General features: G+C 46.3%; 1 protein-coding gene across 1 annotated transcript; it reads right to left on the reverse strand.

The window, feature by feature from the left end:
- Positions 1 to 27,342: 27,342 nt before the first annotated feature.
- On the reverse strand, positions 27,343 to 91,558 carry LOC129387519 (uncharacterized). Its single transcript, XM_055076495.1, has 6 exons — positions 91,469 to 91,558; positions 78,068 to 78,170; positions 76,042 to 76,136; positions 50,291 to 50,392; positions 40,940 to 41,002; positions 27,343 to 27,485 (listed from the first exon to the last, which is right to left on the reverse strand). Exons 1-6 carry the CDS (start codon positions 91,556 to 91,558, stop codon positions 27,363 to 27,365), a joined length of 576 nt encoding a protein of 191 aa, XP_054932470.1. The 3' UTR covers positions 27,343 to 27,362.
- Between the last annotated feature and the right edge of the window lie 52,621 nt (positions 91,559 to 144,179).

Below are 144,179 nucleotides of genomic sequence, written 5' to 3' on the forward strand. Positions count from 1 at the left end.
TTCTTGAGTATGCGTTTCTTTCGCTAGTCCTTGTCGTAGTGGCATATGCGAATCAGGGTACATGATCACATTAGTGGCTGGCCACATACAGCTGTTTATGCCTCTAAACATACAGCTGTTATCACTAATACAGACCATTCGTGGGAGCGTTAACAAAACTTATACGGCTGGATTGAATAAAACAAAACTAACTGTTGCGCTTGGTTAGCAGAGACCTTGGAGAATGATATACTAGTTCCGTAGATAATGCGCACTAGACATATTTAAAGAGACACTAAAGTGAAAAATTATTTCTTCTGCGTCAGTAAATTACCTTTCTAAAACACCAAAACCACCACTCTTACAACAATAAGACGTTTGGTAAGCCAGAAAAAGCGCAAGAACGAAATACGGGTGGCGACCCCTACTTAAGTTCCCGCACCTGGTGGCTGTGACGTCTTGGATTTTGATGGCATCTTCTAGGGCCTACTAAATATATATAGCGGTACAGATTGACTACATTGTTTTCTAAGGGAACCAAATATTAAACATGACAAGTTTCGGGAACCTTTACTCAGCCAACGCGGCCCAAATGCGAAAACATACTTTGGAATCACTGACGTCACGCTGACGTACCGGCGCTGGGGTTTCGGCGCGAAATTCAAATACTGATACTTGGACCTTCATTTTCTCATCTAATAATCAAACTATTTTTTTAAATGACTGCCTGCAGGGTTCCCAAACAATCCTTCATTAGTCTAAACTGATTTATTGTTTCGCTTTGGTGTCCCTTTAAAGACACCAATTTCTTTATCAGAACACCACGAAGAAAATTCTTCGACATTTCAGAAAAAACATGTTTTCCGAATACGTTTAAGAAAGAATAGAACGATAACGGAGCTATAGGCAATCTAAATACTGGCGGTTGGCTGCTGCGTAATGTCCCCTTGACAACACTTTAGCAGGGAAGAAGTTTGGGCATGTTGGTGGGATACATACAAACTGGGATACATAGCGCAAGAATGACACAAGAACGAAGCAGGAACACGGGACGCGCGCTAAAAGATAGCGCTCGTCCCGTGTTCCTGCTTCGTCCTTGTGCCATTCTTGCGCTATTTGTATGTACCCTGTTTGTATGTACCCCTTGATAACTACTGTCAAATCAGTTATTAGCTGTAATTCGTCATATGCGAGAAACAAAAGCATACGTCAGGCTCATAATGTCACATTTAGATTTCTTTTAAGAATGCGCTGACCTAAACCACTGCGTGAGGAAACCTAAGCGATCAAATCATGGTGTTTTAGCTGCCAAAACTATGATTTGACAAGTGAGCTTATTCTTTCTTTTTGAGGACTGCATTTCACCCTCTAACAACTTAAGGCTACCGCTCTACGCAAGATGCGCCTGCATGATTTGGAACTTACTCGAATGTTACCGCTGATTCTATATGTTGTGTATGGTCTCGCCTAACCTTGTGCGGTTGCAGCATAATATTTACAGAAAAAGTATAAAGTCACTAAGTGGAATTCAAACATTTTCCATGTCGCACGTAATCATAACAACAAATAAAAATAACATGTAGAAATCTAAAATACATTTCAGCAATGCAAGTCATTATGTAGCATGCAAAACAGTATAAGATATTAGTCATTCGTAGTTTCAAAGCATTCATTACAGATCAATAAATCATAACAAGGTCACGGAAGAAGAAAAGCAGAGGTTACGATACTGGTTTACATCTACCCTAATAGCAAACTGTTACCTATATTCGAAGGAACGTTATCGTTTCAGTGTCTCCTAATTAGGAAATCGATTTCTGGATCAGCGTTTAAGTACCAGGTATAATATGCGAAAGTTCTTGAAGGCGATTACTTGTTCGTGTCGTATCAAACTCAATGTGTATTTCGAAAATCGTACGAAGTGTTGACATTTAAGTACTTTTGGTAAAAAATCTTGTTTAGCATTTCTGACTAGTTTACGCATTAATTGATCATTTCTTTCGGTATATTTGTGGAATGTTCTGCACGCTGTGTTTAAAAAAATGAACTTTTCGTGCTTTCACGAAGTGACAGATTTTCAAAGAACCTAAAGCAATGCAAATTAGATAAGATTTTCGACAATCGCCGACTGTGCTCTCCGCTATCGTTGTGCTTGACCGTTGCTTGTTTTGTGCTGAGCACAGATTCGCCCAACAAAGCTACTTTCGTGATTGCAGCTTTCGCTACCGTGTTCTTCGTGTTCATCTACCAGGCGCCCCCCGCAATGCCGCGATGTAACCCGAACCGCGCAGAGAACACCAACCTCGCTGGGCCAGTTGGTCCATGCTGACACACTGAAACGCAAGAACGACAGAAAGAAGAGACACCACAACGCTAGAGAGACATCACAACACCAGCATTGTGGTGTCTCTTCCTTATGTGGTGTTTGCGTCTCAATTTTTTCGCTGGTCTTCTGAAGTGCCAACACCAACCTTACAACGGACCAGCGACCTAGCCGCAGGCTGCAAGGATTGCTACAGGAGTACGGACCTCTTTCGGAGAAGACCATTAAAATCGAGGCCAGGTCAGCAACCACAATAACAGCGTCAGCATCGGCCATCGTGCTGCAACAGCCCAGTAAGTCACGGACTTCCCGCGGATCATCGCTTGAAGACCCGGTAAACTGGACGGAAAGAATACGAAAGGATCGCTATATTCAACAACTGCAACTCTGAAGACTTGCTGCGATATGTATACTTCTCCTTTGAAGATGCCGCCAGGACGTGGTTCGAGAATCGGGAGTCTACGCTAAGAACGTGGGGCCTCTTTCGGAGCACGTTCTTGAACACCTTCACGAGCGTCGTTCACAAAGAGAGGGCGGAAAAGATACTGTATTCGCGTGCGCATCTCCCAAATGAGAACATTTTCACCTACACAGAAGAGACGACCCGATTGTTCCGCCACGCCGACCGGGCAGGTCTGGGGACAAGAAATTTCGCTTCCTCAAGCAAGAGGTTTTCGCCCGATATATTCGCAATCCACCCAAGACCGTCGCACAATTTTTACTGGAATCGACGGGCATTGCGAAGACGCTGGAAATGCACACTCATCAATATAACCACCAAGTCCTTTCGCCGAAAAGCGAAATGCAAGCACTAGGCTCCGACGAGCTCCGAGAGACTATCAGGGCAGTTGTACGCAAAGAACTGCGCATGGCGTACCCTTCGACGCAGCCTCAGGGTGCCTCAACTGCTGACATCGTCCGAGAGGAGATCCAGCAGACCTGCGCCGCTGTAGCCTGCCGTAACGTTCGCCCATCCGTGCCAGGGCCCAGCAACACCGCCGTTCCGTCGTCCTCCGCCGCCGGCGCCAGCACGCCCAACTGTCGGCCCGCGCAGCATTCCATAAGACGGACATTTGGCGCGTCCTGAACCACGGTCTGCATACAGCTGTTTCCGCCTCACGCCGTACCCCAGTGGTGTTGCTGCGACCCTGCTGCTGCTAGTGTCCCTGTATACGCTAGCACAACCTGCTGCTGCTAGCTGCTGCGTTCTCCCCTGCCGTCCACATTAACTGATGGCCGCGCATGCTCGCATTATTTGTAACTCCCATATGTTGATACTAAAACTTTTCCACCCTTATTCCTATACAACCACGGCGCAGTCATCGTCGTCACTGCTAATGGATATGAGTCAGCAAATAAATTTCCGCGCAACGTGGACTGTTTGCACGCAACGAAATGCCGGGCTTGGATTTGCGTCATAGCTGTGAAACTGAAATGCTGGCATTTTTGTTTGCGCGACATTGGCATTAAAGACAATTAAGGGATGGTGCTTCGCATTCGGAGAAAACAGTTTTATTTATAATCAAAATGAACACTGCATGAAGCGCGTTAGTCTGCGCCCATTTCAATATATACAATCTTAAAAACTCATGAAGTGGCTGAATACTATACACTGAATTAGCTGTACAATGCGACTGTTGCGTCAAAGGATGTGTCATGCAGATGTGTTATCGTGCTCGTGTAGTTAACACGTTTCCATTAACGGGTATCATGCATGCAGCGGAATTAAGCTCCATAAGTACAACCTGAGCATTTCCTTCTGTAATACCGCATTAACTGAAAACTGTCATGTCGATTAAATCATTTTTTGCTGAAATTACTCCCACATGGGAAACAAATTCAAAGCCTAAAGTGCTTCCGGATGGCTTATGCACATAGGTTGTTGACTTTTCGTTCTTGTCGGTTATATTGTGGGTGTAGTATATCAGAAGTATTCTGAGGAACTTCTAGGAAATGAAGCCCGCAGACGTTATCACGTGGCTGTCGTCTACGCCTTCCGGATAACATAGCAGCGGTGAGTTTTCCGTATAAGGCTGAAAGAGAATTTGCAGTGCTCCCAGGACATTTGTGCCTGGTAGGTGCACAACTTTCTCAAAAATGCACACCATTTTGTCCAACAGTGCCACAAACTCTGCTTGTGGATAGTGCAACTTACCAAAATCTTGGTTTTGTAGAGGCGTGTACATTGAATTACTTCTCGCCCGCGTTTCGAGGAGACTTTGGGTGTGCAACGAGGGTCACACCCAAAGTCACTTACTAGCTTGGAGATGTATCCAGCCAAATAAGCCATACCAGAGTACGTGACAGAGGGTGATGGGGTGCCTGGATATTCCGTAAGGTGATTCAACTCCTCAGTCAGAGATTGTGGTATAGCTGCACACAGCTCTCCGGCATCAACAGAAGGTATCGTGAGCTTTTTGCCAATTGCGGTCTCAGACTGATCAAACGCAGTCGCCGCTCCCCTTCCGTCTAGCGTGTCACTACATCCGGACATGAACCTCATTCTCCCAAAGGTGGCCTCAATAGGGTCACTATTCAGCGTCCGCTTAAGGACGCAATTGACACTATTTCGCAGAAGAAAACGTGCGGTTTCGACTGTACATCTTGCCGTAAAAGGCAAGGTTTCAAGTGTCTCACAAGTTAAACCATCCTTTCCTCGTGCTTTCGAGGTTTCCTGGATGCCTTCTATGTGGCCGGTGAAATCGTTTGCAAGCGACAGCGACCGAGCGTAGACTGGGTTCGATATCGGGCTCTTTTGGCCGCTTTCGGCAGACGTGGTGTCATGGATATCGAAGCATCATTTTATTGTCTCCATAAAGCGAATGCTAGAATTTACTTTGCTGAACATGCAAGAGATAGAGTCACTGCCTGTGTTTTCTTGGAGGTTCTCAATAGCTGCAATTAATTGTGGAGAGAATATTTGCACTGCCCGAAGGCCATTCATCTTCTCCAAGTTAGTACGGTAGACCCGCTTCTGCCAATTATTGTGCAAGCTTGACTGTCATATACTTCTGGTGCTCGTAGAGCTTTTGGACAAATATGCCAGAGATGTCCCCTACGCCGTCTGTCAGCTCTCGTCCAAGAAATTGGCCCCGAAAGTTTTTCAGTACGTGGCATAGGTCTAAGCTTAGGAAGTACACCCGATTGGAATCATGTGGATGCACGACTACAGTCGATAGGCAGCCACTTCCCATCCGCTTAAATATTGTGGTATTGGCGGAATAATTGTCCGTCACAATGCGCACAATCAGAAATCCGCAGGACTCACAGGGTTCTCCAAAGTATGGGAATGAGAAGACAAATTGACCAGGTTCAGCGACATCACCAACCATTACAAGACGCAAATATGCACTTATCCTCCACCCCATCCACAACTCACTAGATAGCAAGCTGTCCAGTGGCGACAACTACAAACCAAATCCTACAAAAGCCCGATACTAATGCACGCTATTTATGCAGAAATTTACACAACAAATAGATGTAAAGTGTGCGGCACCAGAGCCACGCTACAACACATGCTATGGGAATGCCAGGAACTAATACAGTACAATGCGAGCGCAGCCTCCATCGACAGCCTCCGTGCGCGATGGCAGGCCGCGCTGCTCTGCTCAAACCTAGAAGACCAACTCTGGGCAACCCAGCGGGCCAAGGAAGCCGCCGAGAGGCAAGAACTCTTGGCCGTAACCTCGGCGGGTGCCCCAGCCCAATAATTGCTCGGACGCGAATCGTTCTGATTCGAAATAAAGTTTTCTCACTCAACAGCGCTGATCACTTCCTCAGTCCACGCAAACAGGGGCGCTATAACGTAAAACTATTCCAAACTTTCCTATTTCATTTCTGCTATCAGCCATTCGTCATTGGTCAAACACGTTTTTGGATCCCTCCACTTCACCTGTCTGTCACGCGACGTCACGAAAACCGCGATACTTCCCCATCTGATATGATGTGTACACAGTGATTATGCATGATTTGTCCGAAAAACGAAAAACAGTTATTTCTGATTCGAAGCATTTTCGCCATTAGCCCCCAGGCATTGGTCAAAAGATTTCGGGCTGCATCCACTTTACCTGCTTGTCACGCGACGTCACAAAACCGCGTAACGTCACCGCGTGAAAGTGACGTGTACGCAATAAAGATGCATTAATATGGCGAACAAAACTGAACTTTCTTATAAATAACCGCAGCCTGCCCCGTTCCAAAAGGAATGAAAGATGGCTGCTGCCGATCGCTCAGGCGCTGGCTACTCGCACCTGCCGCAGAGCATGGGTTTATTTGCGTATAATAAAGCTTCTTGCGTGGCCGCGTAACGTTTTCGAGCACTTTCGGTTCGTTTACGAGCTCATTCTGCCAACTCTTCTTTGCTGATGTTCCGTTTCAGCGTCATTCTTAAGCTTCCGTTGCATGCCACCGCGATTTTCGACCAGCCATCACAAGCTAAGTACGGGAATGCCGACCAATCCCAGAAGCGGGCATCACCTTCTTCATCGGGTTATCGATTTTCAGTGCACTGGCTCTGCCCCATTGAATCCCTCTCCACTTGAGCGTTTTCCTCGCCTCTTTTCAGCCAATTAGATACGACAAGCCGCTCAATGTAGGCAATGTTATTCGTTCTTCAAGCAAACAAAAGTGGCCTCCTATGAACGAGGATAGCGTTTGATTGGTCTGTTCAGACAACCTTGCGTGTGACCGCCCGGTGCTTGCGTCGGTGGTTACGCAAATTTGACGTCAGAAGACTGGAATAAAAACATATTGGAATAGTTTTACGTTATAGCGCCCCAGGTCTCTTCCGCTAAGTTGCTTAGTGAAATAGTATGAGCAGGGAATTCCGTAAGAGCTAGCGATGCCTTGAAGCACTATGATGCCTTGCAGGGCCTTCCGTCGAGCCATCTGTTGTATCACTGTTAAGCTTGTCTCTCCACTGCCAAACACTTCGTCCGATTTTTTATCATATACCCGGTGTTTCAGCGAACACTTCAAAAATCTTTAAAATTGCCTGTGTAGGATATCGAAATTCTAGTTCATGAGTTGGTCTACCCGAAGGGTGGACACTACTTCAACAAGAAATTGAAATGCAAAATCTAATAATTAGCAAAATTTCACTAATTAACTTTTGAAGCAATTACCTTACGGCCCACATTGAAACTCACAAATTCTAGTCGTGGAGTTCGCAAGGTGATGATCCACTTGCGACAAATTCTCACGATGACACCAATTTCGACATATTATTTCCCGAACTTTGTGGAGAAACGTACTGGCAGAGAAATGTAAAAGTCGAACAAACTTTCTCGCGCCTGCGTGCGGTGCCTGTGTCGAGTCAGTCATGCCAGATACCTTTCTCGCGCCTTATGGCGCTCTTAACATCACTGATTTCTCCGCGGGAGCAGTAGAGCCCGCAGTCGAGACCGGACCTGCTCTCCTGGAGAGGTATCTTCGCTCGTGCCAGGCTTTTCGTATGCTGCTCTCTGTGACCTTCCGGAAGCATTTTTAATGGTCCGCTTTGAGTTAAATAAACCAACTTCTGCTAAAACATGTGCAAAAATCAGTAGGCGTGAGCCACGGAGTTGGCGAAACGGAAGCAAAGCGGGTACGTGCTGCATACCATAAGACACAGCGTTCTTATCCTCTCAGGTGTTTTTCTGGGGCCTCCGTTTGCCGGCTACATCTGCCCTGCTGGAGCAGCACTTGTAAAAACTTCAATATATTGTCGCGACGAAGAAAGCACCCAGCAACAAAAAAAGCGCCCGCTACTTCTACAACACCAGTCAGAACCATGCCCGCAACTGTACACGATGGTCTAACTGGCCGGTCGACGGCGACCGATTGACTGCTTCGCATTGCAAAACGTGGCGCTTAGAACGCAAAAGCAAACCACAGGTAAACAAATCACAACGTATCCGGCAAGCAGCGTCCACACTGTCGAGCGGTGCACTTCGCAAGCAACGAACGACGCAGAAAAAAAATCTCAGAACGGCAGCTACTACACGCTCTGAAAACTACACATCAACTACAGCAGGCTCACTGCGCCGTCACGCGGCGAGCAGTAAAGTTACCGTCGGAGAGGAGTTTCCATTGTGTCCGAAGCGATAGCGAATGCCCAAAGAAGGAACGACCGCGAGCCTGTCCACGCGAGTAAGACGGGCGCGAGGCAGAAAATCTGGGGGCTTTCGCTCCTTGAGTAAATGACTTTGCCTAGGCACTACGCAGGAGGTTTCTTAGCGCGTGTTGTAGGTGTTTGTCCCTAGGCGTGCCGGCATTGCGGAGGGGGTCGAGTTTGTTTACGCTCGGACGCTGGCTGCCGGCGCAGTAAAATAGGTGAAGCAGCGGGCACTGACGCCCGATTTGGCGGCCGCTGTGTCGGGCAAACTGTCTCGCACCTGCAGAGATCGTGCGAAGTCAATCGTAGCGGATGATAGCTTTCTCGCGGCTTACGGCGATGTACCGTAAATAACATCACAGATGTTTCTGTGGGAGCAGTAGCCACTGTAGTAGAGCCCGGGCCGCATATATTGAAGATCTAGAAGAGCGGCATGGCAGCCGCGGTTGAACGCAAGTGGCTGAAAGGCCGCTGGTGACGATGACTGACTCAGCACCAGCGCCCCACGCGCGAGAAACTCTGTCCGACGTACCTTCAGCGGCAAAGTTCTGACTGGTGCTGCAGAAGTCGTGGGGCGCGGCAGTGCTGAACTTAGCGTCACAAGTTGGCCGCTGGACGTAATTATATTTATTCAATCATGTTGTTTACTAATGGTAACAAGGTGTCATTATTTCGCATTGTTGGCGGCTCCTCGAGGACACCAAAGCAGCAACGGGGACACCAAAGCTAGAACCCGGACTGGTCCGCGTGTTGAGGCTCGCTGATGCCTGCGCGTGCCAGGGGTATAAAATACGATTGGCTGTCCGCTATCGCGCACAGCTAATTTTTTATGCGAACACCCCCCGCCACGCTTCGGCCTCCGTAGCTGCAACCCGCAGGCCGCCCTGTTTTCAGCTTGGAACCCCGCGTTATCCCTAGGGTGGCCTGGAGATCCCTGCGCCGCCTGCTTTACTTATTATAACTTCAGGTGCTCTCCTGAGGCCAACGTTTGCCGGTTACATGTACCCTCCTGGAGCACTTGTAAAAAATCCGATCTATCGTCGCGACTAAAAAAGCGACCCACGACTTTTACAACACCAGTCAGAACCTTTCCCCTTCAGACACGGCGATCATAAAATGGGGCGTCCATGACCACTGCCTCACCGCGCGGGCAGCCAGCGGCTGCAACGCTGGCATGTCTAGGGGACAAACGCAAAAACATGCGCTAAGAAACCTCCTCCGTAGTGCCTAGGCAGAGAGAGGCATACATTCAAGGAGCAAAAGTTGTCAGAAGTTCTCTATCACACCCGCTCTTACTCGCGCCTGCGCACAACTGCCGATCCTTCAAATGAACGTCTCGTGTCCGGTCCGGTCGTGACTATACGTATAACGCCCATTAAGACAAGCGACAGAGGGCGGAACCCGGCTCGCTAACAAAGAAAATAAGTAAAATCGTTCTTTTTTTAAAGCTTTTTCGAGCCGAAGCGACCTCGCCTTCGCGAGCGTGTTGATAATCTGATCAACGCACACCTGCAACGCGCAGCAGGAAACATAAACGTCGACGTACCGAGGGCTTGCTGAGACAGGCTTTGGCGAGCAGGTTAGGTGGGGAGGCATCGTAAGACTGAAGTGGCCGCTTCGCCGCGCTTGCCGCTGGCCGACAAAAGGGTGTCGCGGACAGCTGCGTCGTCGTGAGAACGCGACCCGCGTTGTATCACGGGGGCGCTCGAACGCACCACCAAGTCCCTCGCACCAAGTGAAGTCCGTTGACAATTTGAAAGTACCGCCACTTTCAAATCTGTTGCCGCTGCGCGACCTCCTCGTCTCCTCTGCGCCGTGCGCGTACCCCTCCCCCCAACTCCCTCACGGCGGGAAGCGGTCTTGCGCCCGTTTTTCTTCGCGACAATTGGTCTCCCTGCCGTTGCCCTTGGAAACGCGCGGATCGCGCGCTTTGCTTATTTTTCTTTTTCGTCTGTGCCTTGTTTCTCCTCAGCACTGCTGCCTCGGCGTTTAGCTCGGCGCAGCGAGCGTTGTATACATACGCTGCTTCCTGCGCTCTGTGCTAGCACTATGCCGTGCTGTTGCACATAGGCAGCAAGAAGCCCGAAGATGGTCATGCAGTTTTTATGATCCCTCAAGGAAAGCCTGACGGCTTGCATAACATTGGCTGAAAGAACTTTGTTCCGACAAAGAACACTGTTGTTTGCGACGCGAGGTGTGGTATTTCTGGTATCAATGCTGTACATCTTTAATTCTTCCGGCCTGCTCAATAGCGTTTTTGCTGTGGCAGTTTGTATGTTCCATAGAAATGGGGTTGTCCTCAGTATGCTTAATATTCTGCCGGGAAATCACTTCGCACGCCGCCAGCTGTTGTTATTCAGTCGGAAGTGCAGCACTATAGATTCTGCTTTCCGCTGCCAACATTTATGTTCGAAGATACCGTACCTCGATCGCACTTTTCGCGATTGTTAGGATCAGTTGCCTGTTTTACTGAAAGTTGAAATAGCGGCTTGTTGAGGAGTTATTCAGCTTACGTCGATGTTTGCGTCAGTCATGCAATGAATGTAGGCCCGGAAAATATTAAAGGCGAGTATCACCGTGGTATTGCAGGTGATGAGCTTTAGCTAGTTCACATTGCACTTCTTAAGTTGTAAGGCGAAATCCTTTAGATCTCTGTTTCAAGGTTGCCTTGTGAACAGAAAATATTACGCGACCCAGTAAGCCCAGAAGTGACCCAAAGCATGTCCCGCCGTGTATAAGAGATTGTTGATTAGCCAAATTAATTAATGAAAAATTAATGATTCTGTTAAGGTGGATTAAGGATGATTAAGGTGTATTAAGGTGCATGAACAAGGATTAAGATGTATTGCGGAGGATTAGGGTGGATGAAGGAAGATTAAAGTGCAACAGGGTGGATTCAGGTGAATTAGGGTTAATGAAGGAGTATTAAGACCGATTAGGGTAGCTTAGGGTGTATAACGGAAGATTAATATTCGTCAACAAGGATTAATGCGTATTCAGGAGGATTAAGGTGGAATAAGGCTGATGAAGCGAGATTAGGACCGATTAGGGTGGATTAAGGTGCGTTATGGTAGATTAAGGTGAATTACAGTAGGCTGTAGAAGGCTTCCGCATTCGTTTCTCCTAGGCGGTACCTAGGACACCTTGGATTTTTGGAATTTGCTTTGAACTGCACTTCCATGTGCGCGTCAGTGGACGGAATATTTGTTTTTCTCGCGGATACAGGCAACGTGCAGGAGGTGTTCATATGATCGCGCACGCTTGCTGTTGATATCGGCATCTAGACGGAGGCCACGAATCTTCGCTTTAATAGCGAATGTTTTAAAACCACCTTTCTGCTGTTTTGTTCTGTGGGGAAATTTTTCCATTGATTTAACACGAGCCCAAATCATTGCATCAATGCGCTTTGATTACGAAGGTTGAGCAATCAATCATGATTGTGGTCATGGTGTAGTTATGCAGAGAGTATTCTGCAGGCAATAATGTTTAGCAGTGCAGCGTATTTGATCCTAATCCACTCTAATCTACCTTTAACCTCCTTCATCGACCTTAATCCACCATAATCCTCATTCATCCAGCCTAATCCACCATAATTCTCCTTAATGCACCTTATTTCACCTTCATCGACCTTAATCCACCTTAATTCTCCTTAATACACTTTAATCATCCTTTATACACCTTAATCCATTTTGTTACAAACACTAATCAATCATTAAGGAACTCTGCTATTCAGTATTTATCTTTTATACACGGCTTGACATGCTTTGGTTGGCTTCCGGACTTCCTTGGGTCACGTAATATTTTCTATACCTCACAACGCGACCTTGAAACAGATCTAAGGCTTTCGTTTAATAAGCCACACGCAGAGGGATATGCCACAATCAGTACTAGACTAGACGCACAAAGCAAAGCATCTCGTCATGCGGCAGAAATATTGTGCGAGTATAGCACTCGCCTTATTTTACATCAGTATACACCATTCATGCGGCTTTAAGAAAAAAAACTAACCTCCTCATAAACGTTGCATTCAGCATTATCGATGGCGTTATCAGTATTTCGCAAAATTTTCAACATTACTGGGGCGCGCAAGTGGCCAAGAATAACGGGCCTTTATGGAATGCTGCAGCCCGTCGGCGGGAGCCCAGGAGAAAAAGCGTGCCGTGCGCAGCGCGCGCAGCCGGTGGGCGAGGACAATCGAGGAGAAAAGCGCCGCGTGGAGGAGAGTGTCGCTTCTTTCAAATTGGTTTTAGCAGCAAACAGATGCTGCGTGCTCCGGCGTTGAATGGCAGCCGTGGATTCGCGGAGAGCGATCTCATAAACGCGACATGTCGCGCGGTCCCTTCTTTCACGGCGTGTGCATTCTTAATTGGTGCTGCTACAAAGACGCCGTTTAAACGCGTACTATTATATGCTCCATCAAGCGAAAATCCGTTGGCGTATAGTCGGCATGACTGAAAGGTTTTACCAAATATGTCCGAAGGCGCAATGAGAAGACACGTCGAGAAATGCTTTATTGACGTTAAATTTCTCGGGGAGGTAGGTGTAAACAGGGTAAATTATTGTATATAAAAAGAAAATGACATATTTCGGTCTGGGTTCGAATGAAACCCGAATGTCTGGGGTGAGAGTCGAGCACGCTTCCCCGCCGCCATGGCGGCTCCGCGTTTTTGACTGATTAAATGTGTGTCTAGTGCGTATGTCATGGCAAATGTCACGTCCCAGCCATGATTGTATAAAATAAATAAACATTCACTTACTAACTCAATTAAAAATGACAGAATATGTAAGCATGACTCAACGAGGACGTAGAAAGAAACAGACACACGGAGACAGCGCTGTGTTTGTGTGTCTGCTTCTTCGTGCGTCCTTGTATAGTCGCGCTTACAATTTCTATCATGGATTCAAACGACCTAGCCCGTCAACGTGTTTTAACTAAAATAGCCAGCACGGTGTCACGAGCGCACAGGTAAACATGAACACACATCGCTCGATGACAGCGGAAAGTGTCTGTGAAAACGCTGGAGTTGGGAATGGCGGCAGCAATAGCGATCCAATTGACATCCGTGCATCTGTCGCTTCAACGCGCACGAAACGTCGAAAGCACAGCACATACGAAGTTACCGGCACTACGTGATCTGCAAACATCGCAGATCGTTTAGAAGATGAGGCCCGGGCGGGTGCGTACTTTGGCCACGTCGCAGACCGGTTTCAAGACACACGAGCGCCGACAGCGCGTCCCAACAGCGTCCGCCAAAGGCGTCTACTATGGCGTCCGCTATTTGCGTGGCCAACGCCGTAGTCGACACAGCAGTCGTCTCCAATCTGTAGCAAGCGGCTTGCGAGGAGGACATCGAAGCACTGTAGCCGCCGGCAGAAAAGAACGCCCCTCCTCCCGCACCTGACCCCCTTGCCTCGCTCGCGCACGCGAGATTCAACCGCGTTTGCCGGCTCACTCTCACAAGCTTTCACTCGTACGGAACCTCACAGCGACGGCAGAAATACGCCTGGGGTGCGATTTTGTAGAAACGCCATTTTTTACGCCAATACATTTTCGCGTGACGTCAGCGATTTTGGAAATAGTGGTTGCGTATGCACGACGTTTTTCGGATAGTCCAATCAGAAGCTCCCTTCAATGGCCGGATGTTTCTTTCGCGTTCTCTTCTCTTTTTCCGGGGCTGTATAGCAGATTTGTTTTGTAAAACGGCACTTAATAAAAGCTCATTTCCATGCTGCGTAAAGCAAATTCATTTTGTTGGCTTACAACGCAAAAGCTGCCGCCACTTAAGAAGTGCAAACGCAAGTACTCCTATTTTCGAAGCCGTTGCCACATATTAGTCGGATATGCATCGAATCCATGCCGTTGAGCGCACGCAAAATGGCGGCCTCTGTTTAACGGACAGCTGACAGCCCCTAACCTGTCCATAACGCAGCGCAACTAATTCCGGTGCACAGCGGTACACTTGCGTCTCAGAAGAATCGGCGCTGCTTGCAGGATCCGTGAGATACAGGAGTGAGGTGAGTAAATATTACTCTTGTAGTGCTTGCATTGTCGTGTGGTTTTCGGTGCTTGTACAGACGTGTGACAATTTCTTTAGGAAGGGCCAACAAGAATTATCCGTAACACCCGAGGACAAACTTTGCAACATAGTGGATCGAGAACTGTCAAGGCACTCAGCATTTTTCAATAGGGAACCGCCACGACCGAACAATAGCTTCGTCAAAGTGATCGCAGCAACAGTAATACTTCCTGGGCCAGGCGCCCCTGCACTGACGGTTACGCTCCGAGAAAGAAGCTGCTACAACGGTAAATGTGAGTAGCGACTCCACCTTCTTTACATTAGTGGTATAAAAAGGCAAGAATAATTAATTCGTAGTAAGCACTTTATGCAGACGCTTAGCTTAGACAGAATGTTTGCCTCTAAATTTCTTACTGTGTTGTGGGCTGGATGAAATCCCATAGCTTAAAAAGAGAAAATGGCGGCAAAAGGGCCACCGGTCTCCAAGGGGCAGGCCACTATTCTCGTGCAGTTCATCGAGCAGCACCCGTGCCTGGCTAAATATTCTACAGAGTTTTCGCCACGTATCACTGCAGCTCGAAAAAAGCATCTCTGGGATGAGGTGGCAGCGTGAACGCGCAGGGGCCAGCCATAAAGTCCACCAGCCATTTGCTGAACCATTGGGCCAAGATGGCCCATAAAGCTAAAGAAGCGGCCAGGGCAGCGAGCGAGAAGAGGTGAGCATTCCAATGATGCTGACAGTAACGTAGTTCCAAGTAGTTGTTGTGGTGGTGGTGGTGTTTGCAGGGCAGCGGGAGGTGAAAAGGTCGGGGGGGGGGGGGGGGGGGGGGGAGCGTCCTAGATGTGCTGATTAGGGCCGGCGGGGTGCTTGTTCCCCCCCCCCCCCCTCAATTTATCGCCGATAGCAAGATGCCTACATTGGATTTAAAAAAGGGTTGTTTGTGTGACCTGCGGTGGCCTCACAAATTTTCAGCATGACATTGTAACACAATGCAAAATGTTTTCAACCATTTTCTTTTCGTTTTTTCTGCAAGTGACAATATAGGTTATGTACTCTGAGCAGCATCTTGTGTAGATGATGCCCATTGCACACACTACTCGCGATGTCTGAACACTACTCTGACCGCAGGACACGAGTTCGGAGGAAGCTGCAGGGCCAAGTGGGTTCCCACAGACACGCACCAGCCACAACTGTGTTCGTAGTGTCGGGCCCTGCAGCTGTTGCTGGGCCAAGTGGCCGTACACGTAAGGGAGTGACCTAGCTTTTGTAGTAGCATTGTTTGCCGTTGCTATATGATCTTGCTATGAAGTACTCCACTGTGCTGTTATTACCCTTGTGCCCAGAATGAATTCAGCTCTTATTCATGGAAGAGAAATGCAAGCCTACAAATGACATGATGTTGTAATAGAGATTCCTAGTGCTTCTTATAGGTTACTGTTACCAGCAAGTTTCTGTGGCATTTTTTGCTCTAACTACGCGACTGATTTGTGTGTCATTATTGTAGATATCCAGCTACAATGACATTTCAAGGTGACTGGTTAGGACAATCAAGATGTGTGGGTTGGATAACAGTGAATGAGCAGTGTTTGCTTTTGTCTTGCATGAAGAGCCACCTGCTACCCTTCAGGAACCGCAGCCGACCGCCTAGGCGCCGCAGCCTACCCCTCATATCTTGTACTTGATCATATCTTGTACACATTTGCGTGATATAATATGCATCAGTATGTACGCAATTATGTGGCAAAAAGAAAAAAAAGTGGCGTTAAGTTCAAGGAAGCAGGTATGACATCTTAATCGAATGGGACTGCACACGTTTCATGGGCCAGAAGATATTTTCAGTGTTCATTGCACAATGACAATAGGCTGCAAATGCAGATGAATGCAACACACCAAGGCCTTGTACTGAGCTTCTGTAATTAAACTAATTACACATTCTTTGCCAACAGCAGCACAAGGCCCACATTGAGAGCTTGCGGTAGCTTAGGGAGGAGGTAGTGGGGCAACTTCAGGGTATGCGCGAAATGCAGCAGCAGCGCCTCGAAGTGGAGCGGCGGTCTCAGGAGACCAATCAGCGCCTGCTTCAGCTGCTGCTGGCTGCACTGGCGCATGGTGGGGCCAAGACCCTCCCCCTTTCAGGCCCCATATAATTAAAGCAAGCAAAGGTAGCACAGGCAAGGAATTTGTCACCATTTTAACGAGACAGCGTTAAAGAGCTCGTGTCACAGAAAAGCCGGTGTCGTCGGCGGGAGGCACTTCAAATAAAAGACAGCTTAGGCGTCCTCCAATGTTTTTTCTTATCAGCTTAAATTTGATGTCGTAGTAATGATGATATGAAGGCTGGATATTGCTAGTTCTGCCAGAAATAATTGCTGAAGTCACCCTTCCATGCAACCAGAAGTAACATAGCCGCTGAAGCATGATTTTTTGCGTGAAGTTGTACTTCAGCAATAAGAGCGTCCACACTATCACGCTCCCCTGCACAAGCGCCAGTAAGCCTGGTGGTGCGGGCATTCTGACTGTGGCACTTCAATTTCGAGGTGCCTAGTTGTTGTCACGTCAATGAAGTCACACTGCAAATGTTTTACAATTTAATACTGTCTCGTCAAATGGTGACCGTTTCGGGCCTCAATATAACTTCGAAAGTAACCTGTGAGTGCACACAACAAAAAAGAAAAAGTTAGGAAAATTCTTTGCCTGTGCTCCTTCATTTCATTTGTAATGTGTATATTGGGTAAGTTCCTTGTATATATATATATATATATATATATATATATATATATATATATATATATATATATATATATATATATATATATATATATATATATATATATGTCATATCATAAGACGCCAACAACCACTGCCACCAAGGACAACATATTGTCCTTGGTGTCAGTGTTTGTTGGCCTCTTATGATATGCCTAATAAAAATCGGGCCCCTAGGCTAACTAACTCCCTTTCTTCTCGTTTATTACATAACGAGGGTCTCGAATCCGGCAACATTGATGCCTTCATGTAGCATATGTGGGTTTATTGACCAGTTGCCTTCACCCGAAAAGATCACGTTCTCGTGACGCCTGCGGCAAACTGGACGTTTCACGTCCGCTGCCAAGGTTTCTGAGTGGTGGCGCTGGCTAACACTCCCAGGGTTATACTCGGACACATAAATGCCCAAGAAAGTGGATCGGAAAACGGCGCCGCGGTAGCTCAATGGTAGAGCACTGCACACGAAATGCGAAGGTTATGGGTTCGGTTCCCACCTGCGGCAAGTTGTTCTTTCATCCACTTTAATTTCCATTAATTTATGATTTCTTCATTCCATCAAGCACAAGTAATTTCCCGTATGTTGTCCTTGGTGTCAGTGTTTGTTGGCTTCTTATGACTAATAAAAATCGGGCCCCTCGTCTAACTCCCTTTCTTCTCGTTTGTATATAATTTTTTTTTGTCGTGACATACACGGCTGGAATGACTTCCTTCTTTTCTTGCTTTTCATTAGCCGATGTTTTGTTGTCATTCAGTGATCTCTCAGGTTGTGATACATCGTCACACACCACACCACACATGCAAGCCCATGTGTGGTGCAGTTTGTGTGCAATGTTTATGCAGTTTCTCTTACTGAATATCAAAGTAAGATGTTATGGATCTTTCCCAGTATCGAGCTCCACGGCAGAATGTTCCTTTCACTTGCAGTGATGGACCTATACATTTCGCTCTGATAAATATTGTTCTGTTGGCACGGGATGATTTACGCACCCACACACGGTTTCTGTGGTGCTGTTTAAGCCGGTTGTTATTTCTAATACTTGTGCAGTGCGCAACAGTTTTCTTAAACAATGCGTGCCATTGCCTGTGATATTCTATGACGCAGTTACCTGTGAATTTTTTACATGCAAGAACAACGTGATGCAATAGTTATTGCAAAGTATCCGTGATATGTTTCATATGTCTGTACTAGTGCAGTACTCATGATTCTCGCACTTTAATGTAGAGACTGTGGCACGTGATGTGTACACAAACAAGTGTTACTGTAAAAAAGGACTATGTAGAAGTCTGAAATAATACAGAAAGGTGCAGTTTTCCTCTAGTGCTTTTATTTGCATGTCGCTGCTATATTTGCAGTGCTAGCTTGCACTGTAGAAATATTACTCTGTAATATTCCAGTTACTCAGTTCTGCTATTTACAATTGAGGGCACTTTGTTGAAATCTATCAACTGCTCATGCGTGCACACTTAACGGGAGCCACAGCGTTTGACATGTCGGATGACCAGTTGGACGGCATTTTCGTCACTACAAAGGAACTTTACGGTTGTTGTGGGACAAAATGATGGAGGAACTAGAAGGTGCCGCGTGTAACAGCACGTTCAATAGAGCGGAAGGGGTGACGTGCACTGTACTTTTTGGCTTTCGTGAGCTTCTTTGCGCGAGTAGAAAGCGAGGAGACAGGCGCATATGTCCATCAATGCGTAAGACGACAAGAGAACTCTCAGCGATACGAGTAAGAATAAAAATTACAGAACTGCAGGATATATGCCTGTCACGCAGGGAATCTGGACATTTTGAAAATGTACTGATTTTTAGCTTGCTTTCAATCTTATGCCACCACTAAAGATACTGTTTCACTTACTATAAATGCAGGCTTTACATAACCCTTCACTACACAACTTTTACATTTCTCACCAAATCATGAATGTTTGCATTACGTAGACATCGACTACAACTGAGCATGGGAATCGTATCTGCAATTTCACATCAAATGTACAATGCAATTATTTAGCATCTGTTACACAACTGTGTGCATGTACCTAGCGATGCTAGGTACATGCACACTGTTGTTGACGTCGCAGCTGCCGCCCTCCACTCCTCAGGTAACGCATGTGCTGCTCACGGGTTGTGCCAAGCATGCCAATCACAGCATCATGAACAGCCCGCCCTCTCAAATAATGCATTCCAGACCCCGTGTTTCGGGGCAGACCGTGTGGAATGGGGTCGCGTTGCCGTCGAGCTAACTACTACAACTGCTGCTGCTGTCGTCATCGCCGGATCCTATGTCGCCTTCAGAAAGGCGAAGGTTGTGCAACACAGCACATGCCGCGACAATGTTGGCTGCTCGTTCCGGCTCGTAGAGGAGGGTGCGATATCGCTGAAGACAGCGGAAACGGCTCTTTAAGAGCCCAATGCACCTCTCCACTACGGAGCGCACGCCGGCATGTGCTGTGTTGTAATGCCCACGGCTGTCTGCACTGGACGATGGCTGGGAACTGGGGTCAGGAGCCACGGCTCCAAGGGGTAGCCACTGTCACCTGCACGAAGATGGAAATCGTACATTGAGTACTCCTCTGACGAGAGGCAAGTTGTCAACTGAGCAAACCTACAGCACCATTCAACAAAGGTAGACAGAGGTTGTGAGGTTGTGAGCAAGTAAAAGGATGAGTTGAGCATGTCGGTATTCAACACAACTGTTGACCAATTTACAAGTGCGCTACTCGGTGCCTGCGACAGACAGAAGAAATCAACACTTATTGGTGCTATCAATGACAGTACCAGTAGTAGCGCTAATCTGTGTTTATTTCTTCTGCTTCTGGCAGGCACTGGGTGCAGTAGCAGCGCTAATACGTGTTGCTTCCGTCTGCTCCTCGCAGGCACCATAATGTGCTTGTAAGCTAAAACTTCGAACATTGCCAATGGTGACAGTCAATATCTTCATTTTTTTTACTCCCGACTTACTCATGTGCTTGCAATTTAGTTAAACATTTTGGTTGGAGCGGACACGGAGTTCTGTGCTACTGAAGCGTGACTGCGCCAAAAAAAAAAATTGTTTTGTCTCACCGAGGAGGTATTCCCCGGGATTCGTGATGCGCACCGCTTGGAACCGCCGGCGCAGCCATGTCGTCCGCCATACGAACGCGTCGTGGTCCGACCCCGGTCGCAGAGGGTCCACGGCCAGGATCTTCATGTCCGCGTCGGAGATCTGAGGTAAAACGTAAACAGAGAAGGTGCCCGTTGACAAGAGCAACATAACTGTTAAAAGTATCGGTACCAGAAAACGTGAGGTTTACTTACGAACACGCAGCTGAGGGCGTAGTATCCCTTGCGGCACATGAATGCAGCCTTGCGCTCACCCTTGGCTGCGATAATGGCTATGAGGCTGCCATCGATGCATCCAGTGAAGCCGGGGATAGCACCACGGCAAAGGAAACCCTCATTCACGACTGCTTTTTCCTCGGCCGTCTTCAGAAAATGGACCCACTTCATGCGGGCCCCTGCGTTCACGACAGCCTCTGCGACGCGTCGCACGCACTCGCTGACCGTCGACTGCGACACACGGATTGTCTCCTCGCTCCCTACGGATGATTGGAAGCTCCCGCTGGCAAAGAAGCGGAGCGCACACAACACCTTCCGCTCCACCGACAGTCCCGTCACTCGCTCCGCTTCTAGTTCCCCCGCCAGTTCCTCGCACAACCGCACTGTTCCCTTCGAGAGCGAAAATGCCGTCGGAAATGGTCATCCGGCATGTCAAACCCGTCGTCTGGCTCTCCGTGTTCACGTCGGCGACGGCGAAGGGCCACGGCGATAGCGATAAGCGCAGCCATTTTTTATTCCTTTGGAAACGACTTTGCCTCTGGCCATGCCAAAAATTTATTTCTTATGCTGCAATTAATAAGTGCATCTACGTCACTTTGACGTTTCTGGTTTTTGCGGGTGCCTGACGTCGCGTGATTGACATACAAAATGGACGCGGCCCGGTCATTTTCGACCAATGGATGCGCGATGATGGCGGCAAAAGGCATAAAAAAGGTAAGAGATTTCCTACAAAATCGCACCCCTGAAGTGTCCATATAATTGATGTCGCAACAAAAGCATTGGTGTCCAACTGGACGCCGCTGAACGGTCCTTCGAGTTATGAACTCGCGGGCAGGCGAGCGCGTTGAGCAGCTTGGCGGGTATTGGTATGCATCCGCCATTATTCACGCCATATCTCGCTAAAGTATCCCCAAAAAAGTGGTCGCGCAGGAATACCGCCCAAACTGTAAGAAAGCATCGCTCGGCTTCAAGAACCCGTGAACATAGGCTCCATAGCCTTGTTTACGCGTTAGTGCATGGTTGTAGTGTAGCGCAAGTAGCTTTCATCAAGCCGAAAAACAGCGTTTGTCAACGCACTGAAATATTGAAGTAAAATAAGACGCTGGCCAGCGGCTTAGAGAATCGGCATCTCATGGACAATACAAGTCGACTGACCAGGAGTAAAAAAAATATCGCAGTTCCGCCGCAAAGGCGAAGCATCGATTGCGATAGTAAATTAGTAGATAGCGGTACGAAGTAAGGATAGTAGTTTAATCGGCCGTATAAACTTGTAAACATTCGCTTACTAACTAAATGAATGATAGAATGCGTAAGCGTGACTCAACGAGGACGTAGAAAGAAACAGACACCCGGAGACAACGGTGACTTTGTGTGTCTGCTACTGTCTACGTTCTTGTTGAGTCGCGCTTATTACACATTCTATCGTGGATTCAAAGCGAATGGCCCGTCAACGTATTAGCTCGTCAGCTAAATTAACCAGCACGGTGTCACGCGCGCACATGTAAAAATGAACACACATGGCTCGATGACAGCGGAAACTGTCTTTGAAAACGCTGTAGTTAGGAATTGCGGCAGGAGCTGCCGGCAATTGACCTCCGTGCGTGTCGCTTCAACGCGGATGAAACGTCGAAAGCACAGCGCATACGAAGCTACTGACACTACGCGCACTCGTCAAACATGGCGGCTCGCTTTGAAGATTAGGCCCGCGCGGGCGCGTACTTTCGCCATGTCGCAGACCGCTTTCAAGACACGCGGCAACGCTTCCCTACGGCGTCCGCGATTCGCGTGGCCAAAGCCGCAGAAGACGCCGCGGTTGTCTCCACTCTGGATGGAGTGGCGGGCGAGGAGGACATCGAAGCGCCGTAGCAGCTGCCGCAGAAGAACGCCCTTTCATTTTCAGTGAACACTTTCACTCATATGTAAACTCACGGCGACGCTCACGTCGACGGCAGAAATCGGCCTGGGGTGTCCATATAATTGCTATATCAATAAAAATTGGCTGAGGTTAAACTCTTGTAAACCTAGTCATCACGTGCGAAAGGTTTGTTTGGCTTAGTTTTGCAGACTATTCACAGAGTGTTTCACTAAACTTAGGCCACAGTCTTTCACAGCCGTTACACAACCTGCCGAACGTGTTGTCTATGAAGTCGCGATGAAACTTGGCCGTCACAGTCGAGCTTGCAGCGAGCTGAAGGGTGTGGTTTGTCAAACGTTCGTTGTGGGTGCCGTTGCTTGTACCCACAGCTTCGTCTTCGTCTCCTTGTTCGTGTTGCTGAACGGCGGTGGCCGTAGCTTCGATCTCGGCAGGCTTCCGCGCTCGGTAAGCTTCTCTATAGCGTGCTAACCTGGCATCCCTTTGCCCCGGTGCTTGAGCAGTCAACTTTGACTTTGCTTGAGATTTCAAACCTACCGTCTAGCTATATCTACTGGATGAGTGGATTCAGCCTGTCGCTTGCGCTAAAGCGCACGCACCGACCGCCCAGCCGGCGCACAATTCTTGGCGAGAGCTATACGATAGAGAAATTGAACAAGAGAGGACACTCGGCGAAATTTAGCAACGGGGAAAGACGTCACGGCTAGTGTTAATGCCATCCGTTAGTTGACGCGAACATCGGGAAAAAATGCTAAATGAACTTATGGATAACGTTTTATTTCTTTTTTGTTCTTTCTCGCTTAGACTAAAAAGTTGTGCGTATAAATGAACTTATACTTAGCGGTTTATTTTTCTTGCGTGACCTAGCAACAAGCTAATGGCACGCCAGGCCGTCAGGCGCGACAGATGCATGCGTCATGCGCCTTCCAGGATACCGAAGCCAGCGAGGCCGGTGGCGCATGTGAAGTTCGCCTGTTCGGCGACCCGTATCTTTTGGATGTAGCGTGCTTGTTGGGCTCCCGGCGTATTCTCGCGTTCCTTGCGCACTTCGGCACGGTACCACTGCACTATTGGACTACGGCAAGGTGAGAAATTTTGTTTGATAGTCTGGGACGCATTTCAGGCAATGTCGGCTTTTACGGTACGGAACCGTGACTTGTGCGTGGATGGCGAAAAACAGCTCGGCCGTCCTAGCGTAGTGAATTTGAGATAATGACTCGAACTGGGAGGTGTTTGCGACGCTTCCTATAAGCCCCACGATTATTATAACTTAGTTCGGTAATTATTGGCCACGCTCCTCAAGCACGTCGGCCGTGTAGCGCAGTTAGAATGAATCACTGTGTGATATTTCGTGGCGCAAGGGCCAGGTATGGCCGAAGAGCGCCATGCCGGTGTTAATTAGTTCGCAGTAGACTGATATCAGAGTTCTGTGAAGTTGATGGGACGTGGCCGTAAAAGGGCCTCAAATAGTTGCTGGAAATTGCTTGACATCTACCTGTAATAAGATTGTGGAAATGACTAATGACCTGTACTATGAGCATTAAAATGCGTTGCGAAAGAATGATGCAATATACGAAATACGTCAGATGCTAAAATTGGCTAGAACACTACTGCCTCACAAGAGCCCTTGAAACACAACGGCGTATAGGCATTTGCTTTACAAAACAACTATCATAGCGGTATCCTCTGGAAAAAGAATCCGCTACGAATTTAACGGGCTTATAACATGCAGGACATCATTCAAGAATGCGAGGACTTCTTTGGTCTTAAAAAGCTGTTCTTTACGAAGAAACATAGCATGGATGAAGAGGGACACAATAGCGCTATGCAAGACGAAAATGTTTCTTCCTGTCTCTCTTTTGGCTTCCTGACACTCGAGGAAGAAGTAGAGGACGATCATCCTGTCACTCCATCTACCACAGGCCGGAGGCTCGTTACCAGTCAAGAGAAAGTTATGAAAGCCAAATGTGTGTCCTATTCTTAATCTAGTGAATATGACATCTGTTCCTCGTGTTTTCGGAGTTGGGGGCCAGAAACCGAACTTCAGCTTAATCACGTGAAGCTTAGTGCTCGTTTCAGCATTCAACAAGCGTTGCCAGTGGCTTCGCAGTTTGTTTCATAGGAAAGGATTCATGTCTGGCAGGGACAGCTGCAGAACGAATACCTTGCGATGGTATTGATTTGGGGATTTCTTCCGCCAGCACATTACCTTCTATTCCAGTATGGCCTCGGGAACCCAGCATATAACTAAATACCAACGAGATAAATAAATGTTGCACAAGATTGAGTATAGTTCAATAAAAACATGATTTGTATGCTTTTGTAAAGACATTTACGTTTTTAGAAGACACACGGAGTCTGTGAATGGTACTGTTCTGTCAAATTTTAATTTATATGTTTTAGCGCAGACAGTACTGCATAGGCTTCTGCAGAGAACATACTTGTTAGGCGGTTCAATACATCATATTTACAAAAAGAGGTACTAACAGCACCGTAAAATACCCCAGAATGTGATTTTGACGCCTCTGTAGAATTCGGGGCAGGAGTATTTCGATTGAAGTGTCACGGAAATGTATAGCGATTTCAAACTCAGGAGCGTGGTTTGTGACCTCTACAAAGGATACATCGCATTCTATCACCTGCCACACCCAGGGCACTAATAGCTTAGCTGGAGGCATTAGGTGATGTTCGAGAATTGGAAGATCCATTTCTTGGCTAAGTTCTCTCACAAGCAGTCAGAAAAGTGGTCTCATAGAGGGTCTATTAGAGAAAAAGTGTTGCACACGTCAAGTCATTAACAGTTGTGGAACACGGATGTTCCTGCTTAGAGTGCACTTTGAGAAAATAGGTGAAGCTGATGTGCGTTCTCTAAAAATGGAGTGACCACTCATCTGAATCTACGTATAGACTTTCGACAGGGCTTGTTCTAAATGCGCCAGCGGCCAGACGGATACCCAGATGGTGGACGGGATCTAGCATCTTTATCGCGCTCGGGTCGGCAGAGTGATATACCATGGCACCATAGTCCAATCGTGATCGAATTAGGCTCCTGTAACGATTTAATAAACACTTCCTGTCGCTACCCCATGTTGTGATGGATAAGATTTTAAGTAAGTTCATTGGTTTTAGACATTTCGCTTTAAGATAATTTATGTGTGGAATGAAAGTAAGCCTAGAGTCAAGTATAACACCTATAAATTCGTGCTCTTTGTTGACAGGTATTTCTCGTCCGCGCAGTTCTATAAGAGGAACTGGAACCAGGCCTCTCTTTCTTTAAAGAGAACACAATAACTTTTGTGGCGGCTGATTTTAAATTCATTTTTGTCTGCCCACTTAGGCATCTTCTTTAAGCCCTGCTGTACCTGTCTCTCACACACTGTAAGGTTGCAGGATTTGAAACCTATTTGTACGTCGTCTGCGTAGACAAAGAGGCCTGGAGCTGCTAAATGGAGCCAACGTGATATTGATGGTACATTAGTTATATTACTGCACTGATGGGTCCATTATTTCAACCTCGCGTGCAGCATCTTACGTCGGATTACATGTAAGCCCTCAGCCTGAGCCACACTTGACACTTCTGTTTTACAGCGTGAGCTGTTATAGGCTCATTCTAATAGGCGTTTCGGTTGGCGATTGTTCCCGCCGCCGCTGTCCCTCGCAGCTATCGCCAGGAATGAGAAAAAAGATAGCTGGTTCCCGCCGGGATCCAACCCGAGCACTCTGTGCTGGAGTCAGCTACTCTACCAGTGCGACACGCCACTGCTTGCTGGCCGACGCGGAAACATAGCGTCATAGTGCGCGAGGAGTCACGCGGTTATCAAGGGGCTTTAGACGCGGTTAGAGGCGCGCCGCGTAGCGACGATGCGTCCACAGTTTCCATTGCATTTGCCCATTATTGTACCGGGTGGTACGCCATGTAGCAATTGCATATGTAGCCGTACAACGTAGATAGAGAAGTTATGAGGAAGAAAAAGAGGTTTATGGAGATGTGTACAAAATTCCTAGAATAATAAAAAAAAACCTGTCTGGCATGCCTGATTAAATCAAACAAGTTAGGTGGCTATTTGTCACCGAGCCGTTTCAAAGCGGATGCCAGTGATTCAGGATCATCATCGTGACACATGTCAAGTGATGTGACATGTGCGCCGCGTAGTCTAGGTACCTCTGTTTGCCCTTCGGTACACGTTCTGGCGCCCCCTCGCAAGGTAGGAACCACTGCTGGAGAAGGGAATCGTAGTGCTACGTGCGCGGCTGCAACCAGGAAACGTCGGGCGCAGCAGACAGCTGTCTAGAGAGCAGTACAAGCCGCAGCTCGCCGTCGACGGCGGGCGGACAATTCAGTTCGTTCTCGTGAAAACGGCGCAAGGAGACTTCGCCGGGAAGACCCTATAATGCTAGTTGCCGGAAATGGAGCTCCTATGGAGGCACTCGTCCAGCTTACGCTGTGACAGTGCTGCGTGTTCCGTGCAGCCCTGTGACTTTTTTAGGTACTCGCCGCATGCTTTCACTCTGAGTTTTATTGGTACGTTGAGAACGTATATGTATCTATAGAAGCAGCTCCTGCTTGCATCGTAAAACTATATTTCTAGCTGGGAGAAGCGTCAGGCACTGTACATTGTTTCGTGTTTCCGTTTTTCTCACTATTTTTCTCAGACACAGTTTTCTGTGCTCATTTGTTGTGAAAATATATGTAAATACGAATTTACAGGGTAAATTAAGGCTGAGCATCTGCAACGAATCTGTCGGTCACTTAATTCGCATTGCAGTGAGTCGGCCTCGCGGAGTAAAACGTTAAGCATCAAAATAGTATTTTCCGGGTATTAGGGCGCTGTGCGCAATCGTAGCTTATCTGACTTCTTTCTTCAACCTTACCCTCCCAACGTTCCCTCCCACTCCCCACCGAAAGACAATTCTCACATTGCGGCACTCATAACAGCAGCTTTATTGCGAGTGCGATCGACTGAATTCATCAGTCTCCGCATCTACTGCTGGGTCAATTTGCCCCAGAAGCGGCGCTTGCACGTCGCACATGTACAAGCGGACCTTCATTCTCAGCGTTGCCTGACCCCGGCGAATACATTTGGAAGGTTCTGTACAAGCTGCAAAGGATAGATGCCTGCAAAAGAGTGAGTTATGGCATGAGAATAGAAACATTGAAAACAGCGTAAACTCTGACAAAGATGGATGCCTAAAAACAAGGTAGCGCAATAAACTCTTGTTCGATTCATTTCGCACTAATATGAAAGACTCTAGAATTTGCGTTAATAAGAGACACAGATCCTAGAAAAGGTTTGGCTGGAAGCTGTTCATACTGTTGCGGCTTTGAGGTGGTCCCGTAGCGCTCGTCACCCGCTTCGTGATAGAGCGTTGGTAGCGAGGACTCCGAGTCAGGCGTCGGTGAGATTAACAAAAGGGACTTTATACACCATATACAGGTCATTATACAGGACAACATCGGATCGGCACGGGGGCCGAGAGCTAACAGCAAACGCGACTGTTCCCGCGCGGCGACGTCCGGTGAGACTCCAACGCGTGACACATCTCACTCCACTCGAGAGCGGCACACGGCTCACGGTGGTTCGGTGGATCCCGATCTCCCGGCGGCGGCGTCGGGGCTTATAAAGCCTCGGGAAACAATTGTCACTCAAACGGCCCAATACAAAGCCAGCACTCGACGTTCGTCCGAGAGGTCCAACCAGCGACCGCGTTAGCCACCCGCTTCAAATTTGCCGCGCGCGGTGCCCCTCCAGGGGAAAGGAAATACGGCGCCGGGCTGTCTAGCACTTTGTTGCACGTTTGGACATGTCGCTCGCCAATGCTCCTCCTCAAGACGCCGCTGCCTGGCGGCTCAGCATCCTGACTTGTCAAGGGAGATTTAGGGCGCCGTGCCTTTCGGCGCAGCCCCAGGTTTGTCCAAAGGGCGTTCACAGATTAAATTTTGCATCTTGTAGATTCGGAATCCGGGCTGGTTGTACGGGCACAACACCGCCATTATATCCTGGTAACGTTGACCCGCTATGTAAGATATTGACAAGAAGAAGAGGCCAGCCGCGTGAACTGAGTTCACTGATTTAAAAGCTAAAAACAAGACATTTTCTTAGAGCGATAATTCTTTTTGCCTTTTTGCGGCTTTCTCGCGTGTAGTGGATAAGCACGTGATCTAATTGGCTTGTGCCTCTGGGTATGGGTCAGTGGACACGTGCCCGATTAGAAAACTTGGGTAACCGGGTATCTGCCCATTCTTGACCACTTCCCCAGAATTGGTATGTGCCATTGTGATACAATGAGTATGGAAGCCTTACCCGTACTTAGGACGTATCTCACGCACTTCTCTGTGCATACACCCTCCACAGGCATCATACATGGCATTTGTATCGGTGACAGAGAGAACTAACAGCTACAGGCGATGATGTCGTGCGCATGTCATCCATCGTCGCTGCTACGTCGAGCTTCGCTTCATTTGGATTTCAGCATTGCGTTCGATCTGCGTTTTTTTTTCGTAGGCCGCTCGATGTTCTAGAAAAGTGTGGTTACCTAGGCCGGCTGATCACACAGTACCATCTCAGGAGAACACAATCCGCAGGAGAATGAATATTGGCTCTAATCCACATGGCGGACATGTCTCTTGTCATGAGCAGCGCTTTCCGGATATCCTTAGAAAGCAATGTTGGTAGACAGTGCATTCCACCAGTGCTAATCTGTAAGACAACACCTTGGGCTACAACAGAATAATTAAACTACGGAATGTGCCATCAATGTGAGATGTACCAGAGAATGGTAGGCCTAACGTAAATAGCAGGACTGCCGTATGGCTGAGAGTAGAAAGAAACGTGGATAAATGCTAATGGTTCACTTTAATGGTTAGTCGGTTTACTGGGACATTCAAGACAGGTGAAGGAAGAAGAGGACGTGCGGCTGGCTAGCTGAATCTAGGAAGGGGGCGTGATGGGCCAAGTGCAGACCTGCGAGTGCTCTCAAACGGTCGCCAACAGCACAGTGACAGAAGCTCAATCGAACGCCTCGTTTCCTCTTGTCTCGAGTCGGAGTGGGGATCGGCCACATTTTAACTGATTGTAGTGCTTTGTTCCTGCTATAGGTTGTTGCGTTTTCTTCCTTCCTTTTCCAGGGACCGTGAATGCCGGTCTCCGGTCACAGCCAGGGCGCGCTCTGGTCAGCTCGTCGTCCCACTGAGTCGGTTTCCTTCGGAATTGGGGTGAATACCTTGGCTTTGGCGCTCGTTCCCACAGATGGTCGATCCATTCGGCTGACTGAATTGGAAAGTTTCCAGGAGAATCTGCGTTCTATAGCAGAACATTTCATTGACAACTCGGAGGAGGCGTTTTGTTAAGACTGGCATTCTGTGTAAGTCGGCTGATGTCCAGTGCCTCAATGATTTGCTTAACTGCACGATATTCGCGGTCCGTGCTTTCGTGCCACGTTACCTTGCATGCGTTAAGGGCATAAGGCTTTCTTGAGGATGCTATCTGTGGTGAGTGTTGTTTCTGTCTACAGATGCAATAGGTCAGTGGGTGGTAACCGAGTTCCAACTGAGAGCGTTAATGTATCGTTCGCCGGTTTAATGCGTCCGACTGAGGTATGGCCGTATTTATTCAGAGTGGAGGCGTTGACACCTAGACCACTGCAGTGCTGAAACTGCTGGAGATATCGACACAGTGCGAACGCCTGCAGATCTTCAGCGAGATGCTGCAACTGTGGCGGCTCTCACTCCTCATCAACCTGCGACGTAGATCCACCAAGGTGTTGCTTGTGCGAAGGAATGCATAATGCTACGGATAATTGTCCCGCGCGAAGCCGTGTGATTCAGGCGCTGGAGATTGCAGAGAAACGCCATTGTTCCTGTGCGGAAGCAATAGCAGGAATTAAAGAGCGCGACGTCGGTTACGCAGCCTCTGCATACGGTCAGTCCACATCTCTATAAGCTACAGTTCGGACGTAGTCGTCGCAGCTATTGACAAAGCAATGACAGAAGTTATAGAGTATCTCTTCAATACGTATGCCGAATGTATTACCGAGATGCACCTATTGACAAAGCAATTACAGTAGTTATAGAGCGTCTCTTCAATATGTTTGCCGAATGTATTACCGAGATGCTAACTGGCCAAATTCAACAGCCTCTTACAATCGCACTCTTATGCTGTTCTGCTATTAAATAGTACTTCTGCTTAACATTCAAAACAAACCACCTTTGGCAGTCCGACAGAAATTGGGTATGATACTTCCGTGTGTACTCCGCTATCTTCGACTGTGGGGCCCAGCGTCTCATTTGGACACATGAGGCTTGGAACCATTGACAATTGACGCAAGAGTTCCCCACTGTCTCCGCCTGATTCTCCTCAATCTAAGGCGAGAAAGGGAAAAACAGTGACTACCACGAGCAGGATGCGTTGCCTGCTGCCGTGGAGTTATCCATACTAACACCACCATCGTATCAGTAAAAGTTCTTGAATGGAATTGCCGCTCTGTCTCCTCCGGTTACGTTGACCTACTTCATCTAGTTCATTGCCTAATTCCAGATGTTATTTTACTTCAAGAATCGTGGCTTTCGTCACATCACCGATTTACCAATAATACTTTTTGAACATTTCGTCTAGATCGCCGTAGTAGAGGCGTCGGGCTGTTAGCATTAGTTTCATAAAACACGTATCATAAAATAACTGTTTCTTTTGAACATGTGTGTTCAGACTGCGAACATTCAGGATTAGATTTTTTTTATTGCCTGGTTGCATTGTGCTTACAGTGGTTAATGCGTGATTACCCAACGGAGGAAAGTGCACTGATCACCCGGACTCAGTGTACCGAACTTGTACAAATGTAATACTCCTGGCAGGGGATTTTATTTCTCACCTCACTTCTTGGGGAATGAAAACGAATGTTTGTAGAAAAAGGTTGTGGAATTGGGTGAATGATAATTTTCAATGTCACAACTCAGGTAGAATGACGTTTTTACACGGGCGATCCTCATCAGCATTAGACCTGACTTTCTCGACTGCTCAGATATCTATTTCATCGTGGTATACCTTCGAGAATTGCAGAAGTAGCGATCATTTACCCATTACATTTGAAATCATGCTTTCACGTCAGGCTCCTATTGTACGGCAAAGACGGCTCATTAATTATAAAACTTATAAATCAGCGAGAAGTTCAGGGATATCATCGTTGACCACTCATGATGACCAGCGGAGGGCTGACTTTGTGGTACTACTTTTAAATTCTGCAATTCAGCCCGCTGAGTTTGCGGTTATGTCTGGCAACTCGCCTTCAAACTCATCTGGGTGGAATGAAGCAGGTACATGGGCTTACAGGCGAAGAAAAGCAGGATGGAAAAGTCTCCAACACAATCATTCACCAAAAAATTGTATTGACTATAAATTCTATGCAGCTCTGTTTAAAAGAACTGTGGCCAAAGTAAAAGATGAATACAAAAACGAACTGCATCCATCTTCGTCAAAACAAGAAAGAAGATCGACACTGTTTAGGTTTTTACTGGGCAGAAAATATTACGGAGCAGTAAATCACATTCCGCTGTTCTATCACCCCAAGAAGCGGCGGATTCACTAGATGCTATCGCTGAAAGGCTTCAAGCACGCTTTTCGCAATTTCCTAGACATAGGAGGCTTAATAGTTGGACATATGAATTTGTAGAAGTAACCATAACGGAATTTTCCGATGTCATTTTAACTGCACACAATCGGCTCCTGGACCAGACCGTATCACAACAGCTATAATGAAACTTATTTAACTCTTTCCCTAATGAGCTTTTGAATATAGTCAACTGTTGACTTCAATATACATGATTCCCGGCCTCTTAGAAAAGTGCAAAAATTGTGCTTTTACTTAAAAATCAAAACCTCGGATACGTCTTGGACAACTTTTGACCATTTGGCCTTACTGCGAATCTAGCCAAAATAATTTAAAAAAAGTAATTCATGTCCGGCTCAATGAATTCACTTCTTCCCACGGTATTCTGTGCTTGAGACAAATAGGATTTAGGCCTCATGTTCCATATGATCAGCTCACGTTGATTCAGAAAGCCGCATTCGACTTGCAGGACTGTCAGGAGAATTTTCAGCTTTGGTAACTTTAGACATAGCGAAACCATATGACAGTGTCCAGCGCGGAATTTTAATTTCTAGATTAGCGAGCTGTGCTGTTCCAGCCTACGTAGTGGCCTCGATAGAAGAGTTGCTTTCAGATAGACAATTCTTTTCCTTCAAAGATGGGCTTACATCGGGTACATATAAATAGACGAGAGGCATACCACAGGTATCTGTTCTTTCTTCGCTTTTATTTCACATTTTGTGACAATTCATTTGCTTCATAGATGGGGTTACATAAGGTATGTATAAACAGACGAGGGGCGTACAACAGGGATTTGTTCTTTCTTCGCTTTTTTTCAATATTTTGTTACCATCTATCCCAGTTCATCAGGATGTGCAACATTATCTCTATGCTGACGATACTGCATTTTTCTTCTCATCACGAGATATCAATATGTTACACCAAAGTTTGCAGTCTTATTTGTTTGCACTCGAGTCCTGGTTGGACGGACTGTGTTTTTCCCTTGACGTCGAGAAATGCTCGTTATTTGTGTTTCCATTGACAAATCCCGTTTTGATTACTCTTCATTGTCGAAATGAGCCGATACCCCAAGTTCTAGCTTTTAAGTACTTAGGGATAACATACGATGGTACGCTAAACTGGCAGCAACAAATCGAAACAAATGGTAATAAAGGAGAGCGTGCAATGGCATTCCTGCGCCGTTTCAGTAATAAAAAGACAGGTATGCGAAAGGCTACGTTGTTGATTTATAACCTTTATGTCCGCCCAACTCTCGAATTCGACTGTGTCCTTTTTTCAGGATGTGCTGCATACAAGCTTCGACCCTTAATACTAATAGAAAGGCAAGCGCTGCGTCTGTGTCTTGGGCTGCCACGTTTTTTGGCTAACGACGTGCTTTATCTGGAGGCTGGAATCCTTCCGCTAGAGTCCACGTTTAAGCAACTTACTGTCCTGACTTTTCTGAAGCTATACGACGCACCCCTCTCCAGTTTGCAAACCATCTTCATCAATTCCCCCGATTCATTTTTCAGAACCCATTGGCGCCGTTATCATCAACCACAAGTTGTGTTTGTTTAGACGCTCTTATCAAAACTTGATGTTCGGCTACCGTGCCTGATTTCTCCAAAAACTAATTAGTTAAAGGTGAAACTGATTTTCGATGCCATTTTTTGGCAACCCGCACAACGCCTTCCAGCGCGCATACTTAAAGGTCTCCTTCCAGATCATCCAGTAAACTTCCGTTTCACTTCGTTATTTCTACGGATGCCACACAAAATGTAGAGAAGGCCGGTGTTGGCATATTTTTCATATAAGCTTAATAGGTCTTTTGATCGCCCCCTCTCTGATTATACTCCAATATTTCTTGCACAATTTGAGGCAGTTATTCTAGCTATGAGAAAATTGGGTACACAGAATTCTTAAGTAATAGTTGTTACTGATGCGCTTTCGGTTGGTACTCATTTACTTCTACTAATCGTGACACCTTTCGAGTATATTTTTCACGCTTGCCCCGAACAATTTGTCTGAAGCCCGCTCTGTCTGGGTCCCCGGTCAATAAAATAATCTTATTAATTCAACCGCCGACTCGCTCGCATCCTCATCACTAAATGGGCCAGTCTTAAATATTCTTTCTGGTTTCGCTTTTAGAAGAGGAGCTAGATTTAAACATCCTTTAATTTTAAATTGTAATTTTTCATCCCTAACTCCCGCAGGTATTTCCGACACCTAAATTTCCTGTGGAACATGATCAAATGCTTTTCACGACAATGCGTTGTGACATTCACAAGCTTCCGCTGTAGAATTCCCCGCCTAAATTTTTACCTCCATTGATCTGGTTTATCCATAACTAATCTCTGTTCTTTTTGCAATGAGCCAGAAACTGTGGACCATTCATTTTTTTCTTACCGCCGCTTCTCCTCCATTCTCAGAATGTTCCTCTTATTTCCAACTAGTAAGCTGGAGTTCGCGCTTACTACACCAAACATCTTGTCCTTTGGCGCCTGTCAATTAGGCACAAGCCAAGGGTCAATGATTACTGCTATACATAAGCTCATTGAAGCGTCAGGAAAGTTTCGCTGCTAAGGTACCAACTGTAGGATGCTTAACTGTATTTTCATTGTATCCTAAATTTATGTATAGACCCTCCATAAATTTCTGTTAGCATTTAGTTGCCTAATGGTTCGTTTTAGATGTATACCTTTACCACCTTTTCATATTTTATTAGAATAATTTTTCAGTCAACCCAGTGTGGCCTATCACCCCTGTAGGTACGAGCCATGTTTTGAGTCAACAGCAACGATCTTGATAGGCGCTCAGCCGATCAAGGCCGTCGCGTCTGACTACCTGGCGTGTCAATAAACGCCTTTCGTGGGCGTAACAGAGTGGTGGAGTGTGCGGGGTACGAGGCAACGTACCACGGAGTCGCAACACCTAGAACTCCGCCGGAGCCGCTGTCTTGCCGGTCTCTTGCCAATGACCTTCCCCGTGGCTCAGAACGGAGGTGGACAAACGCCAGCTGTAGTTGTACGTGCTCAAAGGTCAGCGCCGGTTGGACCTTTGCAGCACCACATGGAACCAGGCTGGTTCGCGGGTCAAGCTGGCAAGGATGTCGACAAGTGGCCGACGCACTACGCCAAGGTAAGCCGCTACAACCGTTGGGACTGGCACTCAGCTTGAATATGTCGTACTCTTTCTGAGTGAGACAGAGCTGATGTGGTACGAAAACCACGAAGACTGCCTAAGGAAGTGGGAACGCTTCGTTAAGGAAATTAAGAAGTGTTTTCGTGATTGCTACGCCAAATAGAATCGCACGGAGCGAATACAAGCTCAGAGTTCAAGCTCCTAGAGAAACGTGCACTACATACATAGAAGTGATCGTCACGCTATACAAAATAGCGAATTCACAGATGTCTGCGGAAGACCGAGTCGGACATCTGAAAGGAAGTGCAGATGTCTACAATTTCCTGATAAGCAGCGAACACGTTGATTCCGTCTCATATGCCGTACGTCACTGCCATACGTTTGAGACGTTGAAGACACGTCGTAATGCGCCATAATGTGGACGCCTGGCGAAAGTGACAACTGTTGCCAGCATCAATGAGAGCCTGTCCGCCGATCTTTCGTCTACTATGCGGGAGCTCGTGCGTGAAGAACTGCTGCGACACTAGGTACTTGCGCCCAACGTTTTGCAACAAACTGATGTTTATTCGCCGCAACACATGGTACCTGCACCACCGTGCGCTTCGTGGCAACCGGTGGTATGTGTCACAGACGTCAACCACAGAGGAGCTTCATGGCCACGTGAGGGCACATTTACTCCCGAACACTGACTTGGAGAACACCCTCGCCCCGGCCGATTTACACGCAGACCGACCGTTCCTCCTCTGCAGCAGGCTCAGCCACTTCACTCAGCTCCCCCCCCCCCCCCCCCCCTAGTCTGAGCGCTCCGAAAAGCAGTTCTTCGATCGTTGTTTGCCTGTGTGCTGTAGCTGTGGCGACTTGGGTGACATTGCCAGGTCCTGCAATCGGCGCAGCCACCGAGGCTTGACCGATCGGCGATACCTAGGCGGTACCGCGCTCCACTTGGCGCAACCTATTCTCCCTCGCACACATATCCAAGAAAATTGCCTCACCAGCGCCCGGAGCCGCTGCGGAACGAAACGTTCTCCAGCATCCGTGGTGTCACAGCTTGACACGTGGTGGTGGTGTCACAGCTTGACACCACCACCCGCTCTTCGCGTAAGCCGGTCGCCGTCTCCGCGGTGTCGCTACCCGTCGTCACTTCGGGAAAACTAGCCAGCGCGTCCGTTGGAGGTGAGGTCGCTGGACAATCTTCGACGTCGACAGAGATACCTCCACCCATTTGTATGTTAGGAATAAGGCGACTGAACTAATTGACGGAGTTTCATCACTGGCTTTAGTGGACAGGGGAACAACGGTTTCAGTGATGAGTCTTGCATTTAAAAGCCTCCTAGGACGAAAAGTGATGTTTCGCTGGGACCGTGCCGATGCGTTTCGCGGAGTGAGCGGGGAGTTTATCCTGTCGGGGTGTGCAATGTAGAAGTTATCTTGGGTGGTAAAATATTTAACGCAGAGTTCGCTGTTCTACCTCATTCTACGGAATACGTAATCCTGGGCCTTGATTTTTTGAAGCTGTGCGGTGTCATTGTCGGCTGCAGAACGGGAGCAATAAATGTAGGTACGAGCTTTTCTGCTGCATTTATGGAAGGCCCGCCGTATCACGAAAGCGTGCTTTGTGTATCCAGGGGTACAGTTGTGCCTCCGTTATTCGCAATGTGTGTTTCAGTCGCCTGTTTAGCTACCGCCGACGGAACGTTTCATGCTACAGTGGTGCCCGCTCATCTGAGCTACATCAAGAGGAATGTGCTGATACACTATTGCACGCTGTCAGTTGTTCAGGGACGCACTAGCTTACGGAACGCAAGTTGTTCCATTGAACCTGCAATACTACCGCAGGGTCTGAAACTCGCGGCTAGTCATGACGATAAATAGCTGTCACTCGCCATTCTTACAGAGGCCCCTGATTCTACGGATGAACGCCATTTCGTTAATCCATGCCACCTCCCCCCCCCCCCCCCCCCTGCTGCACACTCCTCCACCCTAACTATGGTGAACACGTCAGTCAGCACTAACCAGCGTCATGATGCGGCGAATATTCTACGAAAACATGCCGGACTGTTTCGCAGGAAGAGGGGTCACCATCGCTTCCTCCTTCTCGTATACGCGATCCCATAGATACAGGAGCTGCCCAACCTTCGCGACAGAAGTCGTACAATCTCAACATCGGAGCCCAAGGTGATCAATGACCAAGGCCGCAAAATGCTGAATAAGAATGCAGTCAAAGCAACCTGTAGTCCGTGGGCAGCGCAGTGATTCTGGTGAAAAATAAAGATGGTACATGACTATTTTCTGTTAACTACTGCCGCCTCAACACCATCACTAAAAAGGACGCAGATCCTCTTCGGCGTATAGATGATGCTATCGACTTCCTTTCATCAGCGTCTCACTTTTCCTGTGTTGACTTGAGGTCAGCGTACTGGCAAATTCCTATGCACAAGGAAGACAAGCAGAAAACAGCATTTGTAACACCAGATGGACTTTCTTTAATTTAATGTGATGCCATTCGGGCTCTGTAATACGCCTAGAACTTTCGAACGCTTTATGGACAGCATCCTGCGTGGTTTGAAGTAGGAAGTATGCATGCGCCATCCAGATGATGTAGTGATTTTCGGGTACACGTTCAGTGAGCAAAACGCGCGTCTCGATCTTGTGCTAGACTGCTTGGGAAATGCAAGGGTGCTCCTCAACTCGAAGAAATGTCATTTTGGAGAGCGCCAAGCACTGGTTCTGGGCCATCTAGTAGATAAGAACGCCGTACGACCCGATCCAGCGATCAATGATACTGTGGAAGCTTCAAGCAACCTCGCCATGTAAAAGATCTACGCAGTCTTCTGGTGCTTTGCTGATACTCCCGCCGGTTTATTCGTGGATTTGCTAACACCGCGTATCCGCTGACAGGCCTCTTCCAGAAGAGCGTTCCCTTTGAATGGACCCCTGACTGTGAGGCTAGTTTTCGTGAGCTGAAGTTTCTTCTCACGTTCCATCCCATTTTCCGACACTTCGACCATACTGCTCCCACAGAAGTTCGTACAGATGCTAACGGTATTGGCATCGGCGCGGTCCTTATTCAACGCGTCGACACCAAAGAACACGTCGCCACCTATGCGAGTCGCTCTTTAAGTAAGTCTGAGCGCAAATATACCGTCACAGAGCAAAACTATCTTCCAGCAATTTTGGCAGTACAGTGCTTCCGGTCATACCTGTACGGGCGCCCCTTCATCGTGATGACGGATCATCATTCTCTCTGCTAGCTGGTTAATCTCCGTGATCCGTCGGGCCGGCTTGCGCGTTGGACATTCCGTTTACAGGAATATGACTTTACCCTTCCTTATAAAAGCGACCGACGGCACACCGACGCTGACTGCCTCGCCCGTGCCGCTTCCAACTACGGACTGCGACGCGGACAACTTCGACCGATGTCTCGCATTACTGGAGCCAGGATTTCCTCACACAAATATCTTCAAGGTCTGGCAACAAAAATACAGAACTTTAGAGGCACTTCTCACTACTGCAGGGAAACCAGCACCATCCAGTTGTTTCTGCGTCCGTGATGGGGTTCTGTACAAAAAAAGGTATTCTGCTATAGGCTCACGATATCTTCTGGTGGTCCCGGAGAGTCTCTGTGTCTCCACCTTGCACGCAATACATGACGGTCCCAGATCTGCACGAACGCTCTACCGCGTTCACGAAAGGTTCTACTGGCCTAAAATGCTCCAGACGACCGGCCAGTACGTGTCCAGTTGCAGCGAGTGTTAACATCACAAGCGTCTTACGAGTGCTTCTCCTGGTCGACATCCAGTGCCACCTCCCAGCACTCCGTTTGAACAAGTCGGCATCGACGTCCTCGGTCCTTTCCCTCGGTCATCTGATAGGAATCGCTGTATTGTCGTGTTCGCCAATCACTTGACACGCTACTGTGAGACAGCTGCGATACCATCTGCTACTGAAACCGAAGTGCGTATTTTTCTGCTGCGTTTTGTCATTCTCCTACATGGACTTCCCAGTGATCATGAGCGATCGTGGGCACCAGTTCACTGCAGACGTGGTCGAGGAGATGCTTCGCCTGTGTGCTTCAAGTTTTTGACATTCCACCCCGTACCATCCACAATCAAATAGCCTTACGGAATGCATTAAGAAAACTCTTACTAGCATGCTGTCTATGCATGTCGCGTCAGATTATAAGAACTGGGACAGCATGCTACCTTTAATTACGTACGCATTTAACACCTCACAGCACGAAATTACGGTCTACAGTCTCTTATTACTTATTTATTCTCGCCGGCCTCCTTATACACTGGACACTATCTTCCCGTTTTCAAGCCACGAAAATCTTAGTATATCCGAGACCGTCTTGCTGAAGAGGCCCGATGACGTGCTTCTTTCGCACTCTTCCTTCAAAAGACAGCTCGATGGCACGCTACCACGGCCGACGCTGACACGTGATAGATAACACTAGCGGCTAAGTGTAGCTTTGCAAACTAACAAGAAAACGTGGATTATGTGAAAAACTGCTGGCCCAATTAGACTACCGCATTGGACCGCTCACATGAAATGACCGACGGTCGGCAAAGATTGAACTTTCGCATGCCGCCCGTTTCAAGCCCTGTATTTCTCGACAGCCTGTTTGACTTGCCCGGGAAGGGGGGGGGGGCTTCTACGCGGAGGCAAATGTGACACTCTTACGTGCGCAGTGGGTTTACGCCTCTACGCTATGTGGGGCATCCAATTTAAGACAGGTGCACAAAGAAGACGACGTGCAGCTGGCTAGGCGAATCTCGATAGGCGCCCAGCTGATCAAGGCGGTCGCGTCTAACTCTACCTGGCTTGTCAATAAACGCCTTTCTTGGGCGTAACAATACTGCATTTCGGATTAATAGCAACGGATGGAGCTTGACAGGTCATGCAGTATGTGTAGAACAGATGAACACTGATCTCTTCGAAGAATATAATTGGTTCAAACACAACGGATATATCAGGGTTACGAGGGGAATTGTAAGGAGTGTTGAGAGGCGTCCTGGTTTAATTAATGAATCCCTCAGAGAGATCACAGAGCTCGGGCAATGCAGGCACAAGGCTTCGACCAACTCGTCGTCGTCTTCTTTCTCCAAACAGTGCATATTGCTCGTTCCTCTGTAATAAAGCAGATACGCGATAAACAAATTTACATGCATAAGATGGAGTCAACTATTGCAAGCCAAGAGTAAGCGAAGGAGGGAACTAGCACGCGTCCTGCAGTGGGAAGTAAGCGAAGGGAACTAGCGTACCTCCTGCAGTGGATCTAAATAAAATCTCTATCTGAAGAGATTTTATCTAAAGGATATAAAGGATTCCATCCTTTAGATATCTATGTATCTAAAGAACCTAAAGCAAGGCCGAAGTGAATTCGGACATATAAAGTTGTGTGCTGACAAGGATATTTCATAACTATGTAACGGACGGCGCGAATCAATGACGTCAGGCGAGCGCGAATGTCTTGATTTCTTATCTCGTATTCTTTAGTCTCGAAATACCCTCCGTATCAAGTAGTCACCATAGTACAGTTGAGACCGTCTTAGACCGTCTTCTCCTCTCTTTCCGCTATTTCCCCCACAGCAGGTGTTTTTGCTGGACTAGTTGGTACATTACAGCCAAAAAACAAATAATGATGGCGCAAACACACAAGAACACATCGGCACAGCCACGCGCACGCATAAAAGGAGCTATGCACACAAACACTCGCGCACACGCAAACACGTGCACAAAAATACGCACGCAAGCACACACAAACAAACCCTCAAATAAGCACGCACGCGCTAACAAAAACACACGCAACCGCTCACAAACAGAAAGAGAGAGTAGCGCACAACTTACTCGCAATGCCGTCGCAACGAACATAAATTGTGGCATGGAAACGAAAGCCTCGTTGACGTCGTACTGGAACAAAAAGAAAACCGAGGCCACTTGAAGCAAGCTCTCGAAGCATGCTACAAGTTCGTGCATTTATGATAATGCACAACCAGACCTAAATAGCTAAGCCGAATAATTGTGAGTTTGCATTTACAGCCTCCCATCTGGCAACCTTGACTTGTTCACTGCATTCACCTGCCCGCAAAAGATCACGTGGCGTAGAGCCTGCCCACGCAGTGAGGCATGCAGGCAACGATAAGTCCAAGGACGTACGCTCTGTAGAAACCCTGGTATTTTATGTAGCATTATTAATTTAATTATCATTATTTGGCTTGGAAACCTATGTACACTAGGCAGGAAATTGAAAGCGAGAAGTAGGCTGGCAACTGCCACCGGAAGGGGCACAGCGCCTGTCTACTCTTTAAAAGGGACGTGAAAGAAACGTAGATAGAAATAGAAGCTAGGAAGAAGGGGGTGGATGAGGAAAGAAAGAATAAGATGACAAATCTCAAACAATTAGGCAGAACACACAGTACAGGTCACGCAGAGCAGGGCACTGAATGCAAGTTACGCCACTAAAAATGTCGAAATAGAAGAAATATTGTTTGACGTCCTCTCAACCAAAAAGAGAAATAGGCTACAAAGGCAAAACCTAAGTCAATTTCCTTTAGAAAAGTAAGTAGAGCGCGATGAGCCTGATCGCGTGGAGACGCACAACCACTTCGGTACAAACATTCGTCGAGTGTCGTACACCGCAGGCCAAGGAGGTGACAGTCCGTCACTAGCGATGTGCGCTGCCCAATGAAAGCGGCAGCTTGAAAATGTAAAAGCGCGAAAAGACGAGTATGGAGAGAGGAACCAGGAGAAGGCGCTTACTCGCAACTGAAAAATTTCATTGGAAGTGAACAAATATATACGCGCTAAAACGGAGTAGCGGGGCTGTGCATGCGTGACAAAGATCAAGGGTTAATGCTTTCAAAGGCAACGTTAAAATTAAACGAAGTGTAACTATCAAGAAAGTGAAATTCCTTATCATGTATCAAGACCGAAAGGCGGCTGACGCTGTTATCTCTTTATCTCCTGTTTTCTCCGCTGTTATCTCAGGTTCTCCCCCATACTTCGTTATACTCGTCCAATATACGCTTACGATAACTCTTATGGATGTTCCGCAGTCCTTGGCACGTCACTCCGTTCTCGCCTGGGGAAGTGCGGCGTTTAGAAAGGCTGAGCGCGTGATGCAGCTCTTCAAGAGTGATGTCTGCCTCCTCCGTCTAGCAGCCTGGACCATAGGAAGCAGTTATTGTAGTCTGACTTGTCGAATCAGGAAGGTCGTCATTTGGCGTGCCACTACACATAAGAGACACGAAAAGGTCTGCAAATGGCTCCGCTAGAACGTTTGGTGACTAGCCAGTCTCTATGCAGCCGTAGGATTCTTGCAGACTTCGGGAGTGCGGAGAGCCTTCAGCATGCGCTGTACACTCAAAATCACTTCCAGTATGCAGCGAAGTGCATAAGGCTGCCCATCTCTTACGACGAAGCTGTTTTGTATGCCGCCGTATGGATGCATCAATGCGGTCATACAGAGTCGAGTCGGTGCTTTGTTTAGAGCACTACGCCCGCCTATAAGCACGACGTCGACATGAGCGAAGCCGCAAAAGCTTAAGATCCGTGTTTGGTTTACCGATACTCCGTCGTTGCTTGTAAACTCTCACTCATCAGTTTGAACAGAGTGTCTTGAGATGGTATCTCTCATATCAGCTGACGGAAATTGTTCCAGTTTGTCACTGTACAGACGGCAGTCTGTCGGCCCGCAGTATGTGTTGGTGTTGACCAAATGGGTAGGTGATCTGAGCTCCACGGGTCAGCTTCGCATTACCAGGCTAAGGACACATCTCTCGTTGATATCGCAAGCTCTATAGTAGAATGCTCCTTTCATCTACCTATAAATGTAGGTGAACCGTGCTTCATTTCTTGCAGATCAATTTTATGATGAGCTCGTTAATCTCTGCTCCATGATTATCCTGGGGCCGGGAACACCATCGCTGATGGTGGGCATTAAAGTGTACTCACAACACAAACAATGCACCACAGCGAGACACTATTCACTCAAGTAGTGAGGTGTCTGGTAGGCCGGTTGTACGTATGCCACCGTCGTGGTCGTAGCCCTAAAATTCACAGTAACACCGGTACACCAATCATAGATGTCGTCTGTGCCGAGAACCGTGAAATCCAAGTCAGTGCGTACGTATATTGATGCTTTTGAAATACGGCGCGAATGCGCCGCGTCCACACACTGCAAAGAGCCATAGACTGGTTCCGTGCGTCGAGTATTACTGTGGAAACGCACGAAGCCTGGCAGTCGATATTCGCCTTTCCTTACGATAGTCTGAAGTGCTATAACATGTGGTGGAGTCTTCATAGCGATGAGTCGACGAACTAGATCAGCGTGTTGTTAGTCGCAGCGACCTGATATTCCACTGCAGCACAAAGGGCCGAGTTCGCTGAACAGCTGTTAAGATTATTTCCGGTAACACGTCTATTGAAGGCCCTCGAGGACTGGAACGAGGGCCTCGAAAAGTTGCTCTGCTGCTGACGGTGTTGGTGTCTGACGAACGGCGATTAGAGATCTGATAATGTTGACAAGCACCTTCAAAAGATTGGCAAGTTGCGCACCATCGTTGGCCGAGACCGGTTTATGTGCTGTGTTTGCAGTGTTCTCCACTGTGGTCGCAGCCTTTGTAGAGACTTGGTCTGACGAGCTCGATGGCACCGCTGGCCACGACGAGTCTGAGGGGCAGAAACCGCCCCTCTCTTTTCGATCCGTTGTTCCTTTGTCCTTTTTTTAACGCATTGTTTTTTGCTTAGTCGACGCATTTGCAGTCAAGTCGCTGGAACACCACGACGGCGACGCGAGCTTTCATCTCCTGTTGCCTTCTTCTTGGCTTTCTCTTTTAGTACCTTAAAATGATATTTCAATGATGAACATCTTTTATCTGTTGTCATATGCTCGCATTTACAGTTAGGACACTGTTATGTCTTACTTGCAGAGGACTCTACAAGGTGATTCCTACCGTGTTTAGCGCAGACAGGATGGAAGATGCAAGAAGATGGCCAATTTTAAGCATTTATAACATTGTAAGTGCCTTGCTACGAAAGGCTGCCTGTGGAAAGCTTCCCAGTGATACAAAGGCTGGAGTTGTGCGCTATCCTGTTCGGATAGTATCTTCATACACTTTGACGAGCCCAGCCTTTGAACGCTAATTGTCTTCTGGAACGGCGGTGCTTGGCAGGTATAAGGGCATGCGATATGGTACATATTGACGCGTATATTCTACTTAGAAGACAATGACGATGGGGGCAATGACGGACTCCGTCTAGTGGGTGGCTGAGATTCTGGAGAGGACAGAGAAGACGTGCCTCGGTTCCGCTTGTTTTTGAACAGCTTGTCCTGTTGTTCTTGAACGTCTCCTTGTCTTCTGTCCGCGTTGTACCGAGACACTGGTGGAGGTGCGGGGTACTGAGTTCGGCTGATGCTCCGGAGTCCTTCTGAGTGAGAGTCGTTCATCTAGCCCGGAGGCATTGTCACCAGTTACGACACCTGCGCATCGCTTTAGCCGCCGGCTGCTAGGCTTTGCCCCGGAGTTTTCCCCGCTTCAACCACCTCTCTTCGGCAGCAGCACACATCTAGTAATCGCCGAAACCAGCTCACCGCAAGCACCCCAAAGCAGCCGGTTTCCCAGTCCACAACAGGTAACCGTTCTGCATCCACTGGTTCCCGATCGCTATCGAGGTGCAGTCTTCGAAGACATTGAAGACTGGCTTGACAAGTATGAACGCGTCGCACAGATTAACCAGTGGACTGAGCAGCAAAAGCTTTCCCACGTCTATTTCGCCCTTGACGACAGTGGCCGTACTTGGTCCGAGAACCGTGAAGCTAGCCTGACGACGTGGAATGACTTTCGGCAGAAGATCACGGATACTTTTGCAAGTGCCGACCGACGCGCCCGCGCCCAGCAGCTGATGGAGCTACGGTTGCAACAACCTAATGAGTCGGTCACAATGTTCGCCGAGGACATGGCCCGCCTCTTTCGTAGAGCCGACCCGAACATGACCGAAGATAGGAAGTGGCGCTACCTCATGCGAGGTGTAAAAGAGCAGTTGTTCGCGGGGCTTGTGCGGAATCCACCAGTCACCGTCGCTGACTTTATCAAAGAGGCTGCGGCTATTGAGCGGGCCCTTCATCAACGGTGCAGGCAGTACGATCGCCTGTCCAGCAGCAATGCAATCAATGTCGCCGCAGGGACTGCCGGGTATCATAATTCCTTGCGTGAATTGATCAGAGAGCTTGTCACAGAGGAAGTGCAAAAGATTCTGACACCGACGTTGGATAGACCTGTAGCATCAATCGCCGAAGTGGTGCGCGACGAAATCAGGCACGCGTTCCCGGCAGCCGATTTTCAAGATCACCAGCGTCCCATGACTTACGCCGCCGCTGTCCGATGTCCACCACCCGTCACAACCACACCGCCGTACCACCAGCCTCCAACAGCCGCTCCTTGGTCGCCGCGGCAGTCACACCAGCAGCCGTCGTTCACCGCCCCTTGGTCAACGCCGCAAAACGACGCAATCCGTGCCCAACGATAGGTCCGATTTCGCTCGTCGGTCGCGTTCTCCAACCCCTCCACGTCAGATGGCTTCACCTACTGGACGTACTTTTGCTGACCTCCGAGGACGAAGGTCGCCCAGCCCACGCCGGGGAAACTGAAGGCGGCGACCTCTGGGGGCAAGGTTGCAGGCCCGCCGCAAGACAATAAAAAGCCCCCAACACTCCCGCTGCAAAACGCTGTGAAGCCGATAAACACCGAAGAAATTGTGAGCGCCGACATTGATGTTTTGGTGGACGGACAGCCAGTGACAGCGTTAGTGGACACTGGTGCCGACTTCTCGATGATGAATGTCAGGAACTCGTCCTTCGCCTGAAGAAAGTAAAGGCGCCGTGGACGGGACCTCACATAAGGACGGCAGGCGGTCAATTACTGACGTTTACTGGAATATGTACTTCTAGAATTGATATCGGGGATTCTTCTTTCGTGGCCGCTTTCATCGTTCTGCCTGTGTGCTGTAAAGATTTGATTATTGGAATGAATTTTCTGCAAAAAAATGGCGCCGTAATTAACATCCCGGATCGCATCGTGACGTTTTATAATAGCCCTGGTTTAGTCTATTGCTTATCGCCGCAACACCACTTCTTTCGTCTAACAGAAGACGACGTTGTCATCCCACCTCGATCATGTACCCTTGTTTCGGTAGCATGTGACGTGCCGTTTCATTGCGAAGGCGTTGCCGACCAAATAGCCACGTTGTTGTTCACTCATGGTATCTCGGTCGCACGAGGAATCGTATATATCACCGACGGGCGCACGAACCTGTTGCTAACAAATTTTAGCACAGAGCGACGACGCCTTACAAAGGGCATGGCTATGGCTTATTTTGATCGTGTTGCGGATGTCCGCGGCTGCTGTTCACTACTCGAAGAAGCACCTACGCAAGACCCAGCTCCTGTACTCGACGTCAGCACTGCTTTGTCGCCACACGATCGAGAACGGCTTCTTACGCTACTGGCCAAATTCAGCGACTGCTTTGCGTCGACGTCCAGCGTCGGTCGGAAACCTCTAACAAAGCACCGAATAATTACAGAGGATAACGCAAGACCAAGTCACCAAAATCCTTATCGTGTTGCTCCCAGAGAACGTGAAGCCATACAACATCAAGTGACAAAAACGCCTAAAGACGACGTGATCCAACCATCAATGAGTCCCTGGGCATCTCCTGTAGTTCTAGCCAAGAAAAAGGACGGCGGCTTGCGTTTCTGTGTGGACTACCGAAAACTAAATCAGGTGACAAAGAAAGATGTGTACCCGCTTCCCCGTATAGACGATTCACTCGACAGGCTTTGATACGCGCGTTACTTCTCTTCAACGGATTTCAAAAGCGGATATTGGAAAATCGAGGTAGACCCGAGAGACCGTGAGAAAACTTTTGTGACAGCAGACGGCCTATACGAATTTAAGGTCTTGCCTTTCGGCTTGTGCTCTGCCCCTGCTACGTTCCAACGCCTCATGGACACTGTGCTTTCAAGCCTGAAGTGGAAAACCTGCTTAGTATACCTCGACGACGTCATCGTGTTCTGCTCAACATTTGAAGAACATCTCGAACGGCTTGAAACGGTTCTGCAGTCCATCCGGTCCGCCGGCCTTACCCTGAAACTGGAGAAGTGCCACTTTGGCTTTGCGGAACTACAGTTTCTTGGTCACGTCGTCAGCCACGCAGGTGTCCGCCCGGATCCCGAAAAAGTTGCCGCCGTCGCACAGTTTCCCGTACCATCCAATGAAAAGGCTGACGAGAGACGACGTTGCTTTTGTATGGGGCGACGAAGAGCAAGGTGCATTCAATGACTTGCGGGAACGTCTCCAGACACCTCCAGTGCTTGCTCACTTTGATAAGACTGCTTCTACATTGATCCACACTGATGCAAGCAATGTTGGCTTGGGAGCTGTTCTTGTGCAACAGCAGGAGGGCAGAGAAAGAGTACTTGCCTATGCAAGTAGAACACTCTCACGCACAGAGGCTAATTACTCCACGACTGAGAAAGAATGCCTCGCCGTAGTATGGGCGGTTATGAAATTTCACCCATATTTGTATGGCCGCCACTTCACAGTCATAAGCGACCACCATTCACTGTGTTGGTTGACAAACCTTAAAGATCCTTCGCGACGACTGGCGCGTTGGAGCCTATGGTTGCAAGAGTTTGACATGACTGTCAAGTACAGGTCAGGGAAACGACATGCGGATGCTGACTGCCTGTTTCGATCGCCGATAGAGTCGTCTGCTCCTCCCAAAGAAGACTCGGCATTTCTTTGTGTTCTGGACACATCCACCATCGCGCAACAACAACGGGACGACCCTGAGTTGCTTGAACTCATCAATTACTTAGAGGGCAGATCTGCGAAACCGCCTCGAGTTTTCGCAAGAGGACTGTTGTTTTGTTTGCGGGCAAAAGTACTTTACAAACGAAACTTTTCTTCGACCGGGTCCCCCTATCTGCTCGTCATGCCTGCAGCTCTTCGTACGGAAGTACTTGAAGCCTGTCACAACGAGGTGACTTCTGGTCACTTAACCTACACGAGAACGCTGGCCAGAGTGCAGCATAAGTACTACTGGCCGAGACTTACCACGACCGTGAAACATCACGTTCGCACTTGCCTCGACTGCCAGAGGCGCAAGTCGCTTCCGTCGAAAGCAGCCGACCTCCTACAACCCGTCCAGGTTCCTCGAAGATCATTTGACCAAATCGGAATGGATATATGGGGCCCACTTCCTACTTCTACTGCAGGGAATCGCTTTGTTATCGTCGCAACCGACTATCTCACACGTTACGCTCAAACAAAGGCAATCCAGAGAAGTACAGCAGCCGAGGTGCCGCGCTTTTTCATTGAGCATGTTGTGTTGCGACATGGCGCACCAACCGTCGTAATAACAGACCAAGGAACCGCATTCACGGCTGCACTGTTAGATCACGTCTTGCTGCTAAGTGGAACGTCTCATCGGAAGTCAACCGCCTACCATCCACAAACCAACGGATTGACAGAACGCCTAAACAAAACAATTGAAGACATGCTCTCCATGTACGTGGATGTTGAACAGAAAAATTGGGACGACAACCTACCTTATATCACCTTTGCATACAACACGGCCAAACAAGAGACAACGCGCATGACTCCGTTCACTCTTGTTCACGGACGAGATGTACGAACGATGTTGGATGCAATGCTTCCACACGACTTTGACGACACTGATACAGACGCCGATGTGTTTACGCAACGCGCAGAAGAGGCTCGGCAGCTCGTACGCTTGCGGATCTGCCAGCAGCAAGACTACGACTCAGGGCGCTATGATCTTAACCGTCGAATGGTCATCTATGACGTCGGCGACAGAGTGTGGGTTTGGACACACATACGGAAACGAGGCCTCTTCGAGAAGCTAAGACGATACTTCGGACCGTATCGAGTATTGCGCCGACTCAGTGATGTCACGAACGAGGTCGTCCCCGATAGTGCCAGTTGTACGCGGCGCCGCACGCATCGTCCTGAACTTGTGCAGGTTGTCGCATGAAGCCGTATATAAGTGAATAACTATGCGAGAGACTCTTACTTCCGCGAGTGACATTTCTGGTTTAGCATCGGGGCGATGCTCTTTTAGGGAGGGACAAATGACGCGTATATTCTACTTAGAAGACAACGACGATGGGGGCAATATCGGACTCCGTCTAGTGGGTGGCTGAGATTTAGGAGAGGACGAAGAAGACGTGCCTCGGTTCCGTTCTTTTTGAACAGGTTGTCCTGTTGTTCTTGAACGTCTCCCTGTCTTCTGTCCGCGTTGTACCGTGACAATATTGAGTCAGAAAGCTCACAATCAGCAGCGTCTGATCCTACGGTAGAATTGACCTGCTTCATGTCATGGGTGGTCTGTGTTGGCCATCAGACGAGTCCAAGACCATCTCTTCCATGGCAAACTCTGCGGGGACGATCTCCAGCAGAGTATAATAGTCTTCAAGATTCAGCACAAACTTCGATGCCTGTTACTGATGCACCAAAAAGCACATAAATAGCGAAGAACGTCAGAACCAGGAGATCCTCCAACCTAAATGTACCAGAACCCCGATCGCATTACAAGTCACCCCGTAGTGTGGGACTCCGGATACGTGTTGCAGCCTGGGATTCCTAACGTGGGCCTAAAGAAATTCTTGAAAATTCTGAAATAAAAGCTACGACCATCTAGTTTACAACTCTTTAACGGCAATAAAAACCGCCTCACTGTTGTGTAAGCTGCACTTATAATACATCTAAGGCGGACAAAACTAAAATATTATGCACCGTTTTTAAAGCCACTATAAATGTCGGAGTGGGTCTGTTGCAAAATTTTCAGAAATATTTAATAATTTCACCTAAGCTGTAACTTCATAGAAGGCACCAAGTGAAAGGTATTCTTTGGCGACAAAAAATGAGGACGTCGAAAAATTCACAGCTAGCAAAGTATTCAGTAAAATGACGCTGTGCACTTCATATTTCTTTATTATGTTCTTCAATATCTTATCGCAGCGTAACAGTTCCGCAGAAATACGGTCACGTCGCGAGTAGATTCTGCCACAGCTGAGGAACGCGCACCACGCCTTTTAGCCTTATGCAGCTCAGCAAGTGCTTGCATCTATTCAAAAACAGTATACTAACGTTATTGGAAGGAAACGCCGACACCTACCTTCGTGAGGGTAGCGACGGAGAAGATCAGTATTACCGTGACGTCGACTCCAAGGTGAAACACGTTCCAGTAGAAGAATTTACGCAGGGCTTTGTACGGTTCCTACGAAAATATGAATAAGTTAGTGGCCCTTCCTATGCAAGCGCGTAATGGAGAGTGCGCACATGGGTATGTATAGATGCGCGTGAAATCTGCTCTGGGTGGTGTCTCTCTATACACCTTTTCATCGGGCGAGGAAGAAAAGGCCGCGCGGCGAGCCTTTTCCTCCCCTCTGCGTTGTGCGAACCGGCGCGTATGTATTGCTATCGCGCACTGCGGAATGGTTTGAAGGTGTTCTACTCGTTCTCCGTGAAATTTATGTATGTTAAGCCAAGGTCGTAGGTGCACCGCTGCGTAGCCTTTCGGTGCAGCAGTAACTACAATGCGCGGACACTTGGGTGCGCAGCCAAGCGACGCGCATCATCGGCCGCGTTTTGTGTCTATAGGGGTTGTGAAATTTGCGACCGTTTCTGCGTTGAGCGTCGGCGTGTTGTCCCTGGTCCTACCTCGTAATCGACGAACGAGCGCAGCGAAGGATGAAAGAGCGAACGCGGAGGGCGGCGAGAAAAAGACGGCGATAGCGAAGGGGGCACGCGGAGGAAAGCGGAGGAAGCCACCTTGAAGCTCCACCGAATGGTGGAACTTCCGCGGCAGCGGCGGCGCCGGCTGAGCTGGGGAAAGAAAAAGAACCAGAAAGCTGGCGTTTGAGCATAGTGTTCGTCGTTAACATTTCCCGGCGAAGATCACGGTTGCGTAAGCTGCATTTGCCGGGAAGCGGCAACTGTGTGGCCAGTCCATATACAGCGGCGCGCGTCGGGGACCTGGCAAGCGTTTCGGTGATCGGTGCGGTGCGGTGATACCCCGCGAAATGAAAACACGTTTAGAGCTGCGCTCAAACTTCGCATTAGGGACTATCGTAATCGCCAGTGAACTTTTTTTGTTTTGGCTGTGTGGGTATTCACTCGAAGAAGAAAACCAGGCCATTCGAATTGCCAGCGTGAATTAAAAAAAATATCCTGCTTATCCGATCGCTGCGCGTTGGATAGGTTGAGAATACGTTTTGACACGCTGAGAACGTAGAGTCGACAGGCTTTATTCAGAAGTAAAAGCAGCTTTGCCGAGTGGCTGTGGTAGCGCCCCCGTCGGGCTAGCAGGGGGCAATGACCCCCAAGTGGAGCCAAGGCAAACGAGGTAAACGTTTTCCGCGGATCGGCGAACACTAATAGAGGACGGTCGCTACAAACTAAAAGATGAAAGTAGATGTTCCCGTAAGGCCCACCAATTGCGACCCCGAATTATGAAAGCGCCAATCGCTAAATATATTTGGTTAGCCCTTGGCATCGTTCCCACGCATTTAAAGTGCAGTAGACTGGAAATCACTGTACTATGTGTACGCTAGCTTCCTGTATGATTGAAGGAAAAAAAACCACTCACAGAGCAGAAAGGACAAGAGAGGTTCACACCACAACGACTGGACTATCAACTGAGCTTTATTACATATGGCGTGTCCCAGCAAGGCAAGCAGAGCATGCGCAAACACAGCATCACTAATCACAGAGCATGAAAAGAGAAGATATCGCATCCATCGTGACTGACCTATAAATGCAAATTCTTTTTCAAGTAAGCGCACCGAGGTTGTACTAATGCAGTCATCACCTGACAAACTGATGTAGTACGCTTCCAGGATATCTTGCTCTTGTTTGCTCTTGACCCTACCAAGAATCTTTAGATTGCTGAAGAAAGGGTAACAGCCACATTCACTGCAATGGCGAGGCAAGTTTGCACCGTTATCTGTCCCCGGGGAGGAGTGGTGCTCACACAGGCGGTCATTAATACGACGAACGGTTTGGCCTATGTAAATTCTTTCGCACGAGGTAAATGGCGTTACTCAACACAGCGATCCCTGTGTTTGGCAGACCAGCATGATACATATAAGTTGTTACTGTTAGCAGAAATTACTGTTTTCCGGTGTAAAGGAGTAATATCCGAAGGGGATCGCATAAAAAGAATCCGCGGCTTCTTGTGAAGGCACAATTTCCGTAAGACGGGTGAGTGCGTCTTAGATAATGGGACGAACAAGGTCGACAAAAACATTCGGTTGTCATCCTCTGACACACACACACACACACACACACACACACACAAAAGATACTTGCTAACGCAACAATAACATTTCGTATGAACAAGCCGCATGTTTGGACAATGCACTCTACAGAACACTAATATAAGCTGGCAGCTACCACTGCTTCGGACGCTCGCGTAGACCGTGGACGGTCACTCAACCAGTCAACAAGTGCAATAACAGCATGCTATTATTACTAACCAAAGCTACCTTGCTCGTGCGCGGAAACAACACTATTTATTCCGTAGGAGAACAATATGTCACGCGTGCTCATCTATCGTTTTCTCGGGGACAGCACCTCAACCGCTAACTTCCAGTGATCGCGCAGCGCGAGAAGCGCTTGCATCATAATGTTGAACTTACTCGAATGTTTTAGTTGATTCTATGGGTTGTGTATGCTCTCGCCGAACCTTATATAATCAGATCCTCAGCGCGACACAAATTGTGTAGTAGTTTCTGGAAGGCACGCGGGCACCAGCGATTACCCTGGAACTTTCGATGAGTCATGTACAAAACCCGCAGATCAAATTTTCGACGATCGCTGACTTTGCTCGCCGCTAACCTTCTGTTCGAGTGTTACTTGTTTTGCTGGGCACAACTTCGCCCAATAAATAATTAACTCCGCAACTCACAGCTTTTACATCTACGTAGTTCTTCACCGTCACTACAACATGACATCCGGTAAAATTGTTTGGCGTTTATGCACTGGAAGCCCCGAAAAGCGGTGATCCAAGCCCGAAACCGAAGACAACACCAACGTCGCCGCGGACCATCGAGCTAACGTCATGATGCAAAAACTAACCCAGAGATCGGACTTCTACCCGTGACGAACAGGAAGAACAAGTCGGGAGCCACGATGACAGACCAAGCATCGTGAGCATCCATCGTACTTCGACAGCCCAGCGAGCCACCGACCTTCTGTGCATCATTGTTCCTATACCCTGAAACCTGGCTGGAGACGTACGAGAGGAACGCGACGCCAAACATCTGCAGCAGCGAGGTGAAGCTATGGCACATTTTTCTTCGGATGACGCTGCTCGGACCTGACCTGAGAACAGGGAGACCCCCACCCTAGCACTGTAGGACTGATTTCGTGAGAACTTCTTGAAGATTTTCACGAGTATCGTACGCAAGGAAAGGGCCGAAGTTCTCTTCCGAACCCGAATACAACTACCGAACGACAAAAACACGATCTCCATGGAGCAGATGACTCGCTTCCTCGGCCGTGTCGATCCCGACATGTCTGAACAAAAGCAAGTTCGGTAATGAGATACGGGGTGTGAAAGAACAACTATTCGCCAGATACGCAACCCACCGAAGACTGTCGCCGACTTTGTTTCGGAGGTCATTGCAATCGAGAAGACGCTTGAAATGTGCACCGGGCAAAACAACCGCCGTGCGCTCACAAGCTACGCCGAAGCTCAAGCGCTAGGCAACGGCAAAATACGCGATACAGTCAGAGCGGTCGTATGGGAAGAGCTGCAGAAGTTGAGCCCCAGCTCTCAAACCCAGGTGCCTCGATCGCTCATATTGTCAAGGAAGAACTGCACCGGTACTGGAAGTAGCGGAGGTACCTGCATCGCCGAAACCCCAGCCGGAAGCGAAGGCCTCCGTCGCCATCTACCGCCGTTAAGGTCCCCCTCCGCGCCCGCGGCATGGCCACGTAACGCAGCAGTTCGATCGTCCGGCTCCGTCGCAACATCACCCACGCGTCGGCCAGCGCAACTACCCAAGGAAGGCAGATGTGTGACGTGGCTCCGAGCACCGTTCGCTCTACTGACACTGTGGAAAAGCGGGTCACGTCTACCATCGATGCTCTCACCGCAAAATGGGACGAGGGTTTGCCGTAAACAAGCCGCGTCCGCAGCTTCACGAAGCGCTTCGTGAGATCGCGGACTACGTCGCAACCACTCAGAGGAGACCCCAACGTCCTTCTGGTTCGCCTTCACCAGTCGTGATCTGACGCGAAGACCCAACTGCAACGCAAGACAAAGAACCACCGACGTCCACGTGATTCTCGACGACCACGCAGTCATCTTTACTGGACATAGGAGCCGAGTGTTCTGTCCTGAGTGGACCCTTCGCTGCCCAGTTGAATGATGTTAAGACTTCATGAGAAGGCCTCAAATCCCTATAGCTGGAGGAGGAGGAGGAGGAACTTTATTAATGCAGAAACTGTTGCGCGGTTTATTCCTGGGTGGTTCCCTCTGACAGGGCTCCACTGGCGATCGCGGCTCGCCGGGCCTGGTCGATGGTCGCCAGTTGGCTTCCCGGGTCCAGTTCGGAGAGTCTCGCCTCCCAAGACCACGTAGTGAGTGTGTGTGTTCTGATTCGTGGCGAAATTGCGTCGCACGGACGGTCAGTACATTCGTGTGTTATGTGCGCGAGTGTCGCTGTGTGGTTGCTACACCAGGGACATGTCCGGGACGTATAACTGTCTGGGGAGATTGCGTGTAGACGAGACAAGTGTCGGTGTGTGTTAGTTTGCAGGTGGCGCCAGTCGCTTGCCTGGAGTTTATTGAGAGCTTTGTGTGTGTGTGTGGGGGGGGGGCCGTATTGCGTTCTTCCGAGACGTTGGTCCTGTAGTATTTGTTGACCTGTCGTTAATAACTCGAGGGTCGCTCGTCGGTCTGTCGGAGGCTGAAGAACGGTGTGGTCTGCCGCTCGGCTAGTGAGACCTCGACCTGCGCAGTCCGCCTCTTCGTTTGCCCGCAGGCCTTCGTGCCCGGGGCACCAGACGACACCGTGGGTCCATTCTAGTGAGCGATCCAGGATTCGAATGGCTTGCATAGGGAGCGTTCCATTCAGGCATAAACGAACGCCGCTTGTGAGTCCGTAAGGACGCGGACGGACCTTCCCTTGCTCTCGGCGTCGCGAAGTGCGAGAACGATCGCTGCTGCTTCTGCTGCTGCGCTGCATGTGGCGCGGATGGAGGCAGAGACTACCAGGTTCCCCTGATTGACAACGGCGAGTGTGTATTTGGGCCCGCAACGTGGCGACGAGGGATACGGGCTAGCGTCCGTGTAGTATGTATCTGGGTCTCTGAAGCAGCGTTTGTGCAACATGCGGGCACGCGCTGCTCTTCTCTCTTGATTGTGGGTGGGGTGCATGTTCTTGGGGATAGGGTCTACTACAATGTTCTCTCTAATGTAGTTAGTCAAGAGTTGTGTTTCTTCTTTGCAGTACTGAGGTGTCAGCGGGTACCCTAGCCGTTGAAGAAGGTGTCTTGCCTGTTGAGTCTTGAGGCGCTCCCTCTGCGCTATGAGCGTGGCACTTGCTAGCTCCTCAAAGGTGTTGTATACACCTAGCGCTAGTAATTTCTTTGTGCTCGTGCTTGACGGTAGCTGTAAAGCCGTTTTGTGCGCCATTCTTATGAGAGTGTCCATGCGCTGTGTCTCGCTTTTGCGCTTGACTTGATACGGGAGTGCGTACGTGACACGGCTGATGACGAGGGCTTGTACCAGTCTTAAGTTATCGTCCTCTGTGAAACCATCTTTGCTGCGCGCTACTCTGGCGATGAGTGTTGCGGTGCTTCTTATAACGTGATTTAATTTCTTTGAGGCTCCCTTTATGCCGTTGTTCTCCTGGACGTGCATACCCAGTAAGCGTGCGGTCGGGACGCGCTTTATAGGTTGCCCGGCAATCTCGAGATGTATTGGCGGGGCTCGGTGTTCCTTAGTTTGCTTGGGCCGGACTTGAAGGTACTCCGTCTTGTGTGGGGCACACCTCATTCCTGCTGTAGTTAGGTATGACTCGATGTGTCCCATAGCTGTGAGTAATGTGTTTTCTCTGTCGCCGTATGAACCCTTGGTTGCCCATAGGGTGATATCGTCGGCATAAAAGGCACGTGCGAGTTTTGGGACGTTTTGCAGTTGTAAAGCAAGTTTTCTAAGTCCGATGTTGAAAAGGAAAAGAGATATTATTGATCCTTGTGAAGTACCCTTCTGTGGTAGATCATATATGTCTGATTGTAGGCCTGCTATGCCGATGCGGGCTTTGCGGGGACTGAGAAAAGCCACAGTATAATGGTATACTCGCTCTCCGCATCCTATGGCGGCGAGGTCATCTAGGATGGCAGGAATTACCGTTCACGACCGAACCTACCCTGCCACCATTGTTATCCTCCCACAGTTTTCACGAGACGTAATTCTCGGCGTGCACTTTCTGAACCAACATGGCGCAATCAACGACCTCAAGTCGAAGTCGATAGAGCTATCTGTAGATCACGCGATTCCGCTGTAGAGCTCTCGTAGTCACCACGCCTTAAGGAAAGCTCGAAGATCAAGTCAGCATCTCGCCTCGCTGCAGCATTGTCATTTCCGTCGACACCAAAACATCGGCATACGTAGAAGGCGTCATTCAGGGCAGTCAACGTCTACTGCTACATCGTGATATTTGCGACGCAAGAGGGATCGCTCGACTGTACGGAGGAAAAGCGAAAGTGATGTTGACCAACATCGGCCAGCTGTTCCATTACTTCAAGTGCAAGATGATCGCCTACATCGAGAAAATTGTGGAAACCACGAATGCGTTTGTCATCTCGGATTCTGTCGCATTTATCTCGACGACCATAATTCCCGAATCAGTCTTCCACATAAATCCAAGCCTCCCCATGAGCAAGGAACAGCTCGAAAGTATTCTTCGACGATATACACACTGCTTTTCGACGTCATCCAGGATTGGAGAAACAGCTGCGAAGTATCGCGTAATAACCGAAGTATCCGTTCGACCACTCCGCCAGAGCCCTTACCGAGTATCGTCACGGGAACAAGAACCTATCTGGCAATAAGTCGACGAAATGCTGCACGACATCGCCTAGCCGTCGAAACGCCCGTGCGAGTGTCCTGTTGTATTGGTGAAGAAGAAGGATTGGATGCAGTCCGATTTTTTGCGTCGATCATCGTCGCCTCAACAACGTCACCAAGGAGGACGTATAAACCCTCCCATGGATGCACCACGCACTGGACCGACTCTGCGAAGCCAGATATTTTTCGTCGGTGGATATTAAGAGGAAGCTTTAGCTCGGGCACAACTCCGACGCGGCCTATTCAAATACATGTAAAAACGCAAAAACGTTTTTATGAGATAACCCCTGGACCGATTTTGATGAAATTTGTTGCATTTGAAAGAGAAAGTTAAATTATAGTGACTGTTGGAAGCGGAATTTCGATTGAGGGCTTGAATTGTCTTTAAACAATTTTCAAATATTTGACCGTTTGAAAAAAATAGAAGCACGAAGTTTACAAATTCATAGCTCTGCATCAAGAACTGATATCGCGGTTCTGTGAACGGCATCCATTAGATCATTCAAAGCGGACAAATTCAATATGTCATTTTACATCTTACGTGAATTTGTTGCGTTGGTTACAACGGTTTTGCAAAAGTTGTATTTCCCTATGATTAAATTTTTTTATATTCATGTGTAACATATCAATTTTGTCCGCTTTAGATGTACTATTAGATGCAGTTCACAGAATTGTATTATCATCTTTAGTGGTTGAGTTACAGAGTTGTAAACTTGATAGTTTCGTTTTCTGAAAATTTTTAATTTTTGTCAATTTGTAATAAAAAATTGACGACCTAACTCAAAAATTCGAAACCAACAGTCACTAGAATTTAAGTTGTTCTTTTAAATGCAGCAAACCCCGTCAAATTTGGTGCAGTGGTTGCCGAGAAAAACGAATTCTCCTTTTACATGTATTTAGATAGGAGCACCAGAGCTAAAGCTTCCTCTTAACAGTGGCTGCTGGCAAATCCAAGTCGACGAGAGCGACATAGAAACGACCGCATTTATTGTGCCGGCCAGGCTCATCAAGTTTAAGGTCATACCGTGTGCTATTTGCTCGGCACCTGCAGCATTTCAGTGCGCTATGGATACGGTCCTGGTAGGCCTAAATTGGCATATGGCTCTCGCCTACCTGGATGATGATGTATGGGATTTTATGGCGCAAGGGCCAGATATGGCCAAAGAGCGCCATTTACACGTGGTGATAGGTTTCCAACGAACTGTTTGTAAACTGGAGAAACTTATTTTGAACGGTGGATCTAGCATGGCTGCAAATACACCTAAAATCAGTAGATATTAATTGCGTGAAATATATATGTATTAAAATAATGACAAAGACCGGAGATGTGAACTATGGTACTGATTGATTTATTGAAAATCTTATTATTCCACTGAGCTGGGGTGCATGCCTCCTACCCTACACGTAGGTAGGGGGAGCACGAAGCAGTCCCCGCGCGTTGAGGACAGTGAGTTTTCACGGCCTCAACCGACAGGCGGATCGCTCGACGCTGGTCATCTTCAGCCTCGCTCTGGAGCAAGGCCTCCCAGGCTTCTCTACTGTAAATCCTTTCCTTTGCCCCTGGGGAGCCAGCACACTCCCATATTAGATGGTCTAGCGTACCTTTCTCCTTATAAGTTTTGCAGAGGGCGTCGGTATAGTCCCTCGTCTGAGTTAAGTCGATCCAATATGGTGATGTATAATTGTTTGCCTGGAGGCGCCGCCAAATGCGAGCGTCCTCCAGAGAGAGATACCGATGCGGAGGCGGAAAGATTCTTCTTTCGGCTTCGTAATATCTACGATTTCCCTGCACGTGATGATGTTATCTTTGATCCCTGGAACTGGCCCCTCTAAGGTTGCCCGGTGGTACAGTACTCGGGCGAGCTCGTGAGCGGCTTCGTTGCCTGGGACTGCTGCATGGGCCGGAGCCGAAATGAAAGTTATGTCCCTCCTAGGAGGGTTTCTGAGTAGAATTTGGAGGGGCTTTTCCGAGATTTCCATTTGCTAAAATAGACCTCAGACTCTGCCCAGGCGGCGCTGCGGAAAAACCCGTCATCAGCGCCCCCATCGCAGCCTTGGCGCTAACTGAGTAGTGCAAGGAGAGCTGTACGCAAGCGAAGGTGCATAGGCCACAATAGACCGTTCTCTTTCGTTTGTGTTGAGGCATGGTTTCCTAAAAATCAAGGACCTGGAAAGCTTCTTCTGCCCATCCACGCTTCGGAAAGGAAGCTCAGCAGGACGAAGTACGTGTACAATATAAAATAAAGTCTCAAGTGTTATTTCGGCGTGCTGCAACTCGCAAGTACAGAGAGCATCAGGTTTGTCTATAGGCATATCAGCATAAAAATTTAAGTATTTCAAATTGGCTCATATTGAATATGTCCTGAACACAAGACTTAAGTGTCCTATATTTTTATGTATTTTATCGTAATGTTTTATCTCGCAATTATTTACAGAGAGTAAATCCTTTCATAGCGTTTTCCAAGGCAGCAAACAGCGTGCCATCATAACGAAAGTAAGCTTCCTACAGTGCCTACGCGCTGCATCTTTCTTTCTCGCAGGAGCTACAGCATCGCTCAGTACCTTAATTTGAACTTTTCGCTGACGCTTCGAGCAACAAGCGCGCACAAATGAATGTAAATAAACGCGACATTTTTTTTCTTTCCACACATGCGTTACTTCGCAATTACTCATCCAGTGCTCTACAGCAACTTTATTGCTCACATTTGAAAAACGCAGTCGAGCAGGCTCAGCACATCGCGAAGCGTGCTTGTTGTATCGGCGCAGGACATACAATATACCAAAAGTAGAAATGAGCTCGCGATACAACGATGCTCTAGAACAGGATTTTGAATTCATAAACGAACTAAAATGTTTTGTTAAGCTGACCTGCCAAATCTCTCCGTTCCACTTGTTGAGTCAAGCGGAGGCGGACGTTTGTTAAAAGGTGGAGATATCGATGGCACATAAGCAGGATGGTTCGCAACGTTGTTTTTTCTGTTACCAACGAATTCGCGGCTGCAGATTCTTGAGTTTTCGCTTTGTTACCACGGTCCTCCGTCAGGGCTACGCAACACAATTACAGAAGAACAAAATTGTCGCGCTTTCTCATGCGAGACGCTGTTTTGTGGGGAATGTAAGTAATCCGATTAGCCAACAGGTTGAACAGCCCGTATCCAGCGCTCTCTCCTTTCCCCTTCATACGATCGCGATGGAAATCGGTAAAACTGAACGTTGTTGTTCCGTCCTTCACGTTCACGGCAATTTACAACACAACAGTAGCGTCGATTGCGGCGTTTTTTCGTAGCGCGACGAGCTATCGCGGTTGCCGTCATTTCCGCCATCAGTCTGAAGAGTGAGCCAGCAAGCGCTTTATGGCAGTTCAGCGGCGCGTCCGACTAGCGTAGAAATCCACAGCTCTCTGTCTGGGTGTTAAATGCGCAAAACACTCGCAATATGGACCAAAATCTAGTTAAATCGTCGTTTCGCAGTCGGTAGCTGCATAGGCAACTTAGCAAGGGAGTCGGGCTTCGCACTACTCAATTACTGCCTCTTCGCAACGGCAGGTGGCGCCACGCGTCTTGCAAAACTCCAGAGTCTGACGTCCATTTCGGACAGATAATTTGCTATCGTATGACTCCCGCTTTTGTACCCGCACAAGAGAGCGCTACTGCAACCTCCTCGGCTGTACAGGCGTCCCTCGTGCACGTGCAGCAGGCTATCTTACCGCACCCGTCACCATCAACCACCGTCAATACCGGAGCCCCGTCTCTGCCGCTAGCGGCGTCCACGTACACTACTTTATACGCCGGTGTGTTCTCAAGTTTATTTACTAGAGCCTTAGCCCTGTGAGCTCTCCTCTCTTTGTTGTAGATAGAATGCAGATCTTTAGGTAGGGGGGCTATCTGGAAGCGTTTACGCACGTCCAACGGAATGTCCTTCGTGCCAGTCGGAGCACCACTGTCGCATTGAATTTGTACCCATTCCATGATTTTTCTCTTAGTTTTGGATTGGCGTAATCCTTCCAACTGAGACACTCGTACTGCCTCAGTGAGCTCAACTATCGTGTAGTGACCCCATTTTGAGAAGGAAGTCTGTCGAAGTCGAGTCTGGGAGCCCTAGGGCTCTTTTAACGCTCTTCCTAATGATCGCATCTATTTTCTCTTTTTGTTCTTGTTTAAACACAAGATACAGTGTGGCATACGCTACTCGGCTGGTAATAAATGCTTGCATGAGTCTGAGGTGGCTCTTCGCTTTGAGGCCCCTGCCTTTGAGTGCAACTCTCCTAAAGATCCCCGTGACCTGTGCCGCGTATCCTACTTCTTGATTGTTGTGTGGTTGTATCCATTTCTCTGGATACACATGCCCAGAATTCTGTTTCCCCTACCTTGGGAACATCAGTTCCGTTTACGAAAGCATTGATGGGTCTGCTGCTCCCATCGTGGCCCCTTGATGTTTTGGCTCAATGATTAATAGCTCCGATTTCTGTGGCGAGCACGCCAAGCATCTTCTGGCCGCATTCTCTTCCACCATAATCGCCGCAGCCTGTAGTTTAAGTTTGATGACTGCGTCACTCCCACTGTTAACCCAGATGTTGATATCATCTGCGTACATGCTAAATTTTATATATTTAATCTTATTGAGTTCCGCCGGGAGACCCCTCGTCGTTATGTTGAATAGGAAGGATGATAGCACCGACCCTTGCGGTGTCTCCCTACTCCCAAGTGTGATGGAAGGGAACTTTATATACAGAAATTTTATATTTGCCTCCCTCTGTGACATTTTTTGATGTACGCATATGCCCTATGCCCCACACCTACCTCTTCCAGGCCTGCTAAGATATGCTTGTGGCTAACGTTGTCAAATTCTTTGGCGAAGTCAAGACCTAGGATCGCCCTGGTGTCACTTGGGTAGTATCAGTCTAGGATGTCATGCTGACGTCTGAGCGTGACATCTTGTGCATTGAGCCCTGGCCTGGATCCAACAATTTCATGCGGCCAGATATCGTTCTCCTCCATGTACCTGGTCAGTCTCGTTTCTACAACATGCTCCATCAATTTCCCTACACACGAGATGAGGGAGATTGGTCGCATGTTGTTCAAGCCGGGTATTTTGCCTGGCTTTGGAATAAAGACTACGTCCGCCTGTTTCCATTTCTTTGGGAGTTCTCCTTTCTTCCACACCTGGTTCATGTATTTTGTTACTGCGATGATGGGCTCATCGTCTAGAGTCCTGAGAGCTGTGTTCGTTATTCCGTCCGGACCGGGGGCCGATCTCTTTCTGAGAGTATGGCACTAAATGTCTTCTTACGCACGGATGATGTAATAGAGCGTGTAGATGAATGCAGCACTGATGCCTCAACACGGCCTTTGAATGCAAGGGTCTGGAGACGCGTGCTATATACTAGATGTGCCGAAAGCAGCAGCAGACTGCGGTAAGAAGCCGTACTGCGTAACATTAGGTCGGATAATGCGCAATGTAAGGATGTTATTTTTAAAAAAATATTAACTGATATGGTGTCGAATAATGGGTTCATGCCAAGAAACGGTGCTGGACGTAATGGCATGTGCTGTCTATATGCAAGAGCAAAGTGCTTTTTCCGCTCGCATTCTGTTTCCCGACACTCTACAAGGAGGTGGATGACCGTGAGTCTTTCACCACATCTACCGCATGCAGGAGGTTCATCTCCAGTCAGCAAGAAGTTGTGTTTACCCTCTGTGTGCCCTATTCCATCAGTTTCTCGTGATTTTATTATTGGTGGGGAGGTGCTTAACTGTGGCCTGATTAAATGTAATTTATTCGAGGATCAGGAGTCTCACACGCGTTGCCAATAATCTCTTAATTTTTTTCCGAATGAAAGCTTACAAATCTATGGCGGGGACAGCTATAGAAGAGTTGAAATATTTTGTTGCTGGGGATGTGGCCATTTCGTCAGCGAGCACATTACCCTCGATGCCTCTGTGTCCAGACACCAGCATATAACGTCTTGATTGCATGCATAAACAGCGTACTACAGGATTTTTTTGCTTTTTTGGCAATACAAATGCGTCGACAACGCTTAGAGAGTCGGTAAATACAATTCACTTTCTTAGTTTTAATTGTTTTATGTGGTTCACAGCCGATAGTACTTCATAGGCTTCAAGCGTAAAGATACTCGTTTGCGCATGCAGAATGTCAAAGTTTGAAAAGGACGGACCGGCTGCTGCATAGGAAACGCCGGCTTGTGACTTTGATGCATCGGTGTAAAACTCTGGGCAGCAGTGCTTCGACCGAAGTTCAAGGAAGCGTAGTTGACTGTGTATCTCAGGAGCACGCTTACTGACTTCAATAAACGACGTCACATTCCACGAGGTGCCACTGCACTAGCGGTGACAGCTTCACTGGAAGCATTAGATGGTGTTCTACAAGTGGGAGAGACATTCCTTCACTAAGATTCCTTACACCGAGCGAGAAGGGCTCTCTGTCTGTGGCCGATTATTAAAAAGTGTGGAACATGACACATCGTTCACAGTTGTGTAACAAGGATGTTCAGTATTCTAGTTTACTTTCACATATGTGAAGCTGGAATATAACCTCTGTAGACAGAGTGACCACTCGTTTCAGTCTACCTAGAGAGTTTATACAGGGATTGCCCTGAAAGCACCGGTCGCTAGCCGGATACCTAGGTGGTGCACAGGGTCTAAGAATTTTACCGCGGTTGGCGTTGCAGAATTATGGATTTATAGCACCATAGTCAAGGCGAGAGCAAAGAAGGCTTCTGTACAAGCTCAGGGGTCACTTTCGATCACCACCTCATGTTGAGCGCGACAGAATTTTTAAATTGTCCATCGTCTTCAGACATTTTGACTTCAAATAATTAAGTTGGGGTACGACGGAGGTAAGCTAAGAGTCTAGAATTACTCCCAGGAATTCGTTTACACTGCTCACATATAGTTCGTCTCGATTGACGGTGAGTTCTGGCGCTAGTGTTATGCCTCTTTCGTTTTAAAAGAGTATACACGTACTTTTCCGGGCATTTGTGTTACATCCGCCCATTTAGATAATTTACTTAATGTAAGCTGAACCTGTCGTTCGCAGATCGCAATGTTACATGATTTGAAACCTATCTGCACGTCATCGAGATAAACAAAATAAAAGATGGTGCGTGGAATGACTGTATACAGGGAGTTGATGTTTATAATACGGAGTGTCCAACTAAGCACACTCCCTTGCAGCACGCCGGTCTCCTAGGTGATTGTTCTAGATAAAGCATTGCCTACTCCGACGCAAAACGTGCGATTCAATAGGGAGGTTTTGACTGTGTTTAAGATATTTCCACCGACCCTCATCGCGGCAAGATCTCGTAAACTCCCGAAGCGCCATGTTGTATCGTATGCTTTCTCTAAATCTAGAAATACCGAATGTAAAAACTGCTTATAATTGAGCGCATCGTTTGCCTCGATGCGAACAAGGTGGTCTGTTGTGGACCTACCTTCTCGGAACCCACACTCGAAGTGGTCTAGTATTTTATTTTCTAGGAAAGAGATTAAGCGACGGTTTATCATTTTTTCATACAGCTTGCACAGACAGCTTGTTAGTGATTTTGGCCTGTAGCTGCTCGCTAAGTACGGGTCTTTGCCTTGTTTAAGTATCGGGATGACTATGGCTTCTTTCCACGGCTACAGAATATACTCAGCCGCCTACATGCCATTGAAAAGACAGGAGGGTAACTTCACGCGAAGCGTCCCAGACTCCAAAAGCGACCATCGACGATTTTCCTGGAAAAAATTGGGCTAGATGGCTTTTGTGTGAATAACGTCTCGCCAAGGTATTCGAGAAAAAATTTTTAATTACGTGAGCGCTCTCTGAAGTTTCCTGGAAGCAAAAGCTGGTTAGACGTAAATCTTTTTTTATTCATGTCTGAAAGTAGATGCAATAACAAACTTTATTTTAGACCATTATACTGGCATCGTTATTTCATGTTACGTTATAATTGGATGCACTTTGCAATTTTCTGCATTTGTTTGGCTCAGTAAAAAAGAAAAAGAAGATGCGTTTTCAGACATTCTTTGCATAAACTGCCTTAGCTGTTCAGCGGCAGTAACTTATCTCCTTTTGTGTCTTTTGCTATAGTGTATGCTAAAAATAAATCCGAATTATTAGGAAATATATTTTTTGAGAGAAATACCTCGAAAATTCGCAAAATTTGACTTTTTTGCAAGATTCAGGCCAAATGTAAGTATTAAGGCCTTCCAGATAAAGAAATGTCAGATTGCTCAATGAACAAACTGGCCTCTTAGCGAGTCATAAGGAAATTGTTATTCGAGTAAATTTTATTTGAAGCGAGAAAACAATGTTTGAAGTCAGCAACCCATGTCGCCAGTAGGCATTTCCGAGCTCGGTCTTCATTGCGAAATGCGTATATGCCGTCAGAAAGTTTTTGGGCTCACCTATGCAGTACGGCTCTTTGCCGAACGAATGTTCGCTGTGTCGGCTATGTCGTTTGTCGTCAATCTAAACACATTCTAACTGGTCAGTTTTTGTCAGTTCACCACTTGTCATTCTTGTGGCTCGGAGGTGCCAGCTTGGGCAACACAGCATCAATGTGGGCGTCTTGCAATAACAGTTAATGGCTAATTTTGCTTCCGGTTCGTTGCGCAGGCAGAGCGGGAGGCAACATGTTCCCTCCTTTTCCGCTGTTTTACACCGGAATGAAGACTGCTGTTGACCGGGCCGCAGACGCTCACAGCTGGAGATTAGAGCCGGAAAACTGGAAATTTCTTGTCAACTATGTCGGTTGCCTTTTATTTATTCATCCAATCATGTTCGACTCTTCAACAATTCAACAGTGAAAGTTTACAGGCAAATTAAGGCCTCCTTAGTATTCATTTCACGCCCGCTTCTTTATTCCAACTTCTTCAGTTGAGTATCAGATGATGGCAACCTGAAGAGGCAACCGTGACTGGTTTGAAGTTGTGAATAGTCGCATTCCTTTAACAGCTGTTGCCACGCTGAATTTAAAACCTCCGTCTGGTTCATTTTTTGTATTTTGGAATTTGGTAGCCAGATTACTGTAATTCCCTGGATATTGCTTCTGGCCCAGTGAAACAGATTATCTAGCGATACACCTGGTTGCTCTTGCTGCCAGACGCTTGAGTGCGCCGCGGACAGCATCACACGTACTTTTGCCGTGTGAAGTGGCGAAGGAATTCCATTCCGTCGACAGATGAAAGTTCTCCTCGTGGCAGCAATGATTCGGAAACTTTTTTTTGTTCTTATATTGCGATGAAGCTGCTTCAGAGAAATAATGAATTTTTGATTACTTCAGGCAGATTTTGTTTTGCTACTTCGAGCACTGAACTCTGAAATGTGTCTACTGCGGCTGTATCGTGCTCCAGAGAGTCAGAAACAACGAAACACTGCACAGAGACCTGTCCTGAGTTATTTTGCATCTTCCGAAAATACACAACTACGGGATGTATTCTGGCTTTTGTGTGGCGTCCTGAAGTATGAAACTGAAACTAATTTTACGCGATATCCAACACCACGATGACCTCTCGTTGGCTTAGGTTAAACTTAAGTACTCGGAAGTAGCGAGCTTCCTGCTTATTGATGGATGGATGGATGGATGGATGGATGGATGGATGGATGGATGGATGGATGGATGGATAACTTTCTTGAGGTCCGCCGGTGCGCGCGATTAGCGCGCAGTGCGCCGCTCCCACGTCGGGACAGAGAGGCCATGCCCCTCCGCTGCGTCGCCGGACCGATGGACAGCCCAGAGCTGTGCTTCAAGGTCCGAGCTGCGTAGAGCTCAGTCCCGATCTTCTTTGGTGGCTCTGGCCCCCGGCGCCAGGGGGCAACCCCAGAGCATGTGAGCAAGGCTCGCTATATCCTTAAAGTAGCGACACGCATTCTGAGGGTGCGCGTCCGGAAAGATGTTGTGCAGGAAGGCCGGGCATGGGTAGGTCCCCGTCTGAAGCTGCTTGCACGTGACTTGTGTTCTATTGAGTGCTTTGCGCGGTAGCGGCGTGGTTCTCTTAACTAACCTATAATGCTGGGTGAGAACGTTGTAAGTGACGAGGGGGTCGCGCTCGCCATCTTATCCTGCCGAGAGGGAGTCCGGGCTCGCACGGTGGATTAGGTCTCATGCGGCCTCGTGGGCCGTCTCGTTAAGGTTAGGGAGCGGCCCCTCCAGTGGTCCCATGTGCGCCGGGAACCAATTGATCTAGTGTGGGGTCAGGTGATTACTACCAAGTATTCTGCCGACGGTCCGGGATATGCTCCCTGTTCTGAAGGACAGAATTACCCTCTTGGAGCCGCAGTATAACAACCTTTTATCATCTTCTAGGAGTGCAAGGCGGATGGCCGCCTGCTCGGTCTGAAATGGTGGATATTAAGTTGATTCAACACGTCTGTGAATTTCTGGTGTCAAAACAATGATTTCGAGTCTACAGCAGGCTCCACTTATCCATTGCTGGACATGTGTGTTGTGTCTGCTCTCCGCAACATGGGCAAGACTTTGTTGAAGCAGATTCTCAACGTGATTTGTGCCAGGGCAGGATGCGCATTTGACCAAAATGCAATCTTGGTTATCAAGTCGACATACAAGTGCAGCTAAGAGCTCTTCACTTGTCTGCTGGAGGTTACGGAATGAAGCATTAAAGTTTTGATGACTCATGCAGACACAGACTGTGTGTGTACCGCTTCCACCAGCCAGGACAATATGTGGAGGAAGCAAAGCGGCGAACGTCGAGAAAGCACACTATAAATAGTAAATATTCTTTTATTCTTCATGGATTTCCTTCAGGTCCATCAACAATAGTCGCTTTTGGTGGCCTTTCAGAGTGTCCTTTTTTCGTGGTAGGCAATAAGACATTGAATTATCCTCGTAGAAAGCTCTGGCCGATGGATTCACTTGCTCGCGAACTTTTCGTTCCGGTGCACCAAAGAACTTCATCATTTTTTCACGAGACCAAGATTGAAGGGCTACGGTTAGGCACTGTATTGTTTTCCTCGGCTTTGTTCTTGGGAAAACTTTTTTTTCAGGTCTTGCATCAAGCAGACATAATCATTCAGGAGGAGCTCATCGCCCTCTTGTTCGTCAAGGGTCGATGATTGGCACAGATATGGGGACGTAGCCGTTATTCCCTTGGCGTTTTGTCGCAATTTTTTTCACTTTCATTTTTGCGTAAAAGTGTCGTGCGCGCTGCAGTTGTTTCCTTTTCATACTGCTGCCAACACCTCTTTCTAAGGCCTCCTTTTCTGTTCCAGTACCACCCAATTCAGACTCACTTTCACTACCTCCAGACAGAGCGTCGATATGTTATTCTGGCAATAGCAAGTTTGCCAACTTTTGAGCAGTATACAACTGCCGCTTGCAAGCTTCGCAGATTCGACTTCCTGGAACTAGGCCGAGGGAAGGGTGGGCATCAACGATGGCCAGTGTGATGACTGTCCACCCTCGGCAGTGTTTTGCATGTCTAAACATTGTGTCGGAGCACAACTTCGAAGCGATTTTCGAAATGTATTGGTGAAGGTAAGGTTGCTTGTGCTGCATACAAATCGCCGCATCGTCATCGTCAGCCAGCCCATCGCAAGAAGACGCTGACCTATGTCGGTCAAACGATGCTCAGTTGTCAGTCGCTGCTCGCTGCAGTAAGTTGTGTTGTAGTAGTTCTTTGGGCCGAGAGAGCTCATAGGACTATCTAGGCTGCATTGCATTCTTTTAGTCTCACTGTATAACATTTTGACTTTTCTAACATACTTCAATATATGGCGCACTGTAAATGGGGAGATTATAAAACCTCAGTATGTTCACGGAAACATCGCGCAATTGATATAGAAAGCATCGTGTTAGATGATGCCTTCAAATATTAGCCTCGCGGCAAATCTGATTCAGTTCCGGCGCTCTAGGTGAACTGCGCAAAGATTCCAAATCGTAACTTAATGCTAGAAACATTTTGTCACCTTCATATTAGGAAGAAATTGACGCCTGAAGGCATGTAACTGAAGCATGGATTTCACATCCATTCTCATGGTGTTGGACTGAGTACTGTACCGTATTCTTTCCGATGTCCTTTCGTTGCAACTTCGTATGTACGCATTCCATTAAAAGCCGCTGAAGGAAGCGTTGTCTGCCGCCGTCGGCGTCTGTTAGTTGATCACGCTATTCTCATCTGACAAACACATGAATATAGATGTAGGGAAAACAAACGTCGTCAGGAAGATTGAGGGAAGCCGTTTTCTTTGCGTTTTTTCAGCACCGAAAGAGCGAAAAACAAACGGACGTCGAAAATTTCCACATGGACTAATTATAACGGGTGTTCAAAATTAAGCTTTTTGGTTTTTCTTGAAGTTAAACACTGGGGGGCACGCGAAAACCACCTGTGCAAATAAGTGATGTGGCCAGGGGGACACAAAGTGCGATGACAATTATTGCTGTCAGCATCCCAATTAACTAAAATTGAATAATCAACTTTTTGTTAACTGCAGTAAGTGGGTACGTTTGTATTGAAAAGTTAGAGGCAGTCGTGTAGAGACGAGGAAAAAGCAGACGACACACAGACAATGAGAGCGGCGGCACTTACGCAGTGCCAACTGGTGACAGGGGTTGCTGACTTCAAAAAAAAATTTCTTGCTTCAAACATATTTACTCGAATCTAAATATTACTATTTCGCAAGCTAAGAGGTAGGTGCGCACATTGAGCTATGTGACATATTTTTATCTGGAGGTGCTTAGTCAATAAATTTGGCCTGAGTCTTGCAAAACAGTCATTTTTGCCAACTTGGAAGTATTTCTTTCCAAAAATATATTTCTTAATAATTTCGAATTATTTTTAGCATACACTATACCAATAGGGAAAAAGGGGGAAATATTACTCCAGCTGAATTGTTAACGCAGTTAATGCAAACAATTTATCAAAAAGTATCTTCTTTTGCTTCTTTACTGAGCCAAATAAATACGGAAAATTGTAAAATACATTCAATTATAACGTTATATTAAATAAAGAATCCCAGTACATTGCTCTAAAATAAAGTTTGTTATTGCATCTGCTTTCAGACTTCAATAAAAAAAATACCTACAGCCAACTTTTGCTTCTTCTCGGGAACTTCAGAAAGCGCTCACATGATTAAAAATAACTTTTTTCGACGAAAATACTTCGGCAAAACCTTCACACAAAAGACATCCAGCCCAATTTTTTTTCCCGAAAATCGACCACGGTCGCTTTTGGGGTCTGAGACGTTTCGCGTGGAATGACCCAGGAGCGTTTTCAGTGCTTAAGGGTGTAGGTATCTAATCATTTCATACATAATACGATCGCCGCCTGGCGCCGAATTTCGGCGATAGCGAGAGATGCCTTAAATTCAGCTAAGCTAAATGGACGATTGCAAGCCTCACTCGATAACCTTTGTGATTCAAGCGGCTGTCTCTTTTCACATTCTTTGAACCCCAGGAAAGTTTCTGTATAGTACGATGCACTCTAAACACATTGAAAGTGTTCGCCAAGACAATGCGCCTGATATTCCAGGCTATCACCATGGATAGTTACTAAGGGTAGAGGACGCGTCTGGCGGGTAATAATTTATTTACCCTATTCCACTTTCGTCTCGTCCTCGTAGGAAGTTATACCACAGATGTACTTCTCCCAACTCTCTATTTTAGCACGTCGACGTGTTCTTCTACCCTGAACCTTTATTTTTTTTAGTAGTAATCAAGTTTTCGGTGGTTGAGATGTGGCGAAGTCGTCCCCAAGCTTTGTTTTGGTTTTTGCCTGCATTTTTACAGTCTTCATTCTACCATGGGATACGACGCTTATTTGACAGTCCGTTAGTTTCACAGATGCATTTTGTGGCAGCCTCAATTATAAAGCCCCTCATATACGCCACAGCATCGTCTATATTAAAACAGTCAATTTCATGCCAGATTATATATGGTAGCTCTCGGAAGAGTTCCCAGTTAGCTGATTCAACCTTCTACCGGGGAGCGTGTGGCAAGCATCCATACTGTTTTGTTAAGTTTAACAAAACTGAAAAGTGGTCACTCCCAAAGGGGTTCTTGAGAACGGACCACTATAGGTACGGCATTAGTGTACGCGACACTATGCTTAAATCAATGGAGGAGTATGTATTATGTGCCACCCTGCGGTACGTTGGTTCTTTTTTATTAAACATACATACTCCTGAGGAAAAAAAGACAGTTTTCAATTAGGAGACCTCTCGCATTGTAACGAGAGTGTCCCCACAATGTGTTATGTACGTTAAAATATCCGACAGCTATGTATGGCGCCGGACGTTCATGTATGTAGTTTTATATTCCGTTTTAGTAAGCTGATCATTAAGAGGGATTTATAATTGGAGGGATAATTAGGAGGGATGTTTGGTGTTGCAACACACCAAACGCCTGCTGACGCAAGCGCCCCTGCGGGGCATCTACCTGGATGACGTCGTCATTGCCAGAAACTTCTGCGATCACCTCAGGTGGCTTGGAATCGTTGACGAGGCAATCGAGTCCTCCGGGCTAACCCTGAATCCGGATAAGTGCCGCTTTGCGTACGAACAGCTCATGTTCCTGGGCCACCTCATTAGCAAGTTCGGAGCCCGTTCAGAACCGCAGAAAACAGCTCGGATAGCGAAATTACTGTAGTTAGTCGACAAGAAAGCAGTACGCAGATTCCTTGGCCTCTGTGCCTACTATAGGCGGTTTGTTAAGTAATTTTCTCGCATTGCCGAGCCATTTGCCCATCTCACGAAATCAGACGTCGAGTTCAAGTGGCAAGCGCCGCAAGGCGAAGCATTCCAAGAGCTTAGACGACGCCTGCAGTTACCACCAGGGGCGCTATAACGTAAAACTATTCCAAACTTTTCTATTCCAATTCTGCTATCAGCCCTCCACGATTGGTCAAAAATTTTTTCGACCACCCCCACTTTACCTGTCTGTCACGCGACGTCACGAAAACCGCGATACTTCCCCATCTGATATGATGTTTACACACTGATTATGCATGATTTGACAGAAAAAAGAAACACAATTATTTCTGATTCGACCCCTTTTCGCCATAGCCCTCGGCTATTGGTAAAAAGATTTCGGGCTGCACCCACTTCACCTGCTTGTCACGCGACGTCACAAAACCGCACAAGCTCACCGCGTCAAATTGACGTGTACGCGATAAAGATGCATTAATATGCCGAACAAAACTGAATTTTCTTCGGAATAGCCGCAGGCTGCCCCGTTCCGAAAGGAATAAAAGGTGGCTGCCGCCGATCGCTGAGACGCTGGCTACTCGCACCTGCCGGAGAGCATGGGTGTATTTGCGTATAATAAAGGTTCTTGCGTGGCCGTGTAACGTTGTCGAGCACTTTCGGCACGCTTACCACCTCGTTATGCCAACTCTTCTTTGCTGAGGTTTAGTTTTAGCGTCATTCCTAAGCTTCCGTTGCATGCCACCGCGATTTTCGACCAGCCACCACAAGCTAAGTAAGGAAAAGCCGACCAATCGCAGACGCCGGCACCACCACCCTTTTCATCCGGTTATCAATATTCAGTTCAGTGGCTCGGCCCCATCGAATCCCTCTCCACTTGAGCGTTCTCCTCGCCTCTTGTCAGCCAATTAGATACGACAAGCCGCTCAGTGTAGGCAATGTTATTCGTTTTTCAAGCAAACAAAAGTGACCTCCTATGAACGAGGAGAGCGTCTGATTGGTCTGTTCAGACAACCACGCGGGTGACCTCCCGGTGCTTGCGTCGGTGGTTACGCAAATTTGACGTCGGGAGATTGGAATAGAAACATATTGGAATAGTTTTACGTTAGAGGGCCCCAGTACTCGCCCACTTCGAAGAAAACGCCGATACGGAGACCCATACCGACGCAAGCAGCATAAGTCTCGGTGCCATGTTATTCAAAGGAAAAGACAGGCTGGAAAGAGTCATAGGTTACACTACCCGCACGCTATAGGAGCTCAAGCTGATTATTGTAAGAAGGGAAAAAGAATGCCTTGCCATCATTTGGGCTACCAAAATGTTTCGACCTCACCTATAGATAGACCTTTCAAAGCAGTTAGCGACCATCACACATTGTGATGGCTGCCAAACTTCAGACCCTTCACGGCACCTTGCACGGTGGAGCTTTAGATCGCAAGAATTTGACGTCCCCATTGCCTACAAGTGCGGACGGAAACACTCATGCGGATTGCCTGTCGCACGCCCCCATCGACCCATCACTGCAAGACGACCAAGATGAGGACACCTTCCTGGGGACAGTAATAGCCGGTGACCTGCAAGGAAGCAGCGAACAGACCCAGAACTAAGAAGCCTTGCTGAATATTTGGAAATCAAGACTGAATTTGTCCCGAGGGTGCTTAGGCGTGGATTATCTTCATTTCGCTACGAAACCATGTCCTCGTAAACAATTCTCCAATCCATGTAAACTAGCGCCTCTTTGTGCCCGTAACAATCCGACCAGATGCCCTGCATAATGATGAGACAGCCAGGCACCTCGGGTTTTCCCGAACGCTCGCAGACATACGGAAGACGTGCTATTGAGCGCGCCTGACCGACTACGGCCCCCATTGCGGCAAGACATGCAGAGACTGCCAGCAAGGCACGACACCACCGAGAAGGCCAGCGAAATTACAGCAGCCGATCGAGCCTCCTTGCCGACCGTTGCAGCAGATCGGGATGGATTTCTTAGGACCCTTTCCGACGTCAACATTTGGAAAGAAGTGAATCATAGGTTTCTGCCCCGCACTCACGTACGGTACAGAAACCTGGAGGCGTACGAAAAAGGTTCTACTTAAATTGAGGACGACGCAACGAGCTATGGAAAGAAGAATGATGGGTGTAACGTTAAGGGATAAGAGCAGATTAGGTGAGGGAACAAACGCTAGTTAATGACATTTTAGTTGAAATCAAGAAAAAGAAATGGGCATGGGCAGGACATGTATTGAGGAGAGAAGACAAACGATGGTCATTAAGGGTTACGGACTGGATTCCAAGGGAAGGGAAGCGTAGCAGGGGGCGGCAGAAAGTTAGGTGGGCGGATGAGATTAAGACGTTTGCAGGGACAACATGGCCATAATACATGACCGGGGTAGTTGGAGAAGTATGGGAGAGGCCTTTGCAGTGCAGTGGGCGTAAGCAGGCTGATGATGATGATGATGAATCGTAGTGGCCACCGACTACCTTACCAGCTAAGCCAAAACGAAAGGCCTACCCAAAGGTAGTGCGGCAGAAGTAGCGAAATTCTGCCTCCAGAACATCCTGCTGCGACATGGTGCGCGAGAAGTCCTCAATACTGACAGAGGAATGGTTTTTACGAGCTCTCTGCCGACCATCCCCTGATCACAAGCGTCGGCACATTATGGCAGAGGTGCCGACACGAAGGAAAAGACGCTGTCGCAAACAGGCGGCAGACTGAAATCCATGTCGTGTTGGCCTAGTGTGAATGCGCCTTAACGGAACGCCTGAACAAGACGCTCATCGACGTAGCGATGTACGTCCACGTCGAGCACAACGCACGGGACGCTGTCCTTCGATACGTAACCTTCGCTTACAACACGACAGTGCAAGAAACAACACAGAGCGCGCTTTCGACGAGTCATCTATAAAAAACGACGCGCTTGACCCGTAGACCAAATTTTCGGCGATCGGCGACATTGCTCGCCGCTGTCCTTGTGCTCGAGTGTTACTTCTTTTGTTGGGCTCAAGTTCGCTAATAAAGCGTTAAATTTGTAACGCAAAGTTTTGACACTACGTCGTTTTCCACCGTCACAATAACGTGACACGCTGTTCCCACGCTGTTAGAATCGTCATACGTTTCGTAACTACTCATTGCTGCCAAAGCGCACAATTCAGTGATAATGCGTCAGTAAGATCACATCAGTGATACGAATTTTCAGAAATACAAAACTGATCTCCGAAGCTGATTGTAGGCTCAAACACGGGCGCACACATCACGCTAGGTGTTCCCTCCGTCTGAACGCGGCAGAAACTCTGGCCATGCTTACTTAAATCGCTTCAGTAAGTATCACAAAACCGTGTCCCACGTCGAAGATGCCACGTCATATTAAATGAACAAAAAAAAGAACGCTCTATAAAATGGATTGGATCGTTCTCGATAAGAAGGTAAAAGCATCGACGGAACCATTCTGCTACCACCACCATTGCCAATAGGCGATTTGTGACTACGCGACCTTTTGCGGCATGTTGTACTTGCCTATAAAGAATGTTTCAATAGGCAAATTTCTGAATCGAATCGAGCGCCAATAATTCGAGAAAACTCTTCTTTTGAATATTTGCTCAGATACCGCATACTTTCTCATTTCTCAGGACCATTCGTAAGAGTCACTTTCTGCATTTGCAGATTTTTTTTCAATATACATCAAATAGGTATTCTTACCCGTTATAATAGGTCAGAAACGAATATTGGACACATTGGTATAGTGAAATCTAGAATAAAATACGAGTCGAATGTCAAAAACTATACCGCTCGTGATAACAATTTCAAATATTGGCTCGCCCTTAGCGATAACTACGACGAAGGACAGTGCTTATTAATTTTGTACCAGCCGCGGTAGTCCAGCGGCTATGGTGTGGCTCTGCTGAGTTACAGGGCGCGAGATCAATCACTTCCTCAGTGGCGGCATTAGGATGGAGGCGGAACGCTAGATATCCCCCCCCCCCACCATGTACCATGCGCAGGGCGCGCGTTAATGGCACTCCAGGTGGTGAAAAATTAATCCGATTATGAGGCTCGCCAAAGTGCCTCATAATCAGATTGTGGGTTCGGTGCGCAAAACATCAGAGGTTCGTTTTATTTTGCACTTACAGATTTCACGGTGAGCAATAGGATCAAATCCGCTCCAATAGCTATTGCGGAGACACCGACGTAAGCAACAGTAAACATCCGAGTGATGCTGACATCTGAAAAAAAAAAAAAAAAAAAACACAGCCATGATTGACATTTATAAAAGAATTCTCATGTGAAATGGGAACTGTGGTAAACCGGGCCTTCGAACACTTTTTAAGGCGCGGTTGGAGATTGACTGTTTGAGAGATAATTGAACTTACTAATTCTACAGTTATCGTACAACGATAAGTGTGCGCCGCATGAAGTTGTTAAGCAGAGAAATTTCAAAATCCGGACTAATGGTTAGAACATTGGCGCGGCTATGTTTATGAATGGACAATATATTCGGGCGTATAACGTCAGGTACCCCCACACCCAAGAACAGGTGAGATTGACTGAACTGAATGTACGGCTTTTTTCCATTCTACAGCTAATATTTTCAACGCAGCGGATAAGCTGGTTCAATATTGCCGCCCACGATGGCTGAATGCGCCAGTAATGTAATTTGATATGGCAACGGCGGGTCATTGCTGGAGTCTTTCCTCATATAATGGAATTGCCAATGTTATCGTCCTCGCACCACTGAGCCATTGAAGGATCGTCATTGGCCACTTTAATAACAATATTTGTCCGACGTTGCGTGCTGCCATCCATGTCATGACATGATTGTCATATATGTCAGGTGAATTTCTAAGACGCTGTGTATCAAGATATCCATGACATGAATGACCTGACATGCATGAGATGAATAACATGAAATGCATACATATCATAAGGTGATTTTCGTGAATGACCTGAGGCCATGGCATCGTGTTCACTTCTTTAACTGTTTATGTATCAGCATATATGTAAGAGACATGCGTGCGTGACATGATAAGAATGTCCTGATATATATGGAGGTAAACAAAGGAACACGATGCCATTATGCGATTCATACTATTACAGTCATGACAAATATGTGATGTCGTTAATCCCGTGACACGTCCATCATCTTATGTATGCTTGGGTCATGCACCGCCACCCCGTCATGTCTATTCTGTTATATACCCAGTTGTAAAACGACAACGACGGCGTTACGACGTCGGAGGCTGGTAGATGGAACTCGATAAAATATTATTTGCGTTAAGTATAAATATTTCGATATCGGTGCTTTGACGTATGCAAAAAGCACCTCCAACCATCAGTCTGCGCAACCTGCAACGCAAGGACAGTTGCTTGAAAAGTTTTCGAGGGCCCTTTTAGGTATTGCATGCGACATCCTGCAAGTCAGGGCTGTTGTAATTACTTGCGGAGAACCTGCACAAAGCACAACCACAACTTTTTCCGGCACTGGCTTTAACAAGACATACAATGTCAAAGTCTACGCGTCAGACCTCAATGGAGCAGTAGCAGCTGCCAAATACGCCATTTTTCTTAAATATCGTCAGATGCCCGCAACACCTGAAGTGCGATCGGAGTCCCGGTGGTCGAGCTGTGCGAAGACATTGACAACATGTCCGACCAAAATGACAGGATGGAAAATGTTTATTCACTAATAGCGGTCCTCCGACTCTCTGCGACTATACCCACAATATGTATGCGCAAATGCAAAACAAAATATCACTGTCGAACAGAGCACTACTTAAGCTATCGAAGCTTGCGCTGACAGTGTTGATAGCATGGATATACGTGAAATATTTCGCAACTAAATTATTATTGCTTCTGGATCACACGCACTCACGTCAATACTTACATGCGATAATTTACATAATACATCCTCGTTTCGATCAAAAAGAAAAAGAAATAGACTCGACTGTATTACGGGCGGCGTTTCTGCGAATAAGCATGAATTACAGTAATTCTCAAAAACGCAGAATACCGAGCAACTTGCTCTTTTTAATAGCCTTTTAACAGTTGCTTATTCCCGAAAGCGATTTAAATTAAGTAGCATAATTTCACAAGCTGCCTTCTGGAAAGAGGACTTCGTTGAATTTTAGCGCCGTTAGAAGCCCACTTGAATGCTCACCAATGGCCTTTGAGTAGGTGGGAAAAGGTTTCAGGGTGACGGGAAAGTCTCGCTCTTGGACAAGGCTATAGAGGCATTCGGCGATCGTGGCGCCGTTGAAGACCTGCAAATTGTGCGACACAGAGGAAAGTCTACATGCCGTAAGCGTAAAAAGAAACCGCGGAATGTGACCTGAAGAATCATTGCAAATTCACTACGAAGTCAAAGGCAAAGTAATGAGAAAGAGAGGATTAATTTTCCACCAAGCCTCCATATAAGGTGTAAATCTATTCCTAGCAAACATACTTTCTAGTTTCCTGCAACGCGGTCAGTTCTACATCCTCTCCCCCCCCCCCCCCCCCGTTCCTGTGCTTGCACTCTCTCCCCGGCTATGGACCTATACTAGTTAAGCTTAGTGAAGAATTCTTTTTTCGCAATACAAGCCTTCTCGACGAACTATATACGCTATTTCAGCTAGGCATCGCAGGAAGCGGGAAACGCGTTCGACGCCAGGTTCCAGCGCCACACTTTATTTGTACCCCACTCTAAACTTTATGGACATTCCAGCAAGTTATATTTTCGCACTACGATGCACCTGAAATCTGCAGTTTTATGTAGGTGCGAAGCTACTTCTTTTATTATAGGTGCAAGAACACCCCCCTGCTACATTTTTAGCACTTCCAAGAGGAGTGGCATATTAGAGTATAGGTTAGTATTGATATCTGAGATCAAGATCGTCCATTTCAATGGCCATCCCTGCCACTACACCTTATAGGCCTGTCCCGCGACTAGTGAAAGGCGCAGCTGAATTCTACGACCAATTTTCGATCACGATCGTGCGAGTGCATATGTTCGCATGCACCGAGTTTTTAACCGTCCGAGCGATCCCTGGGCACTCGCGCACAGATAATAGCGGTACCTCTAACGCCAGAGGACACCTCGTGGGTTGCCCTTCAGTAGATTCATGGCGAAAAGGGTGAACGAGGTAGGGAGGGAAAGAATACACGACACCTTCTTTTCATCGCTGTCCCAGCACCTTCACTAGCCCAGATGGCCACGCTACTTCGCTATAGCGCGATGCTGAAACTGTTCGTTGAGACTAATCCGCGCCATTGTTTACGATAAGTATCGGGGCTCCGGGACCAGTGAATCGCAAATTAAAGATAGACTCACCCGAGGTCTATGTCACAGCAAGATGCAATACTTAGATTTTGTTGAGGTATTCAACTCTGCGCGCATTTTGATCTGCGCGTGTAACCAATACCTAGCGGAACAATATATGTAACGCACAGAAATATTCAAGTGCTAGAGAAAGCAAACGTAAATCTTACGAGACAGAATGCGGCGATGACACGGAGCCAGTTTACAGGTAGCGCGCTGAAAAATACTGGAACCTGCAATGACAAAAACAAACAAACAACGGGGTTTTAAATGCCTGTGCTGCGCAAACATCATTTGACTGAAAATTACCGCCAGTTATCTTTGCATGCCGAACGTTTTGCACGGAAACTTTACCACTAAAGATCAGGGTGTTAAACAGATTTGGGTTTATGGTACTCGTTACTTCGCTTTTGAAATTGATTTATTGTTTGTCGCGTGTAAGTTTTGTGGCTTTTGACGCTTTTTAGCCCCAACAAAGAAACTTTGGTGTTCACTGTCGCCATTATAAATTCTTTTGAGTGTTCAGTAATCTATTTCGTCACTTTAACGGGAGCACTCATTTTTTTCACTTTTCTAACAGCTGCTATGGCAGAACAACTGACGCCAAATGGCGGTCAGTAGAACTACGACGAGTTGGCATACCGGACCTTTCGCGTAACGTGAGCCAATCTGCAAAAATAAAACGTTATCCTCTAGATGAACGAGATAAATGGCACATTGTTTATAGTCATCGTGGGCTACTGATAATAATTTTTAAGTAGCATTACTCAGTTAATCTCTCACGTTTGATTATGCAACTTCTTACATATTCATTTTAGGGCGTAAGTCATATTTAAGTGTTGTGGAGCGTGCTAAGAAACACCCAATGAAGGTTTTTCCGTGACATTTTCATTTGCGCGCTTCTATTTTCGGGGCTCTGAAGAACGGCAGCGAACTGCAAAAAAGCATACGTCGTCGTGCTCATGTGCGCCTGCATGGCAGCCCTCTCAATAGTACATAGAAAGAACAAAGCCCGCATGCTCATCGCCAGAGTAAAAAAAATGCAGTCAGCCACGACGTCTTGCTACGTCAGCGCATTCGTTGTGAAGATTAAAATCTACCATGGTCCTCAACGACAAGAAACAAAGTGGCGCTGAACATCCATACACAAACACACTTGGCTTTGCGCAGGGGTTTCTGTCTCGGAAAACGCGTTTCATAGCGCCGCGGTCCAGACGAGCAGGCGCGCAACGATGTGATTGCTATCTCGCGAGCATTCATGAGAAAGAATCCCACGAGAAATAAAGCGTCGTGAGAACAACATTACTGGACACTGTCTACGTTTGAAATACGACTTATGCCCCCAAAATAATATTATTAGTTTGCGTAATTAAGCACAACTAATTAGCAACCTAATTGGCAAGCTACACAAGACGAGTAGGAATAATGTTCCTTCGGTCCCCTTCGTCTAAGATAAGCCACTCAAATTTCAAAATTTGTATTTATAGCTGAAAGATGGGCGAGCTTGTTCAAGTGGATTATAAACATTTACAGCGAAGAAAGAAACACTAGGAAAGGAAGTGCACAGATGGACGCTAGACTATCAACTGACGGCAACGTTTAACGCTAGAACGTTTCTAGTGAGGCGAGTCTAGCAGTGCTATTGGAGGAATTAGAGGGCAGTAAATGGGATATAATAGGGGTCAGTGAAGTTAGGAGGCCAAGAGAAGCATATACAGTGCTAAAAAGCGGGCACGTCCTGTGCTACCGGGGCTTAGCAGAGAGACGAGAACTAGGAGTCGGATTCCTGTTTAATAAGAACATAGCTGGTAACATACAGGGATTCTATAGCATTAACGAGAGGGTGGCATGTCTTGTTGTGAAACTTAATAAGAGGTACAAAATGAAGGTTGTACAGATCTACGCCCCTACATCCAGTCATGATGACCAGGAAGTCGAAAGCTTCTATGAAGACGTGGAATCGGCGATGGGTAGAGTGCAAACAAAATACACTATACTGATGGGCGATTTCAATGCCAGGGTAGGCAAGAAGCAGGCCGGAGACAAGTCAGTGGGGGAATATGGCATAGGCTCTAGGAATAGCAGAGGAGAGTTATTAGTAGTGTTTGCAGAACAGAATAATATGCGGATGATGAATACCTTTTTCCGCTAGTGGGTTAGCCGAAAGTGGGCGTGGAGGAGCCCGAATGGTGAGACTAGAAATGAAATCGACTTCATACTCTGCGCGAACCCTGGCATCATACAAGATGTAGACGTGCTCGGCAAGGTGCACTGCAGTGACCATAGGATGGTAAGAACTCGAATTAGCCTTGACTTGAGGAGGGAACGGAAGAAACTGGTACATAAGAAGCCAATCAATGAGTTAGCGGTAAGAGGGAAACTAGAGGAATTCCGGATCAAGCTACAGAACAGGTATTCGGCTTTAACCCAGGAAGAGGACCATAGTGTTGAAGCAATGAGCGACATTGTTATGGGCATCATTAAGGAGTGCGCAATAGAAGTCGGTGGTAACGCCGTTAAACAGGAAACCAGTACGCTATCGCAGGAGACGAAAGATCTGATCAAGAAACGCCAATGTATGAAAGCCTCTAACCCTACACCTAGAATAGAACTGGCAGAACTATCAACGAGCGTAAGACAGCGGACATAAGGAACTATAATATGGATAGAACTGAACAGGCTCTCAGGAACGGAGGAAGCCTAAAAGCAGTGAAGAAGAAACTAGGAATAGGCAAGAATCAGATGTGTGCGTTAAGAGACAAAGCCGGCAATATCGTTACTAATATGGATGAGATAGTTCAAGTGGCTGAATAGTTTTATAGATATTTATACAGTACCAGTAACACCCACGACGATAAGGTGAGAGAGAATAGTCTAGAGGAACTTGAAATCCCACAAGTAACACCGGAAGAGGTAAAGAACGCCTTGGGAGCTATGTAAAGGGGGAAGGCAGCTGGGGACGATCAGGTAACAGCAGATTTGTTGAAGGATGGTGGGAACACTGTCCTAGAATGATTGGCCGCCCTATATGCACAATGCCTCATGACCTCGAACGTACCGGAATCTTGGAAGAACGCTAACATAATCCTAATCCATAAGAAAGGGGACGCCAAGGACTTGAAAAATTATACACCGATCAGCTTACTGTTCGTTGCCTACAAAGTATTTACTAAGGTAATCGCAAATAGAATCAGGAATACCTTAGACTTCTGTCAACCAAAGGAGCAGGCAGGATTCCGTAAAGGCCACTCAACAATTGGCCAAATTCACACTATCAATCAGGTGATAGAGAAATGTGCGGAATATAACCAACCCTTATATATAGCCTTCATTGATTACGAAAAAGCATTTGATTCAGTCGAAACCTCAGCAATCATGAAGGCACTACGGAATCAGGGTGTAGATGAGCCATATGCAAAGATACTCGAAGATATCTATAGCGATTCCATAGCCACCGTTATCCTCCACAAAGAAAGCAACAATATCCCAATAAAGAAAGGCGTCAGACAGGGAGATACGATATCTCGAATGCTATTCACAGCATGTTTACAGGAGGTATTCAGAGACCTGGAGTGGGAAGAACTGGGGATAAAAGTTGATGGAGAATACCTTAGCAACTTGCGATTCGCTGATGATATTGCCTTGCTTAGTAACTCAGGAGACCAATTGTAATGCATGCTCACTGACCTGGAGAGGCAAAGCAGAAGGGTGGGTCTGAAAATTAATCTACAGAAAACTAAAGTAATGTTTAACAGTCTCGGAAGAGAACAGCAGTTTACGATAGGTAGCGAGGCACTGGAAGTGGTAAGGGAATACATCTACTTAGGGCAGGTAGTGACCACGGATCCGGATCATGAGACTGAAATAACCAGAAGAATAAGAATGGGCTGGGGTGCGTTTGGAAGGCATTCTCAAATCATGAACAGCAGGTTGCCACTATCCCTCAAGAGGAAAGTGTATAACAGCTGTGTCTTACCAGTACTCACCTACGGTTAGAAACCTGGAGGCTTACGAAAAGGGTTCTGCTGAAATTGAGGACGACGCAACAAGCTATGGAGAGAAGCATGATAGGTGTAACGTTAAGGGATAAGAAAAGAGCAGATTGGGTGAGGGAACAAACGCGGGTAAATGACATCTTAGTTGAAATCAAGAAAAAGAAATGGGCATGGGCCGGACATGTAATGAGGAGGGAAGATAACCGATGGTCATTAAGGTTTACGGACTGGATTCCAAGGGAAGGGAAGCGTAGTAGGGGGCGGCAGAATGTTAGGTGGGCGGATGACATTAAGACGTTTGCAGGGACAACATGGCCGCAGTTAGTACATGACCGGGGTAGTTGGAGAAGTCTGGGAGAGGCCTTTGCCCTGCAGTGGGCGTAACTAGGCTGATGATGATGATGATGATGACGTACAGCGGAAAATATTTTTAAAAGAATATTTGGAAAAGTGAGACCATACTGCTGCGCATGCGTGTCATTGCCAAGCCCAACTTATGAAGTACACCTCCTTCTCTGTCACACCGACTGAGAGGGCGCTGATCGAATTACTTCCCTCTTCTCTTGTGCAGAATGCTTCGTATGACAGCCTACTTCCTTTTCTTTTTCAAACTCACCGAGAACACGTGTGGCTTCGAAACGGGCCGGCACTGGCACCTACGGCGGCGATTTGCCAAATGCCCCGGACCCGCAATCGCGCCTGTGTTGCACTTGTGCTCTGTCAGCCTGTCGTATAAGCACCGGACAGTTTGACCGACGTTGCATTTTCCCCCAAGAAAGCTAAAAAAATTAATTATGAGGTTTTACGCGCCAAAACCACTTTATGATTATGAGGCACACCGTAGTGGAGGGCTCCGGAAATTTCGACAACCTGGGGTTCTTTAACGTGCCCCTAAATCTAAGCACCACGGGTATTTTCGCATTTCGCCCCCATCGAAATGCGGCCGCCGTGGCCGGGATTCGATCCCGCGACCTCGTACTCAGTAGCCCAACACCATAGCCTCCAAGAAAGTGGAATCCTACAAACCACATTGATGATGTGTGGTTTTTAATGGCGCAAGGGCCAGTTATGGCCAAAGAGCGCCATGACAAATGGTAGTTTTAAGGATTTATTGTAAATGGCGTGGACAGTGAATTCATTATGGTACGTGTGACATGGCTGTATAAGGGCCTAAACATTTCGCTGTAAATCGCGTAAATATATAGCTACTAAAATAATCACACAGATTAGTTATGGACGTGTACGATGGTAATGGTGTTTTGATAAAAAAACATACGGAAACGAAAGAACAGTTACGCTAGAGCATCAAGACGACCCTCTAACACAAGCGCTGGTAATCACGTGTTAAAATTTCCTGGTCAAATTATTTCCAGAGTGTCGGTTTCGGCTAAGAAATATAAGACTATTTGCAGTTTAAAAAGCGGTTCATCACTAAGAAAAAATGCAGGCTGAAAGGGTATATTTTCCCGATATGCAGAAGGCAAATACCTTTTTCCTCTCTCTTTCTACTCCAGGGCACTGGATAAGTACATAGAGCACTGTGAATTTATCGCCGCACCTACTGCAAGTAGGAGAATCCCCGCCAGTCAAGAGGTAGGAGTGCGTACTGTAAGTGTGTCCTATTCTTAATCGGCAAAGAAGTACTTCCTTGTACCGTGCTGTTTTGTTACTTATCCAATTCCGCAATTTTGGTTTTATAATGTGTAACTTATTCAATGTTCGTGTATCCCTCTCTGCTTGTCAATGATTCCTCAATTTACGGCGCAGAAAGGGCTTTAGGTCTGTGGCAGGAATGGGGATATTTCCATCTGTGTCGCTAAAACTCACTGACGTAGCGTTTTCGTCAGCAGCTACGTTGCCTTCTATACCTTTATGGCCAGGTACCCAGCAAAGGATAATCGCTTGGTTGCACATATATGCGGAGCACAACAAGCTATACAGCTCATTCAAAACGGGATTCTTATGCTTTCGTAAGCTAATCAGGGCTCTCACGACACTTAATGAGTCTGTAAAGACAACAGCCTTAGCGACATTTCTGCGCCTTACGTGTTTAATAGCCGAAAGTATGGCGTACGCTTCTGCGGTAAGGATACTGGTGTGTGGGTTTAGTGCCCCAGATGTAGAAAATGACGGCCCGAGAGCTGCGTAAGCAACACCAGCAGGAGACTTCGAAGCATCTGTGTAAAATTCGTCACAGGAATACTTCTCTTTAAGTTCAAGAAAATGAGATTGTATGTGAGCCTCAGGTGCTTGTTTCTATAGTTCTAAGAAAGAGATGTCACATTGGATAGTTTGCCACTCCCAAGGCGGTGGAAGCCGAGTGGGAGCCATTAAGACATTCTCTAAAAGAGGGACCCCTGTTTTTTCCGAGAATGCTTCCAACCTGACGGACAGAGGAGGCCGGACACCTGGGCCATTACGGAACAACCTGGCCGAGAAGGAGTCATGAATAATTGAATGACATGGATGATCCACAGTTCATTTTACCTTCAAGGCATACGAAAGACTTAAATATATCCTTTGGTAGTATAGAGATCATTCATAAGATTCAACGTAAAAGCTTTGCACAGGACTAGTTCTAAAGGTGCCTGTTGCAAGGCGGATGCCTAAGTGGTGGACAGGGTCTAGCATTTTCAGAGTACTGGTTCCAGCAGAACTATAGACTATGACCCCATAGTCAAGGCGTGTTAATCTTCGACTTTTGTACAACATTATGAGGCATCTCCTGTCGCTTCCCCAAGCTGTGCGTGACAATAGCTTCAGCAGATTCATAGTCTTGAGGCACTTTGCCTTAAGATACTTCAGGTGTGGCACAAAAGTTGGCTTATTGTCTAGAAGGATCCCTAAGAATGTGTGTTCACAGCTAACAGATAACCGTTCTCCATTGAGATTGATTACGGGGTCCACCAGTATACCTCTCTTGTTACAGAACAGGGCGCACGTACTTTTTTGAGGGTTTAGCTTAAAACCATTTTCTTCCGCCCACTTAGACGATTTATTTATGCAAAGCTGTACTTGCCGCTCACAGATACTTAGATTACATCATTTAAAACCTATCTGGATGTCATCCACATGTTCAGAATAAAACATACTACGTGGTTTGGCAGTCTGGATCGAGTTCATTTTCACAATAAAAAGAGTGCAGCTCAGCACACCTCCTTGTGGAACACCAGCCTCTTGTGCAAATGGACAAGACAGAACCAACTCTAACACGGGACGTGCGGTTAGAGAGGTAACTGAATCACGTACAGCAAGTTGCCTCGAACTCCCAGTTCAAACAGATCACGGAGGATTTCAAAGCGCCAGGTTGTATGGTATGCCTTCTCGATATCTAAAAATATGGACAAGAAAAATTGTTTGTGGACAATGGCGTGACGGATATTTGTCTCGATGCGAACAAGGTGATCTGTTGTGGATCTACCCTCCCTAAAACCGCATTGTAAAGGATCGAGTATCCAGTTGCTTTCCATAAAATGGATGAGGCGACGGTTAATCATTTTCTCAAACAGTTTGCATAGACAACTTGTCAGAGCTATACCCGTATAACTGTTGGGTGAGGAAGGATCCTTGCCCTCTTTGAGAATAGGGATTACGATTGCTTCTTTCCAGGCAAACGGAATGTAGCCGGCGGAGAACATAGAGTTGAAGAGTGACAGTAGTGTTTTTTGGCTTTCAGGGTGTGTCTGATGATCTCATACAGTATTCTGTCACTTGCTGGAGCGGACTTGTTGCAGCAGTGCAGTGAGGACTTGAACACAGCCATTTTAAATGGACGATTGTATACTTCGTTGGATGTGCTTTTCCGACCCAAATTCATCGGTTCTGCTATGCGCTGGTATTTTAGGAATGTATCGGTGTAATGAGATGTACTGGAAATGTGCTCGAAATGGGCTCCAAGACAATCTGCCTGATCCTCGAGAGTGTCTCCTCGTGTATTTAATAAAGGTAAGGGATGAATTTCGCGGCCTTTTATTTTGTTCACCCTGTTCCAAGTTTTCGTTCGTCTGTATATGAATTGATGCTGCTTATGTAGTTTTTCCAACTTTACCTTTTAGCGCGCCGGCGCGTTCTTCTACCTTTGGACTTGATCGCCTTGAATTAATTAGATTCTCTGTGGTTGGGGAGTTACGGAGGAGATTCCAAGCCTTGTTTTGCATTTTCCTGGCTTCCTTACGCTCCTCATTCCACCATGGAATACGTCGTGCCGAAGGCGACCCTTTTGTTTGCGGGATACATACTGATGCAGCATCAATAATGAACGCTGTTATGTATGCTAGTGCATCTTCTAGGCTAAGTTCACAGATATCATTCCAGGGCAGCTGTGTCAGTTCGCGAAACTTCGTCCCGTCGGCTGAATCAACTTTCCATCGAGGAACATGTGCAGGACACTCACTTTGTTTTTTAAGGTTTAGAACGATGGGGAAGTGATCACTTCCATAAGGGTTATTATTGACATACCACTCCAGATATGGCACAATTGTACTAGACGCTATGCTTAGATCTATCGAAGAAAATATTTTGTGTAGAGCTGTAAAATGTTAGCTTTTTCTTGTTAAGCAAGCAGGAACTTGATGTAAATAGGATGTTTTCTATAAGCCGCCCTCTCGCATCACAGCGAGAGTCGCCCCACAGTGTGCTATGCGCGTTTAGATCACCGACGACTATGTAAGGGTGATGGAGCGCAACAATAAAGCTTTGAAATGTTGTGCTAGAGAGTTGATAACTTGGGGGGATGTATAAAGACGCAATGGTAAATAGTTTATTGAATAGAGCTGCTTCGATAGCAACTGCCTCAAGAGGAGTTTGGAGTTGCAGTCGCCGACAAGCAACGCCTCTGTCGACTATTATTGCTACCCCGCCGGACGATGCAACATCATCATCTCGGTCTTTCCGGAAATTGCCTAAGAAAGCTTGTTTGCGTAGATTTAAGATGTGTCTCCTGAACACACATCACCTTTGGCTTGCATTTGTGTACGAGTTCTCTGATATCATCAAGGTTGTGGATCAAACCTCTCACGTCCCAGTGTAATATTTGTGTATCCATATTGTTTGTGTTTATATGCTGTGTGTCAAGAGGAGCCAGTTGGCTTATGGAGCCTTTCCAGGCCCCGTGATCCGGGTTTTGTCTTTCTCGGAGCGGTCACCAGATGTGCGCCGCTCCCGACGCGCTTTATGCGCCGCCTGGTTTGTGGTTGTGTCCATCGACTCCTGGGAGCCGCTGGACTTCCGCTCGCTAGAGCGGGGTGTTTTCAAGGAAGGCCTTGTCTCGAAAAGCAGAGCCTTGGAGGCCACCAACCCAGAGGTCGATGGGCCCTCCTTCAGAGACGGCGCAGCAGCGCTCGCTACTGTCGCCTGGGGGGCTGAGGGCACTGCCGTGGCCACACTCTTTGTGGGCCCGGCTGATGCCCCAGTCTGCTGCGGTGCTGCCCCCCTACGCGCCGCACCAGCATACCCTGCGGTACGGAGGAAAGAAATACGATTTCACGCTTCATGAAAAGAAATGTTCTCCTTGATCTTTTTGTGATGATTTCCTTTTCCTTCTTCCAAGAAGGACATGACCGAGAGTATGCAGGGTGGTCACCCTCGCAGTTTGCGCTGCGGTGTGCCTTAGTGCAATTAAAGACAGGATGTTCGTTTGACGCGCACTTTGCACATGTGGTGCGGCCCCGGCAGCTCTGAGAGCCGTGAACAAATCGCTGGCACTTAAAGCAGCGGCGCGGGTTCGGAATGTAGGATCTTAGTTTATTTTTCATATAGCCTGTTTCAATATATTCTGGTAAAGTGCTTGTGCAGAATGTCAAAATTAGGTGTTTAGTGGGGATCTCTTTGTCATCCCGCCTGATCTTTATTCTTTGGACATTTGTCACGTTCTGTTCCTTCCAGCCTTCAAGCAACTCGGTTTCACTCAAATCGGGGAGATCTTGTTCATGACTCCGCGTGTACTATTCAAAGAACAATGCGGATTTATTGAGACGGCGGTACTATTAATTTCAACAAGTCCAGACAGATTCTCCTACTGTTTCTTGTCACTAACTTCGAGCAACAGATCACCGCTGGCCATTTTCGTGACTTTGTAGCTGGGGCCTAGTTTCTCAGTAAGATACTTTGCGACAACAAATGATGATAGAATTCTTGCTGTTTTGTCAGGGTTTCCACAACTTAAGACATGGTACTTTGGGTAAATTTCTTTGGTCTGGCCGAAAAGTTTCTGGGAGTCATGGGTGCGCCCTCTCTTGGAAAGAGGGCGATCAGGGAGTCGGGGGAATGATGAAAAAGCCATCAAAATAAATATCACTTCGGTAGCTATGCCAGCCGCCCACTACCGAGCCCAACAAGGGGACGCTACGAAGCCCAAAAGCAACGAAAACGCCAGCTGCACATAGTCACTATAACCTAATATACGATACCCAAGGTTCGATAACTACACCAGGTTAACCGTCGCCACCTGAAACTCTGGAAGTAAAAAGAAGCGAAGAGAAGACAGGAAAGATTGAAAGTGAGAGAGAAAGACGACGATTGAAGAGAAGGGCAGGAAAAGGTGACTGCCGATTTCCTCCAAGTGGGTCAGCCTGGAGGTGCCGTGTATGTGAAGCAGAGGCCGAAGAGGTGCGTTGCCTCCGCCGGGGGGTCTTAAAGGTCCAAACACCCAGCATCGCCTCAACCTACAGGATCCCACTTTCCGCAGACACGGCTACGCGCGGGAGGGGCCAACCCTCGTGTGCTCGGGTACTTGGTGTCGCAACACACCAAGCGCCTGCTGACGCAGAGGCCCCCGCGGGGACAAACGACTTTAGCGCTACAAGCAACGAAATGCGCAGCGTGCTTTTTGGAGCGAGTTCTTCTGCGCCCGTTACTTATGGCAGCGCACATGCGTACTAGCTTGTCCGGTGCGGACAAGACCATATGGGGACACCGCACTTCGCAGCCACCTTCTGTAGGCGGTGCGAGAGGTTGTGAACGTATACTCGCGGCCAACTTTCTGTTGCGATGAAGGGAAAGCTACGGGCGCGTGGCTGCTACACATGTGTTACGGCGCCAAGTAGTCCGCCAGCGTTTGGCAGTGCTTTTGGTTGCTCGGAACAAACGCTGAATCGACGCAGCTTCACATGCGACGTTTTCGCGTTTGCCAAGACGCGAAATGGAAAAGCCGCAAGATAAGTAACCTTTTACATTTGTGGTGTGTTGTTTAACTGTTGCTAATAATGTGTTGATGTTTTTTTCTTTCCCAGCTTAGACTAACCTGGATGAAAACACGGGACTCTTTGCAGAAGCGCTCTCACTTGTGCGCGCTTTGCTTCCGTAGCTTTCCCTTCGTTGCCACAGAATGGTGTCGGCGAGTATAGAGCACAACCAAACGCCGCTGACAGGGGTGCGATCGGAGATCGTTGTTCGGCGCGTTCGTTCGGTTACCGGCGCGCGCGATTGGCCCACTCCGCGCCGACGTCGCCAGGCGCGAGGCGCGGCCACGTTTTTGGTGACGTCACAATGACGACCCGCTCCTGTCAATCATTTTGCCACCGAGCACGTCGTCTGCTAGGCACCGAACCCGATGGGAGTTGAGAAGTTTGGAGCGATTATACGCTCGTTACGGGACCGGCTTCGCATGGAGCTTCTGGTGGAGTGGATCCAACAGGCAGCTGCGGAATGGCACGTTCGGATCCAATCCATAGTTTGATTCGAGAAAATGGCGCTTGCGGTGGGAACTTAGGTTGTTGCGCTGGCGATGCGAAACGCGTTTGAAGAAATGGCAGAAAGCGAAATCCGGCGCGGCTTTCGTTTCTCGGAACAAATAGTTCGTTAGTTGTACAGCGAAATCGACCCCTACACCGGTGACAGCGAGCCACTGGAATGTTGTTGCTGCCTCTTGAAAATTGCGCCACTGTTCCCGTCCTTTATTTTTTTATTTTTTCTTCTCGCTGTGCGCGACAGCACCTAGGGACGACGCAGAGAAACTAGTAGTTATAAATTGCAGCAGTCACACGTACTACAATTTGAAAACGTGTTTAGGCATGAGAAGTAAAAAATCATTTTTAGATAAAGATTGCATTCATTTGTAGACGACAAACCAGGGAAGTATATTTCCGAGGTGTTCACAGATTGCTGATTGGCTGCTCTCTCCGCCCCATTCTCAGGAATTTTGCATACTGCCACTTTGTGACGTTGCAGCAACCGAACAGAACGCGTATCGAACAAAGATCTCCGATTGCGCCCCTGGTAGGCCAGGCCGTCTTGTCGCGCCTTCCCCTCCTTTTTACGCTGGCTTTACCTCCTTGATCAGGCTTTCGACGCATACCGGAACCATTTCTTGCGGGTAGCCTGGCCTATTTAGTCGTTCCAACTGTGCGGTCGAAATCATGGCTAGTTTGTGCCAGCACGATTCTCTGTGAGCGACACGCAAGCAACTCGGGGCAATCCTTCTTTTTACCACTTTCGAATAGGCCGAATCGTATCTGAGAATCTCATTTTTGGAATGCGTCTGATACATGGAACGTACGGGCACGGTATCCAAAATAAGTGAGATGTCAATAAACTGCAAACGTGCCCCCGTTGGCATCTCGCGCGCGAAATTAAGGCCCGCGGAACACTTTTCAACAACGTCTACGACACCTTCGACCACGGGGATGCAATTATAGGTATTAGGAGGAATAAAAAAGAAACAAAAAAATCATCTACGTGCCTAAAGATTTTCATTGCAGTGGTTGTTGAGAGAAACTGCAAGAATCAATGCGCTTGTCACAGCATGCTAAAAACATCGCTTAAAAGGAATGCGATGCAACAGCCGATGCAGACCCTGTCACTTTGCACAAAAGTGTCGTCGTCATGTACAATAACGATGGAGGACAAATAAAAGGCTAGTGTCATTAAAAAAAAAAGCTATTAGCGCTTAGCCCCGTACTATTCTGAAAGGCACATGCGAAGGTCTTCAATGGAACACCTAACAGAGTGAAAGCTGGTTGAAATGATGGGAAACACTCTACACAATTACATTAGGTTGGGGCGTTTTGTGCGCCAAAACGACGGTCTGATTATAAGGCACGATATAGTGACTGGGCTCCGGAAAATTCTGACCACCTGAGTTTCTTTAACGTAAACCCAACGCATGGCACGCGAGTGCTTTTGCATTTCGCTCCATCGAAATGCGGCCGCTGCGGTCGGGAAACGAACCCGCCACCTCGTGCTTAGCAACGCAACGCTGTAGCCGTTCAGCAACCGCGCCAGGTCTCGAAAATTCTAATAATCCGTAATGGGAGCGTGGTGACAGCAGAAGAGCAGGTCATGTAGGCACGGTTGAGCGTTGTAAAACACTGAGCATGATCTCTGAAGTTAATCGGAGCGATAATCGATACTCAAAGATTCCACTTACTTGCTCATAGTTCCACATATTACTCTTACGCGCGTTTTTTTCTTAGGTGTTACCCGCCGCGGTGGCTTGGCGGCTATGGTGTTGCGCTGCTAAGCACGAGGTCGCTGGATCGGAACCCAGCAGCGGCGGCCGCATTTCAATTGGGGCGAAACGCAAAAAAGACGCACATGTCCCGTGCATCAGGGCCACGTTGAAGATGCCCTCGAAGTAAAAATTAATCCGGAGTGCCCCCCACTACGGCGTGCCTCATAATCGAATCGTGGTTTTGGCACGTCAGGCCCCATAATATCATTCATTTCTTTGGCGTTCTCAAGCGAAGAACTTCGCTTTGTGGTCTTAAGTGAAGATAAATTAACGCGAAGCATGAAAGCTAAAATCGAGTTAGCCAATCGAGCAAAATGTTACGTGTGAAGCATTGTTAGATACAGGGCCGTTTCCTGAGCCTACTTTGAGTTCCCCAGACCACATCGAATCGCACCACAGCTAAGTAAGGAATGCAGAAGCAGATGCCACATTCCTGAGGCACGGCACGTGCAAACAAGTTGGCGGACCCCACTTCGTGTGCAGCCGGTGGAGCTATTCACTGCTTGGCTCTTCCCGCAAGTGAGGGGAAGGGACTCTTCCGTCCTGGCACTCTTGCGGGTAAAGTGGGTCCCGAAGAAAGACGGCTGTAATGCGCCGTGACAACCTGGCGGCGATGCCCCCTACCCTCTACGGCGACGACGCATTGCAAGGCAGCAAGGCAAGACCGCAGGGAGAAGTAAACCCTCAGACAAACACCCGAGCAGCGACTCTCTTCGCCGGGTGTGACTCCATCGCACGGGCGCCTACCATTGGCCGAAAATGGCGTCATCTGAGCGGGCTCGCCCACTGGCCGAACGTGACGTGTCATCAAGTTACCGAAGGGCTTAAAAGACGAAAACCGAGAGCATTCCTGGAGGATTCCTAGAGCATTCCCTTGATTCTTCTCTCTCGAACTTCTTGCGACGGGCTGCAGCGTCCGAGTTGCTGCCGGCCCGTAATGACTTTTAAGACGGTTCATTGACTCTCACTGTAAATAATGTAAATAAACCTCCCAAGAGTTTTCATCCCGAAGTCCTCCTCAACTCCTACAACTGGCGCCAGCGGTGGGATTTCCTTCAACTCCTACAACTGGTTGCTAGCTATGGGATTGCCTCCAAATGCATCAGCATACCATGCCGACGCGTTCGAGATCAGCATATACAGGTTTACTGCATAATAGAGATATAGCGTACGACGACAAGAGATGTATCAAGAAAAGAAAAGGGGAACTGCAGGGAATTTCACTTCAACTCGACAAAAACATAGAACTTGCAGAGCTCCGCATGGCTCACGAATCCACCACGAGATTAACGGAATCTTTCTCATCTTTCTTGGGACATTCTTTACACAAATAACCGTTCGTACGTTTCTCGCTCACGTTTCCACCGTTGCTGAGTAGTTATTGTTAGTGCAGTGTCTATAATTAGAGTACTACTAGTATAGTAATTGTCTAAACTCTGTCAAACTCCGCGATGTAAAAGGCTAGGAATGGACACAATAATGTAGTTATCACCGTCATAGTTGAGGTGCTAACTACAGCATACTGATGTTATTTCCCAATGCATCTCCAGCACATCTCCAGCGAGACGTATATTGAAGCATGGAATGCGCTTTGTAGCTTGACTCACAGGGGCGCTTTCCCAAGTGGGCATTCTTGCCTGCTATGAGAGGTGCTGTGCTCGTGTAGTGCACAGACCCGCCCCCAATCCCCCTTTTTTTTTGGTTGCAAGCGTTCAATTCGCGTAATTGTCAAGTACTAGGCAAGTGGTGATTAAATAAAATAACTGCGCTTAAACTACAACAAGAACCAAATTGGAGGTGCTCTGGAACTTGATTTACCAGTTTGTACCAGGCGCCGGCCATTGTAAAAGATCACAACTTACCACAATCATGATAGTGCAAGAGCTCGAAGGCAAATTTCAGAAGACAGCAGGGCTGTGGTTCAACGCGGCTGTTTCTCTAAGCAAGTCTTCTTCTTCTTCACTGCCTATTACTAACAGCAAAAAAGGAATTTCCTTTCGGCAGTTAAAATGACCCATTTGGAAACAATATTACGGTAGCAGCTGAGGTATTTATTGAAAGGAAAATCATAAGAAGGAAGACGGCTGTTCATATTTAGAAAACGAAAAGTCATGCGAATTAAAACATGCGCGATATGGACAAGATACCCATGAAGTCAAAATCAAGCTATCATTTAAGATAAAGCAGCTACGAGGTAGACATTTGTCGAGCCAATATGTAGCTACGCAATGCGAAAATCCTTCGCCTCGTATATTCATTCGTCGTCACTACCTTCACTCTCTTTATCATTTTTTTATCGTCATCTTTATCTTCTCCCTTCTTTCGTTTTTCACCCGCTGAAAACATGTGTTTATAAATATCGATGAGTTCCAGCAGTACCTAGCGTGGGGATCCAGTACGCATTCAGCACCTCCCGTAGCGGTTCGTGGCCGGTGTCTTCTTAAACGCCCCCCCCGTACGTCCACTCCCCCTGGGCTTTACGCACGACGCAAGACGGCGCGTTTCCTCTCATCTTTCTTCTGTAGCGCCAGCGTTGCCAGGTTTGGCCACTTTGTGCCGAATTGTCTACTTACCCTTTGAGGGTGTTGGCGGGAAAAAAAGTTTGCCTCGGCTACTTGACTACCTTTTCGCTCACTTTTTTTTATAAATAGCTTGGGTATTGTGAAAATTGGTAGAAATGTGTGTAACTCATATTATAAGCCACTTTAGTCAATACTCAGGCCACCGTACAGCCACGGCATTTTTCAAGCTGGTCCATCCTCATCATCAATCCAACGCGGGCGCTTTCATGTCATGGAATGGATTTTACATCACGGACGTCGCAGCGCGTGCCATATTCGCACTGACGCTACCCGTCAGGCCTACTAGACATTGCTAAGTCGCAGACTGTAGCAGAAGACTGGTAGCACATCAAATGCTTCATGGGAAAGCACGCTCGTTTTGGGCGGTTATTCCGCAAGCAATGGTTAGAAAAGAATGTCTGCCCGATGATCGCCTTGTCTCAATTTTAAGGATTAAGTTCGGACTGCGACAGGGGAACTTGAGCAGCTCCAGCTTTGATATCATTTCATAATTCATTGCCAAAATGAACTCAAACATTTACACCTGAACTGCAGCTGTGATTCTGATTGTGTGATTGTATTCTAGTGTGTGCTTAATATTCTACTCATATAACATGCTAATCAAAGCGGAGTTAGCTATAGTGATTTGTACTCGTTCCCAATGTCCTCGTATGTTCCTATATTTACTTACAGTAGCTTTAAGCGTTGGCTATGATGTCTTTACAGTAACGCAATATTAAAGCAAATGCAACGTTTTTACATAATCTGGCTACTTCTTAAACGTGACAGAGTTAAGGAGCTCGTGTTGCAGAAAAGCCGGTGTCGTCGGCGTCGGTGGCGTTGGCCGGGAGCGAAAAATCGCGGAAGGCAATTCATAAATAAAACCAACTTGAAAGATGGGCTGAGTTTGATGGTTCAAACGGGACAAAAGCGCCTCTAGTGAATGCGGTGTTGCCTTAGAAACGTGTGGCAGAAATTTATACTGCGATGTATATCGGTAATTATGACCATGTAAATTACAGAAGTCGCAGTTAAACGAGTAGCGAAGTATGTTTCCACTACATTTCTTCTGCGCTTGACGCACACGCAAAGCCATCTTGCGGCAAACATAGAAAACTTATTTCTCGCAATGTACGGCGCTGCCCCGACAGATGGCGCGCCACTCGCCCGCTTCTCCTCTTCGTCCTGTTTGAGCGCATTGGGGCCGTGCGGGGACCGATGCGAGGATGCCCCAATACCCTTGCGTTTAATAAGTTTTCTACCTCTCTCCCCTTCCAACTTCGAGCGTGCGTCACTCGAACCCTCCCCGCAGGGGCGTCTGCGTGAGCAGGCGTTTGGTGCGTTGCGACACCACGTACCCGAGCACACGAGGGTTGGCCCCTCCCGCGTGTAGCTGTGCGCGGCTTAGCCGTGTCTGGGGAAAGGGGGATCCTGGGGGTTGAGCCGATGCTGGGTGTTCGGACCTTTAAGGCCCCCCGGCGGAGGCAACACACCTCTTCGGCCTGGGCTTCATATAGACGGCACCTCCAGACTGACCAACCTGGAGGAAATCGGCAGTCGCGTTTTCCTGTCTCTCTCTTCCTACAACCTTCGTCTTTCCCTTACATTCCACCTTTCCTATCTCCTTCTCTCTTCTATTTACTTCCTTCTTCTTGGCGGCAAGGGTTAACCCTTGCCGCCAAGAACCTTGGGTACACCATATTTGGTTATAGTGGCGGCGTACGACTGACGTCGTGCAGACTTGCATGCAAGCTCTGCCGCGTCCCCTCGTTGGGCTCCGTGGTAGTCGGTCGGCGCTGTTGCCGAATTTTTATATATTTTCATGGAAACTTCTTTCCCCAAACTTCCTGATCGCCCTCAGAAACGAGGGCGCACCGAAGATCTCTTTCAATTTTTCGGACGACAAGTCCACAACTTTCCTCGATTCCATGTGATTCACTCAGAAAAGCCAGACAAACTAGTGCGTGACACTTCACCGTTCCTTGTTTCGAAATCTTTAACTGAAGTTCTTGGAACAGGATATAAGGCGTCGCGAATGACAAGTGGTGATCTTCTCTTGGAGCTCCACGATCAGAAGCAGTACGAGAAACTGCCGAATGAATGAATGAATGTTTGATGTGTTATGGCGCAAGGGCCAAGTATGGCCAAAGAGCGCCATGTCCGTGGTAATGACTTCGCAGTGTAATCATGAGTTCGATGAAGTTGGTGTGACGTGTCTGTAGAGGGGCCTTAAAAATGGTCGCGCTAAAGTGCGTAAAATCTGTATAATAAGATTGTGGCGATGATTTATGTGTACTACGTGTACTATGGACATTAAGATGCATTTTAAAAAGAATGATACGATGTGTAAAAATATATAAGGTTATAATATATGCTAGAGCACTACTGCCTCCTTAGAGCCCTTGAAAAACAAGGGCCTGGAGGCATGTGCTATGCAAAAACTGTTATCGCAGTGGCATCCTCTGTGGCGAGGGTGCTCTACGAATTTAATGGGCATATAACGTGTAGTATGACATCATTTAAAAAGTTGAGGACTGCCTTGGTGTCAAAAAGCGGTTCCTTACCAAGAAACATAGCCGGGTGTAGAGGGATGTAATGATGGTAAGCAAGTGGAAAATGTTTCTTTCTCTCCGTTTCGGCTTTCCGACACTCCAGGAGCACATGGAGGACGGTAAACCTCTCACCGCATCTACCACAGGTTGGAGGTTCACTTCCAGTAAGCAGATAATTATGGGTGCCAAATGTGTGTCCTAATCTGAAGCGACAGAATAGGACATCTGTTCGCCGAGATCTAGTTGGGGAGGGCCAAAAACCTAACTGTGGCTTTAAAACGTCCAGTTTATTATTTATTTCTGCGTCCCACATGCGTTGCCAGTGGTTTCGCAGTTTCTTTCGTATGTAAGTTTTCAGATCTGTGAGAGGCACCAAACTAGTAGTATTAACAGCAGAGGGTGCAATTGACGTAGCCAGCTGGTCTGCCAGAACGTTACCTTCGATTCCCCAGTGGCCGGGTACCCAGCATATGATGATATGCTGGCTAGATAGATAAGCTTTGCACAGGTCGCAATAGACCTCAGTAAGTACAGGATTTTTCTGTTTGTAGGGTGACATTAAGGCCTTCACCACACTTAGGGAGTCTGTATATATTACGGCTTTTTGGAGTTTTGATTTCCTTATATGCTTTACAACCGACCATAATGCGTAGGCCTCTGCCGTAAAGATACTTGTTTCTGGATGTAGTATATCAGATTCCGAGAAGGATGGACCGACGGCTGCATAGGACACTCCGGCATGTGACTTGGAAGCGTCTGTGTAGAACTCTGTGCACGAGTGCTCGTACTGAAGCTGTAGGAAATGCATTCTTATTTCGACCTCTGGAGCGTGTTTTGTGACTTTTAGAAAGGAGAGGTCACATTCTATCACCTGCCACTCCCAAGGAGGTAAGGGCTTGGTTGGGTGCATTAAGGGAAGCTCGAGGAGTGGGACATGCATTTCATCGCTAAGCTCCTTCACACACAGCGAGAAAGGCTGTCTTATAGACGGACGGCTGCGGAAAAGTGTAGCATACGTCATATCGGTAACGGTATTAAAACATGGGTGTTCAGGAATGGAGTGCACTTTAAGGAAATAAGTAAAACTGACGTATGATCTCTGTAAGTGGAGCGGCCACTCATTCGATTCGGCATATAGGCTTTCGATCGGGCTTGTTCTAAAACCACCAGTGGCTAGGCGGATACCTAGATGATCGACAGGATCCAGCATCCTTAGCGCGCTCTGGGCGGCAGAGTTATACACTACGGCCCCATAATCCAATCGTGACCGTATAGGCTCTTGTAGAGATTCATTAGACACTTTCTGTCACTACCCCACGTAGTCTTGGATAGAAGTTTCATTAAGTTCATTATTTATAGACATTTTTCTTTCAGATATTTGATATGTGGAATGAGAGTGAGTCTATCGTCAAGTATAATACCCAGGAATTTGTGCTCTTTGCTAATAGAAATTCGTTGTCCACACACTTCTAAGCAAGGATCCGGGACCAGGCCTCTCTTTTGTGTAAAAAGAACACAAGAACTTTTGTGAGGATTGATTTTAAATCCGTTTTTCTCTGCCCATTTTGATTGTTTGTTCAAACCATGCTGTACCTGTCTCTCGCACACTGCGAGGTTACAGGATTTAAAAGCTGTTTGAATGTCGTCCACATAGACAGAGTAAAAAATGGCCGGTGGTAATGAAGCACGAAGCGTGTTCATCTTCACTATAAAGAGCGTTTAGCTAAGCATGCCTCCCTGGGGTACCCCAGTTTCTTGTGTAAAAGGACGTGAGGGTGCATTGCCGACTTGTACACCGAATGTGCGATTGGACAAATAGCTTTCTATGAGGTTTAGCATATTACCATGAATGCCCATTCCTGACAAGTCTCTCAAGATTCCGTAGTGCCACGTTGTGTCGTATGCCTTGTCCGTATCGAGGAATATGGATAGGAAAAACTGTTTCTGTACAAATGCGTCACGGATGTTTCCTTCGATGCGTACAAGATGGTCAGTTGTGGAGCGCCCTTCTCTGAAACCACACTGATAGGGATCAAGCATGTTGTTCAGTTCAGGGTAATGTATGAGTCTGCGATTAATCATTTTTTCATATACCTTACAAAGGCAACTTGTGAGGGCTATCGGGCGGTAACTTGCCACTGAGGAAGGGTCTTTGCCTTGTTTCAAAACAGGGACCACAATGGCTTGTTTCCATGCGGTTGGAAGGTATCCCACAGCCCAAATAGTGTTAAAAAGTGCCAGTAGTGTAACTTGCGTGTCATTGTGTAGGTTTTTGATCATTTCATACATTATTCTGTCAGATCCAGGTGCAGAGCTCTCGCATGCGCTCAAGGCAGCTCTAAACTCTGCAATACTAAAAGGACGGTTGTATGGTTGATTTTGACGACTTTTTCTGTTGAAAGGCTTACGTTCTTCTATTTCTTTGTATTTGTGAAAGGATTGTGAATAATTTGTTGAACTTGACACGCTCTCAAAATACTCCCCAAGTGAGTCTGCCTGGTCTTGCAGTGTATCGCCCTGTGTGTTTACCAGAGGGACTGAATATGTTTGCCGCCCTCTAATCCTATTAACCCTGTTCCAGGCTTTGGCCTCATCTCTGAACGAGTTAATACTCGAAAAAAATTGTGCCAACTCTCTCTTTTGGCCTGTCGGCGGGTTCGCCTGCCTTGGGACTTTACTTTTTTAAAGTTCATAAGATTCTCTGCTGTGGCAGAAGCGCCTAGCAACCCCCACGCCTTGTTCTGATTCTTACGGGCGATCCTACGTTCGCTGTTCCACCACGGTACACGTCGTTTGCATGCCAGACCACTTACTTCGGATATGCATTTTGCTGCGGCATCTATTATGAATGATGCAAGATACTCCACAGCAGCATCAATTTCTAAAGAAGACATGTCGGCCCATGAGATGTTAGTGCGAGTTCGAAATTTCTCCCAGTCGGCTGTGTCTATCTTCCACCTAGGAGCTGGTGGAGGATATTCGAAAGGTATTCGGTTTTGTAACGTTAACGGACAGACAGGTGAGGTGGGTGCAGCCTGAAACCTTTTGACCAGCAGTAGAGGGATAAGCGAGAAGAGTCGTCGAATCAGAAATTGTTATTTCTGTTTTGTTCATTTGAATTATGCATAATGAGTGTGTACACGCCACGTCATATTGAGAGCTATCGCGGTTTACTTGACGTCGCATGAGATAGGCGAGAGAGAGACAATAAACATTTTTATTGGGTGAATGAATGCAGCTTTGGAGAGGCGCCCTCATTCCAGAATGCCTTGAGCTCGGGCTCAAGCTCCACTTTCAGGCGAAGTGGAGCTGCTCCAGAAATGTTTTAATGCAGTAATAATGCAGTAATAACTTAGAGGGGAAGGAGCCAGAACAGACCTTTGGCAATCAAGAGCAAGCATTGGTTTTCGGCGATGTATTCTCTTTAACAAAACATCAAATTTTGTTGTTAAACACCAGCTCCTGTGCCAAGGAAATCTAAAATGTGGAAAAGCGGTGTTATTCAATACACATGGTTTGGCGTGTTCCCCCTGGACAGATATTTTGTAATCTTGCAGCAGTGATGCACGCTGAAGGTAATATAATCCTGAGAACCGGGCCTTTAAGAGATGCCGCCGCTAGTTGTCTGTATTCCGCCACGTTCTACCACGCGCGTCGCGTTTTTCTTCCCATTGTGGCTCTGCACGATTGGTTCTTCAATATTTCGTGTGCTTCACCTATTTTTTCTTTAGGCTTCGTGGACTTGATCGATTCCCTCGTGCTTTCTTTTTCATTTCGTCCGTGCGCCACCTGCCCTCATGCTTGTCGCTCTACGTCATCGTCGCCTTTTGCCGAGCACTACGCGCCCTTCCGCGAGCTCTTTGTACATCGCCTCCCGTTTCTCCAGTGCATTTCGCCTCGCGCGTTTCACTAGTTCCAGTTAGGCAAAGCTCTTTTAAAATCGAAACTACCGTTTCCGAACGTCGCCTTGTTTTCGTGAGCGTAGGAAGGGCGCGGCTGTTCGGTCGCCGAATAGTCCCAACAGTCAGAGCGGAGGAGCGGCGCGTTGCCGCCGCTGGATTCCTTGCATAACCACCAGATAGCTCTGGTCTCCGCGCATCCGCGGCAGCGCCGGAACTGCCGTGTGAAAACTCGCCTTCGCGCATCCGTGGCTGCAAGCAAATAATTAAGTGAACGCCTTTTCCTGATTGAATGGATTCGACTTCCGCAACGTATGTAAGCGCGTACTGCTTCTGAAACCGCGATGTGTTCAAGGTGGCAATCGTACTTGCTAGTAGTCGGCAACTCCGCTTAACAAAAGGCTCGGTATAGATTATGTGCGCTCGCGCTTGTGCGCGCGTGAGCGTGTGTTCTTGTACTCGTGTTTGGACACTTTATGCGTTCACACAATGGTTGGGCCTATATCGCTTCAAAGTTGTTCGTCCTGCTGCATGTTTTGATAGCATAACATAGAGCATAAAAAAATAACAAAGCTCAACACACGGTCTCTCAGCATATGGAACTCGCCGCGTGTCGTCGTTAGGAACAGATCAATTTCTACGTTTAAACTCAGGATTGCGTGAGCATATTGTAGCGCCGTGGACATACTCAGGCTGAGTGAAAACGAAAAATCAGGTACGGGTCGTACCTCGAGAAGGCCGCATCTTAAACCGAAGGGGATATGAAAGTTCTTTAAGTGCCTTTCGATCTCGAAATGCCCCCCACATTACGACGAGCACCATGTGTGGCGCTTCCTCTATGTACAAGTTTTGAAAGGTCGTGAAAATTATTCAGAGCTTTTTCCTTTTCATTGCTATGACAGCAAACAGTCCATTAAGGTTGATTAGGGCTACACACGCAATGCAAAAAAATAACCAAAGTAAGAAAAGCAGCGCACCGCGTATTGTCTGCCGTCTCTTGCGTGCAGCGTCTATAAAAAAGAAAGCCATTAGCAACTCGCTCGAAGGTCGGTTCCGACAGTGAGACATTGACTAGAACGTTCTCATGGTACTAGACCTGTAGTCAGCTACTTAGAGGTAGCAGCAGCTCTGAGAAATAGGGCCAAATTATACTTATTAACTAATATACAATCAGCTTTTTCGAGGGAGCAACCTCTAATTGCTAAGTATTTGTAATGTCGATAACTAACAGAGCAAAACAACTTTCCGGCGCCATTTTCATGACTTTCTTTTTCTGCACTACGCTGGTGTCGGCGCATTTCAACAAGTTGGTTATTGACACAATGCAAGTGATCGGAGAATATTCCGGATCACCTGTGGCTTTGATCATTGACAAGGAAGACAGGGCCCAGGTAACGAATGCTCATTCTTCATTTCCTATTCCCCTAACGCTCTGGACAAGCTTCGCTGCAAACGGCACTGACTGCAGTTCTCTCCTTGGCTACTTGACTAACACCGGTACATTTAAAATACCCGCATTCATCATTTTCTTATGGCACAAGAACTTCCATCAGAGAATTTTTGAGACTATCCGTCGGATTGAAATATTTAACCCGCAGGTATATTGGATCTTCGCCGCTGACAACGACTTAGATGTACTTCGACGGCTGTCTAATCACACATGTCAAGTCATAACGATTACCCACACGGGCATCAACTCACCTGCCGACAGCTACAAGCGTTGTGACACCAGAACGATCAGTTCACAGGCCGGACGGCACATCTTCAGCGGAGGAACAGCGCCAAGAGACAAATACCCGAAACATAAGAAGTTTTCCTTTGCGTTTGTTGACGAGCGGGACCCCAGCTGCAAAGCCGTCGGACTTTCCACTTTCATGTCCTCTATAATGAACCGTGTGCACAAAAAATTTCGCAAAGGATTTGCACTCTTCGAGGCCTACGCTTCAATTAATACGTCTCTTCAAACTCAGTGCTCCGATGACGAAGGAAAAATTCTGCTTCAAAAGAGGGCAGTCGACTTCTTGTTCTACGCTAGGTTGACAGAGCGCACTGTAAGCCTCGAGAGGTACAGGTATGCACTGTACTCGCCCTCATCTCTTTGCTTCTATGTTCACACTCGCACACCTCTTCCACCTTCGTTCACTGACTCGTGGTGGTTTGTCTTCTCATGCTGTTCTTGCTTGGTTCCTCTTTACTTGGTAATCATTTCTGTCATTCGCGTTCAAAGCAAATGGCAGTCCACGAGACTTTCCACAATGTCCAGCGGTTCTGCATTCGCTGTTCGTGTGTCTCCATGCCGGAGTCCTCACTGTTCCACTGTGATGGATTCAGTGCCAAAAATATGTTTGTCGTTGTGGATAGTGGGCATGTTTTTTGTGGAAACCTACGTTCAGTCCAGCTTGACAGCATCAAAGAGTGCCCCAGCTCATGTAGCCGCCATTAAGACCAGGGAAGAGTTAACGAAGCGCCTGAACGACGAAACGGTAGCTCCGTGCACAGGAGCAGCACACAAAGCTGCTCTAGGCGACAGCAGAAACGAACCAATCTTCAAGCCGCTTAAATATGCTTTTGGTAAATGTAAGGCTGGCTGTGTAGACCCGAATTACGGTTTCGATTGCATGAAGAAAGTTCGCCAGGGAACCCATGTTTTCCTGGACAATTGTGACGTATCCGGCCTCCATTTCACAAAACGCTATGGACTCGTACCCGGAGAAGACACATTGGGACTCTCGATGATGTATTCTGCTGTGCATAGTCGTGCTCCATTCAGGTAAGAAAACGTGCATTATGGAAGTTGTGCTCAGGACATGAAACATGCACTTATTCAAGCATGCTTTTTCTTAAGCATGGTGCCACCTCTTTGTTAAACAATGAAAATGATCTTCATGTGTTCCTCTCTCTTCGTCCACGCTTCACCTGTGTTGCGTTGCAGACCTCCTAAATAGTTCCCGTTGTTTTCCTTTGTTGAGAATAAAAAACAAAGCCGTAAAAAATATCTTTAGTGTAGCTCTAAGTATGGACATAGCAATCCGCTATCTAAAAACAATATCTTAAATTCGTGTAGTAGGGGGGTAACTTACAGATATACTTCAAAATCTACACTGCCATTATTGACAGAAACGTTTCATGCGTCGCTTCTGAACGCTGCGGTTACTGAGTGTTGTTTCTTGCATCAGAAGGCCTTCAACGCTATAAAAACTACCATGTCTCTTCGTAGTAAATAATTCGTTTGTTTTGTATTACGCATAATCGAAAGAGGCCAATGTGGGCATTGAGTTGATCTATAAATGTTTTTCTGCCTGCATGCTGATGCTGTTACAGTAATTGAGCCTTCTTTTCGTCCATCACGCCAGCTCCCCGACTTTCGCGAGGTGCTCTGCCCCGCGGGAGCGTATGACATCCGATGCAGTTGGCCAGTGTAACCGTCAGATCGATCGCGTATTCCCGCTAGCAGTGGGTACCTCTGCGTACAGCAATAAAAAAGTAACCACACGAAAAATTAAAATAGGGAGACAGTTGTAATAAAATTGAGATACGTCAATATGACAAGGTAGCCATCCTTGTTTATTCTCAGTTCTTCCTCTTCCCCTCTCCCCATCTTTCCTCATCTCCCTTACACTTCCCCTCTTTTAAGCTTCATCCCTCCTGTAGTTATACGGAAGGACGTTGCTTAGAGCTGCAACCTCTAGGTGTCCACTGTTCATATACCCAACAGTCTTGAATGCGCCTTGCCGTACACATGTTTTCACCACCTGGAACGGACCAAGAATTTTTTACGTCGTTTCCTGGTAGTGCCTTTCGGACAAGAACAAAGTCGTTTAACTTGATATCGTGTATCTGTCCACGATGCCTCTTGTCGAAATGGCGTTTCATCGCTTGGCGATACCTGCTCCCTCCTCGGTGGTTTTGATTCGTTCAGTCAGCTGAAGTTTGTCGGAAATTCCAAGCTCCTGTTCGGCGGACAGTTTCCGTAACTCACCATACGCGGCGAAATGGGGGCTACATCCAAGGCTTGTGGTATGTGTCCGGTTATGGCGTACAACGGCTACTTCTAGGCAGTACTTCCATCCACCTCTGAAATTTGGGTACATGGACATAAACTGCTTTATATCTCGAATAACTGCTTCCCCCAATCCATTGGCTTGGGGGTGATACGGAGAGCAGCGCCGCAGCACAACCCGGCGACTATCTGCCCACTGCTGAAACTTCTTGCTCATGAATGCGCGTCCGTTGTCAGAGACTACGAGTTTCAAATTCAAAAACATCGCTCGGTCAAAAAGCGCAATAACACTGTTTGTATTTTCTTATCCGGGGCGTGCAGCCACCATTATTGTCCATTGGTCGATTGCCACTAGAAATGACTGTGTTTGGCGTACACCTTCGCTCTTCTTTTTCAACTCGGCAAACTCCACATGCACTACTTCGAAAGGTGCGTCTGTGTGACGCCGTAATACAAGCTCGTCTGGCCGTGGCCGGTACATTACCTTATTGACCTGGCACAAGTGACATGACCGAACATATTTGTCTATGTTTCTCTTCATATTCTTCCATGTGAACCTTCGTAGAAGTTTATTATAGGTTCGCCAGAAACCATCATGACCGCCAGAGTCGGGCGTGTCATGGTACATGTGGAGCACTTTTGGAACGAGAATCTCCTTCAACATGAACCTTCCATTGTCAAACTGTAGACTTTCGGATGCTTCCCATAGTTTCGTCATGCTTAACACTTCATGTGTAATTTCGACCGCAAGTCTAGATAACGCATCTGCATCCGTCAATCCGCTGCCTGCCCAGTGGATAACCTCAAAATTATACTCCTGCGGTTTGTTTATCCAGCGCACCAGGTATCCTCTTGGCTACGACGGACTGAGGAGATAGGTCATACTCTGATGGTCCGTATCTTTTGAATTTTCTGCCGTCTATGTACGTTCTAAAGTATCGGGCTGCCATGAGGCCGGCAAGGGCCTCCTTCTCCGTCGTAGAGTAGTGGAGCTGAGAAGTGTTAAAGGTGTAGGAATAGTACCCTACGACACGAAGTTGTCGATTTAGTGGAGAACTACAGTGCCTCTGATACAGCACTGCCCCTGTACCATATTCTCATGCGTCTGTGTTTATCTCGAACGGCAGGCTGAAGTCCCGTAGAGTTAGTACTGGGTAAGACGAGATTCGGCGCACTACTTCTTGATAGGCTACTTCACAATTATCGGACCAAATAAAAGGAACATCCTTTTTTGTCAACTCGGTCAGGCACTTCGTCAACTTTGCAAAATCCTTGATGAAAGCCCTGACGTGGCCTGCTAGTCCAAGGAAACCTCGCAGCGAATGAAGGTCGTGCGGCTTCTTAAGTGTGGAAATGAGATGTACAGACTCTTGTTTGGTACTTTTGGTAGCACCGTCGAACACTACCAAGAAAGAGGAACTTGGGCTGAAAGAAATCACTCTTTTTCTCACTTATCTTCAGATCGGCATTAGTGAGTGCTTGTAAGCCCTTCGCCAGGTGTTCGGTGTGCTCCTGCTCAGACCTAGAATACACAATGATGTCATTAATGTAAACATTGCAAAAATTCCGATATATGGCTTTAGAACATTGTTCATCATCTTCTGGAACCATGCGGGTGAGTTTTTCCAGCCAAAAGGTAGCCTGTTATATTCGTATATGTCGAATGGTGTCACGAAGGCGGAGCACTTTTTAGTCTCCTCTGACAGTGGCATTTGCCAGAAGCCTTTGCACAGGCCCAAGCGAGAAAAGATCTTACAGCCCCCCCCCCCCCCATTTGATTGATGATTTCGTCGATAAATGTCATTGGAAACGGAAATAAGTCAGTCTGTTTGTTGACCTGCCTGTAATCAGTACAGATACAAAATGTGCCATCTCCTTTAGGAGCAATGCTGGTTGTAGAAGCGAAGGCAGACACCGATGGGCTGATTACACCGGCGTCAAGCATCTTCTTTATTTCTTCCTTCAGCCAATGTTTTTTCTCTCGCGACCTTTTGTAAGCCTTGCGTTTCACTGTACTCTTGTCGTGCAGTTCAAACGGTACTTCAAATTTTGACGTGGCCTTCGGATAGCCCCCGACGCATATTAGCTCTGGATACAGCTTGATAACGTCCGCTGCTGTAGTGGACTTCCGTTGATGTTCAGGAAGTGAAACCGAAGACATCTGGCGGTCATCTCGAGTAGTGACTTCCCCATCCCAGTAGAGGTTAAGTCGTAGCTGTTGCATGACTGGGCGAGAGAAGAGCAGCTGATATTTCACTCCATCGAGTACGAGAGCCTTAGTTAAGGTACTTTTTCCTTTATACGCGATCAACATTTCCGCCCACTCATTATACGTCTGTTTCTTCCCGTCGTAACCATACAGTGTCACAGGATAACCTTCCACGATGCTTAGATCTGTAATTTCGCTTTTGTTTACAACTGTTATCCAAGCTCCACTATCTACTAAAGCCTTGAGGTCCCTGCCATTTGCTTGCAAAGAAATATACACAAGCTTGGCACGATCTGTAAGAAAGTTGGTCTCTTTAAATGAGAAAGGGTAACCTCCCAATGTCAACTTGGCCCCGTCTTTACACCTCATTGTGTGATCTTCATTGGATGAAGTACTCTAGCCGTAAGAAGCACTCTCTTTATGATGCAAAGTGCATAAATGTTTCATATTTGTAAGCAAGTCATCAACAGTATGTGGAGTTCGTAATTGTACCCCGCGCTTCATGCTCTTCGGCAATCCACACATAATCAGAGGTACGAGCGACGAGTCCGATAACGCGGCGTCAGCAATATGTAACAGCCTTCTCTTCTCAAAAAAGTATTCTACCAGAGTGCCGGAATTATATTTGAAGGCTATAGCGTTGTCCCAGCTCTGGAGCTTATTCTCGGAGAAAGACGTCAAAAAACTGTCTCTCCATTCAGCCCACGGCAGGTGCGCTCTATGTGTGATTCTCAAGTAATGCCAGGTTCTTGCTATGTCTCCTAAGTACAAGCGCATATTCATAACCTTGTCAAGGTCATGTCGCCAACTATTTTGGTCATACGTGTACTAATAGAAACTCAGCCAAGCTTGGGCGTTTGCAGGTGACAAAACGTCATAAACATCCGGTTTTACCGGTTATAACGAAGGGCTCCAAGAATGCTGGAAGGCGTTTTTCGTAACGAGCTCTAGTATTTGTTGCTGGTGTTCACTGCTTCTCTGCTCGAGTTCCATTATATGATGAAAAATGTATTCCTCACTCATATATTCGGCCTTGTTCACTCATGCTCGTCGTACACGTTACGTTGTACCGGCGATAGCAAAAGATCGTTCGTGAGCGTTTTGAACAAGGGATCAGTTCTCACCCGCAACAGCGAACCGTCGTCCGTGGAAAAGGCTTGCCATGCTCGTGTGCCTGTCACCGTCCGCGCAGACTTACATAGCGTCAAATGGTCCGAGCAAATGGTCCTCGGTAAAACGAAGCTGATGAGGTGCACAACACAGGTTCGAATCCTGTCCTTGACTGCACCAAATTTGTAATAAAACTGAGGTACGTTAATATAACAAAGTAGTCATCCTTGTTTATTCTCATTTCTTCCTCTTCTCCTCTCCCCATCTTTCCTCTTCTTCTTCAATCTTACAAGAGTGTTCGCACGCTAAAGCTCATTATGACAATAATGCAGGAAGGAATCTAAGTAGAGGCCTTAACAATCGCAAGACATTGCCATAACGTTGGCGGAAGTGAATAAGATTTCAGGCTTAGGTGGTTTTGCGCTAGATAGCAACGGTTGCTTGGGGGGATGGGGAGAGGGGTTGGTCCATGCAGTAGGTGATGTCGAAAACGGCAGAGTTCTGACTGGTGTGGTTTAAGTTTGTTGCCAGCTTTGCGGGTCAATGTTGTCAGATTGCCTGCCAAATTTGACGGGGAAAAACACCGTCAAATGTAGCGATTGCACTGCCTGTGAAAATCAAGGTGATGCAACCCGTTTCTACCGTTACAGCGAGAGCGCGAAGCGATATGAAGGGCCCTGAGTGTTATGCGACGCGTCTCAGTTTCAGAACAGTGTGTTGAGAGCAGCATAAGCCCCAGGAGACTGCCTGTGCAAAGCAAGGCGATGCAACCCTTTTCTACCGTTGTAGCGAGAGCGCGCAGCGATATATCGCGCCCCGAGTGTTATGCGACGCGTCTCAGTTTCAGATCCAGCGAAAGCCTCGTTCCGCGCGGACCAGCCACAGCGTGTGCAGCAAAAGAAAGCACTTCGTACCGTCGGAGAACAGGGCCCACAACAAGCAAGCCATTCGAAAGCGCGCGGGTTATGCAGCAACTTTCCGGTACTGTCGGGAGCTGGGAGCCTGCGCGCGTGTGATCTGGGAACTCTGTGCGCTTCGGCAAAGGCATCGTTGCATTCGCTACATTTCACGGTGTTTTTCCCCGTCAAATTTGGCAGGTAGTCTGGCAACATTGACCCGCAGAGCTGGCAACAAACTTAAACCACACCAGTCAGAACTTTGCCGTCGAAAACTACGCGCCAGCGACGGCTCCCTCCGAGTAGCGGGAAGCAATCTCGAAGGCTACGCTTCTGCATAAAAACGAGTATAAGCGCAAGATAAAGGACAAAACAACGAGACGGAAGAAGCACTATGCTTTTCTTTGTTGCATGCGCCGAAAGCAATTTCAGAGCCTTAAATGCGTCATTTACGCCATGTTTGGAACATTATCTTGTTGCGCCCACCGATGCCGAAGCGCGCGGACGATAAAGGTCGGAGCGCTCGGTCGACAGTGCAAAAATTACATAATATCTTAGGATCTCTCATAAGAGGCGAAATGCGAAAGCCTACTCTTACTCCGCTTATTATTGGTCTTTCGCTTCTTTCTTTTAGTCATTACTGCTCAGTAGTAAATATTCTTAGTCATTTCTGATCAATTGCAGTCAGTGCAAGCTGTCGGTAGACATGTTGGTAAATCATAGTCTTAAGTAGTCATTAAAACTAATATCAGTCATTTTTACTCATTACAGGTTACTACTAAGTATTTTTAGCCATTTCTAATGAATTGTAGTCGTTAGAAGATCTCGTGAGACTTATTGGCCATTTTGTAGTAATTACTAGTCAATACAAGCCATTTCAGTGATTCTTAGTCATTACTGCTCACTACTAAGCACTTTTAGTGATTTGTAATCGGTTATAGTGATTACAAGCCGTCGTTAGACATGCTGGTCATATCCTAGTCATCAGTAGTCATTACTAGTCATTTCAATCATTATTACTGATTACTGGGCATTACTAAGCCCTTATAGTCATTTCTAATATATTGTAGTGGTTGCAATTCGTCGTTAGCCATATTGGTCATTCCTTAGTCGCTACTAGTCATTAAAAGTCACATCTGTCATTATTAGTCATTACTGGTCATTGCTAAGCATTTCATTCGTTTCTAATCACTTGTAGTCGTTACAAGTTGTTGTTAGACAGATTGGTTGTTTCATTGTCATTACAAGTCATTTCAGTCATTACTGCTCACTAGTAAGCGTTTGTAGTCATTTGTAATCAATTGTGGCCATTACAAGCCATCGTTAGACATATTAGTTATTTCGTAGTCATTACAAGCCATTAGTAGTGATTTTAGCCATTACTACTCATTGCTAGAAATTTGTAGTCATTTGTAATCAATTGTGGCCATTAGAAGCCATTGTTAGACATATTGGTCACTTCGCAGTCATAAGTAGTCACTACAAGTCGTTAGTAGTCAACATTAGTCATTATTAGTCATTATTAACTTCTATCAATCTCTCTTATGACGTTATTATTCACTAACGGTGGCTATCAATATTTTTTATTCTTTAATGTGTCTTCATATCACGTGGTGACTCTTCGGCGGGCACTCCAACGGTCAGCTCTGACCCTAGAAAGGCTTTCGCTTTAATAGATGACGAAAAAATCATCGTTAAGCCAGGTATGACGGTTGTGCCTAGGTCGGTGGTTAGACATGAATATGATAAAAAAAATTATAAGGTTTTACGTGCCAAAACCACTTTCTGATTATGAGGCACGCCGAAGTGGAGGTCTCCGGAAATTTCGACCACGTGGGATTCTTTAACATGCCCCTAAATCTAAGTACATGGGTGTTTTCGCATTTTGCCGCAATGGAAATGCAGCCGCGGTGGCCGCGACTCGATTCCGCGACCTCGTCCTCAGCTGCCCAACACCATAGCCACTGAGCAACCATGGCGCGTAATTATGATTAGGCTTGGATAGACACGCATGGTTAGACGGTGCGACGCCTGTTGTGCCACAGGGAAAGCGCTAGTGCTAGACTTTCCAAGAGACGCCGCGAACTTGCGCAGTTTCGAAGCACAAACGGACAAGCCGCGTACGCGGTCGTCACATTGACCTTCACGGTGCGACGCCTGTTCCATTCCGGACCTTCTCCAGTGAAGCAGCTCGCCGGACGTTATCCGCGGGGTGATCAGACGCCGCTTGGTGACGACGGCTCAGAGACTCCCGCGCAACGCTCAGAGAAGGCGGCTTGGCCTCGTTCTCAACCATGGCCAAGCTGCAGTGGCTAGGCGAGCGTGGCGCTCCAGGCGCGCGCGAGTCACGTGGTGATGCGGCGATGCAACTGCGGAGAGCGCATGCCCGAAGCCGGCGGCGGCGGCGGAGCTCGGCGCGGAGAGTCACGTGATGCGTTGCCAAGGCTACGTTGCAGCTGCAGTCACATGAAGGTCAAATTCATGGCGACGGCGAAACTCGACTCGACGAAGTAAGCAAAGCTTTCTCTGTAATAAAGTTCCGCCACGCTCTATGTGCCTGCCACGCTGGTCCATTGGTTCGGGCGCTCCGGTGCAAGCGCGCGGTTTCCAAAATCTGTTGCTTGTACCCATTGACCGCGACATTCCTGCTCGACGGGAAGCGCGACATATATGGGACACATTTAAATGCATAAATGCGATACATACGATACGCATTACAATGTGTTTGCAGTGCATGTGAAATGAAATTAGTAACTCAAATGAATTTGCAGGAAGGGGGTGGGGGAAGTCGGGAGTGGGCGTTTAAAGGACAAACATCGCGCATACACTAGAGCTTCGCGTGCAGCGCAATGTGTAGCTTCGTATGTTAGAACTATACATAAAAATTCATGCGTGGAAAGTGACGTCCGGATCCATTCGCCCCATGTGCGCTTTCCACCTCGAAATGCAGAAGCTGGTCATCGCACAACCCTTGGACAAAACGTGTCGAGAAAGTTTTCCAGGTTTCGCTGTGATCCGCAATCGCGAATGCAATACGTTGGCGAACTATGCGCTAGAGCTAACAGACGTAGTGTCTGAATGACCGATTCAGCCAAGCGGTAGAGATGCCAGTCGTTGTCTGGAGGAAACGTCACCAGCTCCGATGTGAGAAAACCGACGTAGGAATATCGGAGGCGACGGCAAACAGGCGGACGAGGAGCTATCCCATACCTAGAGGGCGAGGCGGCGCCGAGACGTTGATGATGATGATGATGATGTCCTTGATGAGATTGGCGCTTACCCACTCGCGGGGATTGGCCAAGAGTCGAGACAGGGCATATCCTCAATTTCTTTCTTCTCTCTATGGTGAGACTACGATCGCGAGACACTATGCTGAGATTACGAGAAAGCGTTTTGATTCAGTCGAAACCTCAGCAGTCACGATGGCATTACGGAATCAAGGTGTAGACGAGCCGAGTGTAAAAATACTCAAAGATAGCTATAGCGGCTTCACAGCCAACGTAGTCCGCCATAAAGAAAGCAACAAAATTCTAATAAAGGGCGTCAGGCAGGGAGATACGATCTCTCCGATGCTGTTCACAGCGTCTTTACAGGATGTATTCAGAGACCTGGATTCGGAAGAATTGCGGTTAAGAGTTAATGGAGAATACCTTATTAACTTGCGATTCGCTCATGATATTGGCTTCCTTAGTAACTCAGAGGACCAATTGCAATGCATCTTCGCTGACCTGGACAGGCAAAGCAGAAGAACGGGTCTAAAAATTAATCTGCTGAAAACTAAAGAAATGTTCAACAATCTGCGAAGAGAACAGTAGCTTACTATAGGTAGACAGGCACTGGAAGTGGTAAGGGATTACATCTACTTAGGGCAGGTAGTGACCGCGGATCCGGGTCATGAGACTGAGATAATCGGAAGAATAAGAATAGGCTGGGGTGCATTTGGCAGGCATATTCAGATCATGAACAGCAGGTTGTCATTATCCCTCAAGAGAAAAGTGTATAACAGCTGTGTCTTACCAACACTGACCTACGGGGCAGAAACCTGGAGGCTTACGAGAAGGGTTCTATTTAAATTGAGGACGACGCAACGAGCTATGGAAAGAAGAATAGTGGGTGTAACGTTAAAGGATAAGAAGAGAGCAGATTGGGTGAGGGAACAAACACGAGTTAACGACATCTTAGTTGAAATCAAGAAAAAGAAGTGGGCATGAGCAGGGCATGTAATGAGAAGGGAACATAATCGATGGCCATTAAGGGTTGCGGACTGGATTCCAAGAGAAGGGAAGCGTAGCAGGGGGCGGCAGAAAGTTAGGCGGGCGGAAGACATTAAGAAGTTTGCAGGGTCAACATGACCACAATTAGCACATGACCGGGGTAGTTGGAAAAGTATGGAGGAGGCCTTTGCCCTGCAGTAGGCGTAGCCAGGCTGATGACGATGATGGTGATATTATAAGACTGTTTAAAGGTAACCATTGCAGTGGATGAGACAACATAACCTAGAAAAGCCCACCGAGATAGACCATGGAGATCATCACTGATATTATTCTTGTTTCTTTTTTGGTAGTGAAATGGCGCAACCCACTATAGGGGATCGGCCATGAATCGAGCAGCGAAGAAACTGTTAGCATTTTTTTAATAAATCGAGGTCAAATGAAATAAATACTTTGCAAATGGGATTTGAAGTGTCTACTTTTAAAGGTATGAATAATCAATTATCTAGATATTTTGTCAACATCATAAATATTATAAAGAATTCTAACATGGAATTCGCTTTGTCGCACGAAGAAAGACGCAGAGGCTTTCACAAACGTTCCGATGACTGCATCATAGTACGGTAGCCCGAAAGGAAAAAAACGACAGCAAGAGTCAAATTCAAGCCGAGCTTTTAGAAGGCTTCTAATTATCTTTGCCGTTGAGTAGTGATACGGCGGCATGTCACAAAGGAGTGTTCCAGAGATTCACTCTCATTGCATAAATGCCACAAGGGCGATATAGCCACACCAGAGTTGTGAATGTAAAAGTTCAGTGCCGGACAAGGCACCGTAGTCTTGTAATCGTTACTTCAATATTTCTAGAGGATAACCATTTGTTGTTCCGAGGAAAACTGAGTTGCGGGAAATCAGATATTGCCAATGTTGACTGCGCGAACTTATTTGTAGCAGTATATTTTCTGAATCGCGCCGCAGTGATGAAGGCTGACGAAGGTAAAATGAGGATGATAAGACAATCGTGGGGATGCTACTGCGAGTGTACCTGCATATTTGTTTAAAGCTAGACATTTGTGGCCTGGCACCCACACTAAGGGAACGAGACGCAAGTGTCTTGAGAGAAGAGAATAGAAAGTTCTCAGTGAATCTGACAATTTGGGCGTGGTTAGTAAAGAACAGACAGACAGGAAATCAGTTAAAATTATGGCTGATGACAGAGGTGGCGGTAATCTGCGTAAAGCTAAGACAAGTGCCAATAATTCCGCCTGAAATTTAGGCGTGAAATCAGGTAACCGAATGGAATATGACCAATTTAGATATGGTGATACTATGTACAGGCCTGCCTTTTCTTCACAGAGGGAAGCATCAGTTGCTATAACGGTCTTTGTATTCAGGTGTGCAAGGTGGCCTTCCAGAATACTATTCAGATATTGATAGAGAAGATGTTTAGCATTATTTGTCAAAATATCATCAAATTCAATTTCAGCACCTGGCACAGAGGAATTTAGTAAGACCACCTCGCATAGGTGAACGTTTAATGGCTCCAACAGTTCTTGAGCGGAAACAACTTCAGGGCAACGTGAGCGATACCACTGATAGAAGCGTGTGAGGCGCGCGCCCGTCGCACCCGTCCTCTTTTCATACATCTTCTAATTTTCATCTTCTAATACATCTTCTAATTTTCATCTTCTTTTTTCATCTTCTAATTTTCATCTTTTAATTTGCAGCATATCAGCGCCTGTGACTTACTTGGCAAATTGATGAGCCATATTTCGGCGCGTCAGCTTATGTAGGGCGCAGAAGCTGCAGTAACTGGCTCATCAAGAAGACGAGCTTTGAGCCATGGCGCAGAAATGCATTAAGTGCACTATGTGAGGAACCACCCGAGGAAAAGCCGGGCCAAGGCATGGATCTCGCGCTACGTGAAGAGGCAGCACAGGAACTAGTTCTGTAGCAGTTCTTTATCGATGCTCTGTTATAATCTGTTGTCGTGGCGCTCCAGGTTTTGGTCGTGAAGAAGGGGTTCGTAGATGGCGCCATCCAAGGGTAAGTACACCACTCAGCACGTCCTAATAGATTGCGAAGGGATTCACACGGTGAGACCCGTAGGTAACGCACGCGTTCCATGTGTGCGTTACCTTTCAGAAGCGCTTCCAAGCGCTTCGACGGAAGCATTAGCCGGTCAGCGGTAGAGCTAAGCAAGTGCAGTTCATAGATTTGGTGGAGGAAAAGCAGGCAAGAAATTCATACGACCGGATCCGTTACAGGCGTAGGTTGCGGTACAAGGTAAACAAATAAGTTTTGAGGAACGAAAAGGAAGATTATGGAGATGTATAAAAAAAAAATAAAAAGAGAAATATACAACACACGTCATCAAAAAGCAAGCTATGTGACGGTTTGTCAGATAGCCTGCTCCGTTTCAAAGAGGATGCCAATAGATCATCATCATCAACAACATGAAAGAACAACAGGAAGAAAGAAGCAGAAGTTGCCGCTGCCTCCCACGTTCCACGCCGGCTCCTGTCCTGCCTGCCTGTCTTCCTGCTCGCTCGCTGCGGCTTCTGTCACTTGGCCAGGTTTTGGGTGATATTAGGCTTTACTAATCCTATTTATTGAGCTCTCACTAATTCTAACGCCACCTTCATCCTAGGCTGATGTCCATAAACTCCCCAGGCAGGGGTTTTTCCCCATGGGCGGCCTCTATTCCAACGGGTGAATTACCTCTAGATTTGTTCATCCGCAGTGGTGTGAGCAACATCCCGGTGGCTCTGGTTCCTTGAAATGGAGGCTTTATACGTCTGACCAACCCCCATGCGATCCAGAAATCTCTGCAAGCTGCTACATCTTCATACCAGACCATCACGGAAGTGAGGCAGTTCGGCCGCGGAGGTATCGTGTGTCGATCGCCAGACCAGTCCTGTGTCGCGGATTTGCTAAAGTGCTCATCATTCGCGTCATTACCGGTGAGTGCCTTCATCCCTGCTCACCTCGCCTGCACTAAGGGAATAGTCAGAGGTGTCGATGCTGATCTTTCTCCCGCTGAAACACTTGAGAGATTGTCTGGGACTGGAGTAATCGCTGTTTACCGATGCAATCGAGTGGTAGACAATAAGCGGGTCCCAACAGAATCAGTGATAGCAACTTTTGCTGGAACTTCCTGCCCGTCAGAGCTAAAGGTGTGGCCCCTTGTGTTCAGAGTTGAACCCCTGGCGTCGCGTCCGATTCAATGCCGCAATTGCTGGAGATACGGCCATAGTATGGCAGGGTGTAAATCAAGACAGCGTTGTTGCGCATGTGGGGGAGAACACGCTCAAAATGATTGTAATGCCCAAGAAGAGCGATGCTGTCTCTGTGATGGAAATCATCCAGCCAATTATTTAAACTGTTCTGTTAGGGCTCAAGAATTACAGGTGATTGAAATAATTGATCGTCGACGCTGCTCTAGGATGGAGGCCGTAAACATTGTGAAAGAAAGGGCATCTGGCTATGTGGGGACAATAGGTAGACAAAATCTTACCACGGACCGATCCCTTACTGCAACTATAGAGGCCGCTGTGGAAAAGGCAGTTGCTAAAGCTATGGAAAGGTTGGCAATGAGCCTTGGTGAATGTATCTCACAAGCCGTTTCTAGCCATTTATCTCATTTGATGCAAACTACCTGCCCAGCTCCTGTACCAACGCAAACAGTTGATCCTGAGCACCAAACTAACCATGAAAGATCAGACGCCAGTCCTTGCAATAATGATATTGGACTTTCACCTCCCTCTTCCGCGGGCCCTACAACTTGTCATCTGATTAATACAGATTTGGAGATGACAGAGGTAGAACAAAATGCTCGAGCATATAAAAGAACCATGTCTTCTATTAGTGAAGACTCCTCCCCCGGTCCTCACTCAAAAGCTAAGAAAAGTCAGTCCAGTGTTGTGCTAAAGGATAACATTCTACAGAAGGCCATTTCGACTGCGGCACTTTCCAAAACATAGGATCACTAAAAGTGCTTCAGTGGAACTGCCGCTCTTTATATTCGGCATCAGTAGATTTAACTTGTTTAACTTCTCAATTTAATCCTGATTTAATTATGTTACAAGAAACGTGGCTAAATCCTGAGAAATCTTTTCAACTGAAATTCTACAGGTCATTCCGATTAGACCGTCCTGCAAGAGGTGGCGGGTTACTTACACTTATCTCATCTAAATTTTGCCATAAGGCTAAAATTTCATTTCAAGTTTGTACTCCAGAGTGTGAAATCCTAGCGATAGAACTGGTTCTCCCGGGATGTTGTCCTTTTACCGTAGTTAATGCATATTTTCCATCTGGCGTACAGGACACTAGCACACTGGATAGTGTTATTAACTCTTGTGGACGTGAGATTCTAATCTCAGGTGATTTCAATTCTCACCATATCTCATGGGGTTTAAGAACAGATTTGTGCGGCACCCGATTGTGGAACTGGTCGTTGGACAATCGACTCACGTGTGCAAACTCCGGATCTATTACGTTTGTTAGAGGCCGATCTTACTCTTCACTAGATCTTACATTCTCTGGCCTGAGTCTCTGCGTAACTTCTTGGTCGACTATTGATTGTTCGACAAGCAGTGATCACCTTCCAATAGTATTTGACGTTGCACGTCCGGTAACATTTATAAGTGACCAGGTTCGAACTTTCATAAATTACAACATTTTTAAAAAATGCTTACGAAATGTTCTTTCATCTCTGTCTGATGCACCTACAGAACAAAAAACCACGATTATCTGTTCCGCTTTGGAAAGTTCTCAAAAGAAGGCTCAATTTGAGATTACATTGAATAAAAGAAATTCTTACAGTCCTTGGTGGAATGAAGAATGCACTCGAGACTACAGAAAGAGAAAAGCTGCTTGGAAAAAATTATTGCATAACCAGAGTCCCCAAAATTGGAGTGACTATAAATTTTTTCGGGCTGTCTTTAAGCATACAGTTTCTAAAGCCAAAGATGAATTCGACTGTAAACATTTTGATTTCTTGTCTAACAATAAAAATAAGCGTGCATTGTTCCGTTTTCTCCGCGGTAGAAAAGTTCTTCCGCGTCAAATTAATATCGACTCTATAATCTTAAGTAGCGACGAAATGAAACAATCACTAGAAGAAATCGCGAAGGGATTAGAAATTAGATTTTCTTCTGTCTTGCCAAGTTGTTCTCGCTTAGGAAGGGCATCAGATGATTTTACAGAAATCTCCATGTTAGAATTGGCTGAGATCGTGGAGCGACTTCCAGATTCAGCTCCCGGTGTGGATGGGGTAACATCTACTATGATCAGAATTTTATTTAAGGAAGCTCCTGATGACCTTTTAGCTATTGTAAATTACTCAATTCGCTTCTCATGGATTCCGTCTGCGTGGAAAATTGCTAAAATCATCCCTATTCTTAAAAATCATGGGGAAGGATATACAATAGATAACATTAGGCCAATTGCACTAACCTCAAATTTGGTTAAATTAATTGAAAGAATTCTATATGCCCGCATGATTAAATTTATACAGAACAAGGACTTGCTTAGCCCCTGTCAAATTGGATTCCGACCATCATGTTCAATTTGGCATGCTCACGTGGATCTAGAAAGCAGAATAAAATTAGCACGGCGACAGAGGCAAATAGGTGCTCTTGTGACATTAGACATTTCCAAAGCCTACGACAGTGTAGAACACTTAATTTTATTAGATATATTGCGAAATCTAGAGATTCCAAATTACTTTTCAAACTGGATTGGTGAATTTTTAAATGGAAGAACATTTTACTGCAGTCTGAGAGGCGTTTCCTCGAGTATATATAATCAATCGCGAGGTGTTCCACAAGGAGCTGTCACTTCCCCGTTACTATTTAATATTCTGATGTGTTCCATTCCTCTACATCAAGAAGTACACACATACGTATACGCGGATGACATTGCTTTCTTTGCATCAGACAGTGATATTCACTCTCTATATTATCGACTACAAAACTACCTCAACGCCATAGAAACCTGGTTAAACAAAATTCGCCTTTCACTTAACGTTAGAAAATGCTCGATATTGGTTTTCCCTCTTAACAATCCCGTTAATATATCGATATCCTATCGCCTCGAGACTATACCTCAAGTGGAGTCGGTGAAATACTTAGGTGTAGTATATGACGGTTCCCTCAGCTGGCTCGGCCATATTGACCATATAGTTAAAAAAGGAGTGCGAGCAGTTGGTATGCTACGTAAGCTGTGCAATAGTCGGTCCGGAATGCGGAGAGATCCACTTTTAATAATATACAAAATGTATGTACGGCCCATTTTAGAATTTGGATGTGTTTTATTTTCTGGTGCTCCAGCTTATAAATTACGTCCCCTTGTTCTACTTGAGCGGGAAGCCCTACGACTGTGTTGCGGGTTACCGAAATATGTTGCCAATAACATATTACACCAAGAAGTCAGGTTGCCCTCAATATTGTGTAGATTTCGGTTACTGACGGTGCAAACAGTATTAAAATTGTATGAATCCCCTATTACAAGATTGAAATGCATATTCATATCCCAGCCTGCACTTTTCTTCGGAGTACATTGGCATCGTTTTCATACACCACAGGTGGTCTTCGCACAAACATTGATAAATCCCTTAAATGTACGTCTCTGGGAGGTACCGCCTATTTGTGATGTGCGAGAGAACCTACAGATTATATATGATGACATCTACCCAAATAATGCAAAACATCTCCCTTATAATATATTAAACGGCTTATTACAGGACCATTTATTGAGTTTATCTATAAGTACGGTCATTGCTACAGACGCCTCACAGTGTGAAGAAAAATCTGGAATTGGCATTTTCTCTCCTGCTCTAGACTGGTCATTTGCAATCAGGATTCCGGACTTCTATTCCGTATTTTTGGCTGAATTTCTAGCTGTAGTTCTAGCCTTACGCAAACTAAATTTTTCAACATCGGCGGTAGTAATTATAACAGATTCTTTATCCTTATGTTCCTCGCTCACAGCAAATGGTGTCACTAACCTTTTACGTACATTTCATTTTCTAGTGCCTGCCCACATAAATTTAATTAGATTGGTTTGGGTGCCTGGACATAAAGGATTAGTCATGAACGAAATGGCTGACAGTCTCGCGAGAGAGGCCCTCAGTGGCCCTGTATTACCATTACTTCCTACAATAGCTTACCTGACGACTACAAGATTCAGGAGATACACAATTTCTCAAGACTTTTTGAACCCAGCTGTAGCTAATTTTTCAGAATATCGACACCTCCTATTCCCTTGGCCCAAAAATTCCTTTCACACCAGAAAAACTGAAGTCATCTTTACCCGATTACGTTGTCGAATACCAAAATTAAACTTCTATCGTCACAGGGCTGGTCTGGTGCCCTCCCCTCTGTGCCCAGTCTGTGGAGAAGATGAAACAATAGATCATTTTTTCATATTCTGCCGCCGTTTCACTTCTTTAAGAAAAAATCTAGAATCAAGATTTACACAGCTTGGTTTGAGCTTTTCAATTATAAATATCCTTTCCCTAGGAGCCTCCTCTCTTGGAAAGTGCCACAGGGATATTTGCTCAACCGTGGAGGATTTTATAAGTTCTACAAAGAGATTGTCTTGAATTCTTAAACATTTTATTTTTGTTCATTTTCTCCAGTTAGCTTTACCAATTTCAGTCTTTTAATAAAGATAGCCTAATTTCACCCAAATCTTGGCCAATCCCCCACAGTGGGTGTGCGCCATCGCATAAGGAGTACCATACCATACCATACAATCGCGTCCGCTGCACTTGTCCGTAGGCAATATGGCTCACACTATGACTTGCCACTGGGGGCATCCGGATGCTCTGTTGGTCTGCGGAAGTTCTACTATCAGTGAGCAAGAAATCCCCCATGCCAGCTTGTTGATTGGCTGAAATACCACGTGAGTGGCGTCCAGGTAGGGACCTATGTTCAACGTCAATTTGACCTTTCTTAATGTTGCGTTGGGCCACCGTTGCAGAGATCTTCCAACATAATTTATGATGCCACAATGTGCGCGAATCATGCTAATGAGCTACCATAGGCATTGGGGGCCCAAAGTCGCTTTATCGCCGTAATTTCCCTGTCGTTTGAGGCCATGAAAATACTGTTTCCTTCCTAAATCGTGCTTTTAGAGTTTGCTTTGCTCTCTTGCGGGGTTGATATTTCGTGCGGTATACATGTTTCTTACAACATTTTTAATCTCCCTATCTGATGATGATGAATTTGTATACCTACGAACCTTTATCACTATACATTTGTATTGGCTCTCCCCGTTGTAATAACCTATGGTATTCAGGGTATGTAATAAATAAATAAACGAATATTGACACGTGTACTTATCTTTATGGGGCGACCACGTTTCGGCGCCTAACAAATGTTATCGCACAGCGCGGGACGCGCCTGCATGCATACGAAGTTTCTGGAAAGTTATCGATGTTACCAGCAGAGGACCGACAGCCGACACTACAACCTCCGACGACACTTCGTCGAGTACCAGCCCGGTGACCGTGTTTGGGTTTGGACCCCTATACGCCGACGAGGACTGAGCGAGAAGCTCTTGCGTCGCTATTTCGGACAGTACAAGATCATCCGACGTATTGGCGCCCTGGACTATGAGGTCGTGCCAGACGGCATTTCGCTGTCACAGCGGCGCCGCTCACGACCTGAAATTGTCCACGTTGTGCGACTCAAGCCGTACCACCAGCGTTGACGAACTTTGGGACTTCGCGTAACTGACCTTTGGACTTGATTTCTTTTCGTTGATTCGTTACTTATGTTTAATAAGTGTCCTTTTGTGTTTCGTTTCCTTATATTTGTAGCATCGGGACGATGCTTTTTTTAAGAGGGGGGTATTGACACGTGTACTTATATTTAACGGGCGACCACGTTTCGGCGCCTAACAAATGTTATCGCACAGCGCGGGACGCGCCTGCATGCATACGAAGTTTCTGGAAAGTTATCGATGCTTCTATCCGGCTGTCTGTTGTCGCCGAACCTTGTGTTATCAGATTTCATCACGTGACGCGAATGGTGTAGAACTTTGTGGAAGGCACGCGGGTCCCACCGATTAGTCTGGAACCTTCGACGACTGCTGTATAAAAGCCGACGCCCTTGGCCCGCTGATCAGATTTTCGACGATCGCCGACTGTGTTCGCCGTTATCGTTGTGCTATAAGTGTAGCCTGTTTTGTGGGCACAGGTTCGCCCAATAAAATTTAGTTTAGTCGTTCACAGTGTTGCTACTGTGTTCTTCAACGTCACCACCACGTGACAATATATATAAATAAACAAAGGCGCTTATACAATGTGCACTTCGTTGCACAGGATGCAAACCGTATTGCACACAATAGAGCAAGCTGAGTACGTTGAAGAAGCCCTTTATTTAACGAGAATTCTATGGAGAGTCATGGAAATAAGCCGCTTTTTTGCGCACACTTCTTCAGACAGAATGTGCAACCGCAGCGAGACTTATTCCACCGATGTTAACGGCAAGCTCCACGGCGAAACACCAGAGCTGCGCAAAGTAAAGCTGAGATTGTCGAACACCACTATCCCCTCCGTTGTTGATAAAGATCTTGGTTTATTTGTAGGATCTTTATCACTGTTGTCTTCGCTGACACTCACATCCTTTGCACCCCAGACTGCTTTGAAAACGTTGTCAGTCGTCAGTTACGATTACACGATCATGCCATCATCCACTACAGCGTAGCAGTTGAGTGGTTGCTCCAGCTCTCTCATATATTTCTTGTATTATGATAATCATGCAACACAACGCCAGCATGTTTGTCAAGTGCGTTGCTAGCGCAGCTGTTAGTGCTAGCGCAGAGCGCGCTTCGATGAAGATTGCGGAGGGTAATGACGGCACTGTCCGTTGTAAAGCAACATCCAGCATTTGAGAACGCCCAAGTTTCTTCGTTATGCCGGTAAATTTGTTATAGTGCTCTTCACTGTACAGGCTTTCACAATACGTATGAAAGACAAGAATCCTTCTTTGTACAGGTCATTTCGCTATAGGGGTGTTTGACTGTGGCTGCTTTTCGAATACCAATACAATTAATGTGTATAATTCGTTTGTAATTCGAAACTTAGAATATATGCTTTGAATATACGCAAATGCCATCCGCGTTTGGGTGTAAATGCTTCAAAAAAATTGGCGACTTCAATATCAGCGTAACTTAATTTAAAGACAACGCCTCGAGATTCACGTAAGAAGAGATGAGTGCTGGTCGCATTTACGTGGAAGCCAAATATAGGTACGCCAAGCCTATCAAAGGGCATAACACCTTTCGTGAGAGGGCGCACAAATTTTCAGAAGTGATTACTGATGGAGACTTCACGTGGCGCACGTGAAAAGGCGCCTAACAGCCATTTCACACCAATCCAAATTTCTTGGTTGAAAAACGCGGGGTACCTGACTGCGTGATACAACACTACAGGACGCTGCATTAAATCTATTTGCTTACTTATACTGAGCAATGCTTGCAGTTATAACGTTCGCAAAAATGAAAGTGTTCAATTCGAGGCACTCAAGGTTTCTCTGGCATTTTAGCGGTGCGCATCAGTAACGAAAACTGTTGTTATCGCTGAGGATTACCCAGTCACGAGTCGCTTCGCTGCGAGAAGACCGTCCTTGTGTTAGTTTCGTGACAACAATTGGCATAGTGCAGCTACCTTGCTCCAAATTAAACACCTGCGGAGAGACTGCTCTTTGGTGTTTGGCTCGACCGCGAGTCCGATTTTCAGTGCCAGGAATTCAGACTAAAGCCAAAATTTCGTCGCTAAGTCGCAAGCGGCTATCCCTACTCATGCTTCAGGAGATCTGCGCAGACCTTGTTCAGATTTACATTGATGGCTCGACAACCGCGGGCGCATCTGTAGGATCGGTCACATACCCCGCAAGACGATCGCAAGAAAGACTGAGACCTTGCTGCACTTCGCCATGCATGTGAAAGCTTACAACCTGTCACCAAAATGGAACGCCTCGAATAATACTAAGGCCGCCCTGAAATGTTTGCTATCTGCGGTTCGGCGTGGAGTGGATCACAAGACTAATTGATTAGTGCTGTAAACAGGAGTTGTATCATAACCTTACAGAGAAAGGACACCATGTAACTTTTCAGTGTCTTCAACGTCACCGTAGCTTCATGTCTAACTAACATTGCAATGAAGCTGTAGGAGTGCTCGCGAAGATGGCGTGCTGTCTAGAACAGAAGTTGTAATAAATATTTGCATGCTCACGCGAGGTGTCGCATGATCATTGTGCGACATGCCATGTTTCCGGCCTACACAAGTGCTCCCCAACCTCCGGTTCCGTATCGCATCTCAGCTCTCACGCACCGGCACAACTGCTATCTGCCGACAGTGTCTGGATGTATCGTTTGCGGGTGCTTTTGTAGGCTGCATGGGAACGGCGGGAAATAGTGCCTCCGACTATTGCGGCAGCGAGGAAACAATCGATCATGCATTTTGACATGGTCCTCGCTAGAATGTCCCGAGGCAGTCGTTCCTTACACACTTCAACAATCGCCCATTTTCTGAGCAGATTATTTTGCAATGTCGGCTTATACGGTCGTCCCACCAGAAGGCGATGGAGGCGCTAAAGAAGTTCCTTCGTTTATGTGACCTACGGGGCTATAACGTAATACTACTCCAATCTTTTCTATTCCAATTCCGCAATCAGCCATCAACGATTGGTCACAATATCTGCGGGCTAACCCCTCGCGTATCTCTCAGGCGACGTCACAAAAACCGCGAGAACGCCCAATCAAATATGAGGTTTGTAGACTAGTTATGCTGCACACTGATTATGCAAGATTAGACCGAATTAAAGAAAAATCATTATTTCTGGTTAAATGCACTTTTCGCCATTAGCCCTGTACTGTTGGTCAAACGTTTTCGGCCGGTGCCCACTTCGCCTGTCTACCGCGAAAACTGGTCCGCGTCCAAGTTACGTGTACGCGTTAAAGGCGCATTATATGCCGAACCGAGCTGAATTTTGTTCCGAAAGGAATAGAAGATGGCTGCCCGCCGGTCGCTCTGGCACTGGCTACTCTGAGCTACCTGGGAGTATAGATTTATTTGTGTATAATAAAAATTTTTGCATAGCAGTATAACGTCGTAGCGCCCTTTCGGTTCCTATATACGATATCGCTCTGCCAGCTATTCTTTGCCAAGGGTTTGTTCTGGCGACATTTTTATCCTTCCGTGGCACGCCGCTGCGATGTTCAACTAGCCACTGCAAGCTAAATTAGGGGAAGCGGACCAATCGCAGACGTCGGTACCACCCTCTTCATCCCGTTGTCTATTTTCATTTTGCTGGCTCGTCCCCATCGAAATCCTCTCCACTGGAGCTAGCTTCTCGCCTCTTGTCAGCCAATTAGATAAGAAAAATTACTCAATGTAGGCAATGCTGCATGATTTGAAAGCTGAAACAGTGACCTCCTATAAACCGAGGAGCGCATTTCGTTGGGCTTTCGAAACAACGCTGCGGGTTACTGCCCGATGCTTGTGTGAGTGGGTAGGTAAAAGTGCCGTCAGAAGATGGGAATAAAAACAGATTGGGATAGCTTTACATTACAGGGAATAGTTCAACGCCCCTAATGCAACCGCGTTCTTTTGTGCGTGCGCATATAGGCGTTTCTTTCTCTCGGCCTGTGCGTGTGCGGGTTTTTGCATTTTCTGTTTGTGATTATTCCTTCACATGTGTGGGGCAGCAAACAGTATGTTTGTTTAACGGTTGACTTCGTTGTCTTTCGTAACTCATTTTTTTTTCTATCAGAACTATAAATACGCTATTTTCTGTTTTCATCTTATTTCATGCGTTGGTTCCACCTGACGCCTAAATTGTCAAACAAGCGCACTATGCTCTCATTATTTCACCATCCTCTGAATTTCACAACTAACTTGAATAAACCTGAACTTGAAGCCATACTTGAAGTGCGAAACTAAAACATTTCGGGCGAACCTAGAAGTGAAACATCTTGCACAATCTTGTCAGTGTGAACTGTTGTAGCGCAGACGTAAATACGTTTGGTGCTGGCACTCATTGAGTTCTCTTCGCTGGCTTTCTTTGCAGGCACCAACACAGGCGGTTAATTTTGGCGACAACCGAATCAGGAATGGCCCGTCGAGTTGACAAGTACCGGCGCTTGCCGCCCTCTGACCGAACCGTCGTGTCATTCTCTATGCCGCTGGGAGAGTACCTGATCGTCCTTGAGGTCGGACTGTCATTGTCACTGCTGGCTTTTTGCACAGAGCTCCTAGTACACCGTATCTGGGGAAAGAGTGTTTCACCCAGGCGGTCTGTTTAGTCACGAGACTACTACCTCAGACCAGCGATACATGCCGTAAACTGCGCAAAAGCCGATAAATTACACAGACCAAGTGGAAAGCTTACGAATGGAGGGCTCAAAGCGTGGCCAGCTTAATGCGCAACATTAAAAAGACTTTTCGGTCCCTCCCTTTGCTGTCTCCCTCCACTCCCTCCCCCCCCCCAAAAAAAAAAGAAAAATTCTAGCCGAACCATTCATATGTTGGCCGATTAGTCAGTGAAGCTACTTCTGCCGCTTGGACGCAGACTGGAATGATCTAGCTTGACGCTGAGCCACCTTTAGTGCGCCATGTTCTTTGGTAGCATGCGCTCGACGCCGACGCTTAGACTGTCGCGTCTGCCGTCGCTGACGTTCTTCGGCGCCAAATTAATGGCCGCGTTCTCCGCAGTTTCACGAGCGGCGTTGTCGCTAGTCGACGTCTCTCGTGGTACTTCGGCCGCACGCACAAAGCGTGGTCTTCCCACTTTTCCCATTTTTGTTGGAGTCGCAACTGTTGCGGGGTTCTTCCTCTGTTGTGCACAATTTGGTTCTTACACACCGTGCGGGGAACCGCTGCGCACAACCCCGTGCTTTCTCGCCACGAAATCCGCGCCGTTGTAATGAGCGCAGACGGCAGCAGACCCAGGCTGGCCGCACCGGCGGTCAGCGCGGGTGCATTCCTCTACTGCGCAGTCGGCGCGCTATGAAATCACGTGCCTTTAGTTCTCCACCGAACTATCGTTCGTTCTCTCCTATTCGGCGCGCGCGCCGCCATCTTTTTTGTTCACTTTATGAACGTTACCCAGCCCAGATACCCCTTTGCGAGACCACGCGTACGGCTCGTTCATACGGGTGGGTATGTAAACAGCTTCGCAGTAAAAAAAAGAAACAAACGGAAATATGACAAGTACGTTGTTTGCCTTTGTGTAGCGAATGCATGTCCTTGCGTTCCTACAAACAACGGGGAACGCGACTGACAAAAGGATGATCACGAAGAACGGCCGTCACAAGCATAGAAAAACGAACGTAATCGAACTTCCAGACATATTAATCTGCACATCCTTTTGTTATGTAGCGGAAGCGCACTGAGAGTGATGGGGAAGACATTTAAGATATCGCGGCACGCTATGAGCAAAACTGCTGCGTCAATCGTGTATTTGCGGTAAACAATATAAGCGAGCGCCACCATTCCAACATAGATATATTCGAAAGGCTCACAGTATGCGTGTCTCGTTTTCTCGTTTTGCCCTACGTCTGTTCGCGATGGTGAACGTTCTACATAATCCAGAATAAGGGAGCCTATAACGTAATGCTATTCCAAACTTTTCTATTCCAATCTTGCAATCAACCTTCCAAGATTGGCCAAAAAATTTTCGGGCCACCTCCAGCTTCGCCCTTATGTCACGCGACATCAGGAACACCGTGATAGCTCCCCATTTGATAAGACGTGTACACACTGATTACGGATGATTAAACCGAACAAAATATAATTATTGTTCATTTGCTTCGTTTCGCCAACAGCCCTCTGCTACTGGTCAGAAGTTGTTGAGCTGCACTCACTTCGCCTGCCTGTCACGCGACGTCACAAAACCGCGATAACTCACCGCGTCAAACTGACGTGTATTTTCTGAATAGCCAGACTAACCCGTCCTAAAAGGAATAAAAGATGGCTTCACGCCGATCGCTCAGGCACTCGCTACTCGTACTAGCCGGTGAGCAGCGATTTATTTCCGTATCATAAACGTTTTTCCATGGCAGCAAAATGTTATGGAGCCCTTTCGGTACACATACGACATCGATCTGCCATCCTTGCTGAGGATCCGTTTTAGCGGCATACATAACCTTGCAAAGAGTTTCGACCATCGACGGCAAGCTAAGAGGACGAGTGCCAATCGTAGACACCGGTGCCACCCACTTCGTAAAGTTATCTATTTTCACTGCGCTGGCTCGGCGCGATCGAAACTCTCCACATGAGTGCTCTTGTCTCTTGTCAGCCAATTAGATGAGAAAAAACCGTTCACTGTAAACAGTTTTATATTTTTTAAAAGCGAACAAAGGCGACCTATTATGAATGACGAGAACGTTTGATTGGGCTGTTCAGACAACGCTGCGGGTCACAGCCCGGTGCTTGCGTGTCGGTTATGTAAATTTTGCGATAGGAGAGTGGAATTAAAACAGATTGGGATATCTTTACGTTATAGGACCCCTAACCACCCAACAACAAGCTACAACAAAGCAGTTTCTTTGTCGCTATGGAACTGCTTCGCGATTTGCAGTTTCTGTCGTGAATTTATTAAGAATATTTCTTTTGTAAAAAAAAGTTTTTTTTCGTAGCTGCAGGCTTCACTAGAGATGCCTTATATAAACACTGGCTTTCAGTTATTCAGATACTAACACAACCCTGTCGCCAAACTGAAAGCTTTGTTATTCCCTGCACGTATGCTTATCACGGACAAGGAACCCATACTTCTTATGTCCCCGTTAACCATACTACCATAATTATGTACTCGACACTTACTGGCACACGAACAGACACACAAACGAAATGTCTAAGGTAATGACTCACCGAAAATAATAATCGCAAGTTCCCACCTTGCATTCAATCCTGTACGTTTGTACTTCATTAGTTCATTTGTTGTGTATGTGTATTTTTGTTCTGTTAGTTTTGTAAATATCGTCATTTTTTTCTTAGTACCGAATCCAGAAAAGATTTACATTTTGTTAACGGCATAACGAATGTTCCTGTACGTTGCTTTGTTCTGCGTAGCTGCACACGCGCACACTTTCGTTTATGCTGGCTGTTCAATGCTTTCGACAAATAATAAATAAAATGCTATTCCATGCTCAAGTAACTTTTGCGGACTATTACATTTCTAAACCAAGCTAGGTTAATCCTGAAACTGCGGAACAAAGGAATAAATCCTAACTGGCTCATACACGATTCAAGAAAAAACTGCCGGTTTTCGGAAAGCAAGCAAAGAGGAACAGGTTTCCATATCAATCCAATCAGGATAAAGGTTTAATAGATTAGGAATGTGCCAACCTAATAGCTGTCTTCTGTAGTTCGTCCTACATTTAAACTTCATGAAGTTGGTTCTCCTAACTTCGTAATGGGATTCATGTTTGGTATATTTCACAAAGAAGAGTTGTGGATCAATTTTAAAATCTGAAAATACAACCTGGATTATCGCAGTTTACATAGTGATTCACTGTCCAAGATGCGATTCTGACTAAAGTATACTGATGTTGATTCACGTTGCCATAGGTTTTTAATTAAGCGCAAACTTTTTCTGTAATCGATGGAGGCTTTCCATGTTAGACATAGTCGTGGTGCGCCAGACAAGCAGGCAGTAGTGTAGTTACTAGTGAACAGTATTAAAATACAGTTGACGTAGTAAATAAGGAGGCTAAGTAAGCGAAACTTATTAGGCATACCAATGCACTGTGTAATATTGCGTTTATTATAGTGAACATGAAAAGACCAACGAAGATTTCACAATTGAGAAGACGCTAGAATATTCGATTGGATCGTCTTCTATTACGTCACACCTTTACAAAAATTGTTGGAAGGTTGTTGAAATATCATTGGTCATCGTCAAGAAATGGCAAGAACGCACACTGGGGAAGTGTTGAAACATTATAGAGAAAGTTGATGACAATTTCTCATCATCGGCCCGCGAGTGTCGAAACACCAATGGGGCCTTTCAATTTGAAAGGTCATTGCTGTATTAAATCTATGACGTATTTCAATATTAGATGTTTAGAGAAGTATTATTGAAATGTGTTGTTTATCAATATTGAAAGTACAATATAGCATGGTTCAAGATCTGTTGAGTCTCAACATTGAAAGCATATTGAAATATTGTTCGAACATGTTGCACGTCAATATTGAAAGCTCATGTCACTATCATGTGGAAAGCCTTTTATGCCCTCAGTGTGTATTTAGCAGCGTGTAAAGCGTCAGTTTTCTTAAAATAATGCTGAGGTATGTTGTGTACATGCCGCATATAATTATCTTTCATGTCACATTGATATGTTTGCTCTGAGAAGATGGGGCAAATTTAAATACAGGCACTTCTGTATTGCAGGCCTCGGTCAACCTGGGCTCAAAAGCATGCTCCTAGATTGACGGCGATGAAGCACATTGTAAAGCTGCTAGCAGTACATTTATGCCGGTTTTTCAATTGGCAAAGTGAATGGTCCTTCACGAAGTCAAAAATGCAGAGCTGACGCAGACAAAAACAATTTTTCTAGTTGAAGTGTTTATTTGTAACCAAACATCTGTGTGAATGTACAACTATTTGTAGCTTCAGAACATCAGGAAATTCTTAAAAACTATTGCAAAGCACAAGCTTCCTGCAGCTTGACACTAGAACAAAATTCCATACTGACAGATGTATTCTCCGTGGCCCTCAAGCAAAACACATTTTACATAAGAAATAAATCTTAAAAAGAAATAAATGCCTTAAATAAATATATGTAAAAGCATACTGACATGACAGCAAATAAGAGCACTCAAAAATGCACTTGCTTTCTTTATTAGGTATCCAGTGGTACTATAACTATGGCACGATTCGCTTGAGCCCACAGCAGATATTGAGACGATGATATGCAGGCTGGTTTTCTTTATGTTTTATGGAATTTATTAAAGACTCGCTCTTGCAGCTAACATAATTCTAGATACAGAGTACCCGACATTAGTTTCATGAGAAATGAAGACACATATTCAGCTAATTAGCAGAAACTCACGTTCCTAATTATTTTTTACCAATTGTAGCCGGTTATTGTACAAGGTGTATGCACTTAGAATGAATTTCCAGAGTGACACCAGTGACGAAATACATGCCATAAAACTGGCCTTAAAAATGCACTGTTGTTCCACTTACTTTTTTTAAACAAAATGCACTGTTATGCATTTGTGTTATGCATTGACGCACAAATGTAAGTAGAATGCCCACGTATTTCGTCTCATATTTATGGAAAATATTCGGAAGTGGTATCATCCTGGAAATTAATTTTAAGTGAATACGTCTGTCAAACTCACTGGCTACAATTTGTAAACTGTAATATGTGTCGTAATGTTATATATGAATAGGTAAATTTATAAGAATGAGTTGAATGCGCGTTCATTTCTTGTGCTAGTAATGCCCAACTCTCAATAATCTAGCTCAAGAACAAGAACTATAGTACCTGGCACTGTCAATTTAAATGAAAAATCAGTAAAACTGAAAAAGGATCACTCTGTACAATCCTTATTTGTTGGTTGAATGGTGCATGCCAATTTCAGTAAACATTATCAACTTTTGAAACATGGCAATCACCATAATTGATGCCATGGGAGCAGTTTATTGTGCTGCATTGCTTGTTTCATGATTCAGTTGTGATAACGTTCCTGCACAGGTCATTCCATTTTAAGCGACTTATTCACATTGACTAATTCAGATTTTTATATGACGAAAAACAGCTATTCGTGACGTGCTGGAAATCTTTAAAAATTATTCCTCGTGTGAGTTCCTTTTAATTTTGTTCAGTTCCACAGAACATAACGAAAGAATTCACAACAAAATTTGGTTTTATGCGAACATGTAACGCACATCATTGCCATTACCAGAGAGCTTTTGTTGCAATTTAAATTTAACCGAACTTATACGTATTAATTCCTACTCGTATATTTCAGATAGGAAAATAAACAATTTTTGCGAAGTTATGTAAAATGCAGTTTTTACTGAACAGAACCATTCTGACACTGGAAGAGATGCACTTCCAGGTGTGTAACACCATAAAGAATCGACCAGCATTTTTAGACACCATAGATATAGCTAAAAACATTGCCACATGTTTAGTAGAGTTCGCAACTCCTTCCCCACTTTTACTTATTTCTGCCAAAAATGTTGTAGCATTTTGGTGACCGTTGATTTTTTCTGCTAGCTGAGCTAGAGGACGCCAATTAGGTTCTTTTCAAAGACATTCTATGGTTCGAGGCCTTCAAATTGTGCGCATCGGAATAAGGTGAAACCTTGTCACTACTGAAATAGCAAATTTTAAAAATATTTGACTATTTCGAGTAATTTTGGCACCGGCAAAAGTGAGTAAAACGGTAATGTGTTAATTTTTTCCGCAACGAAAAAAAATTCCGAGGACAGGAACCAAATACAGAATCGTAGCCCAGGTGACATAGTATAGCAGAAAAGTATTTGAAGCTTCGAAGGTTCAGCCGATCGCCTCTAAAAAACTGTAAAATTTCAGTCTTTTGCAAGAAGCGTCATGCTGAAGGTAAAAAAAAGAGTATTCGTCGCTGGCCAAAAATATACGTGATACATATTAGATAGCTCTACATGTCTGCTATGCATGTGTGACGTTAAACAAGAAGGCGTTATATTTAAATGCGATAAGTTATTTTCTGAATTTTTGTCAACACTGGATTTTCTCCGAAATGCGGACAAGCTAGCCGGGCTGGAATGCAGACGACAAAGCTGGCTTCGTCTCCAACACAGACGACAGAAGGGGTGTTGGGGTCTGTGTTTTATTGCCAAGCGACACACGCTCTAACCCAACGAGCCTTGTGCTTGGTGTGGGCCGGGTTAAGCATACAGCCACTGCACATAAAATATCTATACTTGTTAAATTCGTGAGGGAGATCAGCAGCGTTAAAAGATACGTTTCATTCAGTTCACAAAAAGAAATATTTCGTATTACGTAGCGAGTAAATTCTGAAAGAGCGTTGATATTGCACATGCAAAACATTTTAAAGAAGATGTCGCACTGCAATGCGATATATAGCGAGGAGGACACCTTGTGCCCTGCTCCCTGGAATCCAATGACGATGCAAGTAGAAAATACTTTCATAAATAGAACTGAAAACCTACACGGGTATCAACAAATACTTGTGGTGTTGCGTGATACCACTGTTTGAGTGCTAGTACATGCCCATCTATAAAAGTCATTTGTGCCGTGTTCAGTCTGATGTGGTCAGATGTCGTTGGCAACCATTTTTTGCGTTCATGTTGAAAAACATGTTAGTTGAGACTGCGGCTCTTGACGCCACCTGCCCTTGTATTGATAAAAAAGGCAGGCACAGTTTGACTAGTTTTTGTGGCTAATTATATTAACAATCTCTCCTTCCTAGATGACAAGGCTTCATATAGTAATGCTGTATGCGTGATCCACAAATGAACATCACCAAAAATAATATATCGCGTTTAAAGGATAATACTTTTTTTTAACTTGACACATGCATATGAGCCATGTAGGGCTATGTAAAGATGGGGCACATATGCTTTTGCGCCGGCCACCAAAGCAAATTTTTGTTATCTTCAAAACAAAGCTTATAGCAAAATACTTGAATTTCACAGCTTTTTTAGGCGATCAACTGAACCTCCAAGGCTTCAAATATTTTGCAGCTATCTCAAGTCAACCAGGCTGGGATTCTTATTTATTTTGTGCCTTCTGTATTCTCCTGCGTTCTTTGCAATTTTGGCACTCACACCACTTAATTATTTTGACATGAACACCATCTCAATAAATGGTTCATACAACTTCCCTTTGAAAAGAAACGTTGATCAGGGCCTTTTGCCTTAGCTGGGCAAGAACAAACCATATTGCCAAAATTCTAGAAAATTTCTGCGAACAAATACAAATCGGGAGTAAACGTTCGGAGCTTTAACAAACATATCGACATTTTTTCGAATATATCTGTGATGGTAAAAAAGAGGACGGCGGTTGGTTCAACGTGGAATGACTAGGTATTCGTATGAAAGCAAATTATTTCAAAAAATATCTCATTGGGCTACTTTTGCATATTAAGCAAACTTGAAATGGTTTGCAATATAGGAACAGTGCTTGACAAGACTGGGTGGTTTGGCATCAAATCACTGAATATACTTAAAAAGTATAATACTAACGAGACGCTATCTTTGCACGAACTTTAATAAAAACTAACATAGAAATCTACTGAAACGTAAGAAAGCACAACACTTGTATGCTGGATTGAGCCATCCAGGGTTTGCTTTTCAAGAGACTAGCATAATTACCATAAATAAAATTGACACAAAAATGTGAAGGCATACAAAGGCACACCTGTACGCTCGTTTGAGAAATCCGAATTCGGCTCTTCAGGAGCCTAACATAAACATAAAAGAACATAAAAATGTTGAGCGTTACAAAAGCACCAGCCTTCTGCTTTGGTTTGAGTTGTCTAAATTGGCCTCTTCAGAGCCTTTTTGTCCCACGCGAGAAACGAGGCCAGAGTGTTCTCTACATAGGACATGTTGGTACCAGCAAACTTGCGACACATGATGCCTGCAAGAACAACAAAAAGTCAGAACAAGTTTTAAAAAGGAACTTCCAGATGCAAGAGTGGGGCATGCAATAAGTCCTGTCTACAAATAAATTGGTTTATGTTTGTCTTGTTTTATTCCAACTTTACGCGGGTACAGCTTCAGAGCATGACCACTTAAATTTATTCAAAGTGGCACAGGACTCCACTAAGTGTCAATTGCAGAAAAGGGCAAAAAGGAGCAACACACTGTACTAAAATAGCTTCATGAATATCCTAAATATCGAAGATGTGAACTTTGCTTGCTTAGAATCTAAGTGGCGAAAAAAAACTTCACGTCTTCATGAAGAAACCCAAACTACTGAAATCATTTCTTGAAAACAAGAAATCATTTCTTGTAACTTTCAAAATTAAAATGTGCATCACTTCATTGTGCTTTTACGTGTCCTAAATACAATACTGTCATGTCACTAGAGTTGAGTGTGGCTTCATTTGAAGTTAGGTTTCACGAGTTGACATGTAGCTGGAGTGCCCTTCTCACCTTACAATAGCTTAGGGCTCTCTACCTTAAAGAAAATACTGCTTACAGCAAAGTGTGTTTTCTGCCTCAACCATTGTTATAATGAGGGTTCTCTGTAGTCGCGCATCAAGCTGGTTGCCTTGACACATGCACAATGTCACAGATACGAAGAGATGCTCAGTCTTCAAAGAACCATACGCCAGTGAACTGACTCCTTTAGCCCTTTGAGGTTCACTGCCGTACATCTGTATCTGCGACGGAACACTTTGAAAAAATGTGCCTTTTCAGAACGAACTGTTGCCCAGCATCACACTGGAGGTGCTTCAACCTTCTGGAACTTCTATAAAATAGTCGTATTCCGCTGTAGTCCCCTGGGTTTCTCCAAAACTGATTTTTCTAGCTGCTTGGTGGCTGTCATGGCAATAGTTTGGGAACGTTGCCACTTCACCTAGTTTACTATAGAACAACTTTTTGTAAGTTTCATTACATATAAGGTTTTGCAGCTTTATTTTACATAGAAAAATAACACATGTAAAATTGCAAATATTAAAAAGATTTTGTCGCGTTATTGTAACTTAAATTATTTATCAGATTTTTCTCGAAAAGTCAATCTGAAGAATTTATATCTACAATAAAAAGATTAGGGATGTACGAATAGTGAGTTTTGAGACCGTACCGAATAATGCCAGAAACGAATCGAAGATTGGATAGCTTCTAATGATGTCATAATTAATGTAAAATGATGTTCGCATCCTAGTACTCCACTTAACAAATTTCTGTCATTATTTTATCAACAGCTGTTTATTAAAAGCACAAATGTAGCACCAAAGTTGCTTCACATGCACAGGACTCTTCAGTAAACATGAATGATTGATGTGCAGCCTCTAAACTACAGCTACTTAAGCAACGTATCCTGATCTGCTATTTGTACAAGTTGTCACGTTTTATGTCTATACTATGTTCTTGGAGGTGAAAATTTACCGAACCTTGGCAAAAATTTTATGTGTCATTGGTGTTTTCAAATATTCCAATCATATTCGCACTTACACTATTCGGTGCACTATTCAAGCACCAAATCGAAAGTTTCGAGTATTTCCACACCACTAAAATATATAACTCCCAAGTTGGAGAGACATTCTTCCCCTAAATGTGATGCTCAACGGGCTAAACAAGAGCCATGGGAAAGCCCATTCATCTTTTTGATCAATTTAAGCAAGTAGGTTACTTAGCTGTGGTTTATCTTGTAGGTTACTTAGCTGTGGTCAACCTTGTAAAGAGGCAAGTAAGGAAGCAGAAGACACTTCCAACAATTTCTAAATGGGTGTAGTGGACATGTAAGATGGTCTCTAAGAAGCTTTAGACACTAGTCACCAAGGGCCTATTCAGTGCTTCTGAATTTATTTAAGCATATGTGAAAAAGCATCATAAATTTTTTTTGTTTCACACCCTAGATACAAAGTTATAAAGTGCATGTTAATAAATAGGTTATGTGCTTAGAATGAATAAGCGTCCACTAAACATAGTACTGTTGACCGTGATGCTGGATACTCTGTCCCTGTTGCTCCTTTCATTGAAAAAACAAATGCCACACAACTCATGTTCACTCTCCTGAAAGGCTGCCGTTTGGCATCACATGGACCTGCGTAAATATAGAAGCAACTTTAATTCAATGTGATCTGTTTAAATTCGTGAAACCACTTTTTCGCATTACACAACCTGGAGAACCGTTTTGATTGCTGAAATTTGGTGAACGTGCTGCCCCTCAAGCTGAGCAGTAACCGCACAAGCGTTTCAAAGGCGGCCGTATCTCTATTACTGACGATCGCGATCGTGGTGGATCACAGCTCACAATAGTCATTCCTGAGGACATTCAGTGCGTGGAGCAGCTGATCGTGGACAATCGTCGCATAACCTATTGTGAAATTGCAAGGGTGTGTAATCTATCGTTAGGAACAGTGAACACAATAATTCATGATCATTTGTTGTTCCGAAAAATGAGTGCAGTATGGGTCCCAAAGAAGCTGTCTGCTTTTGACAGACAGAGAAGAGTTGAAGTCTGTAGAGAACTGAAGGAACGCTATGAAAGACAAAGCCAAGATTTTCTGAATCGCATAATGACATGTGACGAAAGATAAGTTCACCATTTCAACCCAGAATCCAAAAGAGGATCGATGCAGTGGAAGCATACCGAATCACCACCTTCCAAGAAATTTCGAACAGCTGCGTCTGCTGGTAAAGCGATGGAAACTGTATTCTAGGATATACGGTATCATTAACGATGATTTTTTACCACATGGCGTCACTATCAGCAGTGCGTACTACTGCCGTGTTCTGCGTGATGTGCACAAGGGTTTACGGAAGAAACGTCCGGGTTTGATCGCAAAGGGTGTGGTCTTTTCGCTAGACAATGCATGACCGCATACCTCTCAACGCACATTCCAAACAATCCACTTTACATCAAGTGATTTCCTCCTGTTTGGGGCCCTGAAGCAGGCACGTACCCAGGATATTTTTTTGGGAGGGGGGGGGGGAGGGAACCATCATCATCATCATCAGCCTGTTGACGAAGGCCTCTCCCTGCTATCTCCAATGACCCCTATCCTGCGCTAACCGATTCCAACTAGTGCCCGCAAATTTCCTAATTTCATCGCGTCACCTAGTTTTTGTCTTCCTCGATTGCGTTTTCCTTCTCTTGGTACCCATTCTGTAACCCTAATGGTCCAACGGTTATCTAACCGGCGCATTACATGACCTACCCTACTCCATTTTTTCCTCTTCATGTCAATTAGAATACCGTCTATACCCGTTTGCGCTCTGATCCAAACCGCTCTCTTCCTGTCTCTTAATGTTATACCTAGCAATCTTCTTCCCATCGCTCTTTGCGCGGTCCTTAACTTCTTCTCAAACTTCTTTGTCAGTCTCCAAGGCTCTTCCCCATATGTCAGCACTGGCAAAATGCACTGATTGTACACCTTACTTTTCAATGACAATGGTAAGCTTCTGGTCAGGAGCTGGCAATGTTTCCCGTATGCGATCCAACCCATTTTTATTCTTCTGTGAATTTCTTTCTCATGGTCAGGGTTCCCTGTGATTAATTGACCTAGGTAAACATACTCCTTCACAGTGTCTAGAGGCCGACTGGCGATCCTGAACTCTTCTTCCTTTGCCCGGCTATTTATCATTATCTTTGTCTTCTGCATATTAATATTCAACCCCACTCTTACACTCTCTCTGTTAAGGTCTTCAATCATTTGCTGTAACTCGTATGCATTGTTGTTGAATAGAATAATGTCATTGGCAAACCGAAGGTTGCTGAGATATTCGCCGTCGATCTTTACTCCTCAGCCCTCCCAGTTTAATAGCTTAAATACTTCGAAGCACGCAGTGAATAGCATTGGAGAAATTGTGTCTCCCTGTCTCACCCCTTTCCTTATAGGTATCTCCCTGATTTTCTTCTGTAGAATTAAGGCAGCTATAGAACCTCTGTAGATATTGTTACGCGAAGGACGAGTCAGTAAGATGAGCAACTATTTACAGGTTATATTTACAACAACGGTTGCAATGCTGACCGGTTAGATTCACAGCGCGACCCCAGATCGTTCTTCCTTCTTTTTTCTGGAGTGATGGCGCCCACGCGCTTCGTACAAACAAACAAATACCACACGCGTGTAGCAATATTTTCCAAGCTATTTGCGTAATCGTTCTGTACTCCTTGATCACGTAGTGCCTCTATGACGGCTGGTATCTCTACTGAATCAAATGCCTTTTCGTAATCTATGTAAGCGATATAGAGATGCTTATTGTATTCTGCGGATTTCTCGATAACCTGATTGATGACATGGATGTGATCTATTGTAATGTATCCCTTCCTGAAGCCAGCCTGTTCCCTTGGTTGACAAAGTCCAGTGTTGCCCTTATTCTATTGGAGATTATTTTGGTAAATATTTTATATAATACTGGAAGCAAGCTATGGTCCTATAATTTTTCAATTCTTTAACGTCTCCCTTTTTGTGGATTAGTATAATGTCTGCATTCTTCCAATTTTCCTGGACCCTTGCAGTCGATAGACACTTCATATAAAGGGCCGCCAGTTGTCCAAGCATTATTTCTCTTCCATCTTTGATTAAATCGACTGTTATTCCATCTTCTCCTGCCGCTCTTCCTCGTTTCATGTCTTGCAGGGCACGTCTGACCTCATAGCTAGTTATAGGAGAGGTTCTGTGTCCTGTTCATTACTGTTTCTAAGTGAGGTAGCGTGACTCTTCTGGGTACTGTATACAGGTCAGCTTAGAATTTTTCCGCTGCTTTTACTATATCTTCGAGATTTCTGATGATACTATCCTTCTTATCTTTTAGTGCATACATCATGGTTTGTCCTATGCCAGGTTTCTTTCTCAGTGATCTCATGCTGCGTTCAGTTTTATGGCTTCTTCAGTCTTTCTCATGTTATAGTTTCGAATATCACTTATTTTCGCCTTGTGGATCAGTTTGGCAGTTCCACGAATTCTATCATATCTCTTGAGTTGGACGCTTTCATTTTTTGTCGTTTCTTTATTACGTCCTTTGTTACTCCGGAGAGCTTGCCTACTCGTTGCCTTGGTGCCTTGCCTCCCACTTCATTTGCTGCCTCTGAAACCAAACTAGTTACGGTTTCATTCATTCGCTCTATGTCATCATCATCTTTGTTCTAAGGCTGCATATTTGTTGGCAAGTCCCAGCCTAAATTGTCTGCTTTTACCCATATTGCCTCAAGCTTGACCTGTTCTTTGTTGACCAATTTTACTCTTTCTCTTTTCAAATTCAGGTGAATCCTAGCCTTACTAACCTATGATCACTGCACTTTACCCTACCTTTCACTTCTACATCCTGTGCTATGCTGGGATCAATAGCAAGTCTGAAATCAATTTCATTTCTTGTTTCACCATTAGGGCTTTTCCAGGTCCACTTTCTGTTGCTACGCTTCTTGAAAAAGGTGTTCATTATTCGAAGCTTATTCCTATCTGCACATTCTACCAGCATCTCTCCTCTAGCGTTCAGAGACTCGACGCCGTAGCTGCCAATTGCTTGTTCCCCAGCCTCACCCCTTTTGCATTAAACTCGCCCATCACTATAGCATACTGAGTTTCCACTTTTCTAATCGCTAATTCAACATCTTCATAAAACTGATGTACTTCCTCATCATCCTGACTGGATGTTAGAGCGTAGGCTTGTACTACCTTTAATCGATACCTCTTATTAAGCTTGATTACGACTACAGCTACCCTATCAATGTTGCCAGCTATGTCCTTATAGATTAACAATCCTACTCCGCATTGCTTCTTATCTAGAAGACCTCTATAGCAGAGCACATGTCCGTTATTCAGCAAATAAGCCTCACAAGTTCTTCTATTCTCACTAAGGCCGACAATATCCCAAACAATGTCTGATAATTCCTCAAAGAGTCCTGCTAAGCTAGCCTCACTCGACATGGCTTGGGTGTTAAAGGTTGCTAGGGTCAGTTTCCACTGGAGGCCTCTCCGGGTCCAGAGATTCTTAGCACCCCCTGGTGCGTTGCAGGTCAGACCGCCGCCTTGGTCAGTTGCTCCGCAGCTGCTGGAGACTGACGGCCATTGGGTAATTGGGTGAACCATGTGGGAGAGGGTGGCCCAATACTGCAACAGGGAGGCCAATTCCTGTTCTGGTGAGGGCGTGTCTTGTTGAAGCTTAGTGGGCCTTCCTAATTTCGTTGTACCTGGATTAGTATAGCCCCACTCTCTTTTGCCGGTGGCAGGCGTCACTTCGAGCCTGCGGATGTTGCATGTTGTGCACAAGGGGGAGGGCAATCCAAGGTAACATTCTATGCAAATGAGGGGAGGGTACTTTTACTAGTGCAAATATGAATAACGCCCACCATTCGTCCCAAAGACGCGTAAACCCACAAAAGAGACACGAAATAAGGCGTATCTCACAGGTACGCTTGTGAGATACACCTCTCCTTTACTTGGCAAACAAGGAACGACATCAAATGGACTAACGCAAGAAAGAAGCGCAGAACAAGTAAACAAGCGAAAGTGTAAAATAAAGATTTCTACAGTAGAATACAACTTGAAAAAACAGCATTTAGCAACCAAGGCAAACGGATCGTGCGGGGTTGTGTTACTCCGCCAGGTAGTAACAGAAGCAAACAAACTCATCGTCATGTGGCCTTCTTAAAATGGCCTAAATATCGTACTTGATAGCTCCGGATCATTCGCTGTTCTCCAAGAGTCTTTTCATCGGCGGAAGCAATGATCTGTGCAACAGACATGGACAAAGTGTATGGAGCCTGAGTATATTTCACTCTTCAGGAGTCTACGGTACAGTTCATTTCACTGCTGAGCCCGTTTTACTCATGAAACTTCACTGGTAACTGAAGTAAAACTTGACAATAAATAGTCGCAGCGAAGCAAGCATTTTCTTTCAGTTCAATAAAGAATTAGGCTTTCGTCATTCCACTGTAATAGGCGAGATAAAACGTGTAAAATTAAGCGATAATAATTTTACTTTTTTCGTTACTACTTTATTTGGGTAACAAGAAATGTTTGAAGTACGGATTATTTGCAACCTCTTGGAGGATCAGTGGCTGGTTGTAATGAGGGCGTGGGTGAGGCTTCACTGCAGACTTAAGTTGTATCCGACTATAGCAGCGTTTTTTGTCTCAGCTCTGGAAGAATTATAGCGAAATATATATTGGCGGAACAATCACAGTTCTTTTGGATTCCTCGTTTACTGCTCTATCAAGTGCGAAAACCGACTAGTATTGTTATTTGGGAAGTTGCGTAACGCTATGTGGCCGCCAGTCCCATACAACCGCGTAGAGCGCAGGACGCTGCGATTCTAGACGTACTGCGCCCACCGCCAAAGGTTATAAAAACACCCACAGAAGCAAAGCAGAGAAGTGACTACGCGAGGCGGTTCGATCGATAACTGTTGAAGCGTCATTCAAAACACGTAATTGTTCTCCACTTCCGCCGGCGTTTTCTCTACTTCCTTTTTAAATAAGAAGACGTTGATCCATAAATATTTTCATAAACAATGGTTAAATTTGTTATTATTCGCTTTTCCTTGCCGTTTGGTTGTTGCCTTAGTAGATCCCTTAATTTCTCAACTCCTAGCGATTTTTGTTTCCAGTTGCCAATTTTGCACGAAAAGTGCTGTACAATTAGGGCAAAACCAGACGAAGTAACGGGTGAAAGTCATACTGCTTATGGTTTTAAGGGTTATTGCAGGGTTTCATGAGGTACGCTGTTTCACACTATTTTAGTTCCCACCTTATCTAACCCATATCACGTGTATATGGTTCCGGGCATCTGCCAGCGTCGCGGCGAGCCGTCACTCGAGGAAATAATGAAGCAAAAGGAAAAGTTAAACGCGATTGGCGTTTTCTCCAGGCGCAACTCATTCCACGAGAGTACAGACCAGCTGACTAACAACCGAATCCCTTTCCTCGTCCCAGGATGAGCCTAAACAAAGAAGGTTGAACTAACAAAAGCAACAGCTATGCGCGTGACAGTGGAATAGATGGTGACAACTGAACGCGTCTCGAGTTAATCGCGCGGGCGCCGAATCTATGAGAAAACTGGCCTTCACATCCCAAGAGATGCCGATAACTACCGCCATCCAAAAAGAGTGAAAAAGGCAGAAAAATGCTGACCGATGAATCGCTGCCAAGTCAAAACATTGATCTGGCGGCGCTTTAGTAATGTGTGAGGAGTGGCCGCGTGGGTGGAGAAGGGGGGAGGGGTATGCCACTTGGGGGGGGGGGCTCCACCTGGGCCCCTCTCCCCCTGGGTACGTGCCTGCCCTTAAGCAATTGTTTGGAGGACAACATTTGAACATTGATGATGACGTGAAGAATGGTGTCCTACAATGATTCCATCGTAATAATAAATATTTCTACGCCGAAGAATTTCAGGCGTTTGTTAAACGCTGGCATAAGTGTATAACTGTACCTGAAGCTTATG

This window comes from Dermacentor andersoni, chromosome 2 (genome assembly GCF_023375885.2).
Source record: "Dermacentor andersoni chromosome 2, qqDerAnde1_hic_scaffold, whole genome shotgun sequence".
NCBI classification, from domain to species: Eukaryota; Metazoa; Arthropoda; class Arachnida; order Ixodida; family Ixodidae; genus Dermacentor; species Dermacentor andersoni.

Coding starts and splice junctions, on each gene's coding strand:
- LOC129387519 (XM_055076495.1), bottom strand. CDS start 91,558: ATGATTTCGACCGCACAGTTGGAACGACTAAATAGGCCAGGCTACCCG. Junction 78,171..91,468: donor TCGAAAGCCTGATCAAGGAG/GTAAAGCCAGCG, acceptor CACAATTTGCAG/GTCTTCAACGGCGCCACGAT. Junction 41,003..50,290: donor CCGTCGCTACCCTCACGAAG/GTAGGTGTCGGC, acceptor TTTTTGTTCCAG/TACGACGTCAACGAGGCTTT.